The 144,179-nt window shown below is 40.3% G+C and overlaps 2 protein-coding genes across 5 annotated transcripts; one reads left to right on the top strand and one right to left on the bottom strand.

Moving 5' to 3' along the window:
* The first annotated feature begins 23,554 nt into the window (after window positions 1-23,554).
* On the top strand, window positions 23,555-135,259 carry smarca2 (SWI/SNF related, matrix associated, actin dependent regulator of chromatin, subfamily a, member 2). Of its 4 annotated transcripts, none has more exons than XM_057323223.1 (35): window positions 23,555-23,665; window positions 25,556-25,795; window positions 25,949-26,078; window positions 26,571-26,909; window positions 27,164-27,262; window positions 32,820-33,087; window positions 33,781-33,907; window positions 34,431-34,604; window positions 35,659-35,832; window positions 35,946-36,116; window positions 36,281-36,331; window positions 36,472-36,602; window positions 36,961-37,018; window positions 37,240-37,340; window positions 39,537-39,684; window positions 40,178-40,341; window positions 45,527-45,593; window positions 45,705-45,815; window positions 45,897-46,139; window positions 46,241-46,354; window positions 48,049-48,156; window positions 56,843-56,929; window positions 57,155-57,201; window positions 57,361-57,527; window positions 57,980-58,143; window positions 58,745-58,972; window positions 85,962-86,039; window positions 86,231-86,449; window positions 120,287-120,507; window positions 124,669-124,774; window positions 125,088-125,189; window positions 126,611-126,746; window positions 126,970-127,106; window positions 133,227-133,240; window positions 133,578-135,259. In XM_057323223.1, the coding sequence occupies exons 2-35, from the start codon at window positions 25,568-25,570 to the stop codon at window positions 133,627-133,629; spliced, it is 4,764 nt and encodes a 1,587-aa protein (XP_057179206.1). In that variant the 5' UTR covers window positions 23,555-23,665; window positions 25,556-25,567; the 3' UTR covers window positions 133,630-135,259. The 4 variants fall into 4 exon arrangements, with proteins under 4 accessions (XP_057179206.1, XP_057179199.1, XP_057179222.1 ...); XM_057323216.1 differs by having other exon boundaries at window positions 126,611-126,752; XM_057323239.1 differs by lacking the exon at window positions 133,227-133,240.
* Window positions 99,166-100,660, bottom strand: LOC130565526 (gastrula zinc finger protein XlCGF57.1-like). Its single transcript, XM_057352313.1, has one exon. It carries the CDS (start codon window positions 100,657-100,659, stop codon window positions 99,166-99,168), a length of 1,494 nt encoding a protein of 497 aa, XP_057208296.1. The 5' UTR covers window position 100,660.
* Window positions 135,260-144,179: the final 8,920 nt, after the last annotated feature.

Here is a 144,179-nt window from a genome sequence, read left to right as displayed (position 1 = left end):
CAAAAGATCTAAACCAGACACAGAAAGGAGGCACTGAGTTAAGTCAAGTCAAATGATTTGTCATTGTTGACTATCCTCAAGTTAAGGGGAGCGTCCAATTCAATGTCACACACTCCAACATTAGAGATTATTTGGACTCCTGACATGTTTCTTACTAATATTTCATTAGCCACAATGATAAAATAGAATGTTATTAGCCTAAAACAGTATTAGTGCCAGCTTGTAATTCGAAAACCATGTTTCTGAAGGAAGTAAGTGATATAAAAGCACACTGAACAAAACTACAAAATCAAAACATATCTTTTGAGTTCAGAATTACATCAGGGCTTATAAAATGTCAACATTTGGCAATTGGAAAAATGTTTTATGACAGAATGGTACAGTATACAGTGTTTCAACAGAACCGAAGAGCCATAAAACATTGAAATCTTTCATGTGTTCTTTCCTCTTTGCCAGAGACCTGGTTTCTCAAACCATTTACATGAAAATAATTTAAACATTTATTCAATGATCCGATCTAATAAGATTAGACTAAAGTTACCATTTACCATGACCATTAATGAAAAACGACATTAAATGTGTACACACAAAAAAATGTAAATGATTAAAAATAATATATTTTTGTAATTGAGAATATTATGCACTCTAAAAAAAAATGGTGCTATATAGCACTAAAAGTGGTTCTTGGCTCGTAATCATAGGGGAACCACTTTAAGTGCTATATAGAACCATATCTTGGTGCTTCAGTGGTTCTTCAGAGGTTCTTCAGAAGTTCTTTAGGATGACTAAGGTGCTATATAGCGCCGCTTCCATATAAAGAACCTGCTAAGCCTCTGTATGGTTCTTCAGCGGTTCTATATAGCACCTCAGGCAACCTAAAGAACCACTGAAGCATCAAGATATGGTTCTATGTAGCACTTAAACTCATTTTTTTAGAGTGCATAATATTCTCATTTTCTACAAAAATGATTCTTTTTAATAATTTCCATTTTTTGTGTCAGTTGGAGATTGTTCTTCTAGTCACAAAATCCCTGTCTATTTGAAAAACATATTGAAAAAAATAAGACTTAGATGTAAAACTTTAGCCACATTTCCATTGTCATTCCATCACAGCCTTAATTTGTGCGTTAAACTGACAAAGCCTTTTTGAGATTTATGTCTCTCTTTGTACTGTTGACTCAAATCTGCAGCCTGTTAGGCTTGTGACTGGACAGCTACAGCTAAGACGTTTTAACACAGACCACAGACACCTTTAATCTGCCTCACAAAAAGCCTCTCACCCTCACTTGTTTGGATTAGATCTGGCCTCCACACATGGAGAAAGCATAGAGGGCAATTAAAAACACACTGTATCCCTCACGGTGGCCTTTTGCACTGGCAATGGCTTCTACACCATTGGGAAGGGCCCGTCTGCTAAACAGATAAAGTGTCATTTAGCTTCTGTTACACTTTGCCCACCATCAAGCAGAAGTTACACATCCGTCCACTTGAAGCCACCCTCTGTTTATTTGCTTGTACAGCTTGGTAGGAGGTCATACGTTTGGTTGTTAAGACTTTGATTGCCACCTGCACCTGTCTCGGTCAACACTGTTTGTTACAAAGTCTGCTGCTTCATTCGGAGGTGCTGGGGTGGGGAAGCTTGAAATGAGTAATGGGTTACTGGTCTTAAGCTTTTTTAGCTCTTGCGTGTCTGTTTGTACAAAAGATGGAGTGAGTAGCCATGTGGTAATTCTATACCGCATTTACCTCCAATGTACGCAGCAGGATGAAGTGAGTCATTTGGTTCAGATAAACAAATTTTCCAAACCTCGGCCGTGCACGTCTCCAGCCTCAATGGTTTCTTGCAGCGCAGTATTTTACTGTGAGACGACCAGTAGTAAAATGAGGTTAGAAAATACAGTACTTGGACTGTTTGTAGCATGTATTCTGAGATGATGTAGTCTGTTCAGATCAATTGCGTGATGGTTCTTTTCTTAAAAGTGGAAAACTTTCTTTAGTTAGTCCTGTTCACATCTTATTAGCATGGCGATACATTTCAGGAAAAATGTAAATGATCTAGTCTTGGATGCACCTGCTTTTCATACAATTAAAATTTATTTTCCCTTTTGTACCCTACATTTCCAATTATTTTTACATATGTACTTGTGTGCAATGAGTGACATTTGTTTAAAAATATCATATATATAACATTTTATTTTATATAATTTATTGTATTATTTATTATTGCCCATCTTGGACTGTATTGTTAAATTTTGGTGAAAAGTTAACATCATTTTTTAACTTGGCTGACGGCAATATATAACAAACTACGTAGACAGTCGTTTTCTAAAAAACTACATTCAGAGGTGGGTAGAGTAGGCTAAATCTTTACTCAAGTAAAAGTACAAGTAACTAGAGAAATTGTTACTCAAGTAAAAGTAAAAGTCACTATTTTAAAAATTACTTGAGTAAAAGTAAAAAAGTATGCAATGAAAAAACTACTCAAGTAGCTATACTTAGTTACTTTGTATCTGATTATATAGGCCTACTACATAAAATTAATATTAACGCCAATATTTTAATATGACATTTTAATCAATATTTTTCATTATCATAAACAGATATCTTTGCAATATACTAGAGAGACTAAAGAATAGACAAACACAGAAGAGACAAGCATTTCTGTAAATTTCATCTAGTCCTGATGTCAATGTAGTTTACACAACTTATTTAGAATAATAGACCATGTCAAACTAAAGCATGAACTAAACTAAACATTTCCTAAGATGATCTAGAACATCTGCAGTGCTCTCTTAAATGAAATACACATTTTTGAACAAAGCTCATGTTTTCTCGTGTTGTGTCACGTGTGTGTTGTGAAACGCTCTTACTTGTAAACAAACAGTAAACTGTGAACCACACGCCCATCAACAAGTTTTCTTCCTTCTGTTCTTCAAATGTATATTTCTGCAAGCCCACGTCTCTGTGTCTGACAGGTAACGCGCATGTTGCGGTGTCTGACGAACAGGTCGCGCGAGTGCGCGCATATGGCGGGCATTTATCATTGCTGGCAAACAATATGACACATTTGCAGTTTTGATTGTATAGATATAGATTAATATCCACTTCATCCAACGCTCTTTGTTGTTCTGCGTGTTCTTAAGTTTCGCGCTACGAGGAGTGAGTAATCCTGCTTCAGATGATTCAGATCGTGCTGCGAACTGAACAAATCATTTGAACTGATTCATTAGCCTATTCAAATTGTTTTTCCTATTGTTCAATTAATGCGTTCAAAAGAATCGACTCAAAAGAATCGATCACTCGGGAATGGCCGTAAAAAGAGATGACAACCTTGAAATAAACAACGCGTTTTAAAAAGCATATTTTAAAATGAAGGAACGAAGGAACGTCACGCAATGTAAGTTATGTAACGAAGTTAAAGTACAGATTTTCTATTAGAAATTTACTCAAGTAAGAGTAAAAGTACACACTTTTAATTTGACTTAAAAAGTACATATTTTCCAAAATGTTACTCAAGTAAATTTAACGAAGTAAATGTAGCGCGTTACTACCCACCTCTGACTACATTTTCCATTTTTTGTTCTTTTTTGTTCATCTCATTCATGGTAAGCCACCCCATGCCATGGCCAAAATCACACATCATTCTAGTGGACCATAAGAGGCCGGCGATGTAGTGTAGGAAGAAGCTGTAATGACATCTAAATCAGTGATTTTCACTGACTGCTGTTGTTTTAGCTTTTGACTTGCTTCTGTTTTACTGCCAGGCCGCTTTTGGCTCCAGATTTTCCTCTTCAGAGGCCAACAACTTGCACCAAATGTTTCACATTATCGGTGTGAAAATCCCTCGATTCTTTTGCTTTTTTTCTTGCATCCGTGGAAACTTGATATTTCATATTTCATTCTGGTTTGCGGATGTCATCACAAGAGATGGTGGTTCACATGCAAGCGCCCGCCCGGCACCTTTGATCAGCCTGACCACGACTAATTACAAATGGAGAACAACTGAAAGAAATATCGAGAGATTTCATGGGAATTGGCACAACGACTTAAGCTTCCTAATTCTGACATTAGCGGCGAATGGTGACTGAATGTTCACTGAAGAGGTTAAAAAGTGTGTTTTTGAAGTATGTTTAACAGGTTTACTGTTGCACAAAATGTTGGAGCCGGTTTACATTCCCAACACCTTAGATGACAGTCAACAGCCAAATACATGGAAATACAATTATAAATCACACATAAATTTTAGCATCTAAATTGAAATCATAGTATATGGTTGATATTTCTTAGATTAAAAAGCTTATATTAAAAAAATTGAGCAGGAAGGCCAACATATGTGATTCAGCGGATTTAAAATGAAGACCTGCAGCTTTGGAAAACAATATCCCTGAGCTGAGATATCAAGGGAAAGATGTAAAAGGAAATTTAAAGCAGCATAAATGTTCTGAGTGTTTAAGAGTGGTGCAAAGGTCCAAAGGGTCTCATCTGGCAAAAGCCTTTGTTCACAGGACAGGATGTATCCAGCAAGATAGTTTCCTTTCCATAACATTCCTGGTTTCAGATATGCTCCATTGCATGTTCAAGTTCCTTATCAATTTACTTCAAAACTATTTTGCTTATCTTTAACGGAATTGCGAGGCCAAGATTCCTTAGAATGTCCAAAAATGAAAAATGGAAACGCTAAATACATGCAGCTTTTGAAACGGCATGTCAGTCCACATAGTTTCTTTAAGGCATTTCTAAAAGGCTACAGATTTTTTTTCCAGAGGAGATGCCAGGTCAAACCTGGTCACAGCAGCAGGTGACTCAAATGAGGTCATTATGTGGTCGTTAGGGTGATTTGAAACCACCGAGCAACTGGTGAGTTCGAAGGTGAGAGCTATCACACATTCTGCCAGAGTGTTTTTGTTGTCATTCTCCCTTCTTTTTTTTTCCAGGGATGCCGTCTCACACCAGGCTTTTACTTTCTCCTAACAAGCATGAAATGCAGGTTATCTTCAAAAAGGAAGAAATTAGCCGAACTTAGACGATGAGGTTCAGCTCCCTCGACGCCAACAGTGATTTGTGCCCAACTTTAGAAAGGAGGATTTTTTATTGACAGTTACATCGCTGCTTTTGTCATCAGCATTTGGATAATAAATCTGAAAATTACAAAAGCGTGTCGTACTTTTGTTTCAGTTGTTCACACTGACAAATCCAAAGCATCCGTGAAACCCATTCTCTCATGTTTTGGCTGACTTTCCCAGATCATACTGCACTCTGCCTGGATTTGTCTTACGTCTCTTTCTGCTCTTTGTTTGCAACAGGTCTGCTGCCATTGAAAGCGAACTGTTCCACATTAAATCCTCCCAACTACCTGTCTGATAATGTGCCAGCTGCATCCCTCAGGTTCGGACGGTCCTTCCCTGCGCTGGAGAGTATAGACAGTTTTGGTCTTCGTTCAGCCAAATGACTCTGAAACATCTGGTGTGAGGATAGAAAAGCTTCATTCCTCCTATAGGCACATCTGTTATCTAATATAATTGTAACTTTACTAAGCCCTCTTTGGTTATTGACCAGTTATACCTTAGAAAGGTACCTTATGCTATATCATCAGCTTAAATGTAAATATTTACGTGAGCAAAAGTATACCCAAGGGGGAAAAGCTTCTCGAAGTGGGTGTGATGTGATCCTTAGCGACTGATGGATGAATCTGACATGTCCCTTAATTTCTTGTAATGTCTATGCTTTGACAATTTTCCACCACCCAAAAGGGAGAAGAAAAAGAGAAAGAAAACATTGGTAATAGCTCATAAATTACAGGTTTTTGAAATGCCATGATTTGTTATGGATGTCAGCTCTACACAAGAGATTGGGGAGAGCAGAGCCAATACATTCTCTAAGGACATTATCCTCCAGATGTGGGTGTGCGTTTCTTCAATGGAATGGGATTTACCTAAACACATTGGATTAAGACTTTACAAAAATGACTTCGTATTCCCGATTTGTTTACTTATGAATGCAAAAGATTCTTTCCCTCCCATGCCGAAGACCTATTAGAACCGACAATTTAATTTAGTCAGAAATGTAAGTTTGGCATTCTCAGAATTAGTGCATTAGCAAAGCATACGGAAAGCCGTGTACGTTATTTCCAGAACATCAATTAAAGCTTCTTTCCAGCAGACCTAATTGGCATTGCTCAGATAAACATCTGAAAGCCTCTTCAACAAGTGCAGCCATCACATACCACATGAGTATCTAACTACTGTAACCAAGTAAGAACACATGGGCCGGTGAGAGCACTCTGGATCTGACAGTCGCAGAGCTATGAAGTCTGTCATGCTGGAAGATTATCAGTTGGAAAGCAAAAACACATGTATACTATGATAGTAAAGGGGGAACAGAAAGATGAATGATTTATAATAATGCAAGCAATGTATTAAAAGGAAAATTACTTGCAATTTCTTACACTAAGAATGGTGTAGTATAACGTTACAGTTAAAGACTTTAAAAACCCTGCTTTAACCCTGAGTAAAACAAAAGGATGTTGACAGGTCTGATAAAAAGTCGCCATGGTCTGGAGTAAAAAATTAAATGCGTTTAAATGGTCACAACCATTCCAGTCCATATGCAAACCGATTTAGCACACAGCGTGATGATATAATGCTGAGCCACCTGGTCCTTTGCTTTTAATGTGGGAAATGACTAATTCCACTTCAGAATGTCGGTGAAGGTTCCCAAGACAATGCACCTGATACTGAAAAGAACTTCACAGAGCTCTAGCGAAAGATAGACTGCTCCCGTGAGGATGATACATACTCTCCATCTATAATCCACTTCCACCATAAAAACTCATATGGGCGGCTGGCACCTCTTATAACCTCACACTTTATCTCTTTAAGATTCATAGTTGAATGTAAATCCATGATAGGCTTGGTCAGTTGGATTTTAGTCATTGATAGCTGCTTTTAAAGTCTTTGTGACGTGACAATATGAATCTGAGAGTGGCACCTAACCCTGGTTGTATGCCTAAAGCTCACAAGAACTGCACTCTCAAATCTGATTCGTTGATTAGAATGTTGTCCCAGGCTCAACAATAATGTTGCTTTGCAAAATCAGGAAACCCCCATGTAGCGTCTGGGTTTCAATTCAGACATGACTGTTTTAAATAAAACTTGCTAATGGAGAAAGATGGCTGTTGTATTCTGTACACATGTCATGCAACTTGAGATGGCCGTTGGATGGTGGCCACAGGTTACTTGACTCTTTTAGGTAGAGTGAACCTGTAGGTTGCATTCACCTCTTGGGTCCTTCAACCTCAAACCTGAACTCCATCAAGATATCATCTCTCATGTGCTGGAGACGGCATGCTCATTTCCGCAACCCTTAACACCTATGAAACCAAGCGGCCTGGATACCTCCAAAGACCTTTATTACTTCTCAGTTTTACAAAGATTCGACACAAAAGAGTCATAAAGATTAAAAGATCCGTACACCTTTCCATAAAAAGGTGGCAAGCAATCCAAAAGTCAGCGCTATTATTTCAGCAGGTCTTCCTAATTTCTGCAGTAACATAAGACTCTTTTATTAAAGCTGGTTGGTGGAAAATGCAGAGCACCTGCTCCCTAAAACACTATTCTGCGTCAGCCAAGTCAGATACAAAGGCATTTTTTTGTATATGAAAATACAATACATGGTCACACTCTCTTCTTTCTGTTTGCGATAATATGTATAATTTTGAAATAAAAAATGAATATGGCAACCAAATGTTTTAGGTAAATGTTTATGTAACTATCTATATACATGTCAACTTGCTGAGAAAGATTCACTCCAAAGTGTTGCTCTGGCATAATAGTAGATACAAGTGTTAATAGAGATGTAAAGATGTACACTTAAGCTCTCTTTTTGACTATGTTGAGAATGCAACATTTTATTTTATTTTATTTATACAATTATTTATATTTATAATTTTAGTGTTGCAAAGGAGTAATAATAATAATACATGGTTTTATTGCAAGTTTTTCTCTATGTATAGTACACGATGAAACTTAAGTGAATTAAATACTGTTTTATTGACAGAAACTGTCAATTGTTTAATTGAAGTACATTATTAAATTATTATAATGTGCGTATTATTTACAAGATTTACATTTAGTAATCACAGTCCAAACCACAGTCAGGGCTTCTGGGCTATTTACAATATTATAATTGTGCAGAGTATCAATACGATTAGACATCACGGTATACAGTTTTATTGCTGATGCTGTGTTATTGATGCTGGTGAACATGATGTTCAAAGTATTACCATAATATCAGTAAACATGGTTGATAAAAAAAAAATATTGTCACTGGAAACTTTAAATAACAATATACTGTACATATAAATGTGTGTCAACGTTAAATACACAAATTACATGTAAGATGTTTGTAGAGTATAAAATAAGACAAAAAATGCACTTATGCTGCATCACAAATGGTGGTCTGATATATTTTGAAATGCACAAAATCAAGCTTGCGTACCTAATGTCTTGTCAAGGACATGCAATCGTATCATGACTTATAGGCAGCATGGGTGGTCTTTGAACAAAGATGCAAGTATGCATACTTATGACACAGTACTGAGGTGGGGGAAGAAGATCCATCAATAAAATGCAGATCTTTCACATGTAGAAATACCAACCCATCAGTCACACCACAGGTAGTCAAGACTCATGTGGAAATCACACAACCATACGGAACATGTGTTCTCAAAATGTGTGACATCTTACCCACACCGCACCTCAAAGTGCTGTATTTCAAAGGCCCACTGTGGCATTTATTGTGTCTACCTGGATTGTACATTTTTTACACTTTTATCAGGACTGAGAAACAGTTTAACATGAACTCTTTGTTTGAGCTGTAAATGTGCTTGTGTCCCGTCACATTACAGGTGTGCGACAGATCTCACGCTCTAGCTCTTCGTGATGATGGTGTAGTGATTTAACAGTCAGTGGTATTGAGATAACATCAACTGAAGTGGGTCAGTTTCAGCTGAGTCTTTTGGAAACACATCAGAACTACAGAATGTTATAAACTGTGAGATTGTTGGGCGAGATTGCGCTGAATTTCCCCAGATGTGAGTATGAGTGACCAACGCACCTCTGAATAATATACGGGCATAAACCCACATTGTAGAAAGACGCAGATAAGAATTTATAATATAGCAAGGAAAAGATACAGAACGCAGATAATGTAATGTTATCTGGCCATCTTCATTATGGTTGACAGGAATTCAGATGTAAAAGTTATGTTTCCACTTGGGCTGCAAAAATGTTCATATAACCAAAGTTTAAGATCAAAATGCCTCCATCTTGTTAACAGAGGCGTAAATGTAATCATTGTCGTTGAAAAATTCCCTTATGGTCAGAATCTTGCATTAGATCAACAGATTCTCAGGTAACCTCTTAGATCTGCCAAAATACAGCAGCAAACAACACCTGCATCCAAAAGAATTTTGCTATGCCTCATTGCTGTAATAGATATACCACCATTGAAAGAATGCAGGGACTTTTTCATAAAAGAAATGACCAATCAGACACAAAGATGTTTATGAAGACCAACTCCACTTGTCAGGTCCATGGCCGAGTCATGAACCCCTCCTCCAAACTCCTGCTCTGAGCGTTGAGTGTGCACTTATAGAGATTATATCTGCCATTATTCATGACATATGACGAGCTTTGAAGATCTCTACATCAGTTTCTTTAGTGGGTCAGTGATGTAGGTCAATATGGTGGTTTGATGTAATTTTGTTTGTGGATGTTACATCTGTCCTCACGTCCTGTGATTTTGTCTATTGTTGTGTTTGCCCTCATAGATGTTCTGGTACAGGTGCAAAATGTAATTCAGGCTCAAAGCCGAAAACACATTGTGGGGATGAATACAGGTGGAATTCAATAAGGGCAGAAACTTTGAGCAAAACAATTTTTTAAGATCTTTATTGTATTCTCACATATACTGTAATAAAATAATAAAATATGACCCTGTTGGAGTTCCATCATTTGAAGTAATTCTGAAAAACAGGTCATATTTACAGTGCAAGTATTAGTAATGAAAAACAAATAACATGCATGGTTTGAGTAACACAATGTGAAAATCTGGTCTTGGATTGGTGGTATGAAAAATGTTAACAGAACATCAGTCATAAATGGGATACATGTGCTAAAGTACTTTTCAATGATAGAGCGTGCTCTCATTCCTCCATACAAGTGCGACCTCAGGGGAATTATTAAGACATTCTAGAGTTCATATCTGGGCTTGAAATGGTCTATAAAGGGCCAAATGATATCAAGCTGTGTTAAAGTGTATTCTGTGGCATTCAATGGGTTGGAATATGAATTTAGTGTACTGACATGCATGCAAGTACAGTTCAAATGTCTGTTTTTCTTTTAAAATGATATTAATACTACATACATACAAACATATAATATAAACTTTTTGTAGATAAATAGAAAAAAGGACAACTGCATTTTCATTTTCAAAACATTAATTTTATAAAACTTTCTATTGAATGTATAATAGATACATTGTTGGAGGATTCTATTTGTGTATACTAAATATTACCTGTTTACTAGATTATGACATTCAGGGAAAGTCTACTCAATGGAAAAACTCCCACAAATGTTAACACCGTGTCAATAACACCACCTTACCTGTTCTATTGTTTTGTCATCAGTTAGTTTATCTTTGAAACAAGATTATAAAGTTTGTCTGTAGAAATACTGGTAGCCCTTGTTTACGTAACAAACTTTTTTAAGAGGTACATTTTCTATTCATCAGAAATCAGTATTTAACAACAAACACTGCTGAGCTGTTCAGCTCAGTCCTCAGCCACTGAGCTTTTAAATGGATGTGTAAATACAAAGTCAAGGTATCTAATACATTTCCAAGAATTCTATTTATGCTCTGCTGGTTGTTGCAGCAAACAAAAAAATAAACAGTAAATATTTATCACAAAACCAGCAGTTGTAATCCTTGACATCTCATTTATTTAATTGCTAGATTTATCAATTAAATACAACTGTCAATAAAAAAGGATACAATTTATTTACACTCTTAAAAAGGATGTATTTATTTGTTAACACACTGTTTCTGAGACATTATGTGTTAATTTTGTGTGAAATAAATGAAAGGGGCAACGCAAGTTCAATTAAAATGTTTTGTGTCCCGGAATAACACTGTTAAAGCCACAATATGGAATATTTGGACCGCTAGATGGCGCACTTTCGAAACAACAATGAAAGGCGAAGCTAAATGACATTATGTAGGAGAGTGGAATTATGGGACATGTCGTTTTCACCATCCAGAGGCGTATGGAGATCGCCCATCATGTTCACGGACGAGGTAATGAATTAATTTTATTTTATGTCATCGTAATGAATTAGCTTGCAAGAAACGTGGACTGTAATGCTACGTTAGCCCGCAACTGATATTGGACTTTGTCAATTGATTTTGTAGCGTAATGCTACACAGTTTTACGTGTTTAAAACAGTCATGAAGTCATTGTTTAAAAAGTACATTTGAATGAACCCACAGCATTTACAAGTAACGTTATTGGCTACATATTTTTGTGCGACATATACTGTATTTCATAGGGTAACTGCATTCATAACTATTCAAATAATCTGTGCACGAGTATTTCGTGAACAATAAAAAAGAACGTGCTTACCTGTCTATTAAAACACATGCGAGAGCGGAGTCTCTGTCGAGTCCAAGTTGGTCGCGAAGCTCTCTCCATTTAGAAAATGCCACGCCGATATTAATCCTTGTTTTATATCTTCGTGTGTCCATAAACCTGCTTGCCTCGTTTGGCCTACGTTTACGCTTTTTTGGGGTTTCCTTTACTCGCCAAAGAGTAATCGTGATCCATAATAACAGAACAACAGATGCTGCGTCCCAGATGCTGCATAACCACTTCCGCATTTGCATGTTGCCGTAGTTTCTACAACCGGAAACTGAGGGTAGTGCGGAGCACCGGATATTAAGTCACTGATATGCGACAAATACAAGGGAGACAAGGGACGGGCTATTATTTTAAATAGGAATTTCTCTGGATTTGCACATTCTTGGGAACATTTGGGATAATGTAAGTACACAACTGCATGAAATGTATCACACTGTGATTTTTGGATATTTCATAACAAAATTCTTCCATATTGTGGCTTTAAGGACAATACATTTTGTGTGATGTCCTTAGGGCACAAAATGTGTTGTTTTAACATAACTGTTTATAGAGGGCATATGATAAACGCCAAAAATGTTCTTCCAAATTCAGTCTAGTGCAATCTGAGATGGCCATCATAAGGCATGAGATCAATAAATGAAGCCCAAAAATCCCATAAAAAACTGAAATCTTCTGGCTGGGGCGCTAGAAATGAACTGTAAAATATATATTTTCCCCTGTTTTCCCCTTTTCTTGTAATTTTTTGTAAAAAACAGTAAAATCCTGTACAGTTTTTTTTTCATTGCGGAAAATCAGTAAAAATTCTGTAAAATTACAGTGAACGTAAATAATACAACAAACAATAAATTGACAAAAAAGGGCTGTTTTTTAACTATTTTTGTTTACTTTGAGGATTCGAGGTGCTTATCCAAAGATCGTAATCTTGGAACCGCCCTCTCTATGCCCTTCAGGCAAAGTTCACTTTACAAGACCGCCCCTGCAATTAATGCGCTTTAAGTCACTTAAAGATTAAAAATATGTACTAAACAGCAAGCAAAACATACACATGTGTCAGTTTTTCTCCGAAAAATGTGGCGTGATGTTATTGGTCTGCCTACACATTTGCCCTTTTCAAAGGATTTGGTTTTCAAAGAAGTTTTAGTTTCAATAATTATGTCCAATACAAACCAAATTAGTCATACTGCATCCATTATGAAATAACTATGGAAACATATGAACAAACACATTTGTGTGTTTAAATGATTTTGTCCTTAGTGAAAGCAATAAAAAAATAATACAAATTTCCTAAGCAATACAAAACATCTTTCCTAATACCAACATTATTTGACAGCATGTCACTAACCCAAATAACAGTACCTCAGAAGAAAAAGTCTGATGACGTTAAAAAGAGGTAAAGCTCTCTTTATGTCTCTCTTAACATAGCTCAGATGTACAGAATTATGCATGTATGGAATTGCTGTTGACATGAGAACTTATTTCTTTGGCAAAGAGTAGAAGAGGCTTGTTACATGCTTCTGTGACATTTCCAATCAGCACCAGCTCTATACTGATAATGATAGACAAGGAGACGTAAGCCCATCCCAACTCACTCTGCCTACACAACCATTCATCACAGCTGGGGAACTGCATCATGCTTTATTCCAATAAAGCCTCGTGAAACTAGAGCTGATTTCTTGCTAAATTCCAACATTAGTCACAGATCCACATTTCAAGATTAGCGGGGAGTAATCATTGCCTTAGGAAGGAATTAAGCCTGCCTGGGTTATCAAACCACATTTAAAAACGTTTGTTTAGACATCACTTTGTAAAAAAATGACTGTTGTGCTACTGGATCAACAGCCGCAAATTCCAGCCTTTGTAGCTGCCAGCAAAACCTAATGAGTGATGCCTGAGGGGTGAACAAATAAGGGTTCAGGGACGATTTTCACTATTCTAGAATTGTCTAATGGTTACCTTGCGAGAGTTTAATTGTTACATTCTCCTTGGTAAAGTAATTCTTCATGTGAAAGATCGAATTGCACAGGTTTCATGAAGAGAATAAAGAAGAGAGAGCTTTCATCAGAAAAGCACTTAAGATCAGTGTTGATATTTGATAGAACTTCTAATCGCTGTTTAGAAAAAAATGGCGCCTGTCTAAGCACTCCTGGATTGGATTCCCTCGTCTCCATGAGTGGATTGTGATTTCTTGGGGACCTGCAGTCACTCGTATATGATCCCCGGGCATTCCATATTACTCATTCATTTAATCATTAGATTTCAGCACCATATTTATTGTCTCTCTTGAGACTTGAGTTCTTGTTGAGCATTTGAATTCGAAATAGGGTGACATGAAAACATGCACATTCCATAAGAGCGCAGTCTTGTGTCCTTAGCATGTTAACCATAATATTTAGTTAACCCATCTTTTCCTCAGTTCTTTCAGGGCACGGTGAACTCTCTGTGAACTGTGTGAGTGTTAATGAACTCAGACTCTGTATCCTCTACTGTGTGTATACCAGAAAAACTCGAAAAGGCCCAGAAGCATAACAAAATAAAGACAAAACAAAATTGATTTGTTGTCTCAAGTTTAAAAATTAAGCTACCCGGCTGTCTTAAAATTTTTAGTTAGTTAAAGCCACAATATGGAAGAATTTTGTTATGAAATATCCAAAAATCACTTGCACAGTGTGATATATTTCATGCAGTTGTGTACTTACATTATCCCAAATGTTCCCAAGAATGTGCAAATCCAGAGAAATTCCTATTTAAAATAATGGCCCGTCCCTTGTCTCCCTTGTATTTGTCGCATATCAGTGACTTAATATCCGGTGCTCTGCACTACCCTCAGTTTCTGTTTGTAGAAACTACGGCAACACACAAATGCGGAAGTGGTTATACAGCATCTGGGACGCAGCATCTGTTGTTCTGTTATTATGGATCACGATTACTCTTTGGCGAGTAAAGGAAACCCAAAAAAAGCGTAAATGTAGGCCAAATGAGGGAAGCAGGCTTATGGACAAATGAAGAAATAAAACAAGGATTAATATCGGCGTGGCGTTTTCTAAATGGAGAGAGCTTCGCGACCAACTTGGACTCGACAGAGACTCCGCTCTCGCATGTGTTTTAATAGACAGGTAAGCACATTTTTGTTTGATTGTTCACGAAATACTCATGCACAGATTATTTGAATAGTTATGAATGCAGTTACCCTATGAAATACAGTATATGTCGCACAAAAATATGTAGCCAATAACGTTACTTGTAAATGCTGTGGGTTCGTTCCAATTTACTTTTTAAACGATGACTGTATGACTGTTTTAAACAGGTAAAACTTTGTAGCATTACGCTACCAAATCAATTGACAAAGTCCAATATCAGTTGCGGGCTAACGTAGCATTACATTCCACGTTTCTTGCATGTTAATTCATTACGATGACATGAAATAAAATAAATTCATTACCTCGTTCGTAAACATGATGGGCGATCTCCATACGCCTCTGGATGGTGTAAACGACATGTCCCATAATTCCACTCTCCTACATAATGTCATTTAGCTTCGCCTTTCATTGTTGTTTTGAAAGTGCGCCATCTAGCGTTCCAAATATTCCATATTGTGGCTTTAAACATGAAAATATTAGTTATTACATGAGTTTGGTGTAAATTGTTGTTAACTAATATTTTTAAGTTGAATGAACAAAAATAACTTTTTTTTAAGTTACAATGAAAATTCATTTTTTACAGTGAACTATTGATGTCAAATACAGCTATTGACATTCAGCATGAATGATTTCTTAGTTATGGCGAAGGAAAAAACAAACATTTAGCAAATATTGGCAACATAAAACTACATGACAGATGGTTGGGTAACAGTTTATAAGAATCTTTAAACACTCCTGAGAAATCAAACATATTAAAAAAGGTTATTCGGATCAGTGGTGGAGAACAGCAGTTGTAGCCTGTAATAACTTGTGAATAGGATGGGAAATGAAACTTATGCGTGTGACATGGCGATATGATTAATGACAAACGCTTGACAGTGTAAACTCTCTGTGTACTGAATCAGACATCTGCGTAGAGCGGACCTGTAGTTATCAGACAATCGGGGAAAGTTTCTCTATGTGTTTGCACACACTTACCAGGAGAAGTTGAGACTTGTAGAGCATCACAGCCATTAAAGGGCAAAAGAAAAGCTCTGAAGAAGTGTGTTTGGAGTTTGGACACATGAGATATTGCTTCTGAAGGGATGTAACTGCTTAGTGAAAGCAGAGACAGAGAAAATCAGCTTCAGCAGGATAGGGGTGCACTGTTTCTAGTTAAGGACATTGTGGATTTAACCTTGCCTATTAGGCCTACTGTTTTAACATGAAATACTTTTATGCACTGAAAAAAGGTTGGTGTTGGGTCTTAACATCATTAAACACAAATTAGCATTTCACAACGGTCCATTTAGGTTAAAATACTACATAAATTAAATCACTGAACTCCCAGGTCCTTTGCAATGAAACGGATGACGTTGTAGGCCATGTATATAAAAAATCTAACAATCCAAAACAAAGTATTTTAAATATCCAAGTATTCAAAATTACTTGTTAATGTATTTTGGGGTTTACAACCAACTGGGGAGAAATGGATGCAGAAGATAAATGAACAGTAATAATAAACTACAGGTGCGCCCACAGCTTGCATTTTAGGTCAACAAATGAAGCACTTAGTGTGAACTCAATTTAAGTCTGCCAATCAGCATTCATCAATGTGGAAGAGAAAGTACAATATAAACTTTGCAACACCTTGCATTGAGAAACTTAAATCTCTCATATCACTTATATTCCAGATGTGTCAAATTTGTTTCAAAAGGGTTCAGCGTTGTTGTTTTAACAGTTTGAAAACACTCCTCTCTTTTAGTTTGAATGGTGGACAGGTTACCACTAGCTAGCACATAATTCTCTTTTTATTTATTGTAAAAAAAAAAAACAGAGGAACTCACAATGAACTGAATACCAGCACTTAACACTATAGCCTGCATAGAAATAACTCACCGTTCCAGTGTGGGTTGTTAGAAAGATATTATGCTAAGGCAGAATACATGAAATCTTGAAAACATGCTTAGCCATGGCCTTAAATATGTTGACAACTGAGCGTTTACCCCTCGTATTCATCACGGTTGGCATTGTGTTTGTTTTTTTAGAATCAATTGAAATGTCTCATAGTAAAAACTTTGTCAGAATCTCATATTTGATGATGATGAAGAGTCTTTTGTTTGGAGACCTTCCTTTTTTAAAACAGATGTATATTTTTATTTTATTTTATTTTTTATGAAAAAGCAGCTGCTATGCTCATTTTTCAGATTTTTCTTTTTTTAATTTATTGACTAGAAATTTGAGAGAAAACAAGGCATTTAAATACATTTACAGAAAAGGCTGCATTTTTTTCTGTTCCAATGGCATAAACACGACTAACCATAGGTTTTCTATTCACGTGGCTCTGGAAATAAACTAGTAATTATTGTTTTAACAGTGAACCAAAGAGACATAGGCCTAAGTGTCGGTGTTCAAGTGTTCAAAACATTTTGCAAACATAAAAATTGTATTTAATTTGTGTATTTAATGTTGATTAATATTAAATAATTTAAGTCATTTTTATCACAGAATGCTAGTGCTCAAAGTTTGAGATGTGATCAAAAATTACTTGGAAATGCCCACGCATACAAATGTCATACTCAATTTTTATACTTACATTAAAAAGTTGTAATTGTTGTATTTTGTGTTTTAAGTAAACATAATAGGCACTGGCAACTGAAGCAATTTCAAAGGTGCGTTCTTTCACCACTTCACGGTGAATCCATACTGAACTTTATCCTGAAAGGAGATCTAATGAAAAAGAGCCTTTGTCGTATGCTAGTTGTTGCAGGTGAGTATTTGCTAAGGCCTTATGCGAAATGCCATTCAGCTGATGACTTCTCTTCCCGCAACATGTTATCACGAGCATCAAACAAGGTGAAAAAGTTACATACACACCCGTACTGCAAAACAAAAAATCCCTTATTGTGTTTTCAGCCTGCAAAATGAAAACAAAGATTTGCCTTCTGAATACCAAAGTGAGCAACGCAGTGGTGTCTATGTACATAGGAATCAGAAATAAATTACAGATGGGGCAGCTGTCATTTTGCCAGTGGCAGCTCAACAAAGCCAAGAGGAATACCTGAACCATGAGTAAACACTTAACGTATTCATTGTGCCTTCCAATGGCAGCTGAGCTTCTGTCGAAAAAAGACAAGCGCTGTTATGTCTACAGTCAATTGAGAGGCAATTACGTAGGACTAATCTGTCATTACCGCTAAAACGAACTAAGCCCAGCGACATTGTATCAAATCACATGGGTCTAACAAAGCACGCCTGTCAGATAAGCCTGTTGCATACCGATGAGTGTAGAGCTTGTATGCTCAGGCATAGCATGAAAAGGGGAATAGGTCAACGTTTACTGTATGTGGCGTGCAAAAGGCCGGCGATACGACAGATCTGTACTCTATAATCCTCCTTTCAGAGTGGTTTTAGTTTATTTCACTACTTGTCACCGGAACACAATCATTTATTAATTGTATTTTACTTTCCTCCATTTGGGCCTCTTATGGCTGCAGTGTTTGGCCCCTGAGAATATGAGATTGACAAATTGAGCCTGAGAGTCAGGCCAAAACAATTTCTCACATACCTCAAGTTTGGTGTCATCCCAAAGTGTTTTGAAAACCTGAGATCCCTACTGATATGACTAGCTAATGCATGAAACTCCTCCTGTCTTGCCCATATACATGACATGGTTTAGAGTGGCCAAAGACACTGACCGGTCCTGTACTATCTTACACTCTGAAAATAATACTTTAATCCAGCGAAGTCCTCAGAGAGTCTGACAGGATGTTTAATTGCATTTGTTCGTGCATGTGTGCAGGTCTGACTATACTGCATATGCTCATGAAGAAATTCTCTTGATGTAGGCTACTATAAGCTATTTTTAATGTTTATATAGTATATGCCCTGACACTCATTTACTGTCTATGACTCTCTGTTTTAATATCTCAGCTGGCATATTTTTATAGACTTTCATTGCTGCCACTAAAAGGCAAATTGCATTTTCTAACCCTCACACACACACACACACTAGTTGTGAGGACATTTCCCGAAATGTAGCCCTCACAGGTATAGCCAAATCTGTAAACACTTCACACTGTTGAAGAATGAGAGTAAGAGTATAAAGTAGCTCTTAACAGCTCCCAGATGCTAGCTGGTCGTTGGTGGTAGTCAGGTATTCTGCTGACATCATCCCCATCGAGTTGCAAGCATTCTGTGTGATTCAAGTTAAAAACACATTGTGAGCTTAAATTGCCAGGCTTATTTTGATTTAAGGGAAGACAGTGAAAACGTTTTGAAATAGATAAAAAAAAGAATCAGTTCTTATAATGGACATGTACTGTGTATGCATAGCAAATAAAATATACATGTATATTGCCTGTTAATATATCAAATCCTTTAATATATATTTGAAAACATATAGAAAAATACACTGTTAATATATTACAACATATTAAAAGTCCAGTGTATGAAATTTAGCGGCATCTAGAGGTGAGGTTGAGAATTGCACCCAACGGCTCACCCCCTCCCCCTTCCTTTCGAAGCCATCACGTTTTCGCTTCTTTGCGGCAGAAGATAACAAATTTACGAAACGTGTTTTGTAGAGCGGTTTGTCCGTTTAGGGCTACTGTAGAAACAACATGGCGAATTCCATGTAAGGGGACCTGCGGTGTATGTAGATAGAAATAGCTCATTCTAAGGTAAGAAAAACATAACGCTACATTATGTAAGGTCTTCATACACCTCTGAACACATATTATTTTGAATTTCTGTCAACAGATATTGAAAAATAGAAGCGCTTTGTTTCAATATATAGAAATGTATTATTTAATATATTGCATTATATTTTCCAGTATATTCCCATACATTTTTGTTTCAAAAGGGAACCTCTCTCATTCTCAGACCTATTAAAAATCTGAAAGAAAACAAATCTAGCGCTTAACCTAATTCAATCAGTTGATGGTATTTATAAGACAAAAGGTCTCTATCCTGACTGTGTTAGTTGCCTGTCTTAGTCTTTGTTGCAGATGTCATGCACACAGGCTGCAAAGGTTAACAGTGAGTGGCAGAACACCTGCAACAAAGACAACTACAAAGAGGTTTCACTGACAGCGCGCTTCCTCCCCCCAGCCTCCATCTTGACCTCAATGGAATCCTGCACCATCTTGGAAAAAGATTTCCAGCGCTGCTCTTTATCAGACGCTGGTCCCAGGAGCCTGTTAAAAACCAAATAGAGTACGGTGCGGCACATTTAAAGGGTGAAGCGATGGAAGGTGTCCGGCACCTGCAGGTAAATCTGGCCGCCGATTCAAGGGGATGACAGAAGAGCAGATAAACACTGGCCAGAGTTTGCAAGTTAAAAGGAGAATGTAGCCAATTGGCCAAGAGGGATCTTTTTTAAGCGGTTTACTGCGACGAGGTGGACACTATTTAGATTGAAGAAGTCAGTAGCTGACAGGTTAATCTGTATCTTCAGGTTTTTTATTTTCACAGGAACGGACATATTACTCGTGCCTGCAGGAGGATAAAAATAACTCCGGTTCATTAGGGCTGGACTCGGCCCTGAAAACAAAAGCCTCTGGATCCGCGGAGTGTCATTAATTGAAACGTGACACGACTATATTCAAAATTTTAAGTTTCCTCCACAACTGATATTTGTTTTAGGCATATTGGGTGTCAATAACATAAGATTCGAAAGTGTAATGGTTCGTGACAAAGCCTGTCACCCCTGCTGCATGGCATTTAAATACGAAAGGGCTTAATAAGGAAAGTTATCCACCTGGGACGCGCAGAACACCAACAGCACCACTTACAAAACAAACAATCCCCTTCAGCAGATGTCACATGTAAAACTAAATATAACGTGCCTTTGGTTGGGTCACACCTGGAAAACACAGGCAATTAGCCAAAGTAGCCTTTGAAAGCCGCTCCAATCCAATGCGTACACACATAATATAGTTGTGGCCGCTGTGCAAACACAAAGCGTGGTGAGTGCCAAAACTGGCACAGTGATTGTATAACCATGTGTTTATACCATGCCCACAAAGGCTAAAATTGTCTTTTCGTATATTCATTACATCAGTCAAAAACACACAGGCCCATTGTTATATACATTGGATTGTTATTACAACCTGCTTATTCGGAATGCTGAAACCCAATTTACGTTGAAATTACGTTTCACGGTATTCACTGTTTTACCCCATGAGACAAACGTACATTTGAGATGTAATTGTCTGCATAGATGCTGGCATTTAGTTGCCAAGTGTCATTTAGCCTATTTGACTCATTCAAATATGTATAGAGTCAAAAAGCTTGACACAATAGGATGGGTACAGGGTTCAGCCCTAATTAGGACAGTGAGCAAATTTCATGGTGGGGAGCCTGCGGAGGTAATGGTTTTAAGGCAAATTGATTATGAAACCACTGTCCACTGTCATTTTCCATTTCAAATGAACACTGGCCAGGCCTTTCCTGACCATTGAATCTGAAGTGGAGGCTCTAACCATGCAGGTTATTTGAGGGCTTTATTTGGATGAATTTACATTCAGGAACCTTGCACACATCCTTTCTAAAAATGGCAAGAAAATAAAGGATGACTTAGAAAAGGAAGCAGAGACAGAACCAAAAACCATCTACTTTGTTTACCTGTCCAAGGGCTATTCAAATACAAACTTTAGCTCGCGCTGTATAGTCTGACACGCTTTGATTTATTCACATCACTGAAAACATGTTAATCAGAATAGAAAAATGACTAAAAGCTACAGTAATGTTAGTAATGTACATTTGAATGGTAATGGTAATAGATGTCATACAAACTAATTTTATAATACTTTTGCATTTTAAATATTACAGTATATAGGCTAAACATATATGTAGGGAAATAAATTATATATATGGGCAACATTACATTTTTAGATTAGTTAAAACTTTCTCTAGCCTACAGTACCATTATACTGACAATGGTATACTTCTGTAATGGACAAGTGGAGTCCACCTGTTTGAAGTCATTTATTTAGCCATATGGTCAGAACTGACTTGATAAGAGAAATCCACTTAGAATACAATCTGTCATTCCAACACTGAGGTCACAATCAACAACATCCCTATCTCACCTGATAGCATCAGCCAGGTGTCAGAGAAAGCTGATGGGCGATAAGGTTACACTGCAACCCAAATTACGTTTTGTCAGGCATGGTGTTACAATTTGTAAATACATGACTATAATCCAAACAAAACCTACTCTATTTTTTTAGTACATTTATAATTTCATTTAAGTATCATTTAAAAGGTAGTTGTTTTACTTCTATATAACAATCAATCAACTGCAACTTATAATTTATTAATGAATATGCATTCTTAGTGATTAGGTCAACGTAGATGGATAATGAAACTAGACTAAGATTTAAACCCTATTTTGATGATTTACTCTCTAAACCTTTTTAAAACAATGCTTTAAATTCTACTTTCTTTAAAACTACCAGGATAGAAATGTTGATGTCATCTGTTAGAAATGCTCCTCTGCAAACTCTTTTCACGGTACCTTATGTTATAAATCAAACATAATGGCAAACATAAATGATATATCAGCTTGTATCTGCTAACCCTGAAAACAAGAGACTAGCAGCTCACAAAAGAACAGCAGTTGACCAGACATCTTACTTTAAACTGAGCTTTATTAAGCACAGCAACACAATGTATTCCACTCAAATTCGTGTAAATTTTACTATGAGGAACACTGTGAAGATATGCAGCCCAAATTGTGCACAAAGTAGCAATTGAAAAGGTATGGGTCTTTTGAAGACAGAATCATTTCCATTCAGAACAACAGAATGAAAACTGTTTTGCATAAATCCCTCCCGTATAATTGAGAGCCATTTGGACATTTTTGTTTGTCAGGCTTTGTTCTTTGTTGGTTTACATTTGTTGTTGCTGTTTCTATAGTGACAGTAGCTTGAATTAAACCCAATTGATAAACATGTGATTTTCCAAATAAAATAAAAACATTGACGAAAAGCTTAACTGAATTCAACAAAATTCTTGTCTAAAACATTTCAATTACTGTTTACACACAGGGCAGTTTCGATAAGATGATTGAATAATAATTATTTAGTTTATAATAAACACACGATTTATCCTATTAACACTGATTTTACCTTGCATTAGCTGACAGAGACTCCATCTCCGCGTTTATGCAGTATGTAATGCGACGCTATTCATTTCTAATACACTGTCTCACTCGTGTGGTGAGATTGCAAAACTACAGTTGTGTCTCGTGCTGAGGTCTCTGACAAGACAACAATACAGTGTACTGACAAAACATCGAATTTAATTGACATATACCTACTTATGCATGAGATTCGTGGCAATGCACTGCATACACAACTATATGCTTGTTACAGCATGCATATGCATCCTATATAACTTTACTCGATGAATTTATTCAATATATACACTTTATGCTTATTTCGTCAGTTTCCCACAGACACTCGTGACGTGAATTCAACTAGAAACAGCTACAGAGTACATGCCCTCAAATGCGTGTGAAAGCGTAATGTTTTATAGTGCGTGTCCTCAAACGACCGAGGACTCGGAGCTGCACGACAGTCCCAGCACGTCCTGTAGCGAAAGTGTAAGCGGAAGCCCCGCCTTCAAACTGATCACGAAATGATTTATGTAATCCTCAACCAATCACACACCAGAGAGGACTGTATTTCCTGCTCTCTCAACAAATCGGAAAAGGAAAAGCACCAAAAATGCACGAACTTCAACTTGTCAGCAAACGGTGGGGGGAGGGGATCAACAAATGGCAGTCATATTTTTGAAGCTGAAATAATGCGCTAGATCTTTTATTGGGGTTTTTACCTCGCGGAAGGTAACTGAGTTTAAATACTCTTTGCTTGGACATTTATACTGATGTATATTTGTCAGTAGGGAGCATATTAGTTTGTTTTTGCTGATTAAAATGTAGCGGGCTAGCATGCTAACATAACTGTACTGATGGTTAGCGAGCTGCTGCTTGATTATATCAGACGGGGGCTTAACTGTTTGCTTGCTTTTGAATTTAACAAATCACGAAACATGTTAATAAACCGCTTCTCTGAGAAATGGCAAACATATTACTTAAAGCCAGATAATGGAAAAAAACAGGTTTATTGTTGTGTTGAGAGTGCGCTGTTGTGGAAGGATCCCAGAAAGTTTGTTGAGATTTAAAGAAACTGCAATGGCGTGAGGGGAAGACAGTCGTGACAGCAGGTCGAGGAAGCCATGATCCGATCAGCACAACTCTATTTTAATACACCCCTGCGACAAACGCATGTGTTTGCTGATTAAATGCATTATTTTCTCTTTTCCTCCCAGTGGTTTATTTTAAAACAGCCCGAAGGTTCTCACCGACCGCTCCCAATTAAATAGATGTTATTGAAAAGTTTTTGTCATTCTGTTTTTGACATCAAAGAAGGGCCTAACGTTACGTTACTTTTTTGCATTAAGTAACAGATCATATATTTATAGTTATTCGGTACAAGTCTGGTCAATTTTGAACGACAAATCGACCGTATACGAATAATTACTGTAATTAAAAATGAATGTGTAATTGAGTGGTAATGTGCCTGTAGACGACACAAGTATGTTATTTTTATCCCGTTTTATTTTCGATAGTGTCGCTTAGGGGGCGTGTCGGGCCATTGTAACTCCTTAGAAGTTATTGTATAAACTTTGTTGACTTATTGTAAGCCTCTCTGTCTTCTGTCTGTCTTTTGATTGTATGGAAGGATGAGTGCTTTTCTTCTTTTTGTTATCTTCTTAATGTTACTTGTCTTTTTCATTTAAATAACGCGAAAAGGACACATCGGCCTTAATCACTATTCGAAACAATATAAATTATAACTTAAAATGTTTTCGATTCTAGAACATATTTATTTAAACTACTTATAGGGTAATCCACAGGATATAAACAATATGACATGGTTTCGTATTCATAATAAAGCAGTAATAGCCACTGTTGGCTGTGCATTAGGCGTGAAGAGTTATGGGGTGTTCTTACTCGAGATGCTAAGTGTTTTGGCCTCAAATCCACTATGATTAAAAGTGCCATTGTTAAATAAATAGTTACATTAATAATAATAATCAGACAATCCTTCAGCAAGTAATAGAATTCATTTTTGGGTGCTTAAGCTTGCCAGAGAGCAAGGCAAATTCACACCTGAACTTTTTATGTTACACATTTTATTTAAGAAATAGTTTACACAAAACTTTGGTAAATTACTGACCCTCATGCCATCTCAGAATATGTATATGACTTACTTCAGTTAAACACAAATAATTTAATATAAATAGGCTGTCACTATTTATCTTTAAATGGGTCTTAACTCCATTGGTTATTAAAGTAATAGTTCTCTAAAATATAAGTAATACCTCATTCTCCCATATTATTTTATGACTATAAAATATTATTTTATATCATAATATGATATAAAATGCAGTCATGTTATCTTCTTATATTGGGGTCAAAATGTTAAAGGTCCAACAAGTACTTTATTTATGATTAAACTAAAAAAAAATCCAAATGACTCCTTTGGGTGAATGTATCCAGTAGGTCTTGTGAAGTGAAATGATAATCAGTGAAATTGTAAATATTTTGAGTTTATGTAGTGATCAAATAATAATCATAATTATTTTGTTATTGTATTTTTGTGTTTATTCTTGGTATTTTGAACACTGGTAGAAATTCATTATTTCAACCTCCGGTCCACCCTTTCCACAGATTCTCTAATAGATGTCCACCCCCAACGAGCCACCGGTTGGAATGTCTCATTCTGGTCCCTCACCAGGTGCTGGCCTGTCTCCTGGACCCATTTTAGGGCCTAGCCCTGGACCTGGCCCCTCTCCTGGCTCTGTACACAGCATGATGGGCCCCAGCCCAGGGCCGCCAAGTGTCCCCCTTGCTATGCAGGGACAAGGTAGCGGTGATTATTCTCAGGACAGCGTGCACCCAATGCATAAGGTACTTTGGGGCATTACGTTTGACATTGATTATACCAGTAGTTATAAGATAAATAGAACAGAAAGTGAAAACACATGTCATAGAATTAGTTGTTAAATAGTTGAACCCTATGTTTTAACCACAAAGTTGACTAATTTTCTTGCCTCTGTTCAGCCCATGGAGGGAATGCATGAGAAGGGGATGGGGGAAGATATGCATTATGGACAGATGAAAGGGGTGGGGATGAGATCCCTGCACAGCGGCATGGGTCCTCCACAAAGCCCTATGGATCAACACAGTCAAGGTACAATTGCACATAGGCAACAAACTAATAATCACAGTTGTGTAATTTTAACTCTAATTATAGTTCAGCTCACCATAAGAGAATGTGAGGATCTTTTTATTCTGCACTTTGAAGGATGCTCGGTTGAACTTGTTCAAAAGAATAACCTTGGAAGTAAATAAAGGAAATTATCTGACAGTGTTTATTTATTTAGTGTGACCTCACCTTAAAGCCTGCCTTTATGTGCCACTAATTATTGTCACATCCTATGATCTTTGTTGTTTATTCATGTCCGGGGAAATGTTGTTATCACCTTTACACATTGGTAGCTATTACAGACCCATTTGTCTTAAAACATCTTTATATAGAAATAAATAAATATTCATTTTAACTGGTTGTTCATGAAAAGAACACAGTTTACTCATCTAGTAAATCTTAAACACTTGTATATGAGGGATGTCAGCTTTAAAATGTGAATAGAATTTAGCTAAAACTTTTGTTTATTCCATTTAGGATACATGTCCCCTCATCCCTCGCCAATGGCCCAGGTGTCTGAGCATGTGCATAGCCCAATATCAGGGGGAGGACCAACCCCGCCGCAAATGCCTCAGGGTCAGTCAGGCCCCATGATGCCCGTGGATCCCCAGGGAATGGGACAGCAGGCCAGGGGGCAGTCTCCCTTCAGCCCAGCCCAGCTACAGCAACTCAGGGCTCAGATCCTGGCATACAAGATCCTGGGCCGTGGTCAGCCTCTGCCTGAGAATCTGCAGTTGGCTCTGCAGGGCAAGAGGAGCCTTCCCACGATGCAGCAGCAGCCGCCTGTCAACAGTGGGGCCTACAACAGACCTCCAGGTGAATGCTGGGATTGGTTGAAGAGATTTGAGCTTTACAATACTGATGAACAATATAGCTTGCTGTTTATCATTTTATGTGTTACAGACAGTTATACAGTTTTCTGCTATACAGTTTTATATGTTTTGATGAGTCCATTTCAAAAGTTTCAGATTAGGCTGAGCACTGTTTTTTGTATGAATATTCTTGATCATGTTAGTTAAATATCAATAGCATTGCTTCCTACCATTATTACTGTAAACTTGTGTTTGTAGGTATGCCAATGCCTCATGGAGGGCCTGCCAGTGGCCCTTGTCCTACTCCAGGAATGCAGACCTATAGCCAGAGTTCTGGCCCAAAACCATGGCCTGAGGGTGAGTGTGGGTTGGGCTACTAGTGGGCCATATCACACAAAATTCAGTCTAGTATTACTTGTTGGTGAAAGTCTAATTCTTGTCAAAAAAGAGCTTATTTTAAGTTTGAACTGCAATCCAGGACTTGGCGTCTCGATAACCATCTCTGTTTGAAACAAAATATGCTTCACATACTTATCCTTATCCTGTGGGTTGACGTCAGATGACAGTTGAACTTATAAATCATTATAAGCTTACAACTGAGAATCTGGGTAATGTAATGAGACAGTTTTGAACACAGACTCTCATTTTTGAAAGTTGAAACTTTCAAAGTTGATTTTCGTTTATACTTATCCGAAAAGTTATGAATTTTGCTCCCTTTGTAAATCAAGGGAGAACTGGACAACATCACACATTACTTTTCGTTATAAATGTCTAGTATGACCGCAGAATTAGCCAATTAAAATTTGCTAAAATAGTATGTCAGGTAATCTCGGAATAAATAGTTTTATGTTTTAATTGAGTGTTTTATCTGTTATATTCTAATCAGACACCATTTTTACAACATATTTTGAGTTCATATTCTGATAAAACCCGTATCCTAAAAAGTGTTTACATGCTACACAGAGTTCTGATTTCTTTCCAGATTTATTGAATTTTTGTATACTTAAAGTTATGCTGCTTCTGTTCCTTCGTGACAAATTGCAGTACTTTTACATTTAACATTTAACATTTCATTTTCTTCAGTGTTATTAACAAAAGCAGATGCAGGTAAAGGATCTTGGAGCCATGTAACCTTCTCTGTATGTGTGACTGTTATATTGATTTCTTTCATTTTACCTGTATCTCGTGCTCGTAAACGCGGCGAGAGTGCTCTATATGGGTAAAACTTGGAAAATGATTTTAACTTTAAAGAGTTTACCCAAAACAAAAGTTCTGTCACCACAAAATGTACATCCATCTTTTAAAACCTGTATGACTTCCTTTCTTCTGTGGAACACAAAAGAAGATCATTTGAGAAATATTAGGGTCAGAAATTAACTTCTCCATTAAGGTCCAAAAATTTCATTCTCTATGTTAAAGGCCTGGATGACCTATCATTTCATACAGTCATGTGACCACGATAATACTGAGACAATTTTGCTATTGCGTAACCATAATATGGATAATATTGTTACATCCCTATTATTGGCAATATTTATAATTACCCTTCTGAATGTGTATGCATGTTCCCTTTCTGTCGGTCTCTCGACATTGTGTCGAACCGACAGATTGGGGTTCGTCTTGAGAACCTATCATCTTCTGAGTATTTTGAAAAGGCCAATGAAAATTGGCGAATGAAATTTGCATGCTGGACTCCTCCCCGGATGTCCGGGTATAAGAGGGAAGCCGGTGTGCTCATTCATTCACCGTTTGTTCTTCAGAGCCTGTGCATCTGATGAGCGTCACAGCGATCTTCAGTGATCAATATTCTGCTGGAATCTACGACGTGGTGCAGCGGACGGTCCCTTCCTGCAGTGACTCTCCCCTGGGCGTCTCGGCAGTTCCGGAGGTGTTCGAGCAAATTTCCTTTTCTAAAAGAGCAAATTTCTCCAGCGTGGCTTGTCCCGCTGTTCTCATGGGTGCAACACACTCATCGAGGAGGGGGACGGACACGATGCCTGCTTCCAGTACGCTGGGGCAGACGTTGTGGATGCGTCCTGCCCGCACTGCGGGCGGTGACGATTCAGACGTTGCGTCACGGGTGGCTGTGTTCCCACGGGACGTCCGCTACGGCTAGCAGCGAGGGTGATATGAGGATTACTGTGAGCGATAATCCGCCAGCCGCTGGCTCACGGACCGTTCGCACCTCGTCTCGCTCATCTGATCGTCCCCCAGGAGACGGTCCCACCGTCTTACTCCTCAATCACGTATTCGGACACGATGCGTGAAGATGAGGTCTTGCAGCATCGGGGGGTGACGTACTGCCATCCGACTCCGACGATTCCTTGGGCTCTCTCCCTCGGGGGGTCGAGCCCAGGAAGAAGCGGCCGTCGAAATGTCAGCCATGCTTTCCCGGGCCGCCGTGAGTGTTGGGTTGCAGTGCACGCACTGCCTCTCCCAGCGCTCGCGGCTGGCTACATGGCGCCTTGGGTCTGAGCGCAGCTCCAAGCCACACCCGCCCCCAGTGCCGTGTTTACCGGAAGTGAATTAGGAACTTAGTAAGAACTGGAAATGCCCCCTTTCCGGCACGTTTCACGTCAAACAAAGTTCTGTCACCCTCTCTTCCCTTGAGGTTGAGACAGTTAGAGGATACGTCGATGTCCCCCAGGTAGAGTGTGCCGCCGCTGTGCACCCGTGCCCGTAGGCGGTGGCTACCTGGGGGGGGGGCTCATCCTAGACTCCCGTCCAAAGCATGTGCGGTCTCGACATCTCTGTTGTCGAGAGCTTACATTGCGGTGGACCAAGCTGCCTCCTCTCTCCACGCTATGGCTCCTGCCAGGCCAGGGCATTGAGGGAGCTCCACGGGAGTAAGACCGGCCTAGCGCTTATGCAGGAACTCCGTGCTGCCACCGACCTCGCTCTACGGGCGACCAAGGTGACCACGTGGGCCCTGGGTCGGACGATGTCCACACTTATGGTCCATGAGAAACTCCTCTGGCCGAACCTTGCGCAGATGAGTACGCCGAAAAGGTCTGCTTTCTCGACGCACCCGTCTCGCAAGGAGGGGGCTGGTTGGTGTTACTGTCGAGCCGCAGTTCTCGACAGTAAAGAAGCAGTCCTCCCGTGCCGCCACTCGGCTGCCTCGGCCGTCAAGTCCCGTACACCGTCTGCTTCCCAGCAGCCCTGGTCCTCTTCAACGTCCTCCAGTTCTGGCGCCCCCCCACTCAGGCGGCCCCCTGGAGGAGACAGCAAAGAGGAGACCATCACCCCATCAGCAGCGGCGGAAGTCGCCCTCATGGGAAGATCTTGGGGAGATTGAGGCTACCATTGGGCCCGACCCCAGCAACATCGCTGGGAAATCGGATAGGATCCTGCCCTGTCTCACCATCTGCTGGCCCCCTCCGGGGGGCTAGCACCCACTTACTCTCAAAAGAGAGTCTCCTCTCAAAGCGCAATGTCGAGTATAAACACGTTGCAGTGCGTTGAGCTGCGTAGTCGCCAGGCAGGAAAAACAGCAGAGCCGATCTCCTCCCCGGGGGACCTCCCCCGGCAAGAAATCCATACTGCTAGCCATCGAACCACCCCCCGGGAAGACGATGAAGAAGATCGACCCTTTAGTCCCCCGTCACAGTTCTGGGAGCCTGGCCGGGTTCCCAGACTGTCAGGCTGACTAGGGAAGACGATCCATCTCGGCTACGCGATCCAGTCGCCCGCCCAAGTTCAGGGCATCGTATTTACCTCAGTCAGAGGCTAGGATGCTCCCGTACTTTGGGCCAAGGTCACCACCCTTCTGGCGAAGGGAGCGATCGAGCCCGTCCACCAGCCGAGATGTTCAACGGGTGTTGCCAAGAAATTGTCCCCAAGAAAGGGAGGGGGGCTGCGCCCTATCTTGGATCTGCGTGTTCTCAACAGGCACCTACAGAAGCTGCCTTTCAGGATGATCACGCAGAAGTGCATCCTGACGTCTGTCAGGTGTCAGAACTGGTTCATGGCAATCGACCTGAAGGACGCGTACTTTCATGTCTCGATCCTCCCTCGACATCGGCCGTTCCCACGGTTCGCATTCGAGGGACGGGCATATCAGTACAGGGTCCTCCCCTTCGGTCTGTCCCTGTCTCCACGTGTCTTTACGAAGGTCGTGGAAGCCGCCCTCCTTCCCCTTAGGGAAGGAGGTGTGTGGGTACTAAACTATCAACAATGACTGGCTCAGCTTGGCGCACTCTCGAGATCTGTTGTGTACACACAGGGACCTGGTGCTCCGGCACCTAGATCGGTTGGGGCTACAGGTCAACTGAGAAGAGCAAGCTCTCCCCGGTGCAGAGCATCCTCTTTCTCGGTATGGAACTCGACTCTGTCCTCATGAGCAGCCCCGCTCACCCCTCGCGGGGGGCGCGAGACCCGCGACAAGGAAGCCCGCGCCCACGCTGCCTCCCGGAGGCAGCGATCAGTGTTGAACTGCCTGAAGCTCTCAGGCAGTCAGAGGTCCCCCTGAAACAATTTCAGAGGCATCCTCGGCCTCTGAATACATGGCATCCTCGGCGGGGGTGGTCCCCCTCAGGTCGATGCACATACGACCGCTCTAACACTGGCTACAGAGTCAGGTTCCTTGGAGAGCGTGGCACACCGGCAGCAGGCGTAGGGTCATCACACTTTTCTGCCGACTCAACCTAACCCCTTGTTCTCCCACGACCTTCTTGCGGACAAGGGTCCCCTTAGGGCAGGGGCCAGGCACATCGTGGTGCGACGGATGCCTCCCTGCAGGGTTGGGGTGCCGTGTGCAATGGGCACGCAGTGTCAATAGGCATTTCAAATCCCCTCAGCTCTCAGGCTCCTCAGACCAAACGGTGAATGAATGAGCACGCCGGCTTCCCTCTTATACCCGGACATCTGGGGAGGAGTCCGGCATGCAAATTTCATTCGCCAATTTTCATTGGCCTTTTCAAAATACTCAGAAGATGATAGGTTCTCAAGACGAACCCAGGGGAATCAGGGAACTGAGGTTACATCCGTAACCAAGACGTTTTTCATGTCAAACACTTACATTTAATCAATTAATTTAACCAGTTAGAATGCCGTACTATAATAAAATGTTATCAACAAAAGCCTATAAACTGTGTAAATACCAATGCCAGTGTTGTTTGGTTGCCAACGTTCTTGTATCTTGTTTTGTTCTGCAGAAAGAAACTCATCGTTTGAAATGACACGAGGGTGTGTGTACGAATCATTTTATTATTGGGTTTTTATACCTTTAACAGAGGCTAAACCCTCTTTCAGGGTTTGCTTTAAAATGAATTCATTCATAGATTGCTATACGTGGACAGGAATGTCACCTACAAGTTCAAGTACATTGAAAATGATTCCATTTATTAATTGATGAGTCAATTGATATAGGTGTTTCCTGATTTACTGTTGTTGAATTGCACTGTTTGTTGTATTGAATTGTTTGAAATTGCTTTTCAGGTGTTGATCATATGACTGAATACAATAACAATAGTCATTATATTTCATTAGCAATTATTTTGGTTATACTTTGATTCATGTAAATTGAATGAGGTCATATGCCATATGCCAAACAATGTTTTTAGAGCATGTTTCTTTATTAGAAAGAACTATAGGCATTTATAGTGTGCTTGCCATCAGTGATTCATTCTTTCCTAGCCGAAATAAATACCCAGAAACACCACTGTTTTTTATTCCTTTTTTTGAACATAGCCTCTTGTAGCACAAATTCATGGATACTTCTTTAGCTTGGGTATTAAAGACAAAACATTTTTTGTGGTCATCAGTTGACACTGTGCTAAGAAGTGAACTTAACATCTGCTGGAGCGTTGAAGAAATCATTAAATATGATCAAACTTTTTACTACAATAGGCAGTTCTACTAAAAGCAACTAACATTGGTTCACAATGATGTTTTGGGCCTTGTTTCTTTTTAGGTCAAGGTGCAGAGACCTCTAGCGTCCCACAGAAGCTGCCGGTCCCAGCTCCCAGTGGCAGACCCTCTCCAGCCCCTCCACTGGCTCCTACTGCCACCCAACCTGTCCCAAGCACTTCCCTCACTTCACAACCCCAAATTCAGCTGCAGCCAGGACCAGGCCAGCCCTCTCTCATCATTCAGCTCCAGCAGAAGCAAAATCGCATCACCCCCATTCAAAAACCTCAGGGTCTGGATCCGGTGGACCTCCTACAGGAGAGGGAGTACCGGTATGTGATTTTGGTATTAGATATAATACCTACCAGCAAGGGTTAGCCGAGTTGCCAGGGATAGTAGCATTACGTAAAATCACAGGACAACAAAACAGCATTTTTGAATGCTCGGAACAACTATATAACAATATTGTATGATACTGTATCAGATCAGTTGGGGGTGGGGCTTCACAGTTGATTTTGGGTCCACAAATACATAAAGTTTAAAAGTGACATTAAACTACTTTCTATTGCTTATGTCTTTGTAAGGTTTCGTCAGAACAGTCAATGGCGTTATGTGCTTTGTGAAACTTTAATAAGTGTTGGAGGAGAGTGAATTACCTTTGTGTTTCTGAGTTCTCTGAAGTTCTTCAGAAGTGCAGCAACAGGACTGTGCTGATTGTTTGGCGCCGATGTATGATGAGGTCACAAAAACAGTTTTTTATCATCTAAGGTGTGAAAGGTTCAGATCTTGCAGGTGATTCAATCGTCTGGAGAGCTCTAGGGGTAGTAGAAATTATTAATGGCTGGAAAGAACATGTCAGAGGTTTCTTTGTAGAACAATGAGTCTAGTGATCTGTGGATGAACGATAGATTTTGGTTTTATTCTTTGCCCATGATAGCTCTATTACTCTGGTAGAAAACAGCGTTTTATAATTTATAAGCATTTAATTGACTTGTCTTTCTCCATGTTTGTTCATCTGTCAAAAGACTTCAGGCCAGGATTGCTCACAGAATTCAGCAGCTGGAGAATCTTCCCGGTTCGTTGCCACCTGATTTGCGTACTAAAGCTACTGTGGAGCTGAAGGCTTTGAGACTGCTCAATTTCCAGCGGCAGGTAAAAGAAATGCCCCTTGCCCAGCGACCGCTCAGATAATTCTCACATTTACAAGCACACGTAATTGATCTCTCAAATTTTCGTAATGAGCTTTTTACCAGCTAATTTACAGGAATAAATTACACTAGTAAAACGGAATCAAACCTTTCACATTTGCCACTGCTTTACAGTAAATTAAACACAATCATTTACAATAAGCCAAGTGAAAATTGCTCATGCACGTTCGCGATTTGCATGTTCCATTGAGCTTTGTCCTCTTCATATTATCATTATTATGTGGATGGTGTTGTTCAATGAATGTTTAATTTACACAGTGTAATGAAATCCGCCATTAGAGGGAGCCATTGCTGCACTGCTATCAGTACACAGCGCTTGGAAAGACAGAGCCTTGTTCTGCAGTAATTAGCAAAGATTACAATAAATATGTTCGAAATGCTTCAGCATATGATTATCAATTGACGCAGTTCATTAGCTGTAATACATTTAGTCACAGATGAATGTGATTGATTTTTTTCTCTCTCAGCTGAGGCTGGATGTTGTAGCCTGCATGCGCAGGGACACGACCCTGGAGACCGCTCTGAACTCCAAGGCTTACAAGCGCAGCAAGAGACAGACGCTGAGAGAGGCTCGCATGACAGAGAAACTAGAGAAACAACAGAAGATTGAACAGGAAAGAAAGCGCAGACAGAAACACCAGGTGATGGATGCATGACCAGTGTACCAAGTTAAATCCATTTAACGGAGTGAAAACACTCCAACATGTGCATGAAATCCAGAGAAACTCACACAGTACAATGCTGATATACCCGGGTATCCAGGTGGCATATTGACTTAAATATTACATGAGAACATTTTAAAAGTCAAAACAACAAAATGTTGCATCACCGAATACGTTGAAAATAACATTTTCTCTTACTGGAGACATTTAGATTACTTTAATAATGGATGTAATGATGGTATGTAAATTATACGAGAATTTCATTTTTGCGTGAACTGTTCCTCTAGCAAGACAAGTTGCAGAAATGTCTTGCTTGTAAATTCTTGTAAATAGTACACCAAGTACACTAATAATTTATGACAGCAAAAAAATCATATTGCAAAGGTTGGCTCGGATCATATCACTGTGACCATAAAAGTGGCCACATGGAAAAGTGGAAAATGGTCTGAATAAAGTAAACTGTGACATAAAATATGAGCTTTTTAGGGGCCAAACATTGTAAATTATATTGACCTCTTGTCTTCAATGATATGACCCCAGTATTAAAGTGAAAATTCTGTCATCATTTACTCACCCTCATGTCATTTCAAACCTGTTTGACTTTTATTCTTCTGCAGAACACAAAAGAAGATATTTTGAACAATGTTAGTAACCGAACGACGGCGGTACCCATTCACTTCTGTTGTACACACACAAAACCAATGCAAGGTGACCAGCATTCTTCAAAATATCTTCTTTTGTGTTCTGCAGAAAAACGAAAGTCACACATGTTTGAAATGACATGAGGGTGAGTAAATGATGACAGAATTGTTAACTTTGGATGAGCTAGGCCGTTGTGGAGTTTGCATTGCTAATAATTAAAGGGACAGTTTAAAAGAATGTTAGGGACTGAGATTTAAGTAAAAAAACGGTAGTCAAAGATGCTAACATTTATTCAAATATCTTGATGATGTGTAATTCATGACAACATTTTCATTTTTGGTTAAATTATCCCTTTCAAGAAGTTTGCATTATCCTATTTTTCTTCTTATAGGAGTATCTCAACAGCATCCTGCAGCATGCAAAGGACTTCAAAGAATATCACAGGTCCATCTCTGGAAAAATCCAGAAGCTCACTAAGGCCATCGCAACCTGGCACACCAACACAGAGAGAGAACAGAAAAAAGAGACAGAACGAATTGAAAAGGAGAGAATGAGGAGACTGATGGTAGAATATGTTGAACTTCAGCACCGGCAATCTGGAGCATCTAAAATACTCCATAAAAAGTGCAATAGTGCAACTCAATGGCTCTCTGTCTGTTTTCTGTCTGTCTGATGTAGGCTGAGGATGAAGAGGGTTACAGGAAGCTGATTGATCAGAAGAAGGACAAACGTCTGGCCTACCTCCTTCAACAGACAGACGAATATGTGGCCAACCTCACCGAACTTGTCTATGAGCACAAGGCAGCACAGGCTGCCAAGGAGAAGAAAAGAAAGCGAAAGAAGAAGAAGGTACGAGGCACTGCTGAAAAACAAAATGCAAAATGACGTATTTTGAATTGTAATGTATTACCAACAAGTTTGCTCAGCTCTTTTCTTTGCTTGGTCTGTTTATAAAATCATTATGATCATTAAACATTCAATACTTACTCATTGCTGTCATGTTTAACCTTCAGAAGGAAGCTGGTGACGCAGAAGCAATGGGGTCCATTGGACCTGATGGAGAAGTATGTAAATCGCTATGAAAATGAAAGCAGAGTTCATGTGAAATAACAGATGTGTGTCCCTCTGCTACAACCACTCTGTCAAGGCCAATCTAACACAGTCCGTCACAGAAAACCTGCTGTGTGTTTATTTATGCCCGTAGCCCATAGATGAGAGCAGCCAGATGAGTGAGCTACCAGTCAAAGTCATTCAGACTGAGACGGGGAAAGTGCTACAGGGGTCAGATGCCCCCAAGTCCAGTCAGTTGGAGGCTTGGCTCGAGATGAACCCTGGGTAAGAGGTCCTCTCGTTGCTCCTCTGTGTGTCTGTTAACTGATAACAGTTTTGACAGAAACCCACACATTTCATTTGCAAGGACAGATAACTCAATTTTTATTAATTTGTTTAAATTATGTTTTTTTTATTGTGCATTCGATAAGTGCACTATAATTTGTGAAAGCTGATGTGAGTCATCTGGGTGGCAGAAGGATAAATTAAAAAACAAAATAACAAGTGGCCAACATAAATAATGGCTTTGTTGCAGTATATACAGTATGTTTTTTATTCTATAACTTTTGAAAGTTTGTGTTGTCAATAAACCTTTCTGAGACTTTCTAGTGTTTACTAGTTAATTATGCCCTTTAAATCACAGCTATGAAGTTGCTCCACGCTCAGACAGCGAAGAGAGCGGCTCAGAGTTTGAAGAGGAGGTGAGTGTCCTCTTCTTTTTGCTCATTACGCACTGACAGCTCTTCGGAGCGCGAGTGAGTCATACGTCCAAACACAAACTAAGCAGCATGCTTTTCCCCGTGTCTGCAGAGCTTCTCCCATAAGCCTTTTTAGCATCAGCCAGACGCTCGTTCGTCTCAGCATATTTCCCTGTCACCTGAGCAATCACGGTGCTTTAAATGAGTATAATGCTGCTTTTTAGGATGAGGAAGAGGTGGTCTCTAGAGCTGAATCGGAGGAAAAGAAAGCCATCGATCCCAACGGTGATGAAGTGTCTGAGACAGCGGCCAAGCACATCATAGAGTATGTTACAAGTTTTCACTTTAAAGCAAAACATGTCTTGTTGAGTTGGAGTGCAAGAGAATTAGGACTGCAGGACTCTGGTGTTGATAGCTGTTATGTGTGCTATTTTCCCTTTTTCTTACGTCTTGTTTTTGCAGTTTTTTCGTCTTAGCTATGGTGCTCTGTTAGTGTGTGTATGTAATACATATTATACAATTACTGGAATTGTAAGAGCTGCTTGTTGATTAAACTTATTGACAATGACTTATTTTTTTATGTAGTTAGCACAATTAATCACTAATTTAAAATTAATTAGTTAAAATTTGCCTCTCAGTGGCCACTTTTGAAAGAGACACGTGAACTTAATCCAAACATGTAACCTGCCAACCAGGTGGCAGCAACTCGATGCTTAAAAGCAGCTGAGGTGGTTGATAAGTTTGAACATTAGAAAGGAGAATAAAGAACTGTGGAATGATTGTTGGTAGAAACAGTGTAGTTCAAGTATATCACAAACTCCTAATCTCCAGAGATTTTTTATGCACAGCAGTCTCTAGGGTTTACATGGAGTTACAGGGAAATAAAAGAAGTTGTGTGGATGAAAAGGCCGTGTTAATTAGAGAGGTCAAAGAAGGCTTGCCGATGAGACTGTCTGAATGCACAACAAGTTGAACGTTAAACCAAGTTGAACGGAAACACTGGGTGCTCTAGGAGCAGAAAGCAGCAGACACAGGTTCACCAAAACTGAATAGTAGACGATTAGAAAACATCAGATATGTCTCAGTTTCTGCAGCCAGGGGCGGACTGACCAGTAGGACATTCTGTCAAAGTCCAGAACGGCCATCCCACCGACAGCCTATGGCCGCGACCAGGGGCCGCTAATGTATGGGGACGTAATAGGCACTCGTGCCGGACAGGCGGACGTTATTAATGCGAGTCGGACATGTATACATGTAACGCAATGACACGTCACCAACATCCCACCCCCCGTCGACAGAAATGGTGGCGGGGTGATACAATCGAACTCTAACCCCCCCCACCCGTCGACAAAAAAGGTGAAGGGCCGATGTGGGCCGAAAACTACAGGGCCGTTTTTGCTTCTCAGTCCGCCCCTGTCTGCTGCTATGAAAGCGTCTGCTAAATAAATAATTGTAAATGTGCAAAGTTAACAATAATTTAATGGCAAAGTACAGGTCGAGTTAATCAAGGGTATAAAATCCCAGTAAATGCATTCAAATGTGTTTTTTAAATGCAATCATTGATTCAAGCCTTAAACACAAGTCTTCTTGAGACTATTGGTTCTTACTTCTTGACTACCTTAACCTTACATCTGCAACTTTTTGGTAAAAAATGTAAACAAATGCATAATAAAACAGTATTCAAAACTATCTCCTTATGTTACCCCGATCCCAATGTAAAATTATATAATAATGCTAATTTTAGCTGTCATGTACGATTTTTCTGGAAATGTCAGTTTGACATTTGACTTCAAACCACATAGAGATAAGAGATGGCGATAGAAAGGCAAAAGTTACAGTCCCTTACGGCTTTAAATTTTGATCTTATAAATGAGTTAAAGGAATAATTCACCCCAAAATAAAAATTCTGCCATCACTTATTTACCCTTTTGTAAATTGTTTTTCAAACATGTATGACTTTCTTTCTTTTGCAGAACACAAAAGAAGATATTTTAAAGAATTAACAACGGCGGTACCCATCGACTTGCATTGATTTTTTTCTCCATACAATAGGAGTGAATGTGTACCGTCATTGTTCGGTTACCCATTTCTTCTAAATATCTTTTTTGTGTTCTGCAGAAGAAAAAAACCCATACAGGTTTAAAATGAATGAATAAATGATGACAGAATTTTCATTTTTGGATGAACTATCCCTTCAAAATGGAATTATGTGAAGCTGAAGACCCGAAAAGTGTGTATTAAGCCAAATACTGTAGATGTATTAGCACTAAACATATTTATCTTAATTGTCATTTGTTCTAAAGTGTAACTGAAAAGTTATGTGGACTTTGACAGTCCTGTGTATTATGCGTGCTGTGTTTTGACTGAACATTTGTATAGTGGGATCCAAATTTTTATACTACAAGAGTAGTTTTAGAGCAATGAGTTTGGAAATCTGTCCTATTGAATAACTTAATTGAACAGACTGCATTGATCACTGACATTATACATAATCGTAAACACTTTGCGTTTTATTGTGAAGGTCTGCTAAACAGGATGTGGACGATGAGTACAGTGTTCAGGCAGGACAGACCAGCTCTCAGTCTTATTATGGAGTCGCCCACGCCGTCATAGAGAGAGTGGATAATCAGTCATCTCTTCTGATCAATGGAACTCTCAAACATTACCAGGTACAGCTCTATATAAACATTAGTACCCTACACACGTACATTATATGTACAAACTTTCCGTTTTGTAGATAAGTACATAGATTTAAACACTATTAAAAGAGATTTTATTCTGGAATTGGATGAGGCTGCAGAAAGGAAATCACACAGGGAGGAAATATAAAAAAATTGAGTGGTTAGGATTGAATCTGTTATCCCCTTTGAGGCGATAATGGATTTAGCTGTGGCTTTCAAAAGAAGAAAACAGACCTCTTATCTTCCAATTTTCTTTTCTTGCCCACCTGATTGATGGGGTGTTAAAGAAAAACTTCAGGGACACTGTTTAAGTCTTTGACAGAACTGAGCCAGCATTTACTTCTGATTCATGCTTTGATTCAACCCAACAGCTGTAAAACATAGATTGGGTGTATTATCTCACATTGTCCAGTGGACATTCCTATCAGTTTATGATGCTTTTAACATATTCCCACATAATAACGTTAGTATTTTGGTTCAGATCCAGGGTCTGGAATGGATGGTGTCTCTGTACAACAACAACCTGAACGGTATTCTGGCTGATGAGATGGGCCTGGGAAAGACCATTCAAACTATCGCCCTTCTCACTTATCTGATGGAGCACAAGAGGCTCAATGGGCCGTACCTCATCATCGTACCGCTCTCGTAAGTCCAACAAACAAGCTGTGAATGACAATGGGGGTGAGCTTAGAGGATTTGCAGCTTAATGGCTTCATTAAACGACTAAACACTGTTACGCACAGTTCAGCTGACTGCTAATGACGGACACCTCTCGTGATAGCCATTCGCGATATTAGGTTTAAGAGGTGACGTATGGCAAGGCTTCGGGTCACCGAACAGTTGTCGTATTGATCATGCATGAATAGTTGGTTGAAGATTAAAATAAATTGTTTCTTTGATGGTAGAACATGATGGAAAATGGTTTGTGTAGTTGGGAGTGACATTCTACTTCTCAGGCCAATTAGCATTCTGTTAAACAACTATAAGTAACTGTGTCTTAACCAGACTGGGTACGATAAACGCAAGTCAGAGTTTCTTTCCTACGGTAGTTAGCCGCATCAGTGACAACCAATATTATGTTTTTTGAGTCGATCGTTTGTTTCTTGCCCTGCCCACACTGAAAACTCTTTTGACTAAAATCATCATGTCAGGGCTCTACACTGTGACCATTTCTGTCTCATTTGCATATTTAGGCGCACTGGTGCGACTGACCCCGTCTAAACTCATAACCCATTTAAATACAATCATATTAAGAAACTACGACTACCAAATGTGTCTCCATGTATATTACGTGACATTATGCACTGTGATCTGCTGCTTTTAATGCTAGTCAACTGAGCGGCGTTTCCCGTTATGAATAAAGAAAATTCCCTTTACGCGCCATTTAGTGCTTTGCTTTTTACTGTCGGTTCTGAAGTGATGTTAGTCCGCGGCTGTGCGAGTGTGCGTGAGTGCGTGAGTGTTTCATCAGGTGTCGTTTGGAGGGCTGTGTGTGTCTGGCATAACTGACACTTGTTGGACGCAGAATAAATGTTTCTGTGTGGCGATCACCTAGAGTTCGACAGCTGAGCCCACCACGTTTTCTTTAGTTATCCACCTTTTTCTCAATGCGCGAAATTACCCATTATGCCTTGCGTATGTGCGTAGGGCTGATGCTAAAGACTTCCGGTTCGCCGCTTGATCCCATTAGTTAGGCATTACCAAGTTAGCTTGAAAGCTTTTAAACGGACGTTATAATACTTTTGTGTCATTTAAAACAGCATAATGTCAAAGAGCAGTTTCAAAATTATTTCACAGGGCCGCACGGGCATGAGTTTTTAACCTAGACCGTAAAAAACGACTTTGTTTCTCACCAAAGAAGTTGGACAGCGACATCTACTGGGATGATGACATAAAACTCCAGCCAGCAGGCACATTTGATATATCGTCCCATGTATGTATACGACCAAGAGCTTTAAATTTATAAAAACACATTACGCAGGGTTAATATTGGACGAATTGAAAGTGAAAAGTAAAAGTGACAAAATAAATAATGAAATAACGAATTCTTTGCCATAACCATCAAAAGGTTGTCCAGTGTTCTTAACAGGGAAGGCATAATCTAATGGGAATATTTTGATACCCACCACACCAGATATTAATAAACCTGATCACATCGCGTTGGATCTTTTATAAAATAACGCAGTATTGGCGACATCAGGGGCCCATTTCAATAAGGAGGTTCAACCAACGCTGAGTTAAAATTTGAACTCTGAGATTACATCGATATGCGAAACTTTGAGTTTTTGGTTTCAATACAGCGTATTTGAGTTAGTTATATCAACTCTGGGTAGACTTACCTTGAGTTAAGCGCTTGCACCACAACTACGACAAGCCATGATCAATGGAGCTCTGATATTATGATTCACCATGGCAACGGCACCAAAAAAGCAACATGGGGGCAGAAAGCGCTTCAGAGCGAGGCACACTTTCCGCTCTGCATTCAGTGGATTTACTAATGTGCTGAAAATGACTTAAGTTTCAATTAATAAATAGATCGCCGGTTCTAACCTTGCTCGGATCAGATTTGGCTAGGAATAGCTGCACGTCTAAATTAATTGCTTATTACCTTTATCGCTTCATTTCAGAATTTTGTCTGTATTTATTCATTTCTTTTTTCATGCACTTTATTTATACACTTTATTAAGTAATTTCTCATCGTCTATAGAAAACTATGCTCTGATGTAATATGATGTAATGGCTGATGTTATTGATGTAATGATAGATGATACGTTTTGATATATCTAATTCACTGTAAAAAAAATGGTACAGTTTTAATAAGTGCTGCGTCTGATCCCCCAGTTTGAAAGCTGGCTGTAACAAAGGCAAGACACAAAGTTCACACAAGACTAATGTACAAATTGATATTATCGTTTGTAAAACTCAAATCAAATGTTATTAATTAGGCATATTCATATTTAATATATTTGAATGATTCCCTGTGTGTTTCGGTTTGTCTGTATTCTGTGGTGGACAGTAGGCTACAGTATAATAACGTTATACAGTTAAATTTGGCACAGTGATATGAAACTGTAATGTGGTTGACAGATCTGGAACTTCTTTATAGGTGTGCACTTCCTGAAAAACAATGCACACCCTTAGAATGTTTGACAGCCAATCACAACGAAGAATTCAACAGCCCTTTGGTATAATCAATAATAACCAATTAGTTTAGTTTATCTTGCTTTCCTATACTTTGTGCATGCTATACGGTGCCAAATTAATGTTTCTTTAAAAAAAACTTCAAATGTCTGTCTCCTACATTTTTTACTGTGCTCCTAATTTTTTAAATTAAGGAGCACATGTGCTTCTAAAAAAAGAAGTTACCGTAGAGCCCTGCATGTAGTCAATTTTCAATGGGACATTTTGCGTTATAGATGGGACATATAAACGCTCAGAGTATGTATTTGTTACCAAAAAACTGAACCATCTGATTATATTTTACTAAACGCTGGTTAATAGAGTCTAAACGTCAGAATAATATCAGTCTATGCATAAGTTTTCTATTTAAAAAAAGGAAAAAAAAGTGAATTATGGATGTGACATATATGTGATATATGTTGGGGGAGGCAAAACAAGAAGGTCCAGACGACAAATAATATAATCCAAAAAACCACGATATAATCCAAAAAACACGACCAGGCAAAACAAGAACCCGATATTATAAGGGGGAATGAATGACAAGAATTTGATAATGAACTGCACAGGACAATAAACAAGAAGGACTTAAATGGGAAACTAACGAAGGGATGATTACATAGGGGAGGTATCGGGCAGGTGACAGGAATCAAACACTAATGGGAAGCTAACGGGAAGATACACAGGGCAGGTGAGGGGAATGAAACACTAATGGGACAATGAAGGGGAAACAAGGGGGCGGGGCCAAGGCATGCGACAGGAGGACATGTGGCGCAAAGTCACAACAATGGCCACATGTCTCCACACACACCACAACAAGAACAAAAGACATGGTCCTGTCACGACTCTGTCCACAGAAAACTCATGACGAGAAGGACAGAATCATGATACTATTACCCAACAAATGAAGAAGGGATGGCTCTTCATAGGATGTAAAATTGTTTATTTTAATTGTCATGTGTCCAATCAGGATGAATATGGACCGTTAGGGATGTCACAATCCTGAAAATGGCACATACCTGACTATGGAAAATCATACACTATAAATAACAACAATGCTTGAATGCACTAATGCTCATCACTATAGACCGAATGCCTGTAGATCATTTCTGATAACAAGCAAAAGAAACCGAGAAGAACCGTTACTTGGCTAAACTTGCTTCTCCAATATTTTATATTTAGACTGCGATACCAAGCTCAACCGCTAGAAGTCAATGTACCATATAGTTTCTTTAAATTCAATAAATTGTTTATCTAATAAATTGAACATACAACAAAATTCAACAAATCGTTTATTTAATAAATTTTTTATACATTAAAAAAATAATACTATAAATGAATATTAACATAAATAAAATAAAATAGTTATATTATTAGACACTAGCCAAACACAGACCGGAAGTTAACTGGGGCTCCGGCGCGCGCTTCAGATGAAACGGTCTATAGTAAAACTCTTTGGTAAAAACTTTACCATTTGACATTAGCATGGAATTGCCCATATACTGTATATTTAACACAAAACATGGACGAGGAAAAACTCATCCACACTGTAGGGGGAATTACAGTAAAGACCCGTAGACCAGTTATGAATGAATGAAGACAAGAAGTCAGGAATGCAATTAATAGAAGAAAATGTACTGAAGAAAAATAGTTTGTAGTTTTGCCAGCAGAAGTCAGCTTCAGCACTCTCAAGGAGTTCGACAGGCCGACCTCCCTTACATCCAAAATGCAGTAGTATTTAAGTTAACAGAGTCAACTAACTACTTCATTACTTAGATAAAGCAAGCTCACATGACTGGTTATCAATAGATAAACAAGAACACAAAGCTCTCAAACACTTCTGGAGTCATGAGACATATAGCCCTATAGATTATCAAAGATGACAGGCATGTACTATAACACGAATTAAAACATGGCGTCACGTCTGTTGATTTTCAACTCTTTCTCACTTTCCTGAAACAATACATTCACACATACACAAACTCCTCGAGGGTAGAGTGTGTTCTAACAGATGTTTTCAAGCATGATGATAAGAAGTCCCTTTTCACAGTAACACTGACCTAGCAGGAAGAGAGAGCCGAAGCATTCATTAGAGCCTTAAACCGTGAATTATTCTTTACTTTCTGTATCAGAAAAAGTTGGTCTTAATCATGCTTAAATCATCAATTTAAAATAGGATAATGCTGAATAGTAATTGATTAATATTTGTCAAAAAACCACACAAAAGTATTTATATTTGAAGTAAGGTGAAGCCACGGCACCCGTCCCTTCAACACCGATTTGATTCGTTGTTGTTTTGTTGTATCACGCACGCAGCACTTTCGCTTTCAGTGCTTGTCGCTGAAAAACTTCTGATCGCCTACTTTTCTACACGAAGCTATTATTCTGACAGCGTGCATCTCCTCGCTGATGTCTCATAGACTTTTTCTATAAATGTTCTGCGGAATGATCCTCAGTACACAATTGCCACGTTCTAGATAATTTGATTGTGATAGGGCAGAAATCCTTTCAAACCGGCTCACCTCACATACATCATTAACTCCATGATGACACCATCACATTTTATTTAGAGATATGGCTTCATTACATTTATTCCATATCAGTGCTTTCTCGTAAAAAAACACTATTGATTTTTGTCTTGTCTTTGTTGCAGGACTTTGTCCAACTGGGTTTATGAACTGGACAAATGGGCACCAAGTATTGTGAAAATTTCCTACAAGGTAATGAGTGTAGTTTGTTATGTTGGAAATTGAAATGTAGTGATTGAATGCAGTATAGAATAAAGGTAATGAAATCGAATGCAATAACTGCTGGTTCGTGATTTGTGAAAGGGCACACCATCCATGCGGAGGAATTTCGTGCCTCAGCTCCGCAGTGGGAAGTTCAATGTTCTTCTTACCACCTATGAGTACATCATTAAAGACAAGCACATTCTAGCCAAGGTAATGGCCACTCAATACAAAGCACATGGTTGTAGAAAAAACCTTGTGCTATATGCGCTTAATTCCCTCCCTGACCCTTAGATTCGCTGGAAGTATATGATTGTGGATGAAGGTCACCGCATGAAGAACCATCACTGCAAGCTCACACAGGTGTTAAACACCCACTATGTGGCTCCCAGGAGGCTTTTGCTCACGGGGACGCCTCTGCAGAACAAGCTACCCGAGCTTTGGGCTCTCCTCAACTTCCTGTTGCCCACTATCTTCAAAAGCTGCAGCACCTTTGAACAGTGGTTCAATGCTCCCTTTGCCATGACAGGAGAGAGGGTAGTGTTTTATATTTTATTCCTGTACATTTTTCTTTGTTGTTTTATAAAGAAAGTAGCCTAAGGCTGGCTTTTGTTGCGCATTGCATTGGCATTTGTTAGGTGGATCTGAACGAAGAGGAGACCATCCTTATCATTCGTCGCTTGCATAAGGTGCTGCGTCCTTTTCTGCTGCGCCGACTGAAGAAAGAAGTGGAGTCTCAGTTACCTGAGAAGGTACATGTACACCCGATCTGCACAATTTTGAAATAAAAATCATCATGTATTGACATTTAAAGTACAGTATGTGTATGACTATTTCTTGTGTGAAATTCAAAAGAAGATATTTTGAGAACTGTCTCTGTGGATTTTTGGTCAATGGGCGCCAGTGTTGTTGTTTGGTTATCAACCTTCCTCACAATTTCTTTCATGTTCTGCAAAAGAAAAAAGTCATACAGGTTTAGAATGACAAAAAGGGTTATAAATTGTCAAAGATATTTTATTCGTTTATCATTTTAACGGTCCAGTCCAGTGTATGAAATTTAGCAGCATCTAGAGGTGAGGTTACGAATTGCAACCAATGGCTCACTTCACCCCTCCCCCCTCACTTTCGAAGCACTACAGTGACTGACACAGGACTAAAATGTCGTCATGTTTTGCTTCTTTCCCGAAGTAGATATCTAAGAAAATCGCTCTGTAGAGCAGTTTGTCCATTTAGGGCTACTGTAGACAACATGGGGACCCGCGGTGTATGTAGATAGAAATAGCTCATTCTAAGGTAATAAAAACATAATGCTTCATTATATGCGTCTTTATACACCTCTGAAGGGAGAGTTATGTATATTATTTTGCATTTCTGTCGATAGATCCTACAAATAAGGACACACTGGATCTTTAAGAAAAAAAATCTTATAAGGCAGCAAAGAAGTATAGTGTTAGGGCCCGTCCACACCGGGACGATAATTGCGCGCGTTTATCGTCGACGTTTAATGCGTCGTGACTAAACAAAGGGCGCCAATGTGAGTGTGCAGTGCACACCGATGCGGAAAACGGCAGGCGTAAAAGCGTAATTTTTTTTTAACGCCTCAGGCTCGTTTTTTTGGTTTGACGCGTTGCGTTAAAAACTGGCCTTCCAATGAGATTGCCGCTTTTGTTCACGTGCCTGAAGTTGCTGAAGTTACAGTAAAACATGACTTGGTGGCGCTCAAGCACAAAACGGTCTTGCCGAGCACACATTGACGAAGAGGAACCAAGATGAATTCTTTTTCTGTGTGACAAGCGAGTGTCAGAATGCATAAAGTTGCACAGCGCCACCTTGTGTACCGGGGTGTTTCTGTTTTTCATTAAGTGCCATCTATGTCAGGGAGTGAATTTGCACTTTCCCTCATCGCCAGTGAAAATCGTTTGGGTATGAACGCCGAAAAACGTCTCGAAAAACGCTGGCAATAAGCGCGTGCGATTAACGTCCCGGTCTGTACGTACCTTCAGGTGAGTGTCCACCTTTCAATGACACTTGCATTGCATCTTGTTTCAGCGGACTGGACTAAAGAATAGTCAGCTATAAATGTTGTGTTGTGCAAAGAATAATCACAATTTAATATGCAACTATATTTACCATAAACAGTTGCAGTTCAGTATGCACATATTACAGTGACATCAGTGTTTTATCAGTGCAAATATGATGAAGATGAATGGGCTAATTAAAGTTAAAGCTTTAAAAAGTAGGGCATCTGCAAAACAACAAAAACAAAAATAGACTTCACAAGGCTGAAAGTATTTGAGTCTGTACTTTAAGTGCTTCCTGGCTATTTGAGTAGTTTCAAAACACAGCTGCCTTAGATAAACTGTAATAAGAAATGCTTTATTTCCATCAGTTCAAACTCAAGCAACTGTATCATAATTGTGCATTGAGCATTCAACGTTTGTTACAGGTGGAGTATGTCATCAAATGTGACATGTCGGCCATCCAGAAGGTTCTTTACCGGCACATGCAGGGCAAAGGCATCCTGCTCACTGATGGCTCAGAGAAAGACAAGAAGGTACAGAGAGACTATTTACAACTGCATTAAAATCTATTTTCAGCCGAGACACGCTCTGTTTGCAGCTGGTATTAACATAAGTCTCGAATTAGTTCCCTGTGACCACTTGTGTTCAGATTCCTGGGGCAGGATCTCCGCCTTTTGATTACATGCATCAGTTATTGAAAAGTCAATTATTGCACACTAAAGCATCCGTTTTAATCTCATCTCAGATGGGATGTTTTGAGTGGAATACTCATTTTAGTTAAACATGGTTAATTGTACTTCATATGTGAGTGCTTCACAAGATCTGTGTCAATGTATGTAGATGCCTGGCACAGCATATACTGTACAGTCGTGGATAATAAAAGACCATTTCAAATTTGTGACCCTGGACAACAAAACGTCTTGGTTACGGATGTAACCTCGGTTCCCTGATGGAGGGAACGAGACGTTGTGTCGAACCGACAGAATGGGTTTGTCTTGAGAACCTATCATCTTCTGAGTATTTAGAAAAGGCCAATGAAAATTGGCGAATGAAATTTGCATGCCGGACTCCTCCCCGGATGTCCGGGTATAAGAGGGAAGCCAGCGTGCTCATTCATTCACCTTTGGTCTGAGGAGCCTAAAGCATCCTCCCCCGACCGCTGGGGTGGGCGGCCAGTGTTGTGGCATGAGGGACACAACGTCTCGTTCTTTCCATCAGGGAACCGAGGTTACATCCGTAACCAAGACGTTCCCTTTCTGTCGGTCTCTCGACGTTGTGTCGAACCGACAGAATGGGGTTCCTATGGAAAACGCCACAGCACTGAGCCGCGTCACAATCTCTGCGGAGCGACGTTGACTGGCCTGGGCGAGTCAGACGAACACGCTAACGCAAAATTATGACCCTCCGGTGGAGTGGAAGGGGGACCCAGAGCTTTACACAAAGTTGGGAAGCCCCTGTCACCGGCCGTCACGGGCGGAGGCCTAGTTCTCTAAATGGCGAGAAGCCGCCCGGCACCGTACGGGCCACTGGGTAAGCATTATTCCCCCCTGGGGGAAAAACGCTGCAGAGGCCACTACCTACCGTAGGGAGGAATAGTGGAGACACCACATGGTCTCACCATCAGGGGAGAACTCATGGGAGGAATGTGCGGACTGCAGGAGTTAACCGCAAGGTGGGAGTCCACCTGGGGAGGTCATGGGTTGCCAAGGTGGGAACCATTCATGAGGATACATCAGATGGAACAGCCCACGGAGGGGGGGTTACCACTTCTGGAGCACTAGGTCCGGTTAGAGCTATGTGGGAGATAACTCAACTGTTCTCCGGCCTAATGGGGCAGGGCTGCTCTGCCCAGCCTGTCCCCTGGAAAGGTGCTTAGTGATGGATGGAATGCCTGTTCTTTACCCGAGGGGAAAGAAGTGAGGCGGGATCGCCACTGATCCCCCTAAGGAAGGGGGAAGGGCTTCCGCAGGCGTACGCCCTACCGGCTGCCGGTCCCACATCTTGCCAGGATGCGAGCTGACACTGGTTCCGCACGTAGATATTAGAACCTCACGGAGTTGTTGGGCATAGCCCAACCCGCAGCTCTGCAGATGTCTGCCAGAGAGGCGCCCTGAGCCAGTGCCCATGAGGGGTGTGCCTCACTCCCAACGGGCAGGGGCGAATAGAGATCGGTATGCCCTAACGAGGGCATCCACGATCCAGTGCGCCAGCCTCTGTTTGGAGACAGCCCTCCCTTCTGCTGACCTCCGAAACAGACAAAGAGCTGCTCAGAGCTTCTGGGCTCTGCGTGCGGTCCAAGTAGAGGCGCCGTGTGCGTACTGGACAAAACACGGATAGGTTGGGTCTTCCTCCCCGGTGGGGAGTGCCTGCAGGTTCACCACCTGGTCTCTCGGGAGAGTGGTGGGAACCTTGGGCACGTAGCCGGGGCGGGGTCTCAAGATAACGTGAGAATCCCGGCCCCGAGTTCTAGGCAATCTGTGGACACGGAGGGTGCTTGCCAATCCCCTACCTTCTTGGAGGTGAGCGCCATGCTGAAAGCCGTCTTTATCAGGACTGAGAAAGAGCGGCAACCCCGAGAGGCTCGAAGGGGGCGGGGCCTCTTAAGGCCCTCCACCTAGGTCGCAAGAGGGTACGGAGCGCGGAAGGTGGTCACCCTCTTGCGCCCCTTAGGAACCTAATGACCAGGCCGTGCTGTCCCAGAGGCTACCCAGCACTTGGGTCATGATGAGCGGCCGAAGCGGCTACATACATTCCCAGTGTGGAGGGGGAGAGGTTACTCCCCAGTCTCTCTTGAGGACGGGACAGCTCGTACCCGACCGAGCAACTCCGCGGGTCTTCTCGCCGAGAAGAGCACCAGGACGTGAAGAGGCGCCACCTATGGGTGTATAGCTGCCCAGTGGCCGAAGCCCTAGCCTGAGTGACGTCCCAACCAGACCGGGGGTGGGTCACTCAGGATCTCCTCGTCCCGTCCAACATGGAGACCAGGTTCTGCCTGGGATGCCGTAACGTGCCCCTTCCCCTGGGGAAGCAGTTCGCCAGGGGGAGCGGCCAGGGGGGAGTCGTTGTCAGAGCCTTAGCTCCGAGAACCAAGTCCTGGTTAGGCCAAGGGGCGTAACTAGTACCACTTGATGCTCCTCTTCCCTGGCCTTGCACAGGACCCTGTGCAATGAGGCTCACTGGGGGGGAAGCGTACTTCTGCTTGTCCCGCGGCCAGCTGTGCGCAAGGGCATCCGTGCCAAGGGTTGCCTCGGACAGGGAGTACCAAAGCGGACAATGGATGGAGTCCGGGGAGGCAACAGGACCACCTGTGCCTGGCCGAACCTCTCCCAAATGAGCTGGCTGCGCGAAGATGGAGTCGCCACTCCCCGCGAGGCGTCGACTGACGAGAGAGCGCATCGGCTGTCTGGTTCAGGACGCCTGGGATGTGTGTGGCTCGCAGGGAACTGATCACCTGCTGACTCCAGAGGAGGAGGCGCCGGGCGAGTCATGTTTAGCTGCCGTGAGCGAATCCAATGAAATACGCCACAGCAGCTGTGCTGTCTGACCGGACCAGCACGTGCCTGCCCTGCATGAGAGGTAGTAGCCTCCTCAATGCAAGTAGCACAACCAACAACTCTAGGCAGTTTAAATGCCAACGCAGGCGGGAGCCCGTCCACCGCCCCGACACTGCTTGCCCGTTTGCACACGGCACCCCAACCCCAAGAAGGTGATGGAGACCAGGGGGTTAGGGTGTGTCGGCAGAAAGCGTGTGACCATACGCCTGCTGCCGGTGTGCCACGCTCTCTAAGGAACTTGACTCTGTAGCCAGTGTTGGAGCAGTCGTATGTGCATCGACCCGAGGGGGACCACCCCCGCCGAGGATGCCATGTATCCCAGGAACCTCTGAAATTGTTTCAGGGGGACCGCTGACTGTCTGAAAGCTTCAGGCAGTTCAACACTGATCGGGTGCGCTCTGTAGTCAGTCGCACTGCCTCTGGGAGGCCGCGTGGGTGCGGGCTTCCTCGTCGCGGGTCTCGCGCCCCCCGCGGGGGATGAGCAGGGCCGCTCATGAGGACAGAGTCGAGTTCCCTACCGAGAAAGAGGACGCTCTGCTCCGGGGAGAGCTTGCTCTTCTCAGTTGACCTGTAGCCCCACCGATCTAGGTGCCGGAGCACCAGGTCCCTGTGTGTACACAACAGATCTCGAGAGTGCGCCAAACTGAGCCAGTCGTCGATATAGTTTAGTACCCGCACACCTCCTTCCCTAAGGGGAAGGAGGGCGGCTTCCACGACCTTCGTAAAGACTCGTGGAGACAGGGACAGACCGAAGGGGAGGACCCTATACCGATATGCCCGTCCCTCGAACACGAACCGTCGGAACGGCCGATGTCGAGGGAGGAACGAGACATGAAGTATGCGTCCTTCAGGTCGATTGCCATGAACCAGTCCTGACACCTGACGGACGTCAGGATGCGCTTCTGCGTGATCAACCTGAAAGGCAGCTACTGTGTAGGTGCCTGTTCAGAACACACAGACCCAAGATAGGGCGCAATCCCCCGCCTTTCTTGGGGACAATGAAGTACAGGCTGTAAAACCCGCTGAACATCTAGGCTGGTGAGACAGGCTCGATCACTCCCTTCACCAGAAGGGTGGCGGCCTCGGCCCGAAGTACGGGAACATCCTAGCCTCTGACTGAGGTATATCGGATGCTGAACTTGGCGGGCCTGAGGCGACTGGATCGCGTAGCCGAGACGGATCGTCTTCTCTAGCCAGCTTGACAGTCTGGGAAGCCGGACAGGCTCCCAGAAATGAGACGGGGACTAAAGGCACGATCTTTTTCATCGTCCCCCCGGGGGGTGGTTCGATGGCTAGCAGTACGGATTCCTTGCCGGGGGAGGTCCCCCGGGGATGTGATCGGCTCTGCTGTTTTTCCTGCCTGGCGACTGCGCAGCTCAACGCACTGTCTGACTGAGAGTGCTGAGGGCTGGTGCTTATACTCGACATTGCGCTTCGCCATGACGCAACGTCGAGTTTGCCGTTCACCGTCGTGCAGAGGGTGGGAGCGGCTGTGATAACCCAGAGAGAGAGGAAACTCTCCTTAGAGAGTAAGTGGGCGCTAGCCCCCCGGAGGGGGCCAGCAGATGGAGAGACGGGGCAGGATCCGTCCCTATCCGACTTCCCAGCGATGTGGCTGGGGTCGGGCCCAATGGTAGCCTCGATCCCCCTGAGGTCTTCCCATGAGGGCCGCTTCGCCGCGGCTGCTGATGGGGCGATGGTCTCCTCTTCGCTGTCGCCTCCAGGGGGGGCCGCCTGAGTGCGGGGCGCCAGAGCTGGAGGGCGTCGAAGAGGACCAGGGCTGCCGGGAAGCAGATAGTGCACGGGACTCGACGGCCGAGGCGGCCGAGTCGTGGCACGGAGGACTGCTTCTTTACTTACGAGAACCCTCCGGGGGAGGCCGCATGCGTAACCAGCCACCCCCCTTGCGAGACGCGTGCGTCGAGAAAGCGGACCTTCTCAGCGCTACTCATCTGCGCAAGGATCGGCCAGAGGAGTTTCTCATGGACCACAAGTGTGGACATCGTCCGACCCAGGGCCCACGTGGTCACCTTGGTCGCCCGTAGAGCGAGGTCGGTGGCGGCGCGAAGTTCCTGCATACGCGCTGGGCCGGTCTTACCCTCGTGGAGCTCTCTCAACGCCCTGGCCTGGCAGGAGCCATAGCATGGAGAGAGGAGGCAGCTTGGTCCGCCGCAATGTAAGCTCTTGACACCAGAGATGCCGAGACACCACATGCCTTGGACGGGAGTCTAGGACGAGCCCCCCCCAGCAACAACGTATCCTCCAGCTGTCTCAACCTCGAGGGAAGAGAGGGTGACTGAACTTTGTTTGACGTGAAAAGTGCCGGAAAGGGGCGTTCCAGGTCTTACCAAGTTCCTCATGCACTTCCGGTAAACACGGCACTGGGGGCGGGCGCGGCTTGGAGCCATGTAACCAGCCGCGAGCGCCGGGAAAGGCAGTGCGGGCACTGCAACCCAACACTCACGGCGGCCCGGGAAAGCATGGCTGACATTTTGACGTCCGCTTCTTCCAGGGCTCGACCCCCCGAGGGAGGGAGCCCGTGGAATCGTCGGAGTCGGATGGCAGTATGTCACCCCCCGATGCTGCAAGAGACATCTCATCATCACGCATCGTGTTCGAATACGTGATTGAGGAATAAGACGGCGGACCGTCTCCTGGGGAACGGTCAGACGAGCGAGACGAGGTGCGAACGGTCCGTGAGCCAGTGGCTGGCGGATTATCGCTCACAGTAATCCTCATATCACCCTCGCTGCTTGCCGTAGCGGACGGCAGGGCCGTAGTCCTGCCGCCACGGAATGGGGAGCAAACGAGGTGGTGGCTGAGTTCCGTTGGAACACAGCCACCCGTGACGCAACGTCTGAATCGTCACCGCCCGCAGTGCGGGCAGTACGTATCCACAACGTCTGCCCCAGCGTACTGGAAGCAGGCATTGTGTCCGTCCCCCTCCTCGATGAGTGTGTTGCACCCGATTGAGGAATAAGACGGCGGACCGTCTCCTGGGGAACGGTCAGACGAGCGAGACGAGGTGTGAACGGTCCGTGAGCCCGTGGCTGGCGGATTATCGCTCACAGTAATCCTCATATCACCCTCGCTGCTTGCCGTAGCGGACGGCAGGGCCGTAGTCCTGCCGCCACGGAACGGGGAGCAAACGAGGTGGTGGCTGAGTCCCGTGGGAACACAGCCACCTGTGACGCAACGTCTGAATCGTCACCGCCCGCAGTGCGGGCAGGACGTATCCACAACGTCTGCCCCAGCGAACTGGAAGCAGGCATTGTGTCCGTCCCCCTCCTCGATGAGTGTGTTGCACCCATGAGAACAGCGGGACAAGCCACGCTGGAGAAATTTGCTCTTTTAGAAAAGGAAATTTGCTCGAACACCTCCGGAACTGCCAAGACGCCCAGGGGAGAGTCACTACAGGAAGGGACCGTCTGCTGTCCACGTCGTAGATTCCAGCAGAAAGAATGATCACCAAGATCGTAGAGAAGCTCATCAGATGCGTAGGCTCTGAAGAACAAAAGGTGAATGAATGAGCCCGGCATGCAAATTTCATTCGCCAATTTTCATTGGCCTTTTCTAAATACTCAGAAGACGATAGGTTCTCAAGACAAACCCATTCTGTCGGTTCGACACAACGTCGAGAGACCGACAGAGAGGGAACCAGTCTTATGGGTCAATTTTTCTAAATTGATTTTTTTTCATAATGTGTAAGCTGAATAAATAAGATTTCTATTGATGTATGAGTTTAGTTAGAATAGGACAATATCTGGCTGAGATACAACCGTTTAAAACTCAGGAATCGCAGAGTGCAAAAAATCTAAATATTGAGAAAATTGCCTTTGAAGTTGTTAATCAGGGCCACCGTGGCAGGCCATCCACTCACAAAAATAAAGTTTTTATATATTTAAGGTAGGAAATGTACAAAATATCTTCATGGAACATGATCTTTACGTAATATCCTAATGATTTTTGGCATAAACGAAAAATCTATAATTTTGACCTATAGAATGTATTTTTGTCGTTTACTAAAAATGTTCCTGTGCTACTTAAGACTGGTTTTGTGATCCAGGGTCACATTTTAATTTAATCAGCATTTCTAGATGTATCGTGGCCATTCCAGTCCAGGTCTGTTAAATTTCAACAAAATCAAAACTCAGGAGTGACATAAGCCGGGTTTCCATCCAAAGTTGCGAATTTAGTCTATACGCAAAATTGGAATATCGCATAAAACATTTACGAATAAACACTATTTCCATCCAACTAGTCAACTGTCACTTCCTAATAAACTGGCACTAAATATCAGTAAGTAAGACAAGCCACTGAATATAAAAATGTTCATATATAATAATTACTTGAGCAAGCAGATGAAACACAATAAATGCGGTTCTTTTGTGGATGCCTACTGTTTGGAAATCGCAGTTGTGAGAGTTCTGGGCGGCAATTACAGAAATGACGACTTTGCTCAGGCATTTAAGAATAATCATAACATTTCAGCTGCTGTGTAAGATCAGTACTCTGGTTAGTCAGGTTACGCCGTCTCATAGTGCAGTTACATGGAGCAATTTATTCGGCAAATGCGTTTCCATCTCCCATTATTCGCATTAACCCTTTTTCGCAAAAAAGAAAAACCACCTCAAGCGAGCATAAAAACATTTTTGTGAATTAACATTTTTTATTTCAAAATTTGCCGTTTCCATCACTCGTTTCTGATTTGAAACTTCAAAATGCGCATAAAACCAGGATGATGGAAACCCGGCTATAGTCATCCAACAGCAACGTGACAGAAAGTTTTCACATAAAACATATTTTTTAAACTTATCCTAAATACATGTACAAATAATACTGTTGTTTTGCTAAAAAGTGAATATGAGTCGGAGCCGATAGGCTGGTGGGCAGTGCTCTGACATGTGGCGCGGTTGCGCATCGGGTGACCCGGGTTCGATTCCCGTCTCGTGGTCCTTCCTGATCCCACACCCTTCTCTCTCCCTCTACGCTTCCTGTCCTCTCTCTCACTAAAACTGTACAAACAAAAAAAAGCTTGTTTTCATAAACTTAAACTTGTTTTCTTTGCAGTTTTTATCTTTTTTATTTCATTTTTTTATTTGAAGCAATAAAATATTGTTAGTAGTTCACAGAGAAACACATACCTAAACACATACCTATAAATAATAAATAAAACAAAAAATAATTTTAAAATAGTCTCTTAAAATTTTTAAAAGTTTAACATTTTTTCAGCTGTTGAGTATGAAGAGTTTATTTCCAAAAAGAGATGTTTTTTTTTTATTGTGCATTCCAATTAATATCAATCAAACTGCAGTTGGTTTGTTTTGATTTAAGCCATAACAACTCAAAAAATACAGCTAACTAACACAATAAAACATGATAACATAATAAAATACATGATTTTTGAAAAAATGATCTCTTTTTGGAAATAAACTCTTCATATGTATGAAGCTCTTCCAAGTATTTAAACCGGAGAAACTGCACCACATTTGACAAAGTTTAGTCTTTTTTTATTCAGCAGATTAAAGGAGTAGGCTGTTCTCTATTTTTTTGTTTTGGACACTTTAGTGATTACATTACAAATGCATTTGAATGCCTCAAAGTTTGAGTGAAAAAGTTTGAGTGATTGAATCACAAAGCATTTTGTACCCCGTTCTTACCACAGGGTAAAGGAGGAGCCAAGACTTTAATGAACACCATAATGCAGCTGAAGAAGATCTGTAACCATCCCTACATGTTCCAGCACATTGAGGTATCACTATGTTAGTACACTGTTTGTACATATTAACTCTTACATAAAGTGTCCATTTGGCTAAATCATGTAAACTTGATTTAGCCAAATGGACACTTATGTAAGCGTAAATGTGTACAAATCTTTTATTGATAAATGTTAGAAAAAAACAATTGTTCTTATCAAATGAGTTTTATTTGATACTTTTCACTCAGCTACAGTACTAAATCTTTCCATTTTATTTAGGAATCCTTTGCTGAGCACTTGGGATATCCAAATGGCATTATCAATGGGTGAGCGGCAATCAAATGAGCGTTACTTAACCTTAACAGTTACCATGAAGTGTGCGCATTTATGTCATAATTCATGTCTCGCTATGTGACCGAGACAGTAGAGGTGCACACCAATACAAGTGGGTGACATTAAAGACACGCTTTCTCTTGTCCACCTAGCCCTGACCTGTACCGTGCCTCTGGCAAGTTCGAGTTACTGGATCGAATCCTGCCAAAGCTAAAGGCCACCAATCACAGAGTGCTTCTCTTCTGTCAGATGACGTCGCTTATGACCATCATGGAGGACTACTTTGCCTATCGCAACTTTCTTTACTTGCGCCTGGATGGTTAGTAGTGAAGACTAAAGATGCTGACAAGACATTTGTGTTACTGTGCTGCAGCTCATGATGATCATTTTTTAAATCTCTGGGCTTGGTACAGAGTGATGTGTAATACTTGCTAACATTCGCGCATATGCAATTTGAGCATACTTTGGTCACATTAATTAGGCTTAATTATTGGTCGTAATTATGTTGTTTTATTGTGACCTTTGCAACCTGTTTTAGAGATATCTGTACTCCCCCAATTATGTCGATAGGTTGAAACTAGTCTCAGACAGCTATTCTAGTCTGAAATAACTCTGGAGGCATTGCAGACATGTGCAGAAGCCTTTCTAAAAAGGAACTAGTCATTAATGCTTATCTTTTTTGGCCTATATGGTGGTTCATTGCCGTTTTAATGAGTGTGATCGCACAGATAGACTGCCCTTTCTCTTTTATTATCACCCGTTTGGTTCCAGGAACCACAAAGTCGGAGGACCGAGCGTTACTTTTAAAGAAGTTCAACGAAGAAGGTTCGCAGTATTTCATCTTTCTGCTGAGCACCAGGGCAGGAGGTCTGGGTCTTAACTTGCAGGCTGCAGACACCGTTGTGATCTTTGACAGTGACTGGAACCCCCACCAGGTCTGTGTGACTGCCGCTGTGATTAAAGAGGAAATAGAGTCTGATCAAGGGTTCACAGCTCCACACTGACGTGTCAGTTGGAGTGTAGACTAGCCAAACTCTTGCCATACTATATGTTCAAGCTAAAATGAGATCTAGGTGTTGTTGAGACGCACTCGTATTTCCATAGATTTTTTTGATAGCATACAGATTTAAATTGCCATTTTATACAAATATTTTTAGTTTTTTAATCACTTTTTTGCCTACAGTTATTTATTTCAATATTTTTTAGAATTAATGTAATAATTTTAGTCATGCAAGGTCATAAAAGCTGCATGCCTAATTATTGTATATAAAATTAGTAAAAAAAAACCATGTCTGTTATTTTAGGCAGCAAAATTCATTTTCAGCCTTTTCGCACATTGTTATAAAATGATGCTAAATTTATTATCAAAACCTCCTTCCACCTCAACCCAGCAATTTTAAGCCAAAACATTTGTATCTTTTCCTTTTCTAAAAAAGTTGCACAAATCTTAAGTTGCACGACTCTTAATAACTTGATTTACCTTAGTTACATTTGCCTTTAATAAGTTTGTCACACAACTGCGTTGTCCATCACCAGGACTTGCAGGCCCAGGACCGAGCCCACCGTATCGGCCAGCAGAACGAAGTGCGCGTGCTGCGTCTTTGCACCGTGAACAGCGTGGAGGAGAAGATTCTAGCAGCGGCCAAGTATAAACTAAATGTAGATCAGAAGGTCATTCAGGCCGGCATGTTTGATCAGAAGTCTTCCAGCCACGAGCGCAGAGCTTTCCTACAAGCTGTTCTGGAGCATGAAGAACAGAACGAGGTAAGTCATTTGAACAGACACAGATGGCAGATGGCAATTGCGTGCAATTATTGATTGACAAACTAATTACGGCTCATGATGCACTGAGTGAAAGTTATTGCTGGATGCTAAAGTACAGGGCAAGCTCGGTCGACAACAAAGAGCTAGAACTATTTCACTTGTTTGCCTGTATGACTGCAGAATTGAATATGAATGTATTTTTACAAAGTAATGACATTATGGATGTGCCAAACTGTAGTGTCATTAGTGAGATCGACTAGTGCAGTGGTTCCCAAACTGGGGTACGCCAGGTGACGGAGGGGGTACGTGAACAAAATCCTGAAATCTACTGTTTACTTAATTATAACGCATCTGACAATCAACCAGTCATGTTTTTCTCACAAGCTAAATATAAAGACGTGCTCCCTCTAGTGTACGCACAGCAAAATAGTAGTCATGTAGTGCCATAAAAGGTCAAATTCATGACATCCAATCAAAACATATGCGTCCACTCATGCGTAAGCGCACATCTTTACGTACCGCATGTAATTCGACTGCACGCGGCTTGGAACGAAGCAACAACTGCTTGTTAAATTAAAATGGATAAGTGGTTGCAAAGATTTAGGCCCGCAGCCACAGAAAGAAAATCGACTCCCAGCAGCGCGGATGATCCACAGTCCTCTGACCACACCCTGGGTGTCACGGTCCCACCGTCTTGTTTATGAAATTCTAGTCGTGTGGTGGGATCGGGGCAGAGTCCTTAGGTTGTATGTGAGAAGACCATGAGTTGTTTGTTTATTCCTCATGTGTTTTCTCGTGTCTCGTCATTGGCCCCGCTCCTCTCGTTTCCTTGTGATCTTTCCCTGAGTGTTTAATGTCCCACACCTGCCCCGTGTAATTATCCCTCGTTTGTCTTCCCTATATATACCCTCTTGTTTCTTTGTCCTGTGCTCGTGTATTACGTATGTGTATGTGTTCATGCACATGTTGTTGCCCTGTGTTGTCGCCCTGTGTTGTTGCCCGTGTTCCTGTTCCATGCCTAGTTCGTGATCTGTGAGTTTTGTGTGTTTGCTTTAGTTTTATCCTGCCTTGTTTCTTTTAAGACGTTGTGTCGTGTTTTTCAGTTAGGGTTTTGCTGTTCTTGTTTTACCTTTTGCCCCACGTGGGAAGTCTTTGTTTTGTTTATATAGATTCTTAGTTTCGTTTTTCCCCCATAGAGGGTGTTTTGTTTTGTGTTTTTAGAATAAAGTCTTTTTGTGTTAACCCCTTCACTGCTGCCTGCAATTGGGTTCTTTCCTTCATTGTGATTCGTGACACCGGGTCCCTCCAACAGCACTTCGGCTGCAGGTGTAAATCAACCACCCGCTCCGGTTGACACCGACACAGATAGCGATGCATCGGAGACTACAGCGTCAACTCAGGTTCAGCAGTTCACAGAAAGACGATCAAAAAGGCGTAAATATGATGAGAAATACATTTCATATGGATTTACTTACATTGACGAAAATCCCAAACCACAGTGCGTTATATGTGCAAAAGTACTCTCTCATAACTGCATGAAGCCAGCGTTTTTGCGCAGGCATTTAGAAACAAAGCATGCGACTTTGAAAAATAAACCGCGAGAGTTTTTCGAAAGACAGTTAAGACAACTCGGGAGTAGTAAGGCCCTTATAACAGCGTCAGAAAACCTTAATAAGAAAGGACTGGAAGCATCCTACATGGTGAGTTACAGAGTGGCTAAAACGGGCAAATCCCATANTTCCTCAAAAACAGCCGTGTTTGTCATTTAAAAACATCTATATAATAATAACAACCCAATAATAGCTTATTCATTTGTATTTTTGTCAGATTTTCTCAAAATGTTCCTGTCTTGTTCCTCATGGTTTCAAGTGAATTCATAATGTCAGTCGCAGGTGGCCATGGTAAATATAAAGTAAGGCAAATATAAATGGCATGGTAAATATAAATTATTTAACCAAAGGTTAAATAATGTATACAATTATAAATAAATATGGACACAGCCATTTATTTCCGTATTCCGTTTGACAATATTTAGCTAAAGATGGTGTAGTCAAGGAAAAAACGTTGTTTTTAATGCACATCATTGCTGTTTGTTGTTCTGCATTTACCAAAAAAATAAGTAATAAAATAAAATAAAAATATTTTCCTTTCAATGCTCATCGTTTAATTTCTGATTAAATCATTTTTGGCCGTAGTCATTTAAAGTCTTGATTATTTCAATTCATATACACACAATAGAAGCAAAGCATGAAAAACATATTTTCATTTAATTCTTTAGTTTCATTTAAACGCGTACCCTTTTGTAAATATGACCAATGTATAGCTCACAATACAGTTTATAGCATTTAAAATCATTTAAACACATATGCACAGTTAAAAAAAACTCTACGAGTCTACGATACCCGGGTATGTCAGTGGAGGTTTTGGAATTCATTCTTTCAATCCAAATTATGTTGGCTAGCTATATTGAAGCAGCGGAGGTTAACTCATATGCTGGTTGTTAAGGCAGAATGTCATATCAACACTATAGCGCAAGCATTAAATAATCATGGTCCTTTGATTTACAGTTATATAATATTTTTGTAACTCTGCTGTCAACTGTGATCACAATCACCGAGATATCCTTCTGTTAAGCTTCTTGAGCGTCGCATGTGAATTCCATAGCTTACATTCATGCTTACCGACGAGACATCGCACAGTGGGTACTAAGCTGCAAAACGCCGACAGCGCGTTTCTTGGCCTGCCCACGATCGTGGCCGCTAGCAACCGTGCCCCAAAGACTATCCCTCCTACTGCCCCGGCTTTCGGCGGCAAGGCGCCCTGTTAGTAAACGCACCACGCGCTTCTACCTAAAACATTAGTAGCTCCAAAAACAACGAGACCATTCAGTTTTTCCACAGTAGAGCACACTTTCCTTTTAAATGCTTTACACAAGCAAAACAGGCTACCAAAACCACTAAAACAACCCCCAGCAAAACGCGCACCTCCTACCCGGCATGACCTAGCTTTATCATGCCGAAAGTGCCCCCTAGTGGTCGGGAGCATTTCCGTTGTTGTGACTCGATTCCGTTGTGTTGTGGCTTTATTCCGTTGTGTTGTGACTCGATTCTGTTGTGTTGTGGCTTTATTCCGTTGTGTTGTGACTCGATTCCGTTGTGTTGTGAACTTATATTTGCTTTTTAAATTTCCTTGTCATGTGCACTAGTGGTCCACCGTACAGTGCCCCTGATTAACAACTTCAAAGGCAATTTTCTCAATATTTTGATTTTTTGTGCTCTCAGATTCCAGAGTTTTAAACGGTTGTATCTCAGCCAGATATTGTCCTATTCTAACAACTCATATATCTACAGAAAGTTTATTTATTCAGCTTTCAGATTATGTAAAAATCTCAATTTCGAAAAATTGACCCATAAGACTGGTTTTGTTGTCCAGGGTCACATATTCTCGTTTTGAGAAAGACTGGGATGTAGATCCTAATCTAAGGAATTGTGTGTTATTTGTGTTATAACAACGTTTAGCTCACGAGTTTTCTGGAATCTACTATAAACCGCTCCATTGTTAATGTACGGAGCGGGACAACAGGACGTTTGAATGTTTTGCAAGATAACGCAAATATGTTTGCGAGGGAACGCAATGTTTCTCGCGTGAACGCAAAGGTTTTGCGAGATAACGCAAAAGCATTAAAAAATATTTTTCTCTTCCCGCTCATTTTTTTCCACCACCATGTCTAATCATTACGCAAGTGATGCTAAATCAATCTGTATTTGCTAAACACTCAAACTATCAGTTTGCGTTCCTTTCAAACATAAGCCACATTTAAACGGAAAATCATCGCAATTGCAAACATTACGTTTAGTGGTGATTTGCAGCTACTGTTATTAGCATTAGCAACAGACTGTTTAAGATTACTAACGTTAGCCAGTTTGCAATAACCACAGTTTTGAAAGTTCATTGATGACAAAACAAGCCGATAAAACTTGGGGTCTGTAAAATGCAAGTAAATATGAACATTTGGGTTATATCTCGGAGATGACGAGCCCTTTTAAAATCGCGTAAGTTACTTACTAACTACAGCTTGTTTCTGCAGCAATTTCAAACATTACTTGATAATACTTCCTTTCTGAACCACATACTCTCGATAAAAGTAATAATATGCTTTATTTACCGTGTAATTCGAACGTGCAAATGCAGGTTGGTGCAGATGAAGCGCTACAGATGGTCTGTGCTTATGGAAAATATATGTGACCCTACTTTGACTCCATATGTGCTCGCGTGGGTCCTTTTCGGGCAGAAAAGTCTGACATTTGTGGGAAAACTCCACCTGGCCAAAAGTACCTGACTGAAAATGATTCGGGACGCTAAAGAATTGTGAACTTACTGAACTGACGAAACAATCACGAACTTTCACAAAACTAATTCTCAAGCTCCAGAAAAATACTGCATTGTACTGTTATTTACCCTCTGATATTTTACGATGCTAAAAGGATATGCAAAAATATTCAGTTGACATTAACTTTCTTTAATTTAGAAACAAATGTAAAAAAATAGGATTTGTGGTAACTTTCACGATTTTGTATGTTGTTGTTTTTTCAAGTCCACAACACTGTAAACCCCAACTGAAGCAACATAAAATTGCATGTTTTAACCATGTGAATTATAATTTAAACCTAAACAGTGTGATAGAAGTCAAAGTAAAAAAAAAAATGCTAACAAAATACATATTTATTGTAGGACTGAGTAATACAATAACATATTTTTTTGCAGTATTTCAGTCTGTGTACCACATGTGTAGCCTATATAGGCCCTATATGTCTGATTGTGCCTGTTGGGTTTCTGCATATACTTGATGGCTGATTTGATCATATTTATGCTTGTGCTTGGTAATCAAGGGATCAATGTTTGTGAAATGCCAATTGTGTGTAATGAGCTGGAGTGCAAAAAAGTCTGCCATTTTATAATTTTTAAGACCGCATGTCCACTGGGATGGACATTAAATAAATAAAATCCTGTGTTGTACAACTCTAATATATCTTTAGATTTTTTTGAAAAACATAACATAATCAAATAAAATATAACAGGGGCAAGACAATGAGGTTACCATTAACTTGGTAAACAATCTGTGAGGTATTATTAAAATGATAGAAACATGCAGTTTTATTGGTCTAAACCAAAAAAGACATAATGTCCATTCTTATTGAAGCAGGGTCTGAAGGGGTTAACACAGCCCACAATGCATTGCATACAGTACAACAGTAGATTACTGTTGACAGATGGCTGTAAATTAACAGTAGTTTCTTAAACTGCAAAATAATGCCCAGGATGCATTGTTTTCTACAGTATATTGCTGTTTTAACAAAAAACGGTATGTTACTGTCAGAATTTGGCTGTTTTTTAACAGCAATTCTTTACAGTGCACGTCAGGGAGACTATATATAATAACTTAAACAACCACAAAGATAGTAGCACAAGTTATTTCAGGAGTTTACTGTTGATCTAAACTACCTGCAAGAATTTGCTTGAGCATGACAGAATAATAATGAGACTTTTTCTGATCCATCCAAACTTATAGTTGGCAATGTTAACCCCCAAAATGTTCCCATAGGAGGGCAATTCCATGAAAATGTCAACTTTTGTTTTTTTTTACCAAAGATCTTCACCATGCTGATGTCAGATGTCAACATTTGGTGTGCATGTGAAGTTTTCAAAGCATTTTTTGTTTCCATAGTCATGTAAGTGAATTGTCATATCCATAACGCAATTGTCACAAACTGTCATATTACTCATGAATGGGCATGAAAATTGAATTATAGTAACTATTTTATGTTCCATAAAGACCATCCCTTCTCCATTCGCTGGGTATTGAAATCCTACAAAGTTTTCTTTTTGTCACATCCATAACACATTATTTTTTCCTTCGAATTGTTGTTTTTTGTTGGTTCAAATACAGAAATTACCTGGTTGCCTTAAAACTTTGAGTTAATTCAGCTTAAAAATATTAGTGAACCCAATGAATTTGATGGAAACTGTCAGACTCTCTAAAAGATACCTACCTGTTGGACTTACCTGTCTTCCGAGTGTTTACAAGTCATCCGTTTGAGTGCAAGTCTTCCAAGTTCGCCAACCCTTACCTGCCATCCGAGTCATCCAAGTTCTCCACGGCACCTACTCACCTGCACCTCTCCGGATTCCTCTGCTAGCTGCCCACAATATCCTATAACAAAAGGACAGTATTATTCCTCTGCTTCTCTCATCATTTCATTTTATATGCCATATACTCACCTGTTGAATTACTGTGTCAATAAACTATTGTTTGAAGTTTTACCATCTCGCATTCTAGTGGTTCTGTTACAGACGACCAGACTGCTACAAGATGAGTGCACCCGACCCATTTCAGGAGATCGGGGTCGCGCTCAAAAGGACTTTAACACCAGCACCCACCAGCACAGTTCCCCGAACAGTTAACATCCATACTTCACCTGCTGTCGCTGCCAATCCCATGGACCCTCCAGATCCCTTATCGGTGCACTGGAGACCCTTCAGTAAGTGCTCAATTATATGCTCTTCGTCAAGGAAATTCATCTGTTCACGATTATGCCGTCAGATTCCGTATTCTGGCCACCGCGAGTGGATGGAACGAACCAGTTTTATTAACCACCTACCACCCTCCAACCATTGTCTCCATTCTTCTGAAGCAAGCTTGATGGCCAACAATTCCCTGTCATTGATGTTGTTGTAATTACGAGGTTTGATGGGCTCATTTCAGTTAAAAAACATGATAACATTTATATTTATTTCTCTTATGAAGACATTCCGTCACTTACCCAATGTAACAGTTGCTTTTCTGAAATAAAACCTGAATAAACCTCCGACCTCGGCCGACAAATGAGGACGCAGCCTTTGAAGACGCAGCTACTTTGTCCAAGTTTCTAAAAGTACATTCTAAAATGCTGTAACGATTGAGGTTTCGCGTTTTAAGACCGCATTTCCCCTTGTTTTGGTCTATTTTTCTTTAGAGCCTGTTTCTTTTATTAACCTCAGTAATAATAAAGATGTTCATAGTGCATTTCATCTTTTGTGCGTTTATTTTGAATGTTCACGCTCACCGGTAAACCAAATCCCACTCAGATCCTCAGATATAATACATTACGTTAAATAGGCTACGTTAAATAATTATATGACTATTATGCATTTATATATAATAATAACTATATTTTTAAAAGTGGGCAATTTTAGTTGCACTTTTCATCAATGAATTTCTTAAATTATCCTCTGACTATAAATATAGCGGCGAATTTGTTTTTTTGGCCCGATGCCAAACTTACTTGCCAACCCCTGCTTACCTACCTGTTGGATTTACCTGTCTTATCTGTTTCCAAGTTTTCCGACTGTTTCCAAGTCTTCCGAGGTTTGGTAAAATATAAACTGATGGTTCAATATATTGGTAGTAAAAACATTCTGTTGCCTTTTTAAATTTAAAGGTGATACAAAAAGCGATGCAACAGAGAAACCATTTCTGGTTCCCCAAAAACAATGGTTCTTTATGGAACCATACAACCAGAATGTTTATTCTGTGGCATCACATAGCACCTTTATATTTAACAGTTTTAAAAATAAAGTTTGTTTAGTCAACAATGATTTTTGGTCAGTTTCGGTCTGTGCCTCAAGCTATTTTTTGGCTTCAGAGCCACTTAGAAAATCTTGACAGATATTCCAACTATCCAATGGAAAGAGCAATGCAAAGATTCCTAAAACATTGCCTTTGGAAAAATAACAGCATATGGGTTTGGAACAACATGGGGGTGAGTAAATAATGACAGAATTTTTATTTCTAGTGAGCTGTGCCTTTAATACAAACAGAGCGTCTGACAGCAGCTGCTGCTCTGAGCTGATAGATGATAAGTAGCTTGGTTACAGCTGAAGGCTTCATTTTGTCAATGAAAATGATTTTAGAAAAGGGCCTCGCCTGTTTGATCCTCTCCACTCTTCTCGTGTGAGTACACGGGGAGACCACACGTGAGTCCCACACCCTTCAACACATCACACCTTACTCTATTTCTTTATGCTTGCAGTTTATAGTTTTCATAGTCGTGCATGGAGCCTGAAAGGTGATAAATATTTAATTTTATTCTTAAACATTCAGATGAGTATACACAAACCAGAGTCAGACATAAAATGCTCTTTATTTAAAACTGACCAAAATGTTCTTAAGTCAAATTTGTCTGACCATTTTTGCGATATATTACGTAATACATTTTAGACCTACATATTTATTATCATTTAATAAACTTATAGATTAATATTTTACATTGGATCATGTTATATATTGGTAAACAAAATATACCTCATACACTGGTACATACTGGTAGAAAACCAGATGTGAGCAAATATTGTTTTCCTGGCTTCCTTACACTCGCACACATATCCCCAAACACACATGCAAGCAAAACTGGAAAATATTTAATAAACTATTGCTCGGCTAGTGCCAGAAACAGAAAGTCTGCTCATATACGTCATGGAGAAGTAAGTGTAGTCCGAATACAATCAGACAGTGTGTTTCATGAAGGTGCTTGGAAGGCTGCTGTGTCTTTTGACACAATGTAGGTCTGGTTTATTGACTTTTAATGGAAATTAGGGGTGAAACTCAGGAATGTTGGCTTGGAAGAGTGAGTGCTTATGTAAGAAATTCAGTAATTGCCCTGTGCACAAAACAGCATTGCTAGTCATCAGCACATCAGCATGTTATGTTAGTGTTGTTATCCCTGCCATGTTTCTTAACTTATTTTAATGTCTTTTGAAGTCAACCAGCAGGTTGACCAGCATTTATTGATCTCAATTAATGTCTCAAACTGCATATCAAGAAAATATACCAAAACCTGTAAATCAGGGATTTCAACAATCTCACAGGAATTCATAACCATTGGTGGCTAATTCGCATATATTTGTACAGTCTTATTTGTTTGTTTTAGTAAGATTTGCGCACCTGTGATGGTTAGGTTAAGGGGTGGGGCTTCAGTATTGCTTTTGTCTAATAATCGTATGTTGCCTGCCTTACTAAAAAGGAACAAAGGGTTTGACTTGCCTAAGCTCCATCACGTGTGTTTTAAACTAAACTAAAAAACTGTGCGATACATACTATAGAAGTTAATATTCTATAGAAGAAAAAATATGGTCACTTATGTGGTCACTTTCTTTAGCTGACCTGTCAAGAGACAAGACCACAATTTTCGTGGACGTGCAGGGTTATGAAACTGATGTGTGAAACTGCACAGGTAGGAAGTTTCATAAGAGGAAGAACTGCATGTGTGATGACAAAATGTCCATGACATGACCTTTTGGTCAAAAAGAAGTTCACTGGCAAGATAAGAGTGTGCGTGAGATCCTGACAATGTTCTTCTAGAACATTCCTCACATTCTACTGAATTATTAACACTTGTAAAATTCTATATTTTCCTAGTGCATAACAACAATATGCCGATAAACACATTTTTTTTTCTCAAGGTTTCCTGTCGATTAGCAAAAAAACCTTTACCGTTTTTAAGGTGGTTTTAACAGAACAGTGTGCTCCACAGTCCCTCCCTCTAAAACAAAAGATCAAAGAAAGTACAAGCTTACACGTGGCAATCTAGGCGTGAACTAAAAGTGATGTCATTGAAGTGAAGAGATTACACTCAAAAGAGAAGGACGATGTCAGGACAGTACAATCTGTATTGCCACCTCTACCAGCAAAAGTCACACCGATGAAGGACACTTGGCAAAATATTTTTTTATTTGTGCTTTTCACTATATTATGGGACCAGAGTTGTGTCGTCAGTATCAATTGTACTGTTTTCTCTATTTTCTTTTCATTATTAGTGTCCAGTCTTGTGTCTAGTCTTGTGTCCAGTCTGTGTCTAGTCCTGTGTCCAGTCTTGTGTCAGTCTTGTGTCCAGTCCTGTGTCAGTCTGTGTCCAGGCCGGTGTCCAGCCGGCGTCCAGCCGGCCTTCCAGCCGGCGTCAAGCCCTGTCCAGCCGGCCTTCCAGCCGGCGTCAAGCCTGTCCAGCCGGCCTTCCAGCCGGCGTCAGCCATGTCCAGCCGGCCTTCCAGCCGGCGTCAAGCCTGTCCAGCCGGCCTTCCAGCCGGCGTCAAGCCTGTCCAGCCGGCCTTCCAGCCGGCGTCAAGCCTGTCCAGCCGGCCTTCCAGCCGGCGTCAAGCCTGTCCAGCCGGCCTTCCAGCCGGCGTCAAGCCCTGTCCAGCCGGCCTTCCAGCCGGCGTCAAGCCTGTCCAGCCGGCCTTCCAGCCGGCGTCAAGCCCTGTCCAGCCGGCCCTGGGAAACTCCAGGGCCAAAGACTGTCCCCCCCAGGACTCCCCCTAAGTCCCCAGGACTCGCGCCCTCGAGCGCAGCCGGGGACTGGGACTTCTCCCCACCTCCCTTTTGGACTGCCCCCTATGGGCCCTTGTTTGGCCCCACCCCCCCTCCCATGTTTGTTGTTTTTGTTGTCTCACCCCAACCCAGTAATTGTTTTGTCTGTTTTGCCTTTGGTCATGTTGTCTGTGTGCATTTGGTTCCTGTCCTTGTCCCAGTCTGTCATGTCTTGTTTGTCAACCCCTTGGTGAACACCTGGGGGTGTTCATTAAGGGGGGGGCTCTGTCACGGTCCCACCGTCTTGTTTATGAAATTCTAGTCGTGTGGTGGGATCGGGGCAGAGTCCTTAGGTTGTATGTGAGAAGACCATGAGTTGTTTGTTTATTCCTCATGTGTTTTCTCGTGTCTCGTCATTGGCCCCGCTCCTCTCGTTTCCTTGTGATCTTTCCCTGAGTGTTTAATGTCCCACACCTGCCCCGTGTAATTATCCCTCGTTTGTCTTCCCTATATATACCCTCTTGTTTCTTTGTCCTGTGCTCGTGTGTTACGTATGTGTATGTGTTCATGCACATGTTGTTGCCCTGTGTTGTTGCCCGTGTTCCTGTTCCATGCCTAGTTCGTGATCTGTGAGTTTTGTGTGTTTGCTTTAGTTTTATCCTGCCTTGTTTCTTTTAAGACGTTGTGTCGTGTTTTTCAGTTAGGGTTTTGCTGTTCTTGTTTTACCTTTTGCCCCACGTGGGAAGTCTTTGTTTTGTTTATATAGATTCTTAGTTTCGTTTTTCCCCCATAGAGGGTGTTTTGTTTTGTGTTTTTAGAATAAAGTCTTTTTGTGTTAACCCCTTCACTGCTGCCTGCAATTGGGTTCTTTCCTTCATTGTGATTCGTGACACCGGGTCCCTCCAACAGCACTTCGGCTGCAGGTGTAAATCAACCACCCGCTCCGGTTGACACCGACACAGATAGCGATGCATCGGAGACTACAGCGTCAACTCAGGTTCAGCAGTTCACAGAAAGACGATCAAAAAGGCGTAAATATGATGAGAAATACATTTCATATGGATTTACTTACATTGACGAAAATCCCAAACCACAGTGCGTTATATGTGCAAAAGTACTCTCTCATAACTGCATGAAGCCAGCGTTTTTGCGCAGGCATTTAGAAACAAAGCATGCGACTTTGAAAAATAAACCGCGAGAGTTTTTCGAAAGACAGTTAAGACAACTCGGGAGTAGTAAGGCCCTTATAACAGCGTCAGAAAACCTTAATAAGAAAGGACTGGAAGCATCCTACATGGTGAGTTACAGAGTGGCTAAAACGGGCAAATCCCATATTATTGTGGAGAACTTAATTCTTCCTGCTGCAGCTGATATTGCGGGTATTATGCTTGGGGAAAAAGCAAAAAAAATACAGAAGATGCCGTCATCAGACAACACAGTTTCACATAGCATCGCTGATATGGCAGAAGACGTTTTAAAACAGCTATTGCTTCGCATAAAATCCAGCGAATTCTACGCTTTACAAATCGATGAATCAACGGATGTAGCTGGTTTGGCTCAGCTGCTGGCATATGTCTGGTATATTTATGATGGTTCAGTTATGGAAGATATACTTTTTTGTAAACCGTTGGAAGGCAGAGCAACTGGAGGAGGAGATTTTCAATGTTTTAGATGGCCTTGTAACATCACATGGACTTCAGTGGACAAATTGTGTGGGCATTTGTACTGATGGAGCGAAAGCCATGACAGGCAGGCTGAGTGGACTGGTAACACGTGTGCAAGCAGTTGCGCCCTGAGCGGTTTGGATACATTGCAGCATCCACAGAGAAGCGCTGGCCACCAAAGGAATGCCTGAACGTCTTAAGGAAGTTTTGCAAGATGCTGTAAAAATTGTAAACTTTATTAAAGCAAGGCCTTTGAATTCTAGTTTGTTTTCTGCATTGTGCAATGAAATGGGCAGCGACCACATCACATTGTTACTACATACTGATGTACGATGGCTGTCCAGGGGAAATGTTCTCACATGATTGTTTGAATTGAGGGATGAACTTAAAGCTTTTTTTATCGACCATCCCTTTGAATTGAGTAACCGCTTACATGACGAAGAATGGCTTACAATATTGGCCTATCTGGGTGATGTTTTTTCCCGTCTGAATGAGCTGTACATCGGATTGCAGGGAGTTGCCACAACCATATTTAATGTACAGGACAAAACTGAGGCCATGATCAGAAAGTTTGCTCTCTGGACTAATTGCATTAACGAGAACAACACCGAAGCCTTTTCATCATTGCATGATTTTTTGCTAGCAAACGAACTCAGCCTTACTAACAGCGTTAAGCGTGACATAATGAAACACCTTTCTGAGCTGTCTTCGCAGTTGCGCAAGTACTTTCCTGAGACAGACAATTAAAACACCTGGATTCGCAATCCATTCTCTGCAAACAGCACAGAGAGAGTCTCATTGAAATCTCTACGAGCGGCGCCTTGAGAATTGACTTCGCACAAAAATTACTGACAGACTTCTGGATAGCTTTGCATGCAGAGTATCCTGCCTTAGCCGATCGCGCTTTGAAAACATTACTGCCCTTATCCACAACGTATCTTTGCGAGAGTGGGTTTTCAGCACTTGCCCACATAAAGAACAAATATCGACACAGACTCTGCATAGAGAATGATTTGAGACTCAGACTTTCTCCGATAAACCCAAACATCACAGAGTTATGCAAGTCATTTCAAGCACATCCATCTCATTAAACAGTGAGTCATTTATTTATATATGAGTCATACTGTATATCATTTATTGTTTGATAAAAGAAAATTACATGTATTTAGAATGCAAATAAAAAAATGTTTGAGACCACAATTGTGACTGTAAGAAAGGGAATGATGTTAAATCCCTGGGGGGTACGCCATTGTAAAAAGTTTGGGAACCACTGGACTAGTGAATTGAAAATAATTGCAATGTGCTTTTAAACAGGGATGCAATTCTCAAATAGTTATAAAAAGCAGCTTCAAGTAGGTTTTTGTATTCTGTGCTTTGAAAATGAAAACGTTTTGTCTCCTGTCAGCATCCTACCTCCCGTAGTTGCTCTCTGTGCCTCTAGAGGCCCCTGTGTTTCCCTCTGCCTTAGCCCGTCCTCGGGTGTCCTTATTAGTGTTATCCAGGCCACCTGTGCCAGTTTCCCCTAGGGTATTTTAGGGTTTTTTTCTTCTTTGTTCCTTACTCGGTTTTTGAGTCTTGGCTACTAGTCTCCTGCCTTGTTTCCCCCAGTACTTCCAAGCTACCTCCCTTAGGGTCATTTGTATTGTTTATGCTCTCTGTTTTTTTTTGTTGCTGTGTGTTTTTCTTTATTTTTCCCATATGGGTTTTTCCATTGCCTCTACTGGTATTAATGCCTCTTTCCGAGAAGAACTTTTGTTGCATTATTTTCCTTGCAAAAAGTTTTTTTTTAAATAAATGACTTGCCTGGAGTTCTAGACCGGCTCCTTACAGTCTCGGGTATTTCACGAGTTCACCTTAGCAAATAATTAAATAGGCATCGGTTTAATTTAAGCAGAAAAATATTATATGTGTATTTGGCGTGCTGTCCAGGGAGTAGTGTTGTCACGGTACCAAAATTTCAGTAGTCGGTACCAATACCAGTAAAATTCCACGGTTCTCGGTACCAATTTCGGTACCAAAGCAAAACACCAGTACATGCTAATTGAAACACAATTTTATTAATCAAGCTCATTGTTAATATAAATGTGTAAAAGCAATGCCATTTTGTATACATGACGTATAAGTTAATTGTTGCTGAAACGGTTGTGTGCTCACTGGGGTCTTTCATGCTGATGAACATCCTCCTCAGTCTGCTGCTGTATAAGACAAATAGAATAAACTTCAGTAAGTCAACTGACTGAACAAACATGCATATGCAATATTAGAACAAACCTCAGTTTTTATACTGCATTTACACAAGATTACTTACATTAAGGTAACTGTATATTAAAATAATAAATGCAACAGATAGATTTTTATTTAGTTTAAATGTGGTTTTTTAAACCTAATAGAGTTATCTATCCAAGACATACACATTGCTAGTCATACAGTTAGTATGCTAGTTTTCTAGCACATAGATTTCAGATAGGCCTAAATAAAATAGGTACTGTAAACCCCATCCTGTCCTCCCACTTATTTTACCCCATTACAGTTATAAAAGCATTAAATGGTTAATAAGGACACTTGACTGGATTAGCATTGGCGCTAACAAATTACCACGCAAACAGGGACGTTTGTTTTAACGTAACCTTTAACTTAACATACAGTATGTTACAACATTCATAATGCAAACGCGAACAGAATTTGAAACTTACCGCTTGAACTTGTTAACTTAAATCCGGATGCTTCCTCGTTTCACCACAAAACTCTGTTCGTTTTCTTCGTGATATGACTTTAATCTGAAGTATTTCTGTGCGCATCTCTTGTGGATTGGAGCCGCGCTTATCCGCTCATCACGTCTTGTTGCGTCTATAAAAAGTTTCCGACTGACATCCTGTCAGACAGAGCATCAGTACCCGGTTGACCCGGTACGTCGGTACTACCGGGTCTTATGAAAATTAGGTACCGACAACTTTTTTATTTTTAGGTACCGATTTGGACCCGAAGTACCGGTACTTTTGACAACACTACCAGGGAGGGGGCTCTGGGGTCGGTATTCTTTCCCGAACCCAGAGCACTCCCCCTTGTCCGGGGTGAGGGCTCCGATCTCGGTGTTTGCCCGAGCCCGGAGCGCTTCCCCCCGATAGGAATAGGGTTTAATAGTGAGGAGTCAGGGTGGAGGAGGGATATTGCAAAACTTAGAGTGAAGTAGGTAAGGCGATTCAACTATTTAAAGAGTTTTCTATTGATTTGATTGGACGGGAGACGTGATGGCTAATGGCTGACAGCTGCGTAATTATTTGCACGTGTTCCTCCCGAACTTTGTTAATAAAACATAATTTCTGCTGATAAAAAGACTCGTCTTGTCTCGACATGTCTCCATTAGTTTCAGAAGTCGTCTTTGAATAAAACATGTTTGCCTTCATATTGAGATCTTCAATTTCATCAAATTTACATTATTTTACCTGTATTTTACAGCTCCTTACTCTTATTGGGCCTCATTCATGAAACACGAACAACATTTTTTTTGTGTAAATCGTTCGTTAAGTCGTTCTGAAGTAAATTTTCGGATTAAAAAAAATCATAGTTCGTATTTTCAAAATGTTAATTGGCACGAAAAAAATGTACACCTGCTTGCTACCACGTGTTAATGGTGTGTAAAACATTCAAATGTTCTGTGTTCTTTTTGACAAACTGATTACACTGCACTTTGATGCACTGTGTATCATAATGATATTTCACGAGTTCTTTTGCCCTGTCTTTTTTTCATTTTTTTACTCTTTAACTTTGGGTAAAACGCAGACCTCGTCACTGTCCCTTTTAACACAGCTGTCCAATCACAGTGAAGGAGAGGCGGGACAAACAGTACATTGACCAACCATCACACTTGTACAACACAACAATGGAGAAGTTAACATTGCTGGTTATTGCATTTTTATATTCATCAATAATCTTCAAAATAAGATACTCGTAAGATGTTACAGCCGTGGATATTCCTAATCATAGCAACCAACGTGTCTCCGGAAAAACGCGCAGTGCATCCAAAGCGCTCTTGAGCGCCACCAGCTGGTTATTTTCAGAAGAGCTCCAGGCATTATTTCAGCAGGCTCAAAACACTTTGGTGGACATACAGTGCTGTGAAAAAGTATTTGCCCCTTTCAGGATTTTTTGTTTTTTGCATATTTGTCATGCTTAAATGATTCAGATCATCAAACACATTTTAATATTACTCAAAGAAAACCAGAGTAAATACAAAATGCAGTTTTTAAATGATGGTTTTATTTATTAAGGGAAAAAACTATCTAAACATTTCTGACCCTATGTGAAAAAGTAATTGCCCCCCTTGGTAAATCATGAATTAACTGTGATGAATTGAATAACTGAGTTAAATTTCACTATTTATTAAGGGAAAAAACAATCAAAACATTTCTGACCCTATGTGAAAAAGTAATTGCCCCCCTTGGTAAATCATGAATTAACTGTGATGAATTGAATAACTGAGTTAAATTTCACTAGCCACACTCAAGCCTAATTACTGCCAGACATGTTGAATCAAGAAATCACTTGAGTAAAACCTGTCTGACAAACTGAAGTTGTCTAAAAGATCTCAAATAGCAACACATCATGCCGCAAACTAAAGAAATTCAAGAACAGATGAGAAACAAAGTAATTGAAATGTATCAGTCTAGAAAGGGTTACAAAGCCATTTCTAAGGGTTTGGGACTACAGCGAACCACAGTGAGAGCCATTATCCACAAATGGAGAAAGCATGGAACAGTGGTAAACCGTCCTTCCCAGGAGTGGCCGGCCTACCAAAATTACTCCAAGAGCACAACGACGACTCGTCCAGGAGGTCATATTCACAACAACATCTAAAGAACTGCAGGCCTCTCTTGCTTCAGTTAAGGTCAGTGTTCATGATTCTACAATAAGAAAGAGAGTGTGCAAAAATGGCATCCATGGGAGAGTTCCAAAGTGAAAACCACTGCTGACCAAAAAGAACACAAATGCTCGTCTTACATTTGCTAAAAAACATCTTGATGATCCCCAAAACTTTTGGGCAAATATTCTGTGGACTGATAAGACAAAGGTTGAACTTTTTGGAAGGTGTGTGTCCCGTTACATCTGGCGTAAAACTAACACAGCATTTCATAAAAAGAACATCATACCCACACTCAAACATGGTGGAGGTAGTGTGATGGTCTGCGGCTGCTTTGCAGCTTCAAGACCTGGACGACTGGCCATAATTGATGGAACCATAAATTCTGCGCTCTACCATAAAATCCTAAAAGAGAATGTCTGGCCATCGGTTTGTGACCTCAAGCTTAAACGCACTTGGGTTATGCAGCAGGACAATGATCCAAAACACACCAGCAAGTCCACCTCTGAATGGCTAAAAAAAAATCGAATAATGGTTTTGGAGTGGCCTAGTCAAAGTCCGGACTTAAATCCAATTGAAATGCTGTGGCATGACCTTGAAAAGGCTGTTTATGCTCGAAGACCCTCCAATGTGGCTGAATTAAAACAATTCTTCAAAGAGTGGGCCAAAATTCCTCCACAGCGATGTGAAAGACGCAATTGTTTTTTTCCCTTAATAAATAAAACCATAATTTAAAAACTGCATTTTGTATTTACTCTGGTTTTCTTTGTGAAATATAAAAATTTGTTTGATGATCTGGATCATTTAAGCATGACAAATATGCAAAGAAAACAAAAAATCAGGAAGGGGCAAATACTTTTTCACAGCACAGTACGTTAATTTATTAATTTATTGTTAGGCATATAGCCTATTAGTCTTTTATGAATTTATGCAATATAACGTGCCAAACCTGAGAATGCAATCCAGAGGATTCCACGCATTCCTAGATATGTAATTTGCGCAGGGGCGGTGTAACGAGGTTCAATAAAAGGAAGAAAGGAGGCGGGAACCGGCGAACATTTAACACTAAACTTTAATCAAAAATAAACAAACAATAATACGGAAGTAAAAGTAGGCCGGCAGCCCCTCACGTACGACTGCCGGCCACACAAACATAAACACATAAACAAAATGTCGGGCCCGGTCCTCTCTTGTCGGCAGTCCCGTCGATTCCTCCCTTTATGCTCCCAATCTCCTCCGTGGGCGATGCGGGACCGGCGCACGCACAGCTGATTTCCATTATCACTCACGCCACCGGCCCCGCCCCACGGCTCCCGTCCCGCCTTCCTCGCCACATACCCCCATCGCCCCTTACAGGCCGGGGGGTACCACCTAGACTGTACCTACTCCCCCCCCCGGGGAGCCAGTCTCGGCATCCACAGTGCCTGGGGGTATGTACGGACGAGACGAGAAGCGGAGATGGGAGCACGAGGATCGACAGGGACGTGAGAGGGGAGAGAGGAAAAAAATAATTTTTTGGTCTGGTTCCCTGACACGCTGTCGCTCGGTCCTCAGCCCAGCCGAGAGGCTCTTCCTCGTGGTGCTGGACGTTCGGTGGACGGCCCGATCCTCCTCCGCCTCCTGGCGGCCGGCGATGGCTTCTGGCTGAGGGCAGCCGGCAACGAGTTCCCCGTTTCCTATTCCTCACCATCATGGCTGTTGGCAACAGGATTCTGGCTCACGGCCAACAGCAGCAACTCCTCCGCTCCCTCTATGGCCGCCATCCCACCTCGTCCCAGGAGCACGACCGCAAGCTCGACCTATTCCTCTCGCTCCAGCACCACTGCCTCGGGCAGCCGCTGGCGGACGTCCCTCGTCCGCGCTGCCCGAACTCCTCAGCACTGTGAGGCCGCTCGGTGGCGAGGGCTCTTCGACAGCATGTCCCTCCTTCCTCCCGGGTTTCGGAACCAGTGTAACGAGGTTCAATAAAAGCAAGAAAGGAGGCGGGAACCGGCGAACATTTAACACTAAACTTTAATCAAAAATAAACAAACAATAATAGCTGATTTCCATTATCACTCACGCCACCGGCCCGGCCCACGGCTCCCATCCCGCCTTCCTCGCCACAGGCGGATTTAGTGATTTGGGGGCCCTAGGCAAATCCATGTATGGGGGCCTCAACTATGCACCAGTTTACTTTACTGCAACCCTTATTTTTCTTCCTCTCAAAGCACACAACTTTTCACCCCCAGTCAAAGTGACAGGGGAAAACTAAGCTTAATAAACACAGATACTGACTAATTAAAAAATATATAATAATGAATTCCCAAATGAAAAACATGGGATAAGTGTCTTAACAAAACACTTATATTAAAGTTCTAAAAAAATTGATGAAATGAAAACTAATAAATTATATAAAGCATTAAATTTATTCAATCAAACAGAAAAGTTGAAAATTTTAATATAAGCCTTTTTTATAAGACTTTTTAGCCCATAAGTAACCAGTCTAACTAAATGAGCAAAGCTCATTCACACCCTATGTTCTCTTGTAGTTCACTGAGCTTTGAACGATTCACTGATCTCTTACATTCTGTGTAAACGAATTGGTTCAAAGGAGTCATTTGTTTGCGAGTCGTTCTGATCGCAATGTGCGTTCATACTGGCGAACTCGCTGTGTACAGAATAACGCTGATTCAACGAGCCAACTTCACAGCTAAAAACATTATAATGATGTACAGCAAGTTAATTTAGGAAATCTTTTCAAGAAATTCAAGAAAATGTAAATTGAACGTAAAACTCGTGAACAGCCGTGAAACACAGCTAATACAGCTCCTAATATAGCTCTTTTACTGAACTCTTCAGCGTCTCACTGCTGGTAACGAAACAGCGCCTCCATTGTTTCGTAACTGCAGTTAAAAATGAAAATCTGTTTAATAATGCACGCAATGTTTTTTGTGAAGACACTCGACATATTTTTGACGAGAGTCTAAGGCGGCACGAAATTTGATTGACCGCCTCCAATTTCTTTATGCAGGAAAAACCCTGATCTGGGATTACTATATACAAAGTGTGCCCTCTCCGTGTTTTTTGTGGTTAATGACCTTTCATGCATTTAAATGTGACCAAATTTCTGTACTAATGCGTCAGTGTTAATTTTGACAGCAAATTTTGATTTAGTTTTAGTCATAGTCTTTTGACGAAAATGCAATTTAGTTTTAGTCACATTTTAGTCAACCCCATCATTTTAGTTTTAGTCTAGTTTTAGTCGACGAAATATGAAAAACATTTTAGTCGAATAAATATACATTATATTTAGTCTACTAAAATCTAAATGGTTTAAATCATTTACTTGGTGTAATTAAATGTTCCATACAAAGATTCAACTGTTTTGACATAATTTACTTCACCTTAGAATGAAATTAAACCAGGTCATTACCTTTATTTTTCAGAAAATTCCAGTAACTAGATATGCATTGTTGGAACGCAGAGTATTAGACCATGAACGACATGTTCCAGTTCGTTCAATTCCATTTGACTCAATTGACTCGTTAAGTAGGGCGTATTCATTCAGTTCATTCAACCAATGAAACGCTCTGACAGGGCTCACACTCAAAGGCTATTGGCTCATGGCATGCCTATTTGAAGAAAGAGCGCACTGTCTTTGCTTGAGACAGCAATGAATGAGAATAGCTTTCAAAAAGACATATTATATAAATTGTATTACATTTCTTTAGTCATGCAAACATGTTACATATTTGGTTGGAATGTACAGTTTGACTCACTTCATCACTTCTATAATCAGTAGAGGACAGCGCTGGTTTCTTTTGGCTGACTCTATGTTGCATTTCACGTTATGCAGCAGCTCGTGTTAAGTTAACATAGGCATATAAAAACCTTTGAGCTTGCCTTCGTAATGTGTTTCGGGGTGACTCGCCTGCAGTCGCGCTTCAAGTTTGCGGCGTTTTACCGGCGATCGTGAAGGAAAATAAGACGCTTTGTAAACCGCGTGGAGACACAGAATACATGTCTGTGCTTCCCCTTCTCCCAGAGACTTCTCTCTGCCGTTTATATGAGATAAGCAGCACATGCGCGCAATCTGATGTCCGCCAGGTGGGACAAGAATATTTTCGTCTCGTTTTTATTAGTTGACGAAAATGTCAGTATATTTTTATTACAGTTTTCGTTATAATGCATTCATTTTTATTTAGTTATCGTCTCGTTTTCGTCAGTGAAAACATGTCGTTAACGAATACTTTTCGTCATAGTTTTCGTTAACGAAATTAACACTGTAATGCGTACAGTATGAATCGTTAGCACTGTACTGACGTTATTATATTATGTCTTTATGTGCCCATCGTCTGCACAGCGGAGTCAAACCTTTCTACCTGCTCTTTGTTTGACAGATGTTTTGGTCGTCAGTCATTATCATTGCTCGTGGCCGGGAGAGTGCTGTGTCTCGTGGAGAGATGCGCTACTGCTGTAGGAGCAGCGGTGGAGTTTGTATGGGAAAAAAGCAGAGACTTTGGCAACAATCTTTTGTAAATCGTCTTTTTTCCTCTCTGCTGGTGTAGCTGCGTTCTTTGTCGTTTTATTTCCCTGTGACTTTTACTTTGTTTTGCAGCTAATGTACCACACAATGACACTCTCGCTGTGGGCAGTTCTACTAATTTTGCCGCTGCGTTAACTTTCTCTAGCTGGTGTCGAACTCGCCTCGCGCATATACTGTGCCTAATGGAATTGTCCACTCTAATCTATAATGGGGGGAGTGCCTTCGTACAAATGTAATAACGTAAAATGTTAACAGGAATATCCCGACTATTTTGATGATTACTTGGGGGTCTACGTGGCTGCTGACATGGCTTATTGGTTAAGTCCACCCCTTCCTTTTGGGGGCCCTTGGTAGCTCGGGGCCCCAGGCGATTGCCTACCTTTGCCTAATGGTAAATCCGCCCCTGAATTTGCGTAGATGTAATTCATAGGCGGGGATTATGTTAATTATGAAAGAGCATGCATTCACATTTTATTTACGATTAAATGGAATTCATTAACATAGACACGTTTTACTATGAAATCTGACGTTAACAAAGTATTTGTGAATCCAGTGGAGAGTTTTCGCGAAGGTCCGTTTTACGCGCAAAGCACTTATATATTTACTTGTATCTTTACGAATGTTTCATGAATGAGACCCAATGTATTTAAACAGTATGTTGTCTCATTTGTAGGGATGTAACGATTCACTCAGCTCACGATGCGATGCGATGCGATTCACGATTCTGATCTCACGATGCGATTTATTCACGATTTACTCACGATTTATTTTTAAAAAATGAGTTGAAACAAATTAGAAATGAACAACTTCCCTTGCATTATTTCTTAAATGCTTTACGTTTCTTTGCATAATAAAATAATGTTTTATTTCAAATAACAAAAGTAAACTGCGATTTTATAACAAATTAATAATAGAAAAAGTCTCTTTAAGTATAAACAAACTAATACTGTCTGTGCTTTTCTTGGATTTTTTGCATTTAGAGAAATATCAGCATCCACGTTTAGGTTTGCAGTGAAAATACGGCCCCTGCTGTTCAAAGAATGTATTGCGATTCAGTTCAAGCCTCAACCGAATTGAATCGTCACTCATTATAACCGATTTTCAACCGGCTCACGGTGAATCGTTACATCCCTACTCATTTGTAATTTTTTGTATCTCCTAAGCAATTTTCTGAGAAACATTGAGACTAAGCTGATCAGTTCCACAAAATTAAAATTCTTCATTTACTCACCCTCAGGTTGTTTCAAATCTATATATTTTTTGTTCTGATAAACACAAAGAAAGATATTTGGAAGAATGTTTAAAGCCAAACAGTTCTTGGCCACCATACACCATAGTAAAACATTGCTAAATTCTTTGTGTCTGTTGAACCAAAAGAAGATATTTTGAAGAATGTAGGAAAAAAAACAGTTTAAAAATTGACATTTTAATAAATTGTGGTGCAAATATAAATGATGGTAGCGGATAATTAGTTGATCATATTCTTCCCTCGAGTTGTTCCAAATCTGTATACATGTCTTTGTTCTGATAAACACAGAGAAAGCTATTTGGAAGAATGCTTGTAACTAGGGATGCACCGATACAGTATGTAAATTTTGGCTGATAATTCTTGAACATTGGAAACCGATATATATGTATATATATATATATATATATACATATATATCGGTTTCCAATGTTCAAGAATTATCAGCCAAAATTTACATACTGTATCGGTGCATCCCTAGTTACAAGCATTCTTCCAAATAGCTTTCTCTGTGTTTATCAGAACAAAGACATGTATACAGATTTGGAACAACTCGAGGGTGAGTAAATGATTTATTTTGGGTGGCCTGTCCCTTTAAATGAAACATAAGTGAGAACTCTGTCCAATCATGCTCATAGTCAACATAGTAAAATTTTCTCAGAAGTTTTGTTTATTACTTCATTTAATTTAATACATGTCAATATTATTTAGCAAATTCCCCAGGTTTATATTTACTGAAATGTACATTAAAGAAATGTTGTTCAAGACTTGTTCAGGACACACATTTTGGAATAATAGGAATAACACAGATAAGCAGGACACAGGCAAGTGCGACATCCTTTCATTACATTTGGAACAAATGCAGTGATTGGATGAAAATTTGGTCCTGCGCCTTCCACAGAAGATTTTTATATGTATAAATATATTTAGACCACTTTACTTAGCGATTGCTATCAGGATGAGCATAAAGTTTCTGGAAAGAATTGCCTACCCTGCCTTAAGTATACACCTTCAGATCAAAAGGTATTCTCAGTTAAGTGACCCTAAACATTCAGCTGGTATTGTACATTGTACATTCTTCTTTACTTAACTTCTCAAAGTTTTACGGAAAACTTTGAAGAAGTGCCTTAATAATTGAGGGTTCAATTGGTTTCTTACAGCTGAGCAGCCCACTCAATGGCACGTAGCCTAGTTACTACAAATGGAACCCCTTTTGAAGCGGCATGTGAATGTTTGACCCTGAACAGTGTTTTTTGAGGCGTTAAGAATTGGTACACAATTGTGGAAAATAAAATGGTCATTTGTAGATACATCGATTTTCTTTCTCTAGCCCAACTCGGTTCATTGCCAGTCTCATTATAATGACACCGCAATTTGTTCGGCAAATTATAGTTTATCACTGACATAAATTATTATGCTTTCACCCATAAGTGAACGCAATTCAGTTGAGGCCAAGGTCTGTTTTTCTATTGATTTTCAGAATGACAAAGGTTAAAGAAATGGCAAGCAATTTTGGTAGAGAAAAATGCGGTTTAGTTGTGCTGAAATACTTAGAGCAGTGGTTATCAAACTTTTCAGATCAAGTACCACCTTTAATAAAATTAGTTGTTCCAAGTACCACCTAATGACCGCCATAGAAAATCACATGAATAAACACTCAAGTTAATAGTGTGAATCTTTATCTTTACACCTCGTCCTCCGATTCTAATGTATTATTAATAATAGGCCCTTTTCACAATGACGTCACTTAACTTCCGCCTTTTCGCAAAGCAGTTTACATAACATCCGTCTTGCAACAAACAAGAAGAACTTCCGTTTTGCAGTCGCGCTGGAATTTAACAACAGTGGGAAAAAAACTGACAGAACACGTATTCAAGTACTTATCCTAGCACCTTCGCTAACACAAAAAGAAAACAAAACAAAACACTTACCTTCATAATCAAACAGGTACTGTTCAACGAAGAATTTGTATCCTTTCTCTAGCTTTGATCTTGTCGTTAGCAAAAATTTGTCTGCAAGACGTTGTACATCATCTAGCCGTATTTGTGGCAGATGTGCAAGGGACTTGGTAAACTATAGGCGCTATAGCGGAAGTAGCTTCTTCTTCTTGAGTTTTACTGGCGGTTGGCAAACCAGCCTATAAGGGCATTACCACCACCTTATGAACTGGAGTGCTAGCGGAAGTAACGATACACTGCTTCGCGGCAGAACGGAAGATGCGTGACGTCATGTGAAAAGGGCGTATTAGGGCTGTCAAACGATTAATCGCGATTAATCGCATCCAGAATAAAAGTTTGTGTTTACATAATATATATTTGTGTACTGTGCATAATAATTTTGTATTTATTAACACATACAAATACATGCATATATTTAAGAAAAATAAAAAAATGTATAATCATTTATTTATAATTTCAATTATTGGTAAATATAAATAAATATATTTAAATATTTCCTAAATATGTATTCATGTGTATGTGTTTGTATTTATAAATACAAAATTATTATGTACAGTACATAGATAAATAGTATGTAAACACAATCATTTGTTCTGGATGCGATTAATCGCGATTAATCGTTTGACAGCTCTATTAATAATACAAACAACTGACGTTTTTATTTACCAGCTGTTTTCAAACTAAAAAACATGTTTTTCAAGTTAGTCAGCAGTAACAGTTGACACAAAACACTTCTGTAGTGCACTGTAAACAGGGCTCTGTAAATGACTTTTATGGTGGATTTATTGACTTTGTGGGGACTTGCAGAAAGACTACAAACTTATATTAAAGACAAGCAATGTGGAAAGAATATTTAACACAAAAGATAAATAAATATACTTATATACAGCTGTTCTCTTGATGTTTAAGTATAAGAAACAGAGACGTACACTTTACCGCAGCGGCTCTTGTCAAAGCGACGCGTCAAAATTACATTGCAATGCACTTCATTGATTTAACCTTGAGTAGATGCAGACGCGTGTTGAATTAGCGCTTTATAGCATTAACAACATCTTTAAACAGTGGTTCAAGTGCAGACATACATAAGAAACTTAATTTGCACGCAGCTCGTCGGAAGAGAGAGAGTGAGGGACTCACAAGCGTCTGTCTGCTCCCGATCTGTGTTTGAGCTGCCCGTCACCCGCCTGAGTTACATCGGCCAATGATAAATAAACAATCATTCATACAACTATTTTCAAATTGCACATAGGCTGAGATGTATTCCGTATTTATCAATCATGTATTAAACATTTGGAATTGTATTTAAAACACGAAATGTAAATTAAAATATAGAGTTTTCTGTCGTGTCACATACCACCGGGGTCTCTTCAAGTACCACTAGAGGTATGCGTACCACAGTTTGAGAACCACTAACTTGTCTTAGTTGTCTGAGATTGCCTGTATATTTTTTTAAACTAAAAATAATCATCCAAAGATGATCAAAGAGGAATAATAAGTAAGTAATAAGGTTTTCTAAAATGCGTAAAGATCATGCCTCTGTGGCAATATCAAAACATTGAAGTTGTTGTTTCAGCTAATGGCATTTGTTCAAAATTTGACTGTTTATTTGACCGACCAACGACAGGTGTGTTTTCTCCCAGTTTACATATATGAAAAATGTCAATTAGGGCTGTCACGATTATTAAATAATTGTCTCATCGCGATTGTTTGACCTCATCGCGGTGGTTTCAGATCATCGCAATTATTGCACATCTCTATAGAAGACACTAGGGGGAGCTGTAGCATATCTGCATATTGCATATTTTAGTGTATATATTGTTACTAAAGCATGGTAATACTTGTAAAATGTACCATCACAACACAATCACTTAAAAAAAAAACTAAAACATATACAAATTACCTGCAGTACAATTTAATATTATTTAAGCAAATCTCAGTGTGAAAACCAGTCTACCAAAATTTCATTAACACACAAGTAAAATTTAATTGTAGTCTTGCAAGTGAGAAAAAAACAGACTAGAAGCTTTTCTAAGACTGATAGCATTTTAATGGTGGCTTCAATTCACACCTGATCAATTCACTTAATTTACAAGTATTTGGTGGTTGTATTATTGACAGGTAAAAGCCTAAACCTTAAATGACCCAATTTTTTCCGATGTATTTCCAAGAAAAAAACATAGTCTTGCATTCAGACCAATATGGTCGTTTCAATCGCTGAATCAAAAATGTATGAGAATTAAATGTCAAAGCTCAAAAACAGACAATTAATCGCCATAATCGCAATGATTTATTAGACAATTAATCGTCAATCAAATTTCATAATCATGACAGCCCTAATGTTAATGTTGCAGTTTTTCTGTATGTGATTCTTAATGTATGTATTTGTGTGACATCAGGAGGAGGATGAAGTTCCAGATGATGAAACTCTCAATCAAATGATTGCCCGTAGTGAGGAAGAATTTGAGCTCTTCATGGTAAGACTGAAATTGCACAAAATTTGCTACTTGCACGAATTGTTCCTTGCACTTTTTCAAAAGTAACTCACGTTTTGAGTTCTGCATGTTCTCACTTTTGAGAATCTGTGTAATTGAAAGCCATTCATGACTTGAACAGGAACTGTACCATTTACACTGGAACTAACATTATTCATTAACGCCACTTGAAGCGAATGGATTTAGACCGCCGTCGAGAGGATGCACGCAACCCAAAGCGTAAACCTCGGCTAATGGAGGAAGACGAGTTGCCATCTTGGATCCTGAAAGATGATGCGGAGGTGGAACGCCTGACCTGCGAGGAAGACGAGGACAAGATCTTCGGCCGGGGATCCCGCCACCGCAGAGATGTCGACTACAGTGACGCGTTAACCGAGAAGCAGTGGCTGAGGGTATGCTGCTTCATGACCACAAAGCACATATAACATGACAGTTAATTTATAATTCCATCTGCATGATGGGGTCTCCTGTTACCATAGCAACATGGAGCCCACAGGTCCTCCATACTCCTCCTAATGATGTCGTTTTGTGACGAATAATGTTGAGAAGAGATGGAATGACCTGGCTTTTCTTTTGAAATAAATCTATTCTGTCACATTAAATTGACCTTACTTCAACATAAGGCAATGAAAACAAGTACTTAAAGAGTACATTCCTCGAGATCATAAAAAATACATTTCATGAAGTGTTTAATTTTGCCGTGTTTGAATGTAAGCAATCTGCCAAGTTGTAAATCCGAAGGTGAACGAATAACAAAGTTATTAGCTTATAAAAAAGGTAATCGACTCTGAATCACGCGAACAAGCCATGACCTGTCCGAATCTTTAACCACAATGTACCTACGTCACTAGAAAAATCCCCGCCTACTGACTGCGAAAACTTAACTCTCTCCTCCCCAAACACTGTACTAGCTCGTTCGTGACGTGTGCATCATGTCTAAGAGAAGCTGTGTTCTATGTAGTGAAACTAAGTCAGTCTTATTTTCACTACCAAAGGAAGAACTTCTGAGGAAAAAATGGTTACTATTTATTTTTCAAACGACACCAAAGGAGTATAAACCGAACGTTTTACTTTGCGCGCGTCATTTTACCGAAGATTGCTTCATCAATCTTGGCGCCTTTACTGCAGGATACATTAAACGTCTTTCCTTAAAAGATGTTGCAATACCAACTTTATTTGGACCTGTAAGCTCCACCGAATCACAACCTGTAAGTGTGACTCTTTATTTTTGTCTTTACTTAAAATTAAATTTGTGTGACGTTATCTCATGTCTGTGTTTAGCTAACGTTACCGTTATTTTTGGGGTTGTTACTGTTTGTTTACCTAACGTTAGCTATAAACTCGTTGCGCTAATGTAAGTGTTCAACCATATTAACTCGCAAAGTCTTTATTTCAAGAACTGCGTGGTGTACTATAGTTATAATAACATCTGAAGATACGAACACCGTACACTGTATGCCGTGATAACTAACTGTTACAAGAGAAGTGTCTAAAACAGTCCTTTTTCTTACTGGCATCTGTATAAGGATTAAAGAATGATTCGTCAGACTCGGGCTCGAACTGGTAAGGTAAAATATGGAGCGAAAATTGTGCCTAAACTTAACAAACAAATCCAGCGTTTTGCAAACAAACGCAACCTTTTTTGAAAAAGAAACTAAACTCTGAAACAAACAGAAAGCGTTTTACAAATACATAATGCAATTCGAGAGAAAATGCAAAGGTGTAACATATAAATGTACTGTGTTTAAGTCTCACCTTTTTATGAGATTCTCTCAGCTTGATTTTCTCACAAATGTGACGTCCAGATTTTCTCACAAATGTGATCGTCCAGATTTTCTCACAAATGTGACCGTGCAGATTTTCTCACAAATGTGATCGTGCAGATTTTCTCACAAATGCATGTGCAACAGCAGGTGGTGCTATTGAGAATTAGTTTCTATAGGAAGAAGCCATGAACATTACCTTGAGTGCCACCCTTGCCAGTGCCAGAAACTAAATTAATTTCATTCATCAAGTTTCATTCAGTTAGTCTCATGAAATTTATTGAAACTGTTAATAATAATCAGTTGCTGTTTTTAATAATATATAATGAATTATGCATTGGTTTTAATATACAAATAACATACAACAAACTGGATGCATTTGCAATGTTGTCACCCCTTCCACCCCATCTCATTGTCTCGTTCTTGTTTCCCAACTGATTACGTTCACAAAACAAACTACTTTTTCAAGGATACTTTCTTATAAGGGAATTTTGACATAATTTTGTGTTTATATCAGGGCTTGCTCTAGGCATGGGCAGGGGTGGGCTGAATCCCCCTAAACATCTGTCTTGCCCACCCAATGAGAATCAAAAAATAACACCAAAAATTGTTGTATTTTCTATTGGCTGAAAGCAACGTCACTCTTCACTTCACTGCTCTGGCTTTAGTTTGTAACAGAGAAGCATGCTACATGCTACAGGTGGAAGCAAAATACTGTGCAAAGGAATTTTAGATGCACTGCACATATGTAAAATTAAGCATGTCAAATTAATTGTGCAGTAAAATCAGATTCATTTCTTCGTTTTTGCGGTCTTATTTTGTGCTGTTAACAAACAGCTATTATTTGCTTGCAATATATAGGCTAGATTTTAACCTATTGACTTTCAGTAATGACTGAAAGCTCCATCTTCCGAAGCTCCCGCTTCAGAAATAAATCTGTTTCTCTCCATCTCAAACACCCCAATTCACTCTGCAGGTGGTAGCGAAACAATGTGCAAAATAGTTCAGTTTAGGCGCGATGCGCGCTCACGATACCACATAAAAAACAGCAGACACGATGTAAAGTTCATTGTGCAGTGTAATCAGATTAATTCATTCAATTCATTAAAAGAAATTAAACAGAAATCAGTGATCGTTCAGTGAATGGGGAATGTTCTTAGCCCACTTTATTTTGTAGGCTTCTATTTATGTCCAGTTTACATAACCGCTTTATTTAAGGTGTAAAACATCAATGAAATGTTGTCTGTTTTTTATATTTATATAAAAATAAATCATTTAAATCCTGCATGTATTGCAGTCATATACTGCAGTGTTTGTTGAATTCCAACAAAAGCAAACCTCAAGAGTGACTGAGCACGATAACAAACTAATTAAAAAAAATCTGGGTTATTTCATAAAACATTTTTTTACGTTTTCTAACGTTTTCTTAGTTTTGTGTTGCTTAAAACTAAATATGAACTTGTTTTTGCTGTGTTTCTGTTTTAAAAATGCAGATCATCTTTTCTGTTTTCACCTGCTTTCACCAGTTCATTTTCTCCAAATAAATAAAAATAAATTATATGAAATTTGGGAGAAATGTTGTCAAAAGTTCACAGAAATAAACAAAAATGATCATTTTACCAAATCACATTCTTATCAGAAAAAGAGGAAAATACTTTTTAAATGGACTCTTAATTTTGTCTGCAGCTATACTGTCTGTGTGGTTGGGGTATATCCCCACCCAGGATATCTGCTAGTCCACACTTCTGCACCTGGCAGGAACCGGGCCTGATTTATATTTATTTATATTTTTATATGTCAATTTTTTGTAAGATTTCAGTATAGTATTTTGCGCTCTTTCTGAGATGTGACTCGGTTTTTAGTGATTTTTCTGCATGAAAGTTGCACTGATACATATGTTTGACTTTTATACATAACAACTCATAGATAAAAAGTATTTAACATTATGTCTAAACACTATGGCATTAAAGTAGAGAGCTTTCTAGGCTATAAAAGATGGAAAAGCAAATAAATCGTCGTGGCAGTTGTTTCAGTCAGTCGTCGGCTTTGTTTGGTTGCCATTAGCCTATTTAGGTTTAAAATGAATGCTGCTATTTTTTTGGCTATTTCAAGCTATTTGGGCAATTTTTGCAATAAAATAAACCAGCACAAAAAAACAGTAATATAAATCTAAGTCAAACAATTGAACTATCTGCTGTTTTGGGAGAAGTTGCATAACTGAGAAAATCTGTACGGTCACATTTGTGAGAAAATCTGCACGGTCACATTTGTGAGAAAATCTGGACGATCACATTTGTGAGAAAATCTGGACGTCGCATTTGTGAGAAAATCAAGCTGAGAGAATCTCATAAAAAGGTGAGACTTAAACACAGTACATTTATATGTTACACCTTTGCATTTTCTCTCGAATTGCATTATGTATTTGTAAAACGCTTTCTGTTTGTTTCAGAGTTTAGTTTCTTTTGCAAAAAAGGTTGCGTTTGTTTGCAAAATGCTGGATTTGTTTGTTAAATTTAGGCACAATTTTCGCTCCATAATAAAATCGACGCCATCTCTCTCTATACACTGTTAATATCCAACCACCTGCAAACCGTAATACAGCAGTAATGATAGGCGGTCCATTTGCGACACATGCTGAACGCGTTTGACCAATCACAGCAGACTAGACCATTTGACCAATCACAGCAGACTAGACCATTTGACCAATCACAGCAGACTAGACCATCTGACCAATCACAGCAGACTACACTATCTGACCAATCAGATCAGACTACGCTGGCGGAAAGGCGGAGATTACACAGATGAATCGCGGAACGAATCATTTGAGAGTCAGTCAAGAAGTAAGGTAATAAAAACTGCTTATTATTACGAAATAATAGTATTTTTACATCATGTATGTACATAAACTTGTTGTCGGACACTCCATAAACCAAAATAAGCCCTTAAAAATATTGAGGAATGTACTCTTTAACACAATCTAAGAGCTCAAACGTCACGGTTCGCTACGTGTATTACTATAGTTATCTATGCTTAAGAGTCTGCATGGTGTGTTGACAGCATTTTTAATGAAGTCCCCTTCACTGTGTGGCTTTTTAGCATGCGCAATATTCCATGCCAGCTGATATGATGCTAATGTGACAGTCTCTGGTCTTTGGTAAATTTCTGAAAGAGCTGAGTTTGCTTCTCTGGCTGACGTTTTAACGTTTTTACCTTGTGCTTTCGAAGTTCACTGTCTTTGGGAAATCCTGGCCCACGCTAGGATGGAATGTGGAGAAATGGCTTACAAGATTTTGAAGCCTTAAAATGCGACAGCGAAATCTGGCATATCAAGCAGAATGGTTTTCCATTTCTTTCAACAAAAAATATAAATGCTCCCATTCAGATTGAAATGTTCTGTGGTCATCTTCATAATTGTGTTTAGCTGTACGCAGACGAGGCTAGCCGCTAGAAGCGCATGACGTTCAGTACAATAATAATTATTAAAAATATACACTCACCTAAAGGATTATTAGGAACACCATACTAATACGGTGTTTGACCCCCTTTCGCCTTCAGAACTGCCTTAATTCTACGTGGCATTGATTCAACAAGGTGCTGAAAGCATTCTTTAGAAATGTTGGCCCATATTGATAGGATAGCATCTTGCAGTTGATGGAGATTTGTGGGATGCACATCCAGGGCACGAAGCTCCCGTTCCACCACATCCCAAAGATGTTCTATCGGGTTGAGATCTGGTGACTGTGGGGGCCATTCTAGTACAGTGAACTCATTGTCATGTTCAAGAAACCAATTTGAAATGATTCGAGCTTTGTGACATGGTGCATTATCCTGCTGGAAGTAGCCATTAGAGGATGGGTACATGGTGGTCATAAAGGGATGGACATGGTCAGAAACAATGCTCAGGTAGGCCGTGGCATTTAAACGATGCCCAATTGGCACTAAGGGGCCTAAAGTGTGCCAAGAAAACATCCCCCACACCATTACACCACCACCACCAGCCTGCACAGTGGTAACAAGGCATGATGGATCCATGTTCTCATTCTGTTTACGCCAAATTCTGACTCTACCATTTGAATGTCTCAACAGAAATCGAGACTCATCAGACCAGGCAACATTTTTCCAGTCTTCAACTGTCCAATTTTGGTGAGCTCGTGCAAATTGTAGCCTCTTTTTCCTATTTGTAGTGGAGATGAGTGGTACCCGGTGGGGTCTTCTGCTGTTGTAGCCCATCTGCCTCAAGGTTGTGCGTGTTGTGGCTTCACAAATGCTTTGCTGCATACCTCGGTTGTAACGAGTGGTTATTTCAGTCAAAGTTGCTCTTCTATCAGCTTGAATCAGTCGGCCCATTCTCCTCTGACCTCTAGCATCAACAAGGCATTTTCGCCCACAGGACTGCCGCATACTGGATGTTTTTCCCTTTTCACACCATTCTTTGTAAACCCTAGAAATGGTTGTGCGTGAAAATCCCAGTAACTGAGCAGATTGTGAAATACTCAGACCGGCCCGTCTGGCACCAACAACCATGCCACGCTCAAAATTGCTTAAATCACCTTTCTTTCCCATTCTGACATTCAGTTTGGAGTTCAGGAGATTGTCTTGACCAGGACCACACCCCTAAATGCATTGAAGCAACTGCCATGTGATTGGTTGATTAGATAATTGCATTAATGAGAAATTGAACAGGTGTTCCTAATAATCCTTTAGGTGAGTGTATATTTATAGTATAAAGTAGCATAAAAGAGATTGATCTTCATTGTTCGTTTTTTTCTAAATTTTTGCTGTCACACCATGGGACACGTACGGTTTATTTGTCAATAATGTCACAATGATATTAAATAGCATACAAAGTACACTCTTTCAAAAACAAATAACTTAATATTTCTTGTGAATATTTAGAAAATTGGAATGTAAAAGATATATGTAAAATATAAGCAAATAGTTATAAAACATATTTCCAAAACATACACATGTCTTCATTACATTAGTATGCGTCCTGTTGCTGTGCCTTTGTTGCTTAGCAATCATTACGCTTCTGAAGAACTACATTGCTTGGCAGAAAATTATATATTTTTTGTCAACATCATTACATTTTGTTGCTGTGTATTTATCTGATGAAACCTCGCCAGATAGATGGGATTGCTGTTTTGTAAAAGCAATAAGCCATGTGAAGCCATGGTTTACAGTGAATTTATTCCACTCAGCATTGTGCCTAACAACACCCCTAAATCAAAATTTACTGCAACGACGACTTAACGTGACTTTGGTATTGGTTTAATACAGCAAGTTAGGCTAAATGTAACATATGACAGAGACAACAAAATCGTCTAAAACAGGGGTTTTCAACCTTTTTTACTCAAATGCCCCTCATTGTATTCAACATCATTCAAACTGAAAAAATGTTTATTCATTATAAGAAATATGTTATATATGTTATTCAATACTCATTTTGTCTCATTTTAAATTATACTGCAAGTCATCTTGGAAGTCAGCTGGGGCCCCCTTGTGGACCACGGTCCCCCTGTTAAGAACCACTGGTCTAAAATATGAATGACTTTTTTATGTTAAAGGGATAGTTCACCTTAACATGAAAATTCTGTCATCATTTACTCACCCTGACTTTCTTTCCTCGTGTGTTGGTAACCAAAAACCTTTGGTCCCCATTGACTTCTATTGTATGGACACAAAATCAATGCAAGTGTAAGGGGACCAACGGTTTTCGTTACCAACATTTAAAAAAATATATTCTCTTGTGTTCTGCCGGAAAACAGTCATACAGGTTTGAAATGACAAGAGGCGCGTAAATAATGGCAAAATTTTCATTTTGAAGGTGAACTGTTCTTTTAACAAACACACATGTAAATATAATGGCAATATTATAATGGCATCACTAAAGCTCACAGAGGTCACATTTATATACCGTGGCCTATTCATCTGGTTATATTCATTAAAGAAAGTGTCTTGAAAAAGCTTTGAAAATATTGACATAAATGTTGTGGAGAGAATGTATCCTGACTGTCTTCTGCTCCTGCTTCCACAGCATATGAACAGAACACTACTATATGATTGATAAGGCAACAACACAAAACACACATGACAAATACAGCTCTGTGAAAGCCTATAAAAAACAGACGCTCGATCGATAAACCTGCTGGCATTACGTCCCCCAAACCCAATTTGCTAATTTTCTTATTCTCCTTTCAGGCACAAATTGATCATTTTCTCTCTAACAAGCTTTTTCCATTTTCTCTGTCATTTTCTCTCACGAGGCCGCCGTGAGGACAGTCATTCCACGGCATTTGAAAGATTACAGTATATCTGAACTGAGAGTGGCCTAGTGGACTGTGCCGGTCGATAATAAGTATGCTGTTTTTCCGCTGGGCATCAAGGTTTGTGATGCTTTTTGGTGAGGGGTTTGTCTGCTGCTCGGTTTGGATGGAAGGAAACAAGAGCAAAACTGTGTTTGAGCACAGGGGCTGAAGGTGTAATGCAGCAAGGGAGGTAATTAAACGTGGAGCCAGCTCCTGGTAAACAGAGACCCACTGAGGAGCTAAAGTATACAGAAAGAGGAAGGACGTTTGACACTGCAATCGCATTTTTGGAGAAAACAATGCGGGGTCTGTGAGTTTTTATGAAGTGGAAAAATACCATTTTGATGAAAGCTCTTCGAGCGCCCTTGGTTTTATTGTGCCGTGATGGAGGATTCGGCTGTAATCTTATTTAGTGTCTCTCTGGTACTTAGGATGGTTTCCCGGTTTTTAGTTTTGAGCAAATGCTTAGCGTTATTGCATGATGCTTTCTTCTGTACCCTATGCTTGAAGGTATTCTTGAAGATTGCTTTTACACAGATTATCTTCCCATCTATACAGCTCAATGGCTCAACAAATTGATTTGGACGGTTGACCGCACAGAGTCTAGCAAACAATCAACTGTGTTGGGAAAATGAAGTTTGTTACGGAGGGAGAGAGAACCCTGCTGGTCTAAATGCTGATCTAGGGAAGCTTGCCCGCAACCTGAGATCTGTTCTCGCGTGTTGTGTGTGTGTGTCAGTTTGAGGGTGCCCAAAGAGTGGTTAGTCAGCCGTGAAGGCTGTTTTGCTCCCTCCATCATGGTGGCTCTTAATTGGCAATTTGAGGCGACATGACATTGACCATTGGCAATAAAATGTGGGCATGTCCAGGGGTGTGACAAAGTTGAGATGCGGTGGCCACCAATCAGAGTAAAGACACTGGCACTTACGTGATCTGTCTGAGTGAGAAATGTTTCTCATCTGTATTGTCTGGGCCAGAAATTGTTGGCACAACGTAGTGAGTTTCAGCTATGCATTGATAAGCATTCATCTTGTTTAGGATCAAATTCAAGGACACAGACAAAAATAGTTGCACCGAAAAGCAAAAATCTAGATAATCCTAAAAGGATGAGACACGTCGTGTAGACGCTGCAAAGCTGAGTGTTAGACATGGAAGCAGGTCCACCATTTAACCTGGGGCCGGATTCACAAAACATTCTTAAGAAGAAAGGTTTGCTAACTGCCGAATTCAAGTTTATGAAAAAAGGTCCTAAGAAAGTTCTTAATGTCATGATCTTGTCAAAATGTCTTTAAATGGAACTCAGGGTATAGAGAGATGTATGGGTTAATACGTTGTAATAGCCTTGCACTACTCGCATTTGTCGTTAGAAACGCATCAAATATTTTCATTTCTTTAAAAAAACCTAAATGTAATACTCATTTTAACCTAAGGAGGCCGCCATGTTCTTTTTCGATGACGTAAAATATAATCTCGATATTTTGAACAAAATTAAAAATTCAAATAACATTTATTTTCAAAATATTAACAATTTCAGTAACGTATTTTGTTGCACATACAATTTAATAAGGAATTTTAACATTTTAAGGCTTAACTGAAATTAGAATTAAGATCAGTGTCAATTTTGACAGCAAATTTTGATTTAGTTTTAGTCATAGTCTGCTATTTAGTTTTAGTCATCCCAATTTATCATAGTTTTAGTCTATTTTTAGTCGACGAAATCTACATTATATTAGTCTACTAAAATTTATCTGGATTAACTCATTTAATTGGTGTAATTAAATATTCCATACAAAGATTTAACTGTTTCGACATAATTTACTTCACCTTGGAATTAAATTAAACCGGGTCATTACCTTTATTTTTCAGAAAAGTTGAGTAACTACTTGATATGCATTGCTGTAACACAGAGAATATTAGACCATGAACAACATGTAGCAGTTCATTCAGTCTCATTTTGACTCAATTGACTCGTTTGTTCAGTGAAGGCCGTGTTCATTCAGTACAATACATTCAACCAATGAAACGCTCTGACAGAGCTCACGCTCAAGCGCTATTGGCTCGTGGCTCTTTGAAGCTGCGCTGTCTTTGCAGACAGTAATGATTGAGAAAAATCTTTCAAAAAGACATATTACATAAACTGTATTACATTTCTTCGATCATGCAGATCACATACCTGTTTTTTACGCATGTCATTCGCTCTTTTAATATACAGTCCGACTCATTGCTTCTCTGATCGGAACAGCGCTGTTTTTTTTTGGCTTACTTTATGTTGCATATCACATTATGCAGCAGCTCACGTTACAGCAGCTCACGTTAGCGGATAAATTAACATTGGCATTTAAAAACGTTTGTGCTGCCTTTGTAATGAGTTTCGGGGTGACTCGCCTGCAGTCACGCTTCAAGTTTGCTGTGTTTTAACGGCGATTGTGAATGAAAATATGAAGCTATGTAAACCACTTAGAGACACAGATTGTCTCCCTTCTCACAGAGACTTCTCTCTCTACCGCATATGTGAGATAAGCACACGTGACGCGCTGGCGCAGAGTAGGTGCGTCTCGACCGCTGAACGAATAGAACAGGCATCGTCAACTGGCTGACCGCGGGCCGGATCCGGACCTTTGCTTCGTTACATCCGGACCGCGAGACATTTAAAATTTTGACTCTTTCAGTTGTTTAAATTGAGCCGCGCGTCTACACAACGGAGAATCACATCACGTGTACTCAGGGACATTTATGTAATTGATCTTTTGTCGCTATATCCTGTGATATCTTTTAGCTATAAACGCGCTTCATTTGAACCCTTTCCGCTCCGCGTGTGCTGCTTTTCTCCCTCCAAAGACGCGCCGCATGAAGAGCAGCAGACACGTGCTTATTTTAACAACAGTAGTGCAGACACGCAGAGCAGATAAATGGAGACACAACAGTAAACAAAATGCATCAATATTAAAGTATTTGTTTTTGTCTGTTTACTGTTTGCTATATTTCTATATTTCTAACCTTTCAACCAGATGTGCGATATTTTATGAACGTTTTTATCTAGCCTACATTTAATCATTAGCATTATTGATCAGCATGTAAACATTTGTGTCCCTGTGAAAACCCAGGCTAAAGTCTCATAAACGAATTAATTATTAAATAACAAGCATCAAAGATTAATCTCAAGCATTAACTAAAATTTTAATCTTTGAGATGGCATTATTCAGTCAATATTGAAGATATTGTTGTTATATTTTCACAGAATATTCTGTAGGATGATTTTATGTAGAAAACAGTAAAAAGACTCACTGTGTTTTCACTAACAGGATCACATTTTGTTCTAATTGGGAATTTAAAGATAGAAGTAGTTCTGGTATGAAAGGCATGGAAAGGCTAATTTAGTAAGTAATGTTTTCTGTTTATGATGAAAGCAATTTAATTCTTACATTAAATTTGTTGTTTGTAGCTTTTTTATTTACAAATATTAACGATCAGACTTCTATTAAGAGGGCATTCCCCTAAAGCCACAGAGCCTACAATACATACATACTGTGGATATTAAAATATAAAATAAATGGCCTGATAAAAGATCATAACTTTTATATATCCAAGTGGGCTAAATTGATTAAATATTTATTTTGTTATTTAAAAAAAAACAAAGGGTGCGTTTACATTTGGCATTAACATGCGATCTCGGTGATCCGAACAACCAGATCGGATCTTCAGACAATCAGGACACAGCGCGTTTACACTTGTCAACAAGTGGCTTCCACATCTGGATAACTGATCGGATCTGTATAGTTTACCGCCCATTATTTTAATAAGCCTGCAATTTAAAAATAGCCCCGGTGCGGGGAGATTCTAGGGTTGTCACGGTACCATAAACATGTCTTACGATACTATACCAGCTGAAGTGTCTCGATACCAAGTAGTATCACGATGCTGTGCCATATAATTCAAATCTATACAAAAAACACAGATTTAGATGAAACATTTTGTATTTAATATAGTAAACTGTATTATACTTTGCACTAGAATATGTTGTTGTATTAACTGTAGTAATTGGATAAATTGTAGCAAATACATTTACATTTAGTCATTTGTAAATACTATAAATACTGTAGTATACTTAAATATTTACTATGATAAGACTCAAAAACACTAGTATCGATGAGTTTTAGTAGTTTACTGTAGTAAATACTAAAGTACACTAGATCATTTTTCACATAGGAACTAATTCAAATGTGGGATAAATTTAATTGATACAGCATGTTAGGGTTCTGGCAGGAAAATACGAGAGTCAAATGCAGGGAAAATAGAACTTTTAATAATGTCTCAACACAGCCCAAAAATCATACAAGGACAATACAAAAACAAGGACCGTTAAAACGGTGAGAAAATAATGCTCCAAAAAAGTCCTTCGCACAGACGTGTGGAGAGACAGAGTCTCTAATACACCAGGGCAAAAAGGCTCGAGCGCTCGGCCAAAAAGGGAAGGAGGCCAAGGAGTCCTATATCCAGCGGACGGCCGCAGCTGAGAGAGAGAACGAAAAACTCGCCCACGGCGAGTGAGTGAGACAAGGCCAGCAAAACACTGGGCACAAAAATTCTAGCAGAGACACAGGAGGTAATCCTTGAGAGCAGTTAATTAGTCCTTGTGTCGTTAACTACTCCTCATTAGTGTTTCACTCTCTTCACCTGGGTTGGTTCTGATTTTTCTATCTCTCCCTCCTGGTTTCTCGTTTTCTCTCGTGATTTATTTCCTTTTTAGACCCTCTCTTTCCTCCGTCCGGTGTCAGATCTTCAGTGTTTCTTCCGGCGAAGTTCTGTTCGCTTATCTTGGGATACGGTTGATATCACCTCTTGTTTTTGTTCAGGCTCCAGAGCTGTGTTTGCCACGTGGTGTGTTGTCTTCCCGCAGCATTGGATTTGCTGCCTGGATTCTTCTCTCTTTGGTCGGTGGGGCGGTTCCAGAGGGATTTTGCTCTACGGATGCCAGAAAGTATGCATCTACCCAGTCGGTCTATGTGAGCTCTTACCCCAGCTATGTTACCTTGTCGGTCAGTGGGTTCCAGTGTGGATTTTTCCTCTCCTGCCGGATAAAGTGGATCTTCTTCCAGTGAATTTTCCCGTCAGTCTCGTGTACAAGCCTGGAAAGGTTTTCTCCTGTCGGTCTAGTGGGTCATCTTCGGAAGCATCGGTTTCCTGTTGACTGTTTGGTTGGTTTCGTTTGCTGCCTCCANGACTCCTCGTATTTGTAAAAGTCTTTCCACACTGAAGACATGCGTGAGGTTTCTCTCCGGTGTGAATTCTCATGTGAATCTTTAGAGGACCACCAGAAGTAAAACTCTTTTCACACTGTAGACATTTGTGAGGTTTCTCTCCAGTGTGAATCCTCATGTGTCTCTTAAGGTGACTCGTATTTGTAAAAGTCTTTCCACACTGAAGACATGCGTGAGGTTTCTCTCCGGTGTGAATTCTCATGTGTTCTGTAAGGTGACTTGTGTTTGTAAAAGTCTTTCCACACTGTAGACATGCGTAAGGTTTCTCTCCGGTGTGAATTCTCATGTGAATCTTTAGAGGACCACCAGAAGTAAAACTCTTTTCACACTGTAGACATTTGTGAGGTTTCTCTCCAGTGTGAATCCTCATGTGTTCTTTAAGGTGACTTGTGTTTGTAAAAGTCTTTCCACACTGTAGACATGCGTGAGGTTTCTCGCCAGTGTGAATTCTCATGTGTGTCTTAAGGTGACTTATACGTTTAAAACTCTTTCCACACTGTAGGCATGCGTGAGGTTTCTCTCCGGTGTGAATTCTCATGTGTGTTTTAAGGTTTCCTGTTTGTGTAAAAGTCTTTCCACACTGTTGACATACGTGAGGTTTCTCTCCGGTGTGAATTCTCTTGTGTCTCTTAAGGTGACTTGTGTTTGTAAAAATCTTTCCACACTGTAGACATGCGTGAGGTTTCTCTCCAGTGTGAATTCTCATGTGAAACTTGAGGCTTCCTGATTGTGTAAAACTCTTTCCACACTGTTGACACATGAATGGTTTCTCCCCGGTGTGAATTCTCATGTGTATCTTAAAGTGACCTGGGTCTGAAAAACACTTTTCACAGTGATGACACTTGAACGGTTTCTCTCCGGTGTGAATTCTCATGTGTATCTTAAAGTGACTTGCTCTTGTCAAACTCTTTCCACACTGTTTGCACGTGAACGGTTTCTCTCCGGTGTGAATTCTCATGTGTCTCTTAAGGTAACTTGTAGTTGTAAAACTCTTTCCACACTCAATGCATGTGAAGGGTTTCTCTCCGGTGTGAATTCTCATGTGTATCTTAAAGTAACTTGCTCTTGTCCAACTCTTTCCACACTGATGACATGTGAATGGTTTCTCTGCGGTGTGAGTTCTCATGTGTCCGGTTATTGGGGATCTCTTTCCAAGTTTTTTATCTCCTGTTCTCAGAGCTCCGTTTGGTGAAACATTCTGGGATTTTTGTGCACACTGATGTTTCTCATCAGCATCTTTTACTTCATCTTGACTGTCCTTATTCACTTCCATCATATCTGAAATGAACAAAACTCTGTGTTAACAACAGTTTTAAAACTGTACAAAACAACAGCACAAGACAAGATCATAATTTCATTTTCAGAGAACACAGTCATTAAGTGAGTATTGCTTTGGATAAAGTGTTTGCCATACAGTGCCTTGCAATATATTCATCGCCCTTCATTTTGATTCACATGTTTGTTATGCTTCCTGCCTTTATCTTTTTTATATTTTTACCATTTAACTATAGAAAATGTCCCCGGTCACCTTATCTAATGCTGAACACCAAAGATATTTTGGCAAGGTTTCATGAAATAAAAACATACAATAAAATGTACTAGTATTGAGCAAATAAATTTAAAGGAGCAATGAATTAAGACATTACTTTTAACCCGTGTTTTTGTTATATAAGAGGGAATCGTATTGAAGCAAACATCCTGTAATTGTCAGAACTGAAAACGCCCTTGTTACTGAAATTGCAACTGTTATTGACACCAGGCCCAGCGAACGCCAGGTCCTGGAATGAACCTATCATTGATAGGTTGAACACCGCCTCCACAGAAGGATATCAACAACTACTTCTCTAGCCCCGCCCACTGGTTCGTGCATGACAGTACTGAAGTAACACAAGTTGCGCGGAACCAGATAGAGCGAGCAAGCAATAAACATGCCGTTAAAGATCGCAAAATATTATATTGTGCAGTCAGTGCCTGGTTGTGGAAGAACACAGTCGCTGCATAACCTTCCTTCGTATTCCCACATTAGTAATGCGTGTTAAAGAGTACATTCCTCAATATTTTTAAGGGCTTATTTTGGTTTATGGAGTGTCCGACAACAAGTTTATGTACATACATGATGTAAAAATACTATTATTTCGTAATAATAAGCAGTTTTTATTACCTTACTTCTTGACTGACTCTCAAATGATTCGTTCCGCGATTCATCTGTGTAATCTCCGCCTTTCCGCCAGCGTAGTCTGATCTGATTGGTCAGATAGTGTAGTCTGCTGTGATTGGTCAGATGGTCTAGTCTGCTGTGATTGGTCAAATGGTCTAGTCTGCTGTGATTGGTCAAACGCGTTCAGCATGTGTCGCAAATGGACCGCCTATCATTACTGCTGTATTACGGTTTGCAGGTGGTTGGATATTAACAGTGTATAGAGAGAGATGGCGTCGATTTTACCTTACCAGTTCGAGCCCGAGTCTGACGAATCATTCTTTAATCCTTATACAGATGCCAGTAAGAAAAAGGACTGTTTTAGACACTTCTCTTGTAACAGTTAGTTATCACGGCATACAGTGTACGGTGTTCGTATCTTCAGATGTTATTATAACTATAGTACACCACGCAGTTCTTGAAATAAAGACTTTGCGAGTTAATATGGTTGAACACTTACATTAGCGCAACGAGTTTATAGCTAACGTTAGGTAAACAAACAGTAACAACCCCAAAAATAACGGTAACGTTAGCTAAACACAGACATGAGATAACGTCACACAAATTTAATTTTAAGTAAAGACAAAAATAAAGAGTCACACTTACAGGTTGTGATTCGGTGGAGCTTACAGGTCCAAATAAAGTTGGTATTGCAACATCTTTTAAGGAAAGACGTTTAATGTATCCTGCAGTAAAGGCGCCAAGATTGATGAAGCAATCTTCGGTAAAATGACGCGCGCAAAGTAAAACGTTCGGTTTATACTCCTTTGGTATCGTTTGAAAAATAAATAGTAACCATTTTTTCCTCAGAAGTTCTTCCTTTGGTAGTGAAAATAAGACTGACTTAGTTTCACTACATAGAACACAGCTTCTCTTAGACATGATGCACACGTCACGAACGAGCTAGTACAGTGTTTGGGGAGGAGAGAGTTAAGTTTTCGCAGTCAGTCCTAGGCGGGATTATTTCTAGTGACGTAGATACATTGTGGTTAAAGATTCGGACAGGTCATGACTTGTTCGCGTGATTCAGAGTCGATTACCTTTTTTATAAGCTAATAACTTTGTTATTCGTTCACCTTCGGATTTACAACTTGGCAGATTGCTTACATTCAAACACGGCAAAATTAAACACTTCATGAAATGTATTTTTTATGATCTCGAGGAATGTACTCTTTAAAGGAGTAGTTCACTTCAAAATTTGCCCCCATTGACTTTCCGTAGTCATTTTTATTCCTACTATGGAAAGTCAATGGGGGCAAATTTTGCAGTGAGCAACTCCTTTAAGAGCTTTGTATGTTTAGCATATATATGTTTAGTTTAGATATAATCCTGTATGATCATTTAGCCTAATTATCCTCATTAGCCCCCTAGGCCTACATGTATTTATAAGCAATGTTCTTTTATTTTGTATATTCCCTTTACCAGCAATTTACCAGTAAGTAGTAAGGTTCTTGTAAATAGTCAAGTGTAGAAGCCATGTGTTTGTTGGATTTATTACCATAATTTAACTACAAACATAAACTATAGCTAGTATAATAATGAATATAATGAAACTATGGTATTTTTAGTTGCTGTGGTTTTACTAAAGATTATTAATTGGAGTATGGTTCCTATATATAGAAAATGGTAAATTTGTGGTTTTACTGCAAATACCATCCCTGCTGAAAAAAACAATGAATTTTTTAATTAGAATGAGATTTTTAAATTAAATTCCTCTTTGTAGTGTGTTTTGGGTTTTATTCCAATAGGATTTACCATCCCACCAATAGAATCCATCACATACAAGTAGACAACAAGTATCCATAGTACAATTCCCATTATAACCATTAAATCCATTACATTTTATGTTGTATTTTGGGCAGGGTTCTATAGTTTTTATTTCAACAGGAATACTTCAACTATAGTTACTTCAGTAAAGCATCATTCATTTTCCAAATCGCTTTAAATGATACAGCAGCAGATCAGAAGTTCACACGCATGCGTAGCTCAAGGTGTAGATGCTTATTTACCGTTTAGCCATTATGACGATCATTTGCATGACAATGTTTCTACGATCTTTGACTGATCGTAACCCGCAGATGATTACACCACACTTTAACATGTGCCTTTTTCGTCTTTTATTGTTCTATTTGTCTTTTTAGAGCGCTATCAATGGTGTAGCAGTGCCTATACGTTTACATTAGTTTAGCGGTAAAGATCCCAGAGTTGCCAGATTTGCGTTAAAAAAATCTGCCAAAATTTAAAGCTTGCCGGAAAACCACAAGCTTAGAAAAACTGAAATACTTGGCAACAGTAAAAGGTCCTGGCAGTTCGCAAGCCAGATAAATTGCGCACACAGGAAAACCCGCTGCATAGAAACCATTCTACTTTTGGACCTTTTTATAAATGTAGTGGAGTAAAAAGTATGATATTTGTCTTTCAAATGTAGTTAAGTTAAAGTACAAGTACTCAAAAAAAATAATACTCAAGTAAAGTACAGATACTCAAAAAGTGTACTTAAGTACAGTACTCAGGCAAATTTACTTCGTTACTGTCCACCTCTGGATCCCCCGCGTAAATTGCATAAATTCGATTTATCTTAATTTGTGACGTGATTAGGGGTTTGGGGATGTGCGCATAGTCATCATACAGCCGGCCAACAAGATCCTTTCTACTGTAACAACACAGGTAGAGGGACAATGCCACACGAGAGCTGAGATAGACTTGGGTTTATTGCAGGGTTAATTGGTGAACAGAAGACAGGTGTAACAATCCGGGTAACAGGTAACATCCACAGGTGAGTAAACATATGACAGGTAACATCCACAAGTGAGTATACTGTATATCCAAACAACGTGTAACATCCACAGGTAAATATAATCCGAATAACAGGTAGCATCCATGGGTAATACAGATAGGTCCAACTAGTGCACAGAACATAATTCAACTAGACTTGACAAATAACACAACAAAAGATGTGAGTGCAATCATGGTGGTAATCGGGTGCAAGGCATTATGGGGAGTGTAGTCCGTAATGTTGAAAGTCCGGTGAATGGGAACAGGTGAAGCTGGGTGAAGGTGCTGATGCAGGGGGTGTGGCTGGCGGCGGTGGAGAGCTCGCTACATCTACGCTATCTACATCAGGGGTTCCCAAAGTAGGAGTCGGGACCCCCGGTGGGTCGCAAGGCGATTTCCAGAAATTATTAGGAATGGCGTATTTAATCAATAAGTGTAACAAAATATAAAACTATTAGTTAAATTAAAAATAAAACCATGCAATTAAAAAGCCATCAGTCTTTGGAATTTCCTCCCCCTCGATCGTGACCCCTGAGGTGATTACGTCCCTTAGCAACCGCATTAGGTTAGGTGCAGCAAGTTAATTTATAGCACCATGTTAAACAGTGACTTTGATTGGAGGTAGCTGGGTGGGTGTTGTAGGGAGTGGGGGGGGGGGCTTGTTGGTTGTGGTTCGGGGCGTTTCATTTGTTGGGACTGTGTGGGTCTGGTCTGGTTGGTCTTGTTTTGTGGTCGATGTCGGACAACAGAGGAATAAAGTTAATTATGCCATTACTACTTTTCCCTTGTTGTCCATCTATGGTCTGTTGTTGACCACGGAATGGGACCGGGTTGGACCTGCACGGTTTCGGCGGGTGGGGCTTCCTGTGTCGCGGCTCGTGGGCTCTCCCTGTTCTTCGTGGACGTTGCTCGGTGGCTTTGGTCGGGGTCACTGAGTGCAGCTATGACACGTCAGAGGAGATCTGGCCCTCCCGGCTGAGCCTGGTTTCTCCCGAGGTTTTTTTTTCTCCATTATTCAGCATTGGAGTTTGGGTTCCTCGCCACAGCAGAGCAGTGCAGTGTTGGCTTGCTCACCGGGAGACTGCATTTATTTATTTATTTATTCATTTATTTATTAGATATTATTTATTATAATGATCTTGCTTGGTCTATAAACACCATGCACTGTGCTGTGTTTTACCTTTCTGTGTTTTTCTTATTTGCTCCTGTAAAGCTGCTTTGGAACAATGCACATTGTGAAAAGCGCTATATAAATATAATTGAATTGAATTGAATTGAATTAAACATTCCTATATGTGCATGGCTGCATGCGGATTATTTTTCAGGCTTTAAGTTTAGAATATTTTTATTTGTCGAAATGAAACGTTGGTTAATATAGAACAAAGACAACGCATGGAGGCCATCGTTTGCATAAAGAGGACATCCATCAGCACTCGAATCAGTTTGACGAAATTTGACCATCTGTAGTAATAGTTCATGGTTTATGTATTACAACAAGTAAAATAATGAGTAAATAACTATAAAGACATATTATGTTAGACTGTGTTCTTTTGTGTTGTCATTATGCGCCTGTTTGGATAGACCTAATTAGTGCATGTGCGCAGTTGCACGCAATGTTTGTATACTTTACCCGGCTCCGAGGATAGTGGGGGTCACGAGTCCATGGTACTGTTATTTTGGGGGTCGCGGGCTGAAAAGTTTGGGAACCCCTGCTGTACGTCATGCACACGTATGCTTGTTATAAATGCAGAGCAACCGTTTCATTCAGTCAGAACATAATTTTGCGAGTTATCTTTATGTAACCAGAGAGTCCGTGAAAAATAGATGCCAAACACAGCTGTTTTGGTACTAATTTTTAATTAAGTGGGGAACTGAACAGCATTTTGTAACGTATACAGAAAATCCTGAGTCTGGAAGTTGAGACGTCTATATGATATGCTTTATACATTATAACTATGTATAAAGTATTTATACATTATCTAGATATACAGAGACTAAAATAGGCCATTCTGCGATTTAATGGCTTGAAACGATACAAATGGCCGATCTAGTCATGGTCTATATATAAACGCGTTTAAAGCGGCCGTGCAACGGTGTGTCATGCATTCTGACTTCTTTACAATGTTAAACGTGCTGTCTTCTCATGCTTAACATGGTCAACTTTTCAAAAAACAAGTTGGGCATATTACGTAGTATTTCTGTGCTCGATACACTCCCCCAGCGATCGTACAGGTTTCGGAAAGTTTTTTTCGAACTTATAAAACTGTTTCGTAACAATTTTTCTTAGTCCCTTATTGGACAATTCTCCCGGAAAAGCACGCCCACGCGGCAGCAATGAGAGCAGGAGAAGGAGCATGTGCAGACGTCACTTTCACTTGTGTGCAGGAGAGAGAGAGAGAGAGAGCATACGTTCGCGAAGTTCAGGTGTTTGTTTGTTCACTGCATTTGGGTGATGAATGTTATATAAATGGTGGATATAACGCTGGATTTGGAGATGGTTTGAAACTGATATATGGAGCTGTCCCAGCGCTAAAAGATGCCGGACATGAACCGCATGCGGTGAGTGAAACTGATGTCTGTGCTTTGTTGGCAATGGGTGCGCACGTGCTTTAGTTCAGCCTACCCTTCCCCCCTGCACGCGCTGTATGTTTTCGGAAATAATCATACAGCTGTATCTGTCTTTTATAAATGTGATCAAACTAAATACTCTTCGAAGATACAAAGTATGCAATACTACTTACTCTATAGGTACTCAAGATTAATATGAGATTGGCAGACACCGCGTGTTTTACGGCCCCTTTAAGTCTCTTCTGAAAGCATACATTTAAATTAACTGAAACCACAACATGCACACTGAATGAATGACGTAGATGTGCCGTCTAGTGGCTGTGTATGGAAGTCTCTTGAGGCCACCATATTCTTTACTTTTTGTGTTCAGTTATTGCTTAATGAATTATTGCTGATTAAAATCAAATTGAAAGTAGGCCTAATATAAACTACTCAAGGGGTGCCATTTGTTAATGCCATCTTATTTTACATTAGCATAAGATATTTGCACAAAGCATTAACCTTCTTTATTAAATATTGTTTAGGTGACTGTTAAACTAATAAACATTTGAACTGATATTTCCAAAATTGCCAATCAGAATTGGGTAATTATAATAGTTTGTTTTTGTGTTGCTAAGTGAAAAATATATTTTTTTGGCAAATAGTTTTTAAACATTTAATTAGTAACATTAAAGACTATTTTTTGGGGGGGATTGGGGTTGGGCGAGGGTGCATGCAGTGTTCCTTCTTTTTTGTCCTGATAACATGCCTGCAATAGTTCACCCAAAGAAAGATATTTGGAAGAATGTTTGTAACCAAACTGTTCTGGGACACCATTGACCATCATAGTAGCAAAAACTATGATGTCATGAAACCGAACTGTTTGGTTTCCCACATTCATCAAAATATCCTCTTTCGTGTTCAACACAACAAATAAATTAAACAGGTTTGGAGCAACATGAGGGTGAGTAACTGATGAAAGAATTTTCATTTTTGGGTGAACTATTCTTTAAAGAACATTTTCGTGAATCAGGCCTCTGGAATTTGCACTCCACCTGGAAGTCAGTCCCTGTGTCCAAATAGGCCCACTGTATATGCATATAGAATGCAAACATAACTAACTGTAAACTAAACAGGATAGTATTTATACACCAGTAGGCTAAACACCCAGATTACTGGCAGCATCCTCTGAGATTTGAAGTGTGCATCCGATGGACACTTTGTTATCTCGTAAGACACTGAACTGGCAAGGAGTAGCTGCAATCCGAAAATGGCAGATGTAGTATGTCTAAAATGTTTTCTACTACCCACCTGCATACTAATCAGTATACTGTATACTGCATCACATTCAGAACACACTGTCAAACATCTCCGTGTGACTAACCTACTATGATAACAAGCATGGTATGCTTTCTTTAAAAACGCCTAGTAAGTTTAAAGGGGTCATATGGCACGAATATATGTTTTTCTGTGTCTTTGGTATGTTATAAGTTGCCCATGCATGTATTAGACGCGTAAAATTGCAAAAATGAATGTGTCGAACAAAAGATGCATTCTATCTAAAAGCGAATGCTCACCCAGACCTGAAACGCCTCGTGTAACCAACACCCCCGCAAATCTACGTCATTTCTTTGTATGATTTGACTAAGACCGCCCAAATGTATACGCAAGTAAGGCGGGCGTACCTGTCAGTATGATTGCTTTGGAACCTGATGTTCCAAATGTGGTAAGAGTTACATTTCCGTCACACGCTTGCAGTATTCGACCAATCACTATGCACTGGTTAACTGGCCAATCATAGCACACCTCGCTTTTCAGAGCGATGGGCTTTGTAAAAAAATCCGCGCGTTTCAGAGAGGTGGGGCAAAGAGGAAAGAGATACATAGATGCACGGTATGTGAAAAATACAGCATTTTTGAACCTTAAATCGTGTATACACATTGCATTACATCTAAAACAAACGATAATATTCATTTTAGCCGTATGACCCCTTTAAGTGGTGGACATATTGAGAGTATCTTATGTATGTAGTTTATGTTTGTAAAGATAAACAGTCATGAGTCACTGTACTGTAGGCTAAATGAACTTTATTGCAGATTCACCATTCTGGCCAACGTGTGTAATTTATCTTGTGCTTTGACACATCGTGATCCTGCTGTAGTGGGTGTATCTCCTTAGAAATAACTTTCATGATGGATAACAAGAATAAACAAGCAATTTTTCATTAATGCTTTTTCCCCCTCTTGTTTTCACAACATTTATCAGTGACTCATATCCACACAGTGACTGAGCACCCCCTGCGTTAGGACATCAACAGAACACTTCTTTTCACAGTATGCTGCTAAACTCTTTCCCTCTGAAAGGTTCCTTAACCACAGGTGCAACCTCACCATGACAACGATGGAGGACATGGAGCAGAGGTCACTCATTATTGGCTGGCCACACAGCCAGCAGTGTCCCCACAGACAGACAGTACCTGAACTCTGGATTTTAGCCGTTTGTGAGTCCATCGGTTGAGTGCTCCAGACAAAGCATTGTAGAGTGTGTCATGTCTACCACTGACCTCATGTATAATGCGCATAATGTGATACATTAGATCCTTTTAGACTAGAGTAAACAAACGGTTGTGTATGACATTTTACAAGACTTAACACTGATCCTGAAGCACTTCCTGATTTAGCTTTATTTAGGATTATTTTTCGTTCAGTTTTGCTTCAGTTTTGAATGTTCTGTTAGTTTTATTGTGTTCTAACATTTGTGACCCTGGACCACAAAACCAGTCTTGAGTAGCACGGGAATATTTATGGCAATAGCCAACAAACATTGTATGGGTCAAAATTAGCGATTTTTATTTTTTGCCAAAAATCATCGGGATTTTAAGTAAAGATCATGTTCCATGAAGATATTTTGTAAATTTCCTACAGTAAATATATCAAAACTTTATTTTTGTAAGTGGATGCAGCAAAATTGCTAACAAAAATGGGCGGAAACACACCTACAAACTTCCCCCACTGCTTCCCGCTCTTTGGGAATTACACACACAGTTGGGTATTTATGTAAAGCTTAGAATTTCTGATTTCGGGTTCTTCTATTCTCCACAACATCATTACAGCGCTAAGCCAATAGAGAACGTTAAAACAAACCTGTTTTAGCAACGGCCTGCTACAGCACCTCTGATTAACAACTGAGACAAAAGCAGGTGTAACACTTTGGGGTGGACACAGGGCCAGACTAGAACACAAATTCAGGCCGGGATATCCCACACTCATCCAGGCCACAAACCACAAATCTATTTTTTATTAAATGTAGAATGCTTTGTAATCATCACACAATGCGCCATCAATGCTTAATTAAACTGACAGTGCATTGTTTATGAGCAAAATAAAAACAGTAAATACAGCACAAAATCACGTTTAAATGATTTATACTGCAAGTCTGTCTTAAACTGAAGATTCATACAATATTTAGGATTTATAATAAAACAACAAATACACATTATATGCTTAAATTGTATGTGTGAAGAGAAACAATTGAATGGTGCTGTCAATAATCTCTCCTGCACTGCTTTATGACTGTTTTCTCTTTAACTGCTATTGACGTTAGAAACATGAATGTCACTTTGTTGACGGTCCCTAAATTCACAAATATTGAATGTCCAATGTCTGACGTCAAGCCAACTGTATGTCAGTCTTTTATGGCGTGCTTTTACTGACATATGTCAAGAGCACGTTATTTTAGCACGAAAGTACGTCAATATTGATGTGTGAGCACGAACCTCTCCGCACGCAAGCGGATTTCTTTTGCTTAGGCACAGAACTGGATGCGCGCCCTCAGAAACTCTCCGCTCGCACGCGGAATATGCTTTCCTCGTACTAGGATTTCTTTTGCTCTTGCACAAAATTGGACGCATGCCCTTTGATTCCCTGGGCATAAGCAGCACTCGTCCAGTTGAGCGAGAGCAAAAGAAATCCGCGTGCGAGCGACGTACGTTTGCGCTACAATAAAATGCTATCGACATTTGTCTGTAAAAAATGCCACAGCTGGCTGGCAGCAGGCCAAATCAGTCGACAGGCCACCGGGAATCGTCCAGTTCTCCCGATGGACAGTCCGGGCCTAGATGGACGATGTACACTCAGGTGGACATACTCAGGTGAGTATAAATCCACAGGAAAACAAACAGGTAATATCCACAGGTAAATATAATCCACAAAGAACAAACAGGTAACATCCACAAGTAAGTACCATCCACAGGTTAATAGTATGAACTACCGACAGAGTACAACTAGACCTGACATTGGTAACAACAAAACACATGGTAAATATAGTGTCCAGGGGATGAGGTTCAGGTGTGAGTGTAATCATGGGTCTCAGGTACGGGTGTAATCAAAGATGGTGTCCGGTGCAAGGGGGTGATGGGAAATGAAGTCCGTGAGGTGAAAACACAGGGAAAACTGGCAGGGGAACACAAGGAAGCAGACAGGACCGTGACAGCAGGAGTGCCGCTTAAAAATAAAATGAAAAATTAATTTCTGTCATAACAACTCTCTGAGGGTTTAGCATGGTAGTGTGCATGACACAAATGTATTCAGTCTTGGCAGAATAGATCTGCTACAGCGGAGCAAGTACGAAGACTTGCTACTGCCAATACATCCACAACATGTTGCTGTGTGCATATAAGGAATGCTGCTGCTGCACAAGTGCACATATAACATATATGAATAAACCCCACATAGCTTACATTTTACATTTATTCATTTGGCAGATGCTTTTATCCAAAGCAACTTACAAGTAGGTTGCAGTGGGCAGTTATCACTGCAGAGCAAATGGGGGTAAGGTGCCTTGCTCAAGGGCACTTCAGTCATTTCCTGGTGGCACTGAGAATTGAACCAGTGACCTTCTGGCTACGAGTCCAACTCTTTAACCACTAGGCCACAACTGACCAGCTTACGTGGTCAACTTGTAGCAGATCTATCCCTGTGGAGCTGGGGAAGGAGGAGGGTTTCTGAAACGCGCTGCACTGCTACAACAACCACTAGCCAAGATTTAAACATAGAGCAGCAAGCTCATTGGCTACTGATACGGAAGGAACCAATCAGCTGCGCCGTGTAGTAAATTTATTATGTCAGATTGGTTTAGACTTTAGGACTGCGCCATCTAGAGTTTCATGCCAGAACTTTCTCTGTCATTTCTGACATGACAACGTAGAGGGTTTAGCATGGTAGTGTACATGACATATAAATGTATTTGGTCTTGGCGGAATAGATCTGCTACGCTGCTGCGGCGGAGCAAGGATGCTGCTGTGTGCATATAAGAAATGCTGCTGCTGCACATATAACATATATGAATAAACCCCCTTCAAAGCAGGAGACACAGAATGAACAATGCAAGCCAAGAAACAGAAACGCCCCTCAACAGATCTATCGCCAAGACATATGTACTGCTGCTGCCCCGAAGGCCTATGTGAACCACATGTATTACTATCTATGTGTGCCTGGATTACCAAGACGACCGGTTTAACGCTAATGACCTATGGACTATGTGTGCCTCGGCTAACACGCCGACTAGCTAAACAATAGTGGCCTATCACTATGTGTGCCTTGGCTACCGCGCCGACCGACTTAACGCTAGTGGCTTATGACTATGTGGGCCTTGGCTACAAGGCCGGACTTACCATTGGCCTTGACTGGGCTCCAGCCCAGGGGCCCCGCCCTTCAGGGGGCCCACCTGCTCTCGTTCATTTGATTTGTTTAGTTATATGCCAGTCATTTTATTTTTCATTTAAACTTTGTGCATTGGCCTACCAAGGTTCAATAACACTGCCTTATGTAAGGAATGATGTCGATTAATTGGCTAAACGTTCCGTCAGTCATGTTGGCGTTTCCTGATTGGTCATTTGTGGATTCTATCCGTCACGTTTACCGCAGTTGAAACCTGTCTGCTCATTAAGACGCTTGTTCTAATGGCTGACAAGCGCAATCGCAGTGCCGCGCTTAAAGAAAACCAAAAACTGAGAGACAAGAACGCGAAAGAACAGCATTTAGGAAATAATGATTCTTTACACCCATGGCACCACACCTTGATCTTTAGGCAGAGAATCCAGAGCATACCTGTCACCATCTCCCGCCAGGCCGCCACCCTCCGGTTTTATTTCAGTTATTTCTCCTTTGAAACTCGCGGACCGACGTGGCTGGCGCCCGCCTTTGGTAGGCGAAGTTGAACGGTAGCCGAAGTAGAGTAGAGAGGATTCACATCCCCGCGAAAAACTTTCTCTTATTACACCGCTATATGATTCCACTCCGCGTTTTCCATTTGACGCTCGCGCCTCACAGTCTGTGTCCGCTCACTGAAGACGACAGATTGTTTCATCGACAGGTAGATGCAGTAGAGTCTACTAGCTGTTGTTGTTGTTACACTTTCTTTGCTTTTACAAAAAACGTGTTATGAAAAGTGTTGTGTTCTGCAGACATCTCTGAATAAAAACAGGTAATATAGAGTTTATTTCTAATATTTCCCGTTCTGTGGCCATAAGCGGTTCTTGTAAATAATACGCAAACACTGTTAAATCCATCCATGTAAATAAAAAATGAAAACATTCTGCTAACTAATAAACAAAGTTAAAACAACCGAACTACGGGACGCGTGAAGGGACAAACTGCGTTTAGATAGTTATTTCATTTCTGACGTTGAGATCTCTGGCAAAATGTAAATGCTAAATTAAGATGATACCTTGCAGATATACCATTCATGGATTCATGGCCTGTGAGCTGCATTAAACTGTCTCTTAGATTTACATTTAAGAATTTGACATTAAAATGATGTTATGTTAGTCATAAAGTAATTAAAACGATTTATAACAGAGGGGTGCCCTATTTGCCCTGCACAACCTCAGTTAACTAGACTTTACAAAACTATGGACCCATCTCATTATTATGAAACTATTTAAGCCATAATAAGACGTTTCATCTCATTATATGAATACAATTTTAATGTGCATTTCAAACTCATAGATCTGTCATATGCTTTACTGATGGAATTGCAATAGAATGCTAATATATTTTTAACACTTTACACCGTTGCATTTGTTAACATTAGTTAAGCATTAGATTACATGTCTGCATTTGTTCATCTTTATTTTCAGTATTTACTAATGTTTTTAAAAACATTGAACATGCACCATGAACTAACATGAACAATTGTATTTGGCATTAACTAACAATAAACAAGATTAATAAATGCTGACAACTGTATTGCTCATTGTTGGTTTCATGTTAATGCAGGTGTTCCCAAATTTTAGATCCGAGACGTATAATCTCTCAAGATCCTCCAGAAATACAGGCAAAACACACACATGTTACTTTTTAGTAGTTTTCTTATTATGGATCAATAAATTTAATTTTAAAATACATAATGGTAGGGCTGTATGATTATGTCAAAAACTATATTAGTCCCCTTGATATTGTAATGTTGATTGGATTTTACATTTAAGTATGTTTGAAACTTCCTACACGCTATAAATGCACCACTTGTGGCTCCCACTGTCAAAACAAGCATTATAAACGTGTAAACCAATGAACACGTGTCATTGTTAGTCATTGGAGAAAAAAAACATTTACTAATGCTAACAAACACATGATTTTAAATAGTACGGGGGGGCCCCGAAAACAACTCAAGCCCAGGGGCCCCCATCCTCTTAAGTCCGGCCCTGCGCTACCACGCCGACCATCTTAATTCTAAAAGACACGAACTAAGAGCAATGTTAAATAACAATGATACGTTGCAGTCCAAAAGATGAGGCCCCAGCAACCATGATTTAAGTCATAAGATAAATGTCATTTATAATTATTGTCGAGCCATTAAAAATTTGATGAAGCACATGCTTCTGCCGTTGCGCACACTCACCACACGAAGATCGCCGGACATCAATATGTGTACTTGGTAACAAACATATGCACGGATTTAGTTACAGGAAGGCATGAAAGCATTATACAGAGTAGTGTTGTCAAAAACATCGATATTTTGATACATATCAATACTGGAAAATCTGAAACGGTTCCAATATGCATGTCCCGCGTATCGATACCAGCTGCGCGTTCTCACTCTCTCTCTTTTTCCGACAGTGAGTTGACACACACTGCACATGAACCTAGTGACAACAGAGCCCCGCCTCCTCTCACAGACTTGTCTCGTTTGTGGCAGTTAAATTGTGTTAATATTAATAAGGATGGCCAGTGCAGCGTATCAGTAACACATCTGGCGCTTGGTGCACGCTCGTTTACGCTTCCCATGTTTACCATAGCGCTCTATGTATGTGTGCTGATAAATCATTTTATCCACTCATTTCATTCGCCCTTATTAAACGTTGTTTATGTTAGAAAGATGGCCAGTGCAGAGTCTCTGCAGCAGTTCTCATGTTTAATGCACGCGTTTCTGTCTTTATGTGTGCTCATCAATTATTTCATCCACTCGTCTCATTCGTCTGGTTAAGTTGATGTTTGAAATAATGCTGGTGCGGGGAAAGTCTCCACAACAGTTCTCACGTGTGATGCATGTTTGCGCGTCTGTGTTTACTTTATGTATGTGTGCTGTCTGCGGTTAGTTTAGTTGTAAATGTCTCAAATAATTCGTCCGGAGACTAAAAAATCTGTCACAGCAAACAGCGCTCACGTTGTGCACGTATGCTTAACTAAAATCCACGGAATGCGCACCTGCAGATCTCAGCGGAATTACGTGGATTTTAGTGCTTGTCATTGACAAGTTATAACCTTACACACACAACGTGAGAGCATAACTAGTATGCTGTGACAGGTTTTTCAGCCTAAGCACGAATGATTTGAGACGTTTAAGACAAAACCAACCCCAGTGTTCGCCCCTGTTCATTAGCAAAACAAACAGTTTGCCGCAGCTGAACATATTAACGCACATATTGTATTAACATACATACAGCTAAACTCCAATTGCCCATTTGCCAGATAACATAAATATAGAGTAAGTTTAACACTGGCTTTGAATGTTCTAATTAGGTCAGTTCAGACTGTTGATAAATATTACTTACATCAGCAGCTTTGTCTCATTCGGTTGGTCTCGATCCCTCTTGAGGAACAACTTTGAAGCTAATCCTGCTTGTTCTGGCCCAGGTTGATAAAGCACTCTGGCTTGAAGTGATTCGCTCAAACAAGCAGGTTTTTAATTATGGTTTCTGAGGGATTTCCACAAAAAATTAAATAAATCCATTCCTGTCTCTTCCGAGGTTAGGACTCTGTACAGCGACTACATTGCATGTTGTCCACGAACTTTAGCCATGGCTTGTGAAAACAACAATGGCGGCAGCGCCGTGGGTGGAATTGTGTAGATTAAGGGGCGGTAATATTATAATAAGAGCCTGCGTCTATGTCACATCAGGAGCGAAATCTGAACAGCTCGATTTCTCACATGCTTGCAGAGAAAGGCTTACCAAAAAAAACTTACTGGGATCTTGTTTTTCACGTTTTCTGGGTTGCTAGATGCACCGAGGACCCGATTATAGCACTTAAACACAGAAAAAAATTGACTTTCATACAATGGGTCCTTTAACAATTAATAAATAATGTAAAAATATACCGCATTGTTTAATTTAACTTTTAATTAAAAAAAAATGTTGGGCCTTAATGTTATGGCAGTTTTTTCCCCGTGGTATTGAAAATGGTATCGAATATCGATATATACAAACGGCCGAGAAAGTTTATTCATTTAGCCTGTTCTCATATCAGTTACTTCAGCATGTCTGAGCGATTCGTGCTCTAGACTGCATGTTGCTCGAGCTATATAAACGCAGATGCCTAAATGCTGCTGCCAAACACTTATTAGCTCAAGCATACAATGCAAGACTGCTAACATAAAACTTATTTGAAGTTGTTACATGCTTGCTCATTTTTAAATAAATTATGCAGACCACACGTTATGCACAGCGAGTAAGTAAGGAGTAAAATATCATTCACTTTTCTTAGATCCAGTTGCTTTCTGAAACGCGCTGCACTTCTACAACAATCACTAGCCAAGATTTAAACGTAGAGCAGCAAGCTCATTGGCTGCTGATACGCAAGCTGCTACATCAGCTGCGCTGTGTAGTAAAGTTATTATGTCAGATTGGTTTAGACTTTAGGACTGCGCCATCTAGAGTTTCATGCCAGAACTTTCTATGTCATTTATCAATTTAATAATTAAAACATAAAATTGTAAATAAATCGCTTTTTAAATGGGCAAATTAATAGACATTTAAAATGGTTTATTTCATTTGTTTTAAAATAGAACACCACATTTTTTATAATACAAAAAACATAATACAATACAAATGTATAAATAAATATACAAATATCAAAGTGTTTGTTTAATTCAAGTTTTAAAATGTTGAGAATTAAAACAATAAAAGTACAGTAATAAATCATTTTAAATCATTTTTTAAAAAGGCATTTGCAGAATGCTTCTCTGTCTCTATTTGGCAGTTGCTTTTCTTTGTCATTTTCCTACTGCTTTTCTTTATCCATTTGTCAATAGAGTTGAAAAATGCCATTGGACCGTTCACACGTGGGAGCCACCAATCAACTTTCGACTCGGTTTTGGGATACGCCCTCCTTCTCACTCTTCATATAAAGTAAATGTGTCATGATTGGCGTGGAAGAGAACCCAATTGCAGGCAGGCAGTGGCAATGAAGGGGTTAACAGATTTATTAATTTTACAAATAAACAAAACAAAACAAAAACCCATGAGGGGGTAAAACACGACACAGGGATTATAATAACACAAACTAAACAGGAACACTCACTAAATAAACTAAACTAAGACAACACTAGACAAAGATACACTGACTAAACTTACTTGAATAAATGACACGGGCAGGAACACGAAGCAATCGTACACAGAACATATCCATAAGACAATCCACGAGCACAGGACAAAGAAACAAGAGGGTATTTAAAGGGAAGACAAACGATGGATAACGAACGAAGGCAGGTGTGGTTTATTAAACACTCAGGGAAAGATAACAAGGAAACGAGAGGGGTGGGGCCAATGACGAGACACTGGAGAGAACGTATATTATTGTCAAAAGGACAATAATATGTTTCTCTCCACACATAACCAAAGGCTTTGTCATGACTCTGCTACAGGACCAAGAAAAACATGACTAAATGAAGCAGAGCCATGACAAAATGTAAGGCAGAATGTCATTGGACAGCAAGAAAAACCTACCATCATTAAAACAGGAATACCATAATCACATAACACGACAAATGAAACAGAAAAGTGAATTTTGGACTTTGCAATTGTGATAAAGCATACAGACAAAAACCCAAAACCACTCCTGGTCCTCCATAGTGTGGGAATTATAAATGATCTGAAAGAATGTGAAACATGTATATCGGTTCAAATTGATTTTACAGAAACATTATTGAAATTTATTGCATAGCACATTTTTCTGTAACATCATGCAGCCCTAGTGTATGCATATATTCAATGCATACACTAGGGCTTTTCCAAAAGGACATTTGAATGTGCTTAGTTGTTATTATGGAATGCCAAATTGCCTAGACCATAGGTAACATCTGGTAGTGTGTTGAAAGTCTAATTGCACCCTAAAAGTCTTCTATTAATCTGTCGGTTTAGTTTCGAAAGCAAACAACATTTATAGGTTATTTACCTTTATGGCCTAGTTTGTTTATTTAACGGCCATGTTTCTATATTTACATTATGCTCAAATGAAGGCTCTGCCGCAGCTGCATAGCAGGTGTATTATGATACCTGCCTTTGCACCAGAGTTTTACAGCACATGTTACAGTAGAACAAAATAACAAAGACGGATTTATATGCTTCCTGCTTCTCAAAGAGAGTGGATTCTAAAGGCATCTCTAGGGTTCAGTGGATTTACTGTGGATTTCGTTGCTTTTGCTCAGTCGGTTGTAAGATTACATGCGTTTTGAGGAATATATTGAGATTCTAAGTCCTGCGGTGCGGTCTTGAGCGCAAGACTAGCCAAGCAGAATCCCTCGTATTTCTCTGCTTTACAGTGAGGGCAGGCATTAGGCCAAAATCAACAACACAAATGCATTACACCACTCACTACATCCACTGGAGGAGAATGACTCATTCCCTGTAAATATTCATGCCAAATGTGCCTTCAGAGAGGACCGGAAAGATGAGAGAATCTCGCCATATCCATCTCTGTAAGAAAAGTAGGGGAGGATGGAGAGGAGATGCCAGACAGATGGATTTAATTAAAAACAGCTCTGCACAAATGCTGAGCTCAATGATGTCAGATTGGAAAACTGATGAAAGTCCAAATGGCTCTATAATCAAGGCCCATTCTCTCTAGTCAGTACTTTCTAGCACTGTAGTGTGTGTGCTAATGAAAACGTAATGATATGGTTTCATGACTGCCCATGGGGACTTGGTGAAGCCCTCCAATAAAAAATTCACTGTCATGAGTAGTTCCCTAATCCGTACCATTTGCATTTGCAGAATAACAGTGATGGAATTTATCTGTTTGGAACGTATATATGAAGTAGCGCTGTGCGGTTTAAACCATTTAATCTTTTGTATGAATGTGTGTCTATGCCTGGCCAATTTTGCTTTGGTGGAAAACTAGTATCGATGAAACTCGGTTATCTAAATGCTAATTGCCACTAGACTGTAAAGAGTCGATAATTGTGTCGTCTGCTTTTTTCATGTTGTCATTTCTGTCAAATGTTCCTTTTGCAAATTATCGACCAGATAATGTGCTTATGACTTTGTGTCCTTACCTGATCTTAAAGGGATAGTTAACTCAAAAATGAACTCAACAAAAGCAGATGACAGCCTCAGCCCCCCTTCTGTTTCATGAAGTGAAAATAAAAGATCAAAATGTCTCCAAGGATATAAGATATGAACAAGATGCACTTGCTATTACTATGAATGTGGAGGGAATGCAATATGGCCACTCTAGCAAAGGAAGTCACGCCTTTCACCAAAAAGAGCCAATCATCAGTCAATAAAGGTTGACACAAAGGCTCGTAAGGCGCTGTGTGCATCTGCTGAAGCGGCTTCAAAATGTATTTTTTAGCAGAGTTTGAGCTCGAGAAACAAGTTATAATACAATTGATTTCAGATTTAATTGTTGGTCTGAATATGTTATTTAATTGTGATTTTAGCACGTGAATTTAGAGAATTCAAATAGGTAGGCCTTTAGTCTTGCCTGACCAAATTAGCCGCCCAGAGGTGTTGCAAACATGGCCACCGAGCATCATGGCTTCCCTAAAGGGACTTTGATTTCGCTCCTGTTTCACAGGGAACATAAAAGTAATTTGTGTTGGAACAGGTAGTTTCATTTTGAGGAGAACTATCACTTCAACAGTTGATTTTGTTGCCCGGCAGGCCATTGAAGATGGAAACCTGGAGGAAATTGAGGAGGAGATACGCCTAAAGAAGTGCAAGCGTAGGAGACGCGTGGACAAAGAAAGCAGCAGGCGTGAGGACGGAGAGAAGGCCAAGAAAAGGAGAGGACGGCCTCCAGCAGAGAAGCTGTCCCCAAACCCACCCAAACTCACAAAACAGATGAACGCCATTGTAGATACTGTCATCAACTACAGAGATGCGTGAGTACAGTTTCTCTAGTCTCTTGTCATTTTTTTTCCATGTTCCAAAAATGAGTCATTATAGACCACTCAAAGGCGCAGTTCTTGATTAGCAGCGGCAACTAGCGTTGTATTATAGATTTGCCACGAATCGCTCAGTCCAAACACGACGGTGGCCACCACAGTACAAAAAGATGTCGTTCTCATGTTGACGCAGGGAAGAGATTTTGCGGGCATTAGAAAGACTGTAGAAAGAGCTATGACTTATGTATTACATAAAATAAAAGGTTTGTGGATTTTAAGTTTAAAAAGAAGGATAAAAGTCAGGCAGGAGCTAGGACCTGTGTTAATATTATAAAGTCTTTACAGCAGAGACGCGTTAAGACCCATGGTACTAAGGCTTTTAGCAGAGATACTCACAGATATCTATGGAGATACTTTCCAGCAGAGAGACGTTGGAGAGAAAGATCGTCTAAAAATCACCCTCGAGGAGGTTGCTTTGACTCAGTATGTGAGTAACATACTAACATACCAAGATATGTTGTTGTAATATTAGCTGCGTGACGGAGCAGTTTTGAGCGTCATTGTTTATCTGGGACCGCTTTAATATTGTACTCGTCCAGATACTGGAGAGCGAGAGCGCGTTGGAGCTGAAACTGGAGCGCGAGCGAGAGCGCATTTTACTTTTTTACTCGATGATGAATAAACTTTCAGTTAATCCGTGGGTCACACGTGTTCCGCACCGGAGAGCACGATCCGTACGGATCATCCCGCGATCTGTTTCACCACGATACCGTGGCGGAGAGGTAGAGAAAACGCGTGTTGTAGAGTTGTTTGTCCGTTTAGGGCTGCTGTACAAAACATGGCGGCGAATTCAATGTATAAAGGGCCGCTCTGTATGTAGATATAAACAGCTTATTCTAAGGTATGAGAAACTTAATGGTTAATTACGTAAGGTCTTTATACACATCTGAAGAAATAGTTTTGTATATTATATCGCATTTCAGTCAATAGATCCTCCTAAAAATGCCGTATTGTTCCTTTAAGATGAACGCTGGTTTAGCGCTGGTCCAGAAGAACTTTCTGTGTCACTACACAAACGTTTAAACAAAATACAACCAACAGAAAATGTATAATCAATGTAATTTAAAATGTTAAGCAAATATATTTAAATGTAAATATGTAAGATAAAAAAACTAAAAACGGAAGTGATTCTGGAGCAGTTTTTACATATTGCGAAGTGGTCTATACTTTATTATCGCAAGTGACTCTTCACTGATCACTTTAGTAGAGGTGATCTAATATGTCTTGCTGTTCTTAACCTTTTCCAGAAATTCAGGATGTACAAAAGTACATTGAGAGCCAATGTTACTAGGTCCAAGAGTAAGAAAGAAAGACTATACATATGGAATGACCCCTGACTGGGGTAACAAGCAGAAGTAATGTGAGGGTGGTGGGAGGAGTAGGCTTTGTAAAATCTAATGGCCAGTGGGCAGGAAAATTCCTCAATGGCATTTTCTGCATTTTTGTCAGTTCTGTTGACTCTAGTCATCCACTGAGCATAATTGTTACGTAGTATCATGGAGTATCATTTTTTTTACATTTTCTATAGTCAAGTGTTGTTTATGTGAAATATAATTAATCATCAGTGTTAAGGGGATAGTTCACCTCAAAATTTTAATTCTTTCATCATTTACTCACCCTCATGTCATTCCAAACCTGTTTGACTTTCTTTCTTCTGCAGAACACAAAAGATATTTTAAAGAACGTTGGTAACAAACAACATTGACTTCCATTGACTTCCAATGTATGGGCACAAAACCTCTGAGACATTTTTCAAAATATCTTCTTCTGTGTTCCACAGAAGAAAGAGTCAAACACATGACGGTGAATAAACAATGACAAAATTAAAAAATGTTTTAAAGCCCCCCCTCGTAAAATCAAGTTTTAATTTACATTGTCATTTAGCAGACGCTTTTATCCAAAGCGACTTACAAATGAGGTAAACAATAGAAGCAACTGGAACAACATAAGGACAAAAGAGCATAAGTGCAGTAAAAACTGGTCTCATATAGCCTACCACAGTATACAAAGCTAAGGATTTTTTAATATATATATTAAGGATAGAAAGAGTAGAAAAGAAATAGAAGTCAGTACTAGTAGTTTTAATGTTGTTTATATGTTTTTAATTGTACTTTAAAACCAACCATGTGCAAATTTATCATTTTAAACCATTTCTCCATAAAACGGCAGTATACCAAAAGCAGTTTAAAGGGGCCATATGGTGGAAGTACGTGTTTTTCTGTGTTTTTGGTGTGTTATAAGTTGCCTATGCATGTATTAGACACGTAAAATTCCACAAATGAAAGTGTGGGAACAAAAGATGCATTCTATCTAAAAGCGAACGCTCAACCAGACTTCCCAATTGAATTATGTTGTGTTGATTGTATATTATATACTTTAAACCTTTTTATAGTATTAAAGTGTTATCGTTGAATGTTATCGTATGCAGTGTAAAGCGCTGTCTGTTTTTGCTGTGTGCTATGCCTTGTGGGTTTATGTACACAAGTGTTTTCCTGTACTGCTGTAATACGTACTGTACACATTTTTACTAAAATGGATTAATATGCAATCGATACGATTAATAAATGATTAACAACAGTTACTTCGTTACATCGATTGATCATCAGCATTGTAAGTTGTAATGTCTCCAAGCTGTTGTGATGGGCTGGACATAACTTCATGTCATGTATTGTACTGCTGGCACTGTATCACACTGGGATGTAATGATAGGCTGACTGCTATGTACCCCTTTAAATTTTAATCCAGTCTCAGAGTGACACTCAAATTCTAGTGCAACTCAGAAAGTTTTGTCACACTTGTCACGGGTGTGATTTCGGTAGAATCGAGGACTCGGGTTTGCATGAACAGCACTTGTCAGGGTAAACCCATGGAATGACTTTGAACGTGTCAACCAATTACAATACAGTGCCATATTAAAGTGTAGCACTGATCATACACTTGATGCCATCTTTTAACAGCTTACATCAATTTTGCAATTACAATTTCGCTTTCTGGATTTGGCAGGGATTTTTACATCATAGAGTACTTCCTATATATTTAAACCAAGACACTAAATGTCAGCTAAATAACTTTGTTGAAACTGACGTTCATGTAGATGATTTAAAATAAATGTCTCTGTGTAACTCAATGAGTTACATAGTTTGAATTTCGAGCACAGCTGCATTTTTATCGTTATCATGTGATAAGGATCCACAGTTCAATGCCACACTCTCATTACTCTGAATGAGAAGTGTAATAAGATTTAAGTGTAAGATTTTGACTAGTTCCCCAAGTGCATTCTGTACTTTATGTTCTGGGTCTTTTACTTTGTAGCATGTTGTACTCATGTCCATAGTCTTTGTATGGAGTATGTAGTTATAATTCACCCTTCGCCGATATTATGAATTATATTCACATTTGGATTCATTAAGCAGCTTTGAATGTGCTGTTGTATTGTTATATCATCGTGATGATCGCATAGTTGGCGTGATCAGAAATGTCAACATATTCTGTTAAATACTTTGCTATGATGAATTATAATTTATTCATTAATTTGACTACACTTAATGACACCAATGACAGGCTCACACTGTTTTTCCATCTTGAAACCAGGTCAACCAAGTTCGAAAAAAATAAAACTTGCCTTCAGATTTGTTTAAAGCTGTTTGTGTTTTACTGGAGTCTGAGCCCTGAGACTGAGCTTAAACATGCATCTGCTGCAGAAACTAAATTGAGGTGTGTATGAAGGTCGACACATCATGATTGCACCAATATAATCCTTGATTTAATCACTGAATGTGCAATAAATCATCTGTGCTGTGTCAGGAATATAACGAACAACTGTTGTAGAGAAATAGGCTTAAGCCGGGGCCCCATTACGGAAAACATAAATAAATAAAAATGTTCTGTCACAAACAATTTTTGTGAAACCTCAAGAAATAGCCCTGCTGGAGACCTTTAAAAAGTGTGTCTTCCCAGATTGTCACTTGTTAGCTTGTCCATGTTGAACTCTTTCCATAATGATCTAATAGGTCGAAACTTTTTGGACATTATTCCACCACAATTCTGTCGCTCTCCAACCAGAGACAGCTAATCCGCAATCTCTGTTTCTGATCACAGATCAGGCCGTCAGCTCAGCGAGGTCTTCGTGCAGCTGCCTTCTAGGAAAGAGCTCCCTGAATACTATGAACTGATAAGGAAGCCAGTGGACTTCAAGAAAATAAAGGTTAGTGAAAAGTGAGCTGTAGGAAGTCTTTGGCCGTAAAGGCTCAGGTGCATCAGAACATCTCAGTTTAGATCTTCAGATTTGACTTCTTATCGTGCTATCAGGAGTGGCACGCTCATTATTCCAAATGCATGATAGCAGATTTTTCCTGGCATATGCGCAGTACGAGAGAATAGTATTTGAATCTTGTTTGTTTTACTTACCTTGTGCAACGTTTGCATTCATTTGATGGTGTCGGAAGCTGTATGTATCACCAGTTTTCACTGTACTTGCACACCGTACATGTTTACAGTTTGTGTTCTTAATTTTGCAGGAGCGTGTACGTAACCACAAGCACAGAAGCGTCAGCGACCTGGAGAAAGACGTGATGCTTCTTTGTCACAATGCACAGATTTATAATCTGGAGGGCTCGCAGGTGAGTGTATACTGTAAATCAACCTTGACAGCTGTACGGACTTCATATGCGAGAAAGGCAGCTCACACGGAAATGAGGAGCTAAACACAGCGCATCCATACTGACGCGTCACAGTTTTCTTCCATCTGCTTCCATGTGTTTTTAAAACTTTTTACATGTGATTCTGTATCATACGCCACAGAGAGCCGCAACTTTCAATAAAAGCACGACGCTCGCTCTTCTAAAGACCTCGCGCTCTGGGTAAAAAGCACGCGAATTGGGAGCCTGTTGTCTTTAGATATGATGCTGGGCTGCCGGTGTTGTGCCGAGAGGTTACCATATAACGTTGTTTGCCGTTGATTAGTGTCGTGACGCGGCTTGCGCATAGCATTGCATGCATGTATTGGCCAGGACAACCTGAAATATTCATAAATATTATGATGTTTTTAACGTGGTGAAGGGTAAGGTACCTGGCGAGCCACATGATTTTTGAAAAGAGCCACGTGTGGCTTGCGAGCCATAGGTTCCCGTCCACTGCTGTAAATGGACTGAACACTCTGTATTGTGTTAAAATGGTAATAACTTCCTAGAACAACGACACACAACAGCGTTTACCCATGTTTAATTTATGAGGTGCCTGTCATATGTCCAAATGGTAGACATGCTTTTACCTTAGTATATGAATAGTACTGACAAGTATCAGTATCAATTGATAAATGTGGTACAAACGTTTGAATCAAAATGCTTAAATTGATTACGTTAAAATGGGGCTTTTAGATTTACCCCAAGAGGTTTATTAAAACCACCTTTTAATTACTAGAACTTTTACTGTTTTATTTCAGTTAGTAATGAGAACTGCACTTCTGACGTCAGATACCTGTGTTAAGTTTTAAAAATCTACCAAATTCATTATATGGTGTGTATTAAGTATTTTCTTTTAACGAAAGAATCGGCTAGACTTATGGAAAAAAAACGTTTTCAGAATCTTCATTTTTAAACTTTACACTCAAAGTACTTTGCCTCTAATAATTCATTTTGAGACATCGTCTGTCTAGTGAACTTAAAAAAAGGCCTGCTGTGAAAATGTTCCTGTTATTATGCGTAATAAAAAGCTTACCATTTTTTGTCTGGATGCTCTGTCTTCATGTTTTTTTATGTATTCTTTTTATGCTAATACATATGCAGATGAATCAAGTTCAAAGTAGTTAACATAAAGAAGTCTTTAAAGACATCTTGTTGGTTTCTAGTGAACATGACACTAGGCGACTAGTGATACAATACATGGTTTTCTGACTACTATAAAAATGCAATTTTACACAACCATGCTTTATAGTAATTTTTTTCTTTATCTTCACGTTGCAGTTATTTGTGATAATAAGAAATCAGATGAGGCATTGTGCTTCTGTAAAAATAAAAAAAATCTTATTTTCGATTCTTTGCAGATCTATGAGGACTCCATTGTTCTCCAGTCAGTATTCAAGAGTGCCAGACAAAAGATTGCTAAAGAGGAGAGTGAAGATGACAGCGATGATGATGAGGATGATGACGATGATGATGATGACGAATCAGAAACAGAGTGTAAGTGTAAGAGTGTAAGACATTTTTCATTATGTTCTTTCTGCATTAACAAGTCTGGAAACTCATTTTAAAGCAAGATTTATAATGGTTAGCCATCCTATTAAAAGCTTCTCAAAGTGTAATATCCTGTAAAAATAACTAATTTAATGTAATTTAAAATGTATTTCTTTTTTGTTGTAGAGTTGTTTTTAAAATAATTTTATAATGGTTATTTTGTTCCAAGCTAAATCAGTTAAGGTGAAAATTAAGCTTCGTAAACGAGACGAGAGAAGTCGTGACAAAGGCAAGAAGAGGCAGAGTCGTGGGAAGGCTAAACCCGTAGTCAGCGATGATGACAGCGATGAAGACCTGGAGGAGAATGTAGGTCTACCTCAATAAAACACATTTCTCATCCATCATCTCTGTCACTCCTACATATTTTTAGACAGTTGACATTTTCTTAGTCTCGTAATCAAAACCCACATGTACATACATTGTGTCAGGACCCGGGCTCGAACTCGGGTCTCTGGTGTAAGGGATAGTCACTACACCAGTCGAGCCACGTGGTATCAGATGGAACCCAAAAGATATAGGCAGACACAGCAGATTAAGTATTCCAGTTTAATGAACAAAAAAGCCAAAAGCAAACGCAGTGTCTTCACAAAAGTAAATAATCCAATAGGTGGAGAGGTAAATCCACAGAGTCCAAAATCAAAAAACCTCGTGATCAAAAATAGAATAAACTCAAAAAAGGCAGGGTTCACAGGGGAACAAACACATACCAAAAAATGGAGGTCACAATAGAAATCCAGTCTCGGGAAGCAAGCAAGCAATAGTCCACACGGGTAGAACACACAAGGTTGAGTACAGACATACAAACTTAGTGCAAGGAACTGAGGAAAAAGTAAGGTTTAAGTACTACACGGGAAAACAAGGCACAGGTGAAAACAACTACTCAAATTAAACGGATCAAAACCAGAACACAATGGGGACTCCTAGTGGCCAAAACAAAACATGACAGGCAGAATGGTGACAGAATCCCCCCTCTAGGAACGACTCCTGACGTTCCCACCGGGTCTATCGAGACCACGGGCCTTGAACTGTCAAATAAGGTCCGGGTCCAATATATCCTTGGCAGGAACCCAGGAGCGCTCCTCAGGACCATAACCCTCCCAGTCCACCAGATACTGCACGGATCGTTGCACTCGGCGGGTATCCAGTATCCGGCGGACGGTATAAGCTGGTTGGCCCTGGATGATGCGAGGTGGAGGAGGGGGTCTGCCTGCCGGGACAAAGGGAGAAGACACAACAGGTTTTAGCTAGGATACATGGAACGTGGGGTTAATTTTAAGTGAACTGGGCAAGTATAGCCGGTAAGTAACAGGGTTTACTCTCCTGGCTACTCTAAAGGGTCCGATGTATTTCTGGGCAAGTTTGCGGGACTCCACTCGTAGGGGCAAGTTCTTTGTTTGCGAGCCATACCCTCTGACCAGGGCGAAGGGTGGGACCGGGTCGGCGGCATCTGTTGGCCTGCCGTTGGTAAGACTGAGAGGCGCGTAAAAGATTGTGACGGACCTTTCTCCATGTGAGTCGACAGCGTCTGATGAATGATGTAGCTGAGGGAACACCAACTTCCACCTCTTGATCAGGAAACAACAGGGGAGCATAGCCAAACTGGCATTCATGGGGAGACATCCCAGTGGCAGAAGAGCGTAGGGTGTTGTGGGCATATTCTGCCCAAACAATGAATGAAGACCAGGTGGAAGGGTTGCTCGAGGCCATGCACCTGAATGTAGTCAGAGGGTAGCAGAGGGTAATTTGGGCAAAGGGATAAATCTGGCTGCCTTGGAGAACCTGTCAATGATGACCAGAATCACTGTGTTGCCTTGGGATGAGGGAAGACCAGTGATGAAGTCCAGTGAGATGTGGGACCAGGGCCGATGGGGAATGGACAGCGGATGGAGTAACCCCTGAGGGCAGAGATTGGAGGTCTTATTCTGGTTGCATATGTGGCATGCCTTGACGAAGGTGCTGACATCCTCTTTGATCGTGGGCCACCAGAACCGTCTTCGGAGGAACTCGAGGGTGCGATCGATGCCATGGTGGCAAGTGAGGCGGGAAGAGTGTCCCCAGAAGAGAACCTGAGCACGTATAGCCTTAGGGACAAACAGACGATTGGGAGGCCCCCCTCCCGGATCCGGTTCCCTGGCTAGGGCTTGTCGCACTGTTCTCTCAATAACCCATGAAACGGGTGCTACGATCTTGGTGTTGGGGATTATGGGTATGTCAGTGTCCTCTCGAGTGGTGGGAGCATATACTTGGGACAGGGCGTCAGGCTTGAGATTTTTAGAACCGGGCCGAAAGGTCAGGACAAACTGGAACCGGTTAAAAAAGAGGGACCAACGTGCTTGTCTAGAGTTCAACCATTTGGTTTGTTGAATATACTCTAGATTCTTATGGTCCGTGAGTACTTGAAAAGGATGTGCTGCCCCCTTGAGCCAATGTCTCCACTCCTCTAGTGCCAATTTGACCGCCAGGAGCTCACGGTCTCCTACGTGATAGTTCCTCTCTGTGGGTGTGAGCCGGTGCGAGAGAAAGGCACAAGGGTGGAGTTTTTTATCGTCACCTCTCTGGGACAGTACTGCTCCAACCCCCACTTCAGATGCATCTACCTCCACCACGAAGGGCTTGTCCGTATCGGGAAGCGTCAGAATGGGAGCAGAGATGATCCGCTGCTTAAGGTTCACGAAGGCTGCCTCAGCTTCCGCCCCCCACCGAAGCTCAGCGACGCCACCCTTGGTGAGGGCAGAGAGAGGAGCTGCTATAGAGCTGAAGTTTCTGATGAACTTCCGGTAGAAGTTCGTGAACCCGAGGAAGCGTTGGACTTCTTTGAGGACGTGGGGGTGGGCCAATCTGCTACCGCCTCAACCTTCTTTTGGTCCATCTGGACACGGCCAGGTTCCACTACGAATCCCAAGAACTGTACTCGAGAGGCATGGAACTCACACTTTTCGGGCTTGACGTACAAGTGGTTATCGAGAAGACGTTTGAGGACTCTTCTGTCATGCTCCGTATGTTCTTGGGCGGAGGCCGAAAAGATGAGGATGTCATCCAGATAGACGAACACAAAGAGGTTGAGCATATCCCGGAGCACATCGTTAATAAGGGCTTGGAAAACAGCCGGGGCGTTGGTCAGGCCAAAGGGCATCACCCGGTATTCGTAGTGACCGGTGGGAGTGTTAAAAGCTGTCTTCCACTCATCGCCTTGCCTGATCCGCACAAGATGGTATGCATTCCGCAGATCCAGCTTGGTGAAGAGGGATGCTCCTTGCAGTAACTCAAAGGCTGTGGCCATGAGGGGTAGAGGGTACCGGTTACGTACTGTGATGCTATTGAGCCCTCGGTAGTCGATACAGGGACGTAGTCCCCCATCCTTCTTGGCCACAAAAAAAACCTGCCCCTGCAGGTGAGGTGGACGAACGAATCAAGCCCGCTGCTAGGGCATCCTGGATATAGGAATCCATAGCAAGCCGTTCTGGCGGAGACAGAGAAAAGATCCGGCCCCTGGGAGGGCAGGTGCCTGGAAGCAGATCAACGGTGCAGTCGTAGAGCCTGTGGGGTGGTAACGTAGTGGCCTTCTGTTTGCTGAACACCATCTTAAGGTCATGGTAACACTTGGGGACTCGGGACAGATCAATGGACTCTAGAACCTCGGGAGAAGGGTCAGGGGAACTCGAGAATAGGCATCTGGCATGGCACGTGGGGCCCCACTGACTGATGGACCCCACAGCCCAGTCAATGTCCGGATTGTGATCACAGAGCCAGGGGTATCCAAGAATGAGGGGGAACTCGGGAGAGGGGATGAGATGAAACCGTATCATCTCCTTGTGTCGAAGGATAGTCATGTGAAGAGGGGTAGTAGCTCGGGAAACTAGGCCTGGCCCCAGAGGTCTCCCATCCAGCGCAGTGACCTTCAAGGGAAAGGTAAGAGAGTCAGTAGGGATGTTGTTTTCTTTGGCCCAGGTACCGTCCATAAAATTTCCTGCAGCACCAGAGTCCACCAGCGCTCGTAGGGGTAGCTCTTGATTGTCCCAGGAGAGGGTGACTGCAAGAAGGAAGCGGGAGTTGGACGGATGGGAGGTGCTTACATTCCCCGTTACAGTTCTCCCTGGTCTGCACGGGTTGGGGCGTTTCCCTGAAGCTCGGGACAGGCATGACGGAGATGACCGGGTCTGCCACAATACAAGCAGCAACGTTCTCTCATCCGACGGTCTCTTTCTGTCTGGGAGAGGCGAGTACGTCCCAGTTGCATGGGTTCTGGAGGTGCTTGTGAGAAAGATGGATGGAACTCAGGACTGGGACCGGTGGAGAATGGGCAGAGAGGTCTGCGATGAAATTCCCTTTCTCTCAGTCGGTTGTCAATGCGGGAAGCTAGTTTTATCAGGTGCTCAAGACCTTCTGATGGTTCCCGGGTAGCAAGTTCATCTTGAATTGAGCCAGAGAGACCGTTCAGGAAGCATGCCATGAGTGCCTCATCATCCCAGCCGCTCCCCGCTGCAATCGTCCGGAACTGGATGGCGTAGTCAGTCACACTGCGATGGCCCTGTTGGAGATTTAGTAGCTTCCTGGACAACTCTGGGCCACTGGCAGGGTGTCGAAAGACTCGCTTGAACTCCTCCGAAAAGGCAGAGTAGCTGGAGCAGCAGGTACCTTGAGCCTCCCACACAGCGGTGGCCCAAGCCAGGGCTTTTCCAGACAACAACGTGATGATATATGCAATCCTCGACCGGTCAGTGGGAAACGAGGAAGGCTGCAGTTCAAACGAGAGTGAACATTGGGTTAAAAAGCCTTTACAGGAACTCGGGTCACCTGAAAATCGCTGAGGTGGTGGAAGGCGAGGTTCCACCCCGGGGTTTAGTGCCATGGGGACTTGGATGGACTGGACTTGAGCGGCAGGCGCAGCGGGAAGTCGATCCGACATCCGTTGAACGGACTCCAGCATCTGTGACAATAGCTGGGAGTGTTGCGCCATTAAAGTCTCCTGTTGTACCAGCATGGCCTCGTGGCGTTGGAACGCCCCCTCGTGGCGAGACAGTGTAGAGAGGATCTCCTGTGAGCTGGCTGCCTCTGGGTTCATGGTGGCACTAAGTTTCTGTCAGGACCCGGGCTCGAACTCGGGTCTCTGGTGTAAGGGATAGTCACTACACCAGTCGAGCCACGTGGTATCAGATGGAACCCAGAAGATATAGGCAGACACAGCAGATTAAGTATTCCAGTTTAATGAACAAAAAAGCCAAAAGCAAACGCAGTGTCTTCACAAAAGTAAATAATCCAATAGGTGGAGAGGTAAATCCACAGAGTCCAAAATCAAAAAACCTCGTGATCAAAAATAGAATAAACTCAAAAAAGGCAGGGTTCACAGGGGAACAAACACATACCAAAAAATGGAGGTCACAATAGAAATCCAGTCTCGGGAAGCAAGCAAGCAATAGTCCACACGGGTAGACCACACAAGGTTGAGTACAGACATACAAACTTAGTGCAAGGAACTGAGGAAAAAAGTAAGGTTTAAGTACTACACGGGAAAACAAGGCACAGGTGAAAACAACTACTCAAATTAAACAGGGATCAAAACCAGAACACAATGGGGACTCCTAGTGGCCAAAACAAAACATGACAGGCAGAATGGTGACACATTGACATTTTGATTGAAAATGCTTGAGGGGAATATTATCACAAAATAGAACTTTGATTAAGCACTAAGCGTGGTTAACCGCGAAGAGGTGTTGCTCCTCGAAATCTATTCCACAGTATGAAAACTTTTTTTTAGAAAAAGTGAATTCACACATCTTTGGCTGCGTACGAAATCGCCAACTTCCATACTATATAGTAGGCGAAAATGATTACGAGTCATGAATAGTATGTCCGAAACCTCAGTGTCCAAAAAACAGTAGGCGATAAATACCCGGATGGTCTACTACTTCCGCCGAGATTCGTGAGTGTGGATCGGATGGACACTTTTCTATCCCATAATGCCACGGGAGCTGAGCAACGGTCAAATTTAATCAAAGTAAATCAAATAAATATAGTGGAAAACTTCAAGGCGGACTTCCGTTTTTAATGTAAGTGCCAATAAATTAATTTCTCGTGACTAAATTATGTTTTTATCAACGCTCACGTGTAGGATGTTGTTAATACATCATAGGTCAAAGAGCATACGGGTCACATGACCATAAAACATGGCGGACGCAGTATGTCTGAAATATATTCATACTACTCCCACTCATACTATATAGAACGTACTGTACTTATTCAAATTCAGTACGTACTGTCACAGTATGCGATTTCGGACGCAGCCTTTGTCTTTCATCGTCTTAGAGCAGTTTGAGATGCTTTTATACAGTTCCCAGAGGGAATCATTTATCACAAAACGAATGTTTCGTTACCTTATTTGGTCTTAAACCTTCACCTTTACCCCTCTGTTTTTCCCATCTGCTGCAGTACAAGAGAAAAATGTAAGTCTGTCGCTGCTTTTTAAATCTCTTTTCGTATACGCTGTCTTCTCCACTCTGTGTGATCGCTGTATGTCTGGACCTCAATAAATTGCGAAGTATGTGTGAACACATCAGAGCTTTGTCACCACGGTCCACGTGGGAGAGTCAATGTTAGATTATCTCATTATCCAGAAGTAAGAAGGTACATCAGTAATCAGCTCAGTCAACAAATAATGAACCTCTACAGACCAGCTGTCAGTCGGGTGGGCTGTGGGGGTGGATAAAATCACAGGGCCCACCACCTTGGGGCGGTCTCTGGTTTCACGTGTGTGTAATGTCATTATGTGCCTGTTTTCAGGAGCAGTCAGAGGGGAGCCACAGCGATGACGAGTGAAATGGAGATGAGCTGATTACCAGCGTTACTTTCACACCTCTATTTCCCTACTTATATTATTCTGTACTTCACCTGAGGCTTGCTGTAAGACTGATTGTTTTGTATCTTCTGTTATATTCTATGGATACACACTTTGTCTTGTGTTGTTCTCCCACTGAATGTTGTCATCTGAGAAATAATCAACAGTGAGAAAACATCTTGTTTTGAACAAGTTTTTGGCACCTTTTAGCATATTGCATGGTTATTCTGAAACTTTTATGGATTACTGCTACAGTATGTGCTTGTACATAATTTACATTTATCGACTGTTTTAGAAACAAAATCAAAAGATTAAAAAAAAGTTGCAACAAAGGACTACATATATAAGCTACATTTTTTTAACCTGACGGTCTAGCTTCTTTAGTTTTATTTGTAAGCATATGAGCGTCTTCGAGTGTTACAGTGAAGTCCTCATTGCATTTCATACTGTCTTGATTAAACCATCTAAAACAGTGATTTCTGTATTGTATTGCATGCAGCACCAAAGCCAGACGAGATTACAATGTATTTGACGTTTTGTATGATATCCAGAGATGCGACAAATCTCCTCACTGCTGCGGTCACTTTGGTGTCTTTTCATCAACTGGTTTTGACCTTTTGGAAGATAAACGCAAATGCACATTTGTTGCAGTTTCATAAAAAAACTATAATATTTGAATGTTGATGTAGACATTGCATCCAGTATTTCACAGCATATTGCATATCAGATGAGCTTATCTTGGCTGCCTTTGCCTGTATGGATATGTTTTCATTTTACAAGTGTTTTTAGAGAAGTGGGGCGTTTTAAAAAATCAAAATCCATTATATCGTATTGATAGTGATGTTTTTTTTTTTTTTACCATTTACTCGTTATTTTTGACAGTGTGAACTGCTTTTGGTCTATTCCCAGTTTGCCATCGGTCATTTCTGACACATTTTATATGTGCTGTGTGCTTGGTATGTATTCTACAGTGTCATAATATTTGCTGTTACTACACACTGCCTTTGTGGTTGTAGCCCAAAGTAAATAAATAACACCTATGATGAATTTTCTCTTACCAGTTTTTTTCTGTTGGCTGTAGTGCTTGACTACTGATGAGCTTGAAAGGTTTGCAGTATCTTTGTTTCATAATCGTAATGTTCATAGCTCCCTTTGGAATGAAAGCTGATTGTCACCTGTGAAATTTACTTCATTCTAATAAAAAACAGCAAATAAGAGACATGTCCCTTTGTCAAGGGAGACTTGAGGGATAACTTAACACTTTTTAGGGTGTGTTTACATGATTATGATGTAGTGGGAAAGTTTGTCCTTTGCAATCCTCAAAAATGAGTAAAAACACTGTGTGACGAGAGAGGCGGGACGAGAGCCGTGAGTGAACGAAGCGAGGCCGGTGGCGCGAGTGATAATGAGTGTCAGTTGTGCGTTACACCGGTCTCGCATCTCTCACGGAGGAGCTCCAGAAGCATAAGAGGAGGAGCGACAGGAAGGCACAACGAGAGAGGACCAGGCCTGGACATTATGTGTTTTAGTTATGTTTGTGTAGCCGGCAGTAGACCGCGAAGTGGCTGCCGGCCTTTTACTTTGGTTTGGTTGTTTGTTTATTGTATTAAAAAGTTTATTTAATGTTCGCCGGTTCCCGCCTCCTTCCTCCTTTTATACGAACATTGTTACACACTGTAATATGAATGCCAGGCCTGTAGTTGCCGATGTCACTTTAGTTGTGTCCCAAATAACATACTGTATGTACATGTATGTAATGTACACTATGCACTTAAAGGGATACTCCACCCAAAAATGAAAATTCTGTCATGAATTATTGTTCTTGCTTTCCTAAATTCTTCAAAATATCTAATTTTGTGTTACTTTTTTTGTGAAAAAAATTATACAATAATTTTCCTACTACGGTAGTCATTAATGTCCCAGACATCTCAGTTGCTAACATTCTTCCAAATATTTTTCTTTGTGTTCATCAGAACTTGACGGCGAATAAATGATTTCAGAATTTTCATTTTGGGTGGAGTATCCCTTTAAACTATGCACCATGCACTCAACCATCTAGTGTATGAATTTAAGAAGGGTAGTATCTTCCCAAATGGAATACGTAATGGTTTTAAACTAACTGGAAGTATATGCGGTTTCCCAGACAAGGGCAAATGATGTTGCACAACAAAATATGCGTCAATAAAATCAATTTGTACATTGTACATTTAATGGAATTTCCATCGGTTTTGCCCAGCATGACTTCAGTCACCATCAGATTGAAGTGTAATCACTCCACAAGAGTAGTTTGCTCGAGCAGAGTCTGATAGCCCCGCCTCCGTTCTGCTACGTAAGCAAACCATTAAGTGCGTGAAGTGTCCAGAGTTCCACACTTCATATTTTCAGTTGAATTTGGTGCATCATCTGGGTATTTAAAGTGCACTGCTTTTTTTGAGAATTTTCAATGTGAACGCACTACTCAAACTATTTATACTGCACAATGGCATAGAATAGTGCATAAGTGCGCAATTTGGGATGCATCTGTTGTCTTTAGAAAGTGTCTTTATGAATGACTCACTGCGTTGAGTTTTCAGCGGTGGAGGGCGTGGCTAGCTCCGCACCGGACGAGTCCGTAGACGTTCCCCCAGACGCCATCCTCCCCCGCTTGCCGCGGAGGGTGGTAGAAGGACCAAGGACTGCGGAGCTAGCGGAGGAAGGCGCAGAGTCCCCCAGGGTGACAGTGGCCAGTGTGCAGTCCTCTGGAACGACGGCAAACGAGGCCCATGCCCGGGCTGGGGTCTCCCGTCCGGACTCGTCCCGGTTGACTACATACCAGACCACGTCAGCAAACCTTAGGGGTCTCAGCATCCTCCTCTCCTGAGGCGTCAGACGGTGGGTGAGACAGCCGTCGAAGATCACCTGTAATTCGGCTTCTCCGAAATCCGTCTCCCTCGCCACCGCCATGAACGCCTCGGCGAACTCCTTAGTACCGTAGTTGCCCTGGCGAAACACGAACAATAGATGGGCCTCACGGGACCGCAGGGACACCTGGTCTCGGCCCAGCTCGCCTGCTGGGTTCTCTGGGGGCTCGGTCATTCTGTCAAGGATCTCAGGGGAGAGAAGAACCCAGATGCAGGCAGGCAGTAAAGGGGTTAACAAGCAAGATTTTAATTTAAACAAAAAGGGACAAACAAAACACCCACGAGGGGGTAAACGACAAGGTGACAAAATAATAATACAAACACCAGGACCAAGGCTAACTAAACACTAAACTAGACAATACTTTGACAAAGACTAAACTAAACACTTACTAAGATGGGGGAAACAGGAACACAGCAAACAGGGAGCACATGGAACGTAAGGCTGACATCAAACACGGGTAGGCACGACAAACGTACAATGACCGAGCACAGGACAATGAAACAAGAGGGCATTTATAGGCGAGACAAACGAGGGATAATGACACAGGGCAGGTGGGAAACATTAGACATGGCAAGGAAGCAATACATGAAACGAGAGGGGCGGGGCCAATGACGAGACACGAGAAAACACATGAGATGTTCAAACGTAAACAACTCATGGCTTTCTCACATAAAACCTAAGGCTTTGTCATGGCTCTGCCACAGGACCAAGGCAGAGCCATGACATTTTGGCAATACTGTGATTACACTTTACCTCATGTAAATGCAATAATTCGATTTAAATAATGTGATTAAGCAGTAAGCATAATCGAAGTAACATGTGGTGTACGCTGGTTTAATTTGAAATCTGAGATCATCGTTTGTGCTGTGTATTATAGCAAATAATTAGACTAATAAAACGTCCATGTAAACGGGAGCAAAGAGGTGTTCTCATGTCATGTAAACCTGTTACTACACTGTAAAACTTTGCTGTAGTTTTTGCAGCAGGTTTGCCAGTAACCAAAATTAAAACATTTTTACTTTTGAGATTCAAAATGAGCAAGAAGAGACTGGCATTAGCACAGCAAAACTGCAAAAAAATGGCATTCTTCCTAAGCATTATTCTCTTGTTTTCTGTAAAAATATTTCAAACTTCTTAAATTATAATACATTTACATAACAAGAAAAGTGACCCAAGATATTTAGTCTTGTTTTGTGAAAGAAAAATATATAAACTAGGTAAGTTTATGCTTAAAACAGAATTGTACATTAAATCTACAGTAAGTTACTGGCAAACCTGCTGCGAAATTACAGCAAAGTTTTACAGTGTACGATTAAGTCATACTCGGATTATTGGAAATAATCACATTATTGATGCGCATGTAAATTTATCAATGACTACCATAGTAGAAAAAATATGGTCAAAGGTGCTTAGCTTTCTTAAATTCTTCAAAATATCTTATTTTGTGTTCAACATAACAAAAAAAGATACAATAATTTTTCCTACTATAGTACTGAGTGATGTCCCAGAAAGGTCAGTTGCTAACATTCATCCAAATATCTTTCTTTCTGTTCAATAGAACAAAGAAATTTATACAGATTTGGAACAACTTGAGGGAGAGAGTAATTCATGACAGATTTTTTTGGTGGCGTATCCCTTTAATGGGAACATACAAATAAATTATAGCGATCGCAGACACCATTCTCCTTTATTGCACTAGGTGAAAAGTGAAAGCAGGTTGTTTTCAGTCTTTTAAATCTACATGCCAACATGTATCTAACACATATCCTAGTGTATATATTGCATTATCAACACTCACTTTTCAGAATGCTGTTTGCACCTCCGCCTCGTGTAGAAAAACTCACGCCAGAAAAAAGAGATGTCTAACTTAGGAAATAAGAAGAAAATAGTGGAATAAGCTTTAGAACAATGAAAAAAGAGTTTCATGCATATGTTATTATATAAAACCAAACAACAGCGGTACCCATTCACTTGCATTCCATTTGTATCCATACCATAGAACTCATACAGGTTTTAAACAAAAGGGTGAGTAAATTATGACAGAATTTTTATTGCTATTATATAACAATAATAATGTACATGTAGTCGAAACATAAATCCACACAGGATGACCACAGATGATTCTTTTTTTTAAAGAGTACACACTCCGAGGCACTTTCAAAACATTACTCTGTTCGAGCATCCCGACCAGCCCTAAATGACACTTTGTTTATTGAAACATATGTTCGTCTTTCTCAAGTGTTCTACCTTATATGAGCACTGAGGGGCAGTGGAGAGATCCCTCTTAGGTTTAACAAGATTCCTTTTGTCCCCGGAGATCAAAAACGCCTCTTCCTTTTGTGCTCCATCTATTAAAAAGAAGTCCATAAACTGATTCTGTCCGGCAGTACACAGTCAATTTCATGCCCTGTTTGTCTTGCACTTTGAAGTGGCAAGCTGTTTAGATAAGCGGTAAGCCTCAGAAGAAATAAATCAATTGGACAGTAATCCTTGTCTCTCTGCCAAAGACGTCAATTGGAAAAATTCAGGTGCCAACGCAACCCTGCTATTCCTCTGTAGCTTTTGCGAACTCTTTTCCGATCATCAGAATGCCCGATGTGGTGATAACCAAGCCTGTTTCTCAAAGAACTTTGGAGAGAAAATAAGTCATGTATGACTGAATGAAAAGACCAGGTGCTCTCTATTATTAGAAGTTCTGCAGCTTTTCGAGCTTTATATCGCATATTTTGGTGGGTTTGGGGGCCTGTGAATACACAAAATGCGTCACTTAAAAGGAATCGCAGAGAATGCATTGATCCCTTTGGGATTCCAGGGCTCGTGATCAGTTAACTGCATGACTGAGGAAGCCTCTTCTCCTCACATGCCATCCTCACAGCAACAAAACCTTTAAAATGAATAGAACCCAATGGCCGAGGCCCAGGTCATTTATATCTGCTTAGGCGCTATCTGACCACTGAACCAGCATTTATATAACTTGACTGCAAACGGGCAGTAAACTCAAAGCTCATATCGTGGTCAGCGGAATATCAGGCACATGTTCATGAAAAGCAGCAGTTCAATCAGATTTATCGTCTGTAACTGGAGGGAAATTAAGCCTAGCCCGAGATTAAAAAATCCTTTAATATGGGAATCTATACCGTTATTTATTCCTTGGTAAGGTCCAATCTGGGTCTGGTGTATCTAATGGGCCAGATAAGCGTCTTTCAGATAGCAGCAGATTGCTGCAGTTCTGCTCAATAGCGTCTCAGAGGAGAGAATGCTTAAAAATTAGAAACAAATCAGTCATGCGGGAACATTCACACATTCGACAGATAAAACAGTCCTTGGGGATCTGTCTGAATCTACTCTCTTTGAATTCACCTCGCTGTTTGAATCCAACAGAAAGATGTGGTCTATTCAGATAGTCTTTTCCAGAAGTGAGAACATCCGTATACCAACATAGAGAATGAAATGCTCCATTCAAGCAGAGCTGGTGAAGGTTGAACTGCCAAACTTTTGCTTCCTTAAATTTTAAAGTACAGTCTGTTTAACATTTTGTCTAGTGGTGAGTTGCTGTTACTTATAAAAATAAGTTGAATTTGTTTAAGTTAATGTTGAAGTAATGTTAAAACATTTAAAACTCTGAGGAGGAAAGTGTGGTTCGTTATTATTTTGTAGATTTACAATGATTGAATATTAATTTATGAGTTGCTGTTGTCGCATTCTTGAAGGGATAGTTCACCCAAAAATGAATTCTGTCATCATTTAACCTAAAGTTGTCCCAAATCTGTGTAATTTCTTTGTTCTGCTGAACGTAGGAAGATATTTGGAAGAACTTTCAGTTTTGGGACATCATTCAGAGGTCAGAGGTGTATGGGATTACTTTTGTGTCATTTTTATTCAATCAAAAATTCTGTGTTTGAGAGTAAAACTAATTATTTTGTAATTAAAAAATAAAAGATCGCAAAAAAACTCCGAAATTGATAACAAAATTGTTTGCATTGCGTGCAAATCTTTGAAATTTTTCTTTGTGCACTTCGAAAACTTTTCATCACGAAACCACAAATGTTGCTCTCTTTTCTGCTGTCTTTTTTTTGCAGGTCGAAAAGTTTTGCTTGCAAATAAGGCTGTATCTCAGTGGGTGGTCTCTACACTCCAGGATGAAAGACCTCTCTTATTGGTCACTTTCAAACGAAGTGCCACGCCCACTAGCCGCCCCCATCATGGCCGCCAGAGCGGGGTAGTGGTATGAAGAGCAACACGTCATTTGCAAGTTACTTTGGCTCTTTATAATACCTTATTTGACGTTATAAATCCTCTAAGTTCATAAATGTGGATAGCTCGTGTGTAACCATTCATGTTTTAATCTAATTATGTAACGTTGGCCTGTAAGTGATACCTCTGTAGTTTTTATAGCTAGTAGCTTGATAGCTTAGCCTTAGATAGTAGCTTTAGCATCTAGAGTCTGTTAAACTAACTTAAGTTGTTTTATGATTGCTGTCTCAGCGCGATAAAGTTAGTTTTGAGAGATTAGCCTGCTCGCCCTGGTTTAATGCAGGCAACAGTCTTACACCGATAGTATTACCATTCTTTCGTTTAATAATATTCACTTAGTGTATACAGACATTAAACATTTACTCAAAAATGCCACCTGAGAATGTTCTGACCTGATTTATACACTCTATGGGTCTGACACGTATCAGATTGCAAGGGACAATTTCATCCACCCAATTAAAACATTGACCATACCACTCATTACAGTCACTTCAATCTACTACAATCGATTTATATTCTGCCAATACCTGTCATCATTTACCTTGATGTTTGTTTTATTTTTCAAAGGTTGCTGTAGGTTGCTAGGGAATGAAGCTAAAGCTACCACAGGTGAGATTTTTCTAAACGTTCCTTTATAAATATACTCTACTTACTTTACTTTAGACAAAAAAATGACTTTAATTCACTTACACATTTCTTTTACTTTTAAAAGGTAGTAAGTAGGTGGGTCCTAGTAGTCAAAATCATGTGCTACAGTTGATATTTTACTAATACTTCCCTCAACACAAATAAACAAATATTTTCGAATATCATAGCAAGTTCCTTGTGGCTAGAATTACTTACTACAGGTACAACCAATATCTTCCTGTATACAAATACAGTAATTAACTGTTCAACTATACAAATATTTTAATCTTTCAAGTTTGTCACAAGATCAAGATTGTTGTAGGACTTAAAGACATAAATCAACATCAGTTTATACACATTAAGCCCAATAATAACACTAGTTATATACATATGCTAATACTGTGAGAACGTTTAGCTGAAAATTAAAAGAGTCACAGAGTTAACGTACCATTCAGGTATAAAACTGACTGTCCCCATTGTAATTTAATTACAGTTTTGGATCAGATGACTAGACCTGAAGCAGTCACAAAAGATAATGAGCAAGATCATATAGGGGCATTTAAAAACATACACAGTACAGAGTAACAAGTTGAAGTAGATGAGATTGTAATGATAATTTTTTTGTGCTTTTGCAGGAATGATGGGGAGCAGTCTGCTTGGAGGCCAAGAAAGTTGTCCAGTATCACTTTGTGGTTCTCGACTCTCCAAAATAAGCTGTGTGGAAAGGGTGCTTTGAGTTGACTGTTGTCATCCTCCCCTCTGCTGTTGACTCCAGTCAGTTTATAACAATAACAGTCTTGTAGCCATCCTTACAGGTCAATGTTTTCATGTTGTGAGTCACATGTGCTGATGTATCCACCTAAAGTAGCAGCGTAGTATGTTTTCACCACTTCGACACTTTTCCCCAGAAGATAAGTCAGATTCATGCTTCTTTTCTTTAAAATCCACCACCACCATATCACCTGTCATCCCCTGACTTTAGTGTAACCTCTAGTGAAGACTCATGTGAGAAATGAATACAAGTAACTAAATTACAAGAAAGAAAACAAGTGTTAAAGGTATAAAAGGTATTTCTCCAACTGGGTGTTGACTGAATACAAACAATTACTATTGGTATACAAGTCATTATACACACACATATACTAAAATATTTCCAATTTGTGTTTAGTAATTTATTGAAGTAACATAATAAATGTACTAAAATCATAGTGTGTTTTTCATTTTATATTGACTACTTGGGACGTATATTGAAGGTTATTCATATATTAAACCTATTCAGTAGTGACGTTATACTAAATAATAAAATCTGTTCTGTCTGTACTATTATGTGTCAACATTTTTGAGTAAATGTTTAATGTCTGTATACACTAAGTGAATATTATTAAACGAAAGAATGGTAATACTATCGGTGTAAGACTGTTGCCTGCATTAAACCAGGGCGAGCAGGCTAATCTCTCAAAACTAACTTTATCGCGCTGAGACAGCAATCATAAAACAACTTAAGTTAGTTTAACAGACTCTAGATGCTAAAGCTACTATCTAAGGCTACGCTATCAAGCTACTAGCTATAAAAACTACAGAGGTATCACTTACAGGCCAACATTACATAATTAGATTAAAACATGAATGGTTACACACGAGCTATCCACATTTATGAATTTAGAGGATTTATAACATTAAATAAGGTATTATAAAGAGCCAAAGTACCTTGCAAATGACGTGTTGCTCTTCATACCGCTACCCCGCTCTGGCGGCCATGATGGGGGCGGCTAGTGGGCGTGGCACTTCGATTGAAAGTGACCAATAAGAGAGGTCTTTCATCCTGGAGTGTAGAGACCGCCCACTGAGATACAGCCTTATTCGCAAGCAAAACTTCTCAACTCGCAAGCAAAACTTTTCGACCCGCAAAAAAAAGACAGCAGAAAAGAGAGCAACATTTGTGGTTTCGTGATGAAAAGTTTTTGAAGTGCACAAAGAAAAATGAAACATTTCAAAGATTTGCACGCAATGCAAACAATTTTGTTATCAATTTTTTGATAATCGAGTTTTTTTGCGATCTTTTATTTTTTAATTACAAAATAATTAGTTTTACTCTCAAACACAGAATTTTTGATTGAATAAAAATGACACAAAAGTAATCCCATAGAGGTGACCCAGAACTGTTTGCTTTCCTAAATTCTTCAAAATCTCTCATTTTGTGTAGAACAGAAGAAAATACATTAATTTCTAATGATGTCACAGAACTGAAAATCGCTAACATCCGTCTAAATATCTGTTCAGCAGAACAAAGAAATGTATACAGGTTTGGAACAATTTGAGGGTAAAAAGTCTCAAAGATTAAGATCAGACAAAAAGTTCAAACCCTCAAAGTATTTACGCAACCTAACAGTGTGTATATGGTAATACACAAATAATAACCGACACTAAACTGATGAAACAAAGGAACTTAAGTATACACTGATCATGAACTAAAAGACTCATATGTATCATGATCAAATTAATTGCCATATTCACTAAAAAGAGCGGGAAACTAAGTCCATGATAATGAAAACTACAACTAAATACAGACATCTGCAACATTGTGTGGGTTTGCAGGGGAATGTGCTTAAACTATAATCTATAATATCGTCTCACTTTTACTTTTTACACTTCTATTCTATTCTATTCTATTTTCTAGGGATAAAGGAATAAGGAATAAACAAATCTAGGCTTGTTTGATACTGTATCTCTGTATTATTCTATAGATCCAACTCCCTGAATCATAG

This window comes from Triplophysa rosa, linkage group LG2, assembly GCF_024868665.1.
Source record: "Triplophysa rosa linkage group LG2, Trosa_1v2, whole genome shotgun sequence".
Taxonomy (NCBI): Eukaryota; Metazoa; Chordata; class Actinopteri; order Cypriniformes; family Nemacheilidae; genus Triplophysa; species Triplophysa rosa.
The sequence above is the reverse complement of the archived record's forward strand: the minus strand, read 5'-3'. Positions and strand labels throughout refer to the sequence as shown.

Excerpts from the sequence above, each read along its gene's own strand:
- smarca2 (XM_057323216.1), top strand. The coding sequence starts at position 25,568 with ATGTCCACCCCCAACGAGCCACCGGTTGGAATGTCTCATTCTGGTCCC. Across the intron at positions 26,079-26,570 it reads TATGGATCAACACAGTCAAG|GATACATGTCCCCTCATCCC; the intron begins GTACAATTGCAC and ends TATTCCATTTAG. Across the intron at positions 86,040-86,230 it reads AAGAATTTGAGCTCTTCATG|CGAATGGATTTAGACCGCCG; the intron begins GTAAGACTGAAA and ends CGCCACTTGAAG.